Below are 144,179 nucleotides of genomic sequence, written 5' to 3'. Positions count from 1 at the left end.
CACGGGTGAATATGCTGTACAAAGGTATGTACAGCATCAAAAAAATAATAATAGCCTTAATCGTATTGTAATGTGGGGGGCCAGTCTAATAAAAAAAAGTAGTTTTTAGGGTGAACCACCCCTTTAACCACTAGGGGGCGATGAAGGGGTTAAGTGCGTATTAGGGAGTGATTCTAATGCTGCGTACACACAACATGCCTTGTTTACATCTCCCCGTTCTGCAGCTCCGTGACACGATCACAGGCCCCCGGCGAACATTGAGTCCACGGGTATGGAGCTCGTGGCAGGGGTGCAGCCGTGCCATTCTGCCGCTGTAGAAGTACAGGAGGTGGTCGTCAAGTGGTTAAAAAAAAAAAATCCTGTTTTTACACTGTCCCTTTAAAAAAAAAACAATTTGCACATTTCACACAGTGACAGGTACTCTTTATGGGGGGATCTGGGGTCTATAGGACCTCAAACCCCTCCCACTGCACCTAAAAGCAATAAAAATGGCACAGATTCGCATTTTTTTTTTTAATTGCGCCGTTGGCTCCTGAGTAAACCCGCTGTGACGTCGCTTCAGGGTTACTACATCCAAAGGCCAATTAAAGCCAAATCTGGCTTTGTTCTGGTCTCCGGCCAGTCGGTGGACGTGCCGGCAGGTGGCTCTGATCTCCCAAGTCGATGGGAGAGCCCAGGCAAAGGTCAGCAGGCGGCGACGTCCCCTCCCGCTTTTTTGTAAATAACAGCCGAGTGGCTGTTCAGCCACTTCGGTTTTTACTACTAGAGAAGCCGACCGTCTGCTCTAAAAGAACACGGTACCGGGGTGACTCCTGGGAAACCATTTGAAGCCATTGAAGTACAGGTATAGGATTTTTATTCTCCTTATATATTGCCATCACGGATTCCTCCCCTCCCCCCAACGGGAATAAGAACTTTAAATAAAACCTGTTTTTATTACATACCTTATTTCAAAACCAATGAGGTCATCAGTGGGTCTGTGTGCTTCTCTATGCATTGCAGGCAGCTCATGGCTGGTGGGAGGGGTACTTGGGTTTTATTTGAAGTGCTTTTTTCTGCTGTAGACATGTTCAGCGATGAGTAAGTGAAGACACTCATACCAAGCTCTCAGCTTGTGGCATGAGGAGACCATAGAATGTAGGGTTTCATTTATTATTTTTTTTAAGCCCTTTAACCACTTAAGACCCGGACCTTTATGCAGGTAAAAGACCTGGTCAGTTTTTGCGATTCGGCACTGCGTCACTTTAACTGACAATTGCGCGGTCGTGCGACGTGGCTCCCAAACAAAATTGGCGTCCTTTTTTTCCCACAAATAGAGCTTTATTTTGGTGGTATTGGATCACCTCTGCGGTCTTTATTTTTTGTGCTACAAACAAAAATAGAGCTACAATTTTGAAAAAAATGCAATATTTTTAACTTTTTGCTATAATAAATATCCCCCAAAAAGATATAAAAAAAAGTTTTTGTTCCTCAGTTTAGTCTGATACGTATTCTACATTTTTTTTTTTTTTTTACCACAAATATCGCAATAAGCGTTTATCGATTGGTTTGCGCAAAATTTATAGCGTTTCCAAAATAGGAGATAGTTTTATTGCATTTTTATTAATTTTTTTTTTTTTTTTACTACTAATGGCGGCGATGAGCGATTTTTTTTCATGACTGCGACATTATGGCGGACACTTCGGACAATTTTGACACATTTTTGGGACCATTGTCATTTTCACAGCAAAAAATGCTATAAAAATGCATTGTTGTGTACTGTAAAAATGACAATTGCAGTTTGGGAGTTAACCACAAGGGGGCGCTGTAGGGGTTAAGTGTGACCTCATATGTTTTTCTAACTGTAGGGGGGCGGAGCTGTACGTGTGACGTCATTGATCATGTTTCCCTATATTAGGGAACACGCGATCAGTGAAGCTGCCGCTGTGAAGAACGGGGAAGCTGTGTTTACACACAGCTCTCCCCTTTTTTCAGCTCCGGGGACCGATCGCGGGACTCCGGCGGCGATCGGGTCCGCGAGTCCCACAGTCACAGAGTGTCCAGCCGGGTCGTGGGCGTGTGCCCGCAACTGGGCACTTAAAGAGGATGTACAGGTATGTGCTTGTGCCCAGCCGTGCCATTCTGCCGACGTATATCTGCAGGAGGTGGTCCTTAAGTGGTTAACCACGTAGGGACCGCCGCATGACGATATACGTCGACAGAATGGCACTGCTGGGCACAAGGGCATACAGGTACGTCCCCTTTAAGAACCCAGACGGTCCAAAGCTCCGTGACCGTGCCCGCGAGACACGATCCCTGCCGGTCACAGAGCTGAAGAACGGGGAGAAGTGTAAACAAACCTAGAATCCTAGTGGCTTGTCAGTGATCGTCTGTTCCCTGTCATAGGGAACGAAGATCAGTGACGTCACACGCCAAGCCATGCCCCCACACAGTAAGAATCACACATTAGGGCACACTTAACCCCTACAGCGCCCCCCTAGAGGTTAACCCCTTCACTGCTATTTTCACAGTAACAGTGCATTTTTATAGCAATGATCGCTGTGAAAATGACAATGGTCCCAAAAATGTGTCAAAAGTGTCCGAAGTGTCCGCCATAATGTCGCAGTCACGATAAAAATTGCTGATCGCCGCCATTAGTAGTAAAAAAATAAAAAAAATATTAATAAAAATGCCATAAAATTATCCCCTAATTTGTAAACGCTATAAGCTTTGCGCAAACCAATCAAACGCTTATTGATTTTTTTTTACCAAAAATATGTAAAAGAATACGTATCGGCCTAAACTGAGGAAAAAAATAAGTTTTTTTATATATTTTTTGGGGATATTTATTATAGCAAAAAGTAAAAAATATTAAATATTTTTAAAAATTATCGCTCTATTTTTGATTATAGCGCAAAAAAATAAAAACCGCAGAGATGATCAAATACCACCAAAAGAAAGCTCTATTTGTGGGGGGGAAAAAAACGTCAATTTAGTTTGGGAGCCACGTCACACGACGCAGTGCCGAATCGCAAAAAGGGGCCTGGTCCTTTTGCTGCATAATGGTCCGGGGGTTATGTGGTTAAAGTGATAATGAGGTTATATGGACACAGATACAAATGCAATTTAGTGGAGTTCTCCTTTAACTGTGTGTGCCTTTGGATATTTCAGACATGGAGTTCGGTGAACGCCGTTCTCCGTGTGTCGGCGGTGGGTGGCTCAGAGCAGAGGTCATCATAGAACAAAACACCCACCTTGTCTCCTTTTCTTCCCGACAGGCTGTCGACCTTTCCGCTCTGTATCCTGCGAGGGGCTCATTTGACGAGTCCCGGTGAGGGGAGAATAGGCACTGGAATTCTGTGGATACAGAAAGTTATTATTTTCAGACTATAAAAAAAAAATCCATAACTACCCCAAACCTGTACATTCTATAGGCACAGCAATGTCTATTCAAGTGTCCAGTGACATCACTGAGAATACAGCCTAGCCATTCACTAGAGACTGGTGACATTACCGAGAATGCAGCCTATCCATTCACTAGAGACCAGTGACATTACCGAGAATGCAGCCTATCCACTCACTAGAGACTTAGTCATTTGACTAAGCACTAACATTTGCGCAAAACGCGTCTACCTCTTTGTCCCCTGCTCCATCTGTCAACCACGTGTCATATGAAGCTTCAATAAAAAAGGATTTTTGGAAGTGAAGCCACCCCGAAGAATTTCTTCATTCAACGTGTTTCTCCCTGCCCCCGGGGCTTAATCATGGAGATTGCAGAGCCCAGTGCTTGAGGTTCATATTTTGGGCTAGCTCTGCACATTCAGTCCAGCAAGGTCATGGTACCAAAGTCATGCTGAGGAAAGGCCAATCCAGACCAGCTCAAGCATTGACTGAAGTCAATTCAAAAGCTTGTAGGCAGGTGCAGTTTATTTTCTCCACTGTAGGTGGCGCCCTACCGCAGCAGCATTGCAGTTGGAGGGGGAAGTCAAAAGAAACATGGTTCCTCTATCGGTTCCTGGGTCACTGGGGAAGCCATCCCATTGGATGCTGCTGCCCAATGTGATTCACGCAGCGCCTATTTAACGCCCTGGCTCTCAGGCCTGGCATGCATTTTACATGTGTGTAGTGTAGGGACTGGCCACCTGTCTGACAGGGACAGTGGTTAGCAGCAGGGAGAGGTTCCAGACGAGTAGGATAAGGTGAAGGGCACGCCATCCTTCCTGGACATCTCTCCAGTTGTGCATGGGCTAGCCAGGCTGCATTCAGCCCCTCAAGCATAGGCGTGCGCACAGGGTGTGCCAGGTGTGCCCAGGCACACCCTAATCACCACATGCGCATTAGTATTATCGCTCTGTGTAGCAGCAGGAACATGTGAAAGATCTCCCTCTTACTGGCTCTGCCACACACACACGCATTTGTGTTTGATCTTTAGGGTGCACACCCTAATGCATTAGGCTGGGCACAAGACACATGTTGTCGGCACACCTGAGACCTGCTCTGCTACACATAGCGGTTGCACTCTGAGTGTTCCCGGTTGCTGAACGTTAACAAGAATACACTACATGTTCTGCTCTCTACAACTGGAGTTTTTACTGCCGCTGTATTGTCACAGTTTGCTGCCTATCCTAGAATGCTCCGGAAGTCACGTGGCGGCCAACTGCGCATGTGCGATGCGTTCCAAACGCAAATGCGATGCGTTCCAATGCATTCACGACAGTGCACGCCAGTGAAACCTCGGTCGGCATCCAGGCTCTTTCCTTAACATCCCCGTGGATTGGAGGATGTTAAAAAATGAGCCAGGAGGCCGAGCGAGCGGAGCGAGCCGTCCGAGCGAAGCGAGGACGTGAGGCCGACTGGCCACTTTCCTCTAAATCCACGTCGCCCTGAATGCCGGGTTCGCTGGTGTGTACTGTCGTAAATCCATTGGAACGCATCGCACTTGCGTTTGGAACGCATCGCGCATGCGCAGTTGGCCGCCACGTGACTTCCGCAGCATTCTAGGATAGGCAGCAAACTGTGACACTACACCGCCACACCATGCTGCCACCTCTCTACACTCTGTTCAAACAAAAACGAAGTCAAAATTGCACAAAGAGATTGTTTAGAAGGGCTGAAGAAAATATGTCCATCTTCCTTGAACACTAATGTAGCGCCCTGCTCCTGTTGAACATGCGCTTCTGTAAATTTAGAGGGGGTCCGAGTCGTTATTTGGCTCAGACGGATATGATTGAGGGCAATTTAGCCTCTGTTTCAGCCTTGGCTGTGCTGGGATTAACCACCATTGTTCGCATGGGGGTGGCATTACCATCCCGGGCTAAGGGTGGCAGCAGCAAAGTCAAGGGTGTATTGGGTGTCCCCCTCGGCAGCGAATCAGTGGGCGTGGTCGCCCGCTGTGCATGCTGGTGAGGGGTACTCACAGACGCCATTGACGTGGGGTCCGTTGTTGGTGCCTCATGGCCCGCCTGGCCTGGGGGTGCGTGTTGCTGAATCCTGGCTCCGGGACCACGTTGGTCCGGGGTCGCGGCTTCGCCTGGTAGGCCCAGTAGTCAGACTGGGGCCTGCCTTTTTCAGAGGTGATCCTGTGCTGTCCGTCCTGCGGGGGGGAAGCCACTTGATGAAGGAAGCCAGGGGAGGACCAATCCTGGAGAGGACCGTGCAAGAGGCTGGTATCTTGGGAGAAGGCCTGGAAACTTCATTGAAGGATCCACCGCACACCGAGAGGCTTGACAGTGTCGCCTGTCGGATCTGAAATTCTACTAAAGTTAATCTGGAGAGATCCGGGTGCTGAATCCTGTGGCAGGGGATTCCGGACCAAAAGTGTCTCCTTATAAAGGAAGGTCTGTGGCAGAGACTGTACTTTATTCTGTGCGCCATCCCGGCTGCTAGGCCAGTGAGAGGGACCTATCCGGGTGAGCAATACCCACTCTGGCTAGAGTGGCGACGAGAACTGTTTGCTGGAAGCAGGAGTGTTTCCTATTTGTGATTATACACCTGAACCTACCTACCTACCTACCCTTCCACCCCTCCAACTTATTTTCTACCAAGTTCTACAAATAAATAAGAAAGTGTACTTTGTGGACATCGAAATTCAAACTCTCACTTCACCCTGGACAGCGAGAAGATAGAGGTAACGTGCCACCCAAAATTACTCAGCAGCTCCTTCGGGGGTAGTGCTACACTAGCAAAAAAAACCACACACACACACACACACACACACACACGGTATGCTGGGAAGAGAAGAATGAGTTATACTGGGGGCTGGCTTAAAGCGGGAGTTCACCCTAGAAAAATGTTTTAACATTAGATTGATGCTCATTTTGTCAAGGGGAATCGGGTAGTATTTTTAAAATCGAAGCAGTACTTACCGTTTTAGAGATCTTCGCTGCCGCTTCCAGGTATGGTATTCGGGACTGGGCGTTCCTATTTGATTGACAGTCTTCCGACGGTCGCATCTATCGCGTCACGAGTAGCCGAACGTCGGCGCGGCTCTATATGGCGCCTGCGCACCGACGTTCGGCTACTTTCGGAAAATCGTGACGCGATAGATGCGACCGTCGGAAGACTGTCAATCAAATAGGAACGCCCAGTCCCGCAGCCCTACCCGATTCCCCTTGACAAAATGAGCATGAATCTAATGTTAAAAATTTTCATTTCCGGATGAACCTCCACTTTAAAGTTTTTCTGTTTGCCAGTGTCCAATCCTCCTGCAGGTGGCAGTCTAACCCAGCGCTATATTCCTGTGTCCCTCAATACATGAAAAATAAATGCAATTTTTGAGGGGAGGTCACCTTTAATACACTTTAAAGCAGTGGCGGCTGGTGCTCAAAATTTTTGGGGGGGCGCAAACGGAAAAAAAAAAATTGCAGCCTCACTGTGCCCATCACATGCAGCCACTGTGCCATCAAACGCAGCCACTGTGCCATGCCATCAAACACAGCAACTGTGCCATCAATTGTCACCACTGTGCCATGCCATCAAACGCAGCCACTGTGCCATCAATTGTCACCACTGTGCCATGCCATCAAACAGCAACTGTGCCATCAATTGTCACCACTGTGCCATGCCATCAAACGCAGCCACTGTGCCATCAATTGTCACCACTGTGCCATGCCATCAAACGCAGCCACTGTGCCATCAATTGTCACCACTGTGCCATGCCATTAAACACAGCAACTGTGCCATCAATTGTCACCACTGTGCCATGCCATCAAACACAGCAACTGTGCCATCAATTGTCACCACTGTGCCATGCCATCAAACAGCAACTGTGCCATCAATTGTCACCACTGTGCCATGCCATCAAACGCAGCCACTGTGCCATCAATTGTCACCACTGTGCCATGCCATCAAACGCAGCCACTGTGCCATCAATTGTCACCACTGTGCCATGCCATCAAACGCAGCCACTGTGCCATCAATTGTCACCACTGTGCCATACCATCAAACGCAGTCACTGTGCCAATTGTCACCTCTGTGCCCTTTGTCACCACTGTGCCCCATGATGCCACTGTGCCAATTGTCACCTCTGTGCCCTTTGTCACCACTGTGCCCCATGATGTCACTGTGCCCCTTTCCCTGTAAAAAGCACTTACCTGAGGATTCCATGTGCTCCCTCGATGTCTTCTGCCGCTGTGGTGAAGCTTCAGCCAATCAGGTTCCTGATAACCAGAATCCGGGAACCCGATTGGCTGAAACGGCCGTTTGTCTTATACAATGAGCGCAGATTGCCTGCGCTCAGAGTATAGACAGCTGAGAGCCGGAGAAAAGCCTATCAGAGCCGCTGGCTTTGATAGGCAGTTCCCCTCAGCCAACCAGCTGCCGCTATTCGGGTAACCGGCGTCCCGCATCCGGTTATCTGAATAGACCAGGCAGCGCTGGCAACCAACAATAACATACATTTGTGCATTTATGCACGAATGTGTGTTATTTGTTTGCGAGAGGGGGTGGCGCTGCAGCGCCCTCTATAGACGGCCGCCAGAACTGCGGCTAAAATGTCAAAATGACATTTTAGCCGAATAAAAGTTCTTAAAGGGCCCGTTTTTTTTTTTTTTGTGACTGTGAGAGGGGGGGCGGCGCCCGTGCGTCCCTATGGATGGGCCGCCACTGCTTTAAAGCATGGGTCTTCAAACTTTGGCCCTCCAGTTGTTCAGGAACTACAATTCCCATCATGCCTAATCATGTCTGTGAATGTCAGTGTGTTACAATGCCTCATTGTAGTTCTACAACAGCTGGAGGGCCGTAGTTTGAGGATCCCTGCTTTAAAGGAACACTAAAGTAAAACATTTTTCTTTTGGTTAAAATAACAAACATGTTATACTTACCTCCACTGTGCAGCTCGTTTTGCACAGAGTTCCCCCGAACCCCGTCTTCTGGGGTCCCTCGACAGGTGTCTTGGCTCCTCCTCGCAAGAGGAGCAAGGTCTTAATGGACGGCTCACCCGCAGCCACATCCAGCATTTGAACAGTGGAGGGAGGAAGAGGGGGGATCACAGTGTCATCTAAGGCAGTGGTCATCAACTCCTGTCCTCAGGGCCCACTAACAGGCCGGGTTTTATGTATTACCTTGGGGAGATGCAGACTAGAATGCTGCAATCACTGAGCAGCAAATGATATCACCTGTGATGTATTTCAGTTATCTTGCAAACCTGGCCTGTTAGTGGGCCCTGAGGACGGGGTTAATGACCACTGAAGTAAGGTAAGGAGGGCCCCCACCTTCCCATCCGTCCGTCTCCCACCCACTTGTGTGACAATAACAAATTAATATTCGCTATTGTCTTCCTGACTCTCCTCTTGGCCAATCGGGAAGCAGTTCCTGAGACCCGATTGGTCAGGGAGTCTCAGGACTCCCGGCCAATCGGGTCTCAGTCAGGACCCACTTCCTGTTCGGCCTGGAGGAGAAGCAACAGCCCCGGAGCAAGGAGCTGCAGCCCGGATACATGTATGCCTCCTTTCTAAAGTAAGTAGGCCCCTGATTGCTGTTGCATTCCCATCTGTCTCCTGCAGGGGGACACCGCACTCTCTCTCTCTCTCTCTCTTTTTTCTCTCTCTTTCTCTCTCTCTCTCTCTCTTTCTCTCTCTCTCTCTCTTTCTCTCTCTCTCTCTCTTTCTCTCTCTCTCTCTCTTTCTCTCTCTCTCTCTCTCTTTCTCTCTCTCTCTCTTTCTCTTTCTCTCTCTCTTTCTCTCTCTCTTTCTCTCTCTCCCTCTCTCTCTCAAGGGGGTTGCTCCTTGCTGTGAAGACCAGTTACAGGTAGGGGCAGTGACTTTTATTTTTTTTTGTGGGGTTGGTGTATTGGGTTGGCTTTTTCCCGGTAATGCTCTGGCAACAGAATCTCTTTTAAAATATCTCCTACCTTTGCAGTTCCAAAGAGTTAAATTGTCGGCAAAACAGGATCCAGCAACTTTGCATCTGCCTCTGTTTTTTAATCAATCTAGATTGTATTAGTAGCCTGACATAGCGAGCATACCCTGCCTTACATTGAGGAAGGTGGTGGTGGGGGGGGGGGGGTTCATCATGTTGGATTTAAGGGCTGTCGACAGGACAGACACATAATAACCGAAAAGACAAGTGTATTTCTGTGCGCCCCGTAGTCATTTTGCAAATAGAATGCGTTAGAAGTTGAAGGGGAGTCATTTGTCAGCTCTGAGCAGTGTAATTACCCCAGCAGCCGTCTTGTCATCGACCACCACTCGAAACAATATGGAATTATGATAATGTTACATCGAGCAGATTAGAATGTGCGGACGGGAGATGGAACCCAGGCAGGCATTTTTATGCGGACACCATAATTGTTTACCTCGGCTAATCTCCCGTAATTAAGCCATAAAAATAGCACTGCTTCGATAAATTATGCCGTCATTACAGTGGTATAAAATAAAACTGAACTATCACTGTTATGTTTGTAGATACCGTCACAGCGTCGGGCAGGTGCCAAATGGATCCGCCGTGGTGCCAAATGTATCATGGTATAGTAGATGATGGCCCTCTCATGCCAGCTATGGGCGGAAATGTGGGTTCTAATAGTAAGGAGATGGTAACGAGCATCAGTTGAGATATTGGTCAGGGCTGACGTGACTAGAGGTCTTGTGTTGCTGCGTCATCTTTCACGCTTAAAGGGGTTGTAAAGGTAAATGTTTTTTTCACCTTAATGCATCCGACGGTACCGGCCCCCCCTGAACCCCCGTTTTACTTACCTCACCCCTCGAAAGTCCCGCGCGCGTCCCCGTGATCCTCTTCGGTTCCCAGCCTGGCCACTGATTGGCTAGGCTGGATGGATTGATAGCGCCAGCCAATGGCTGCGCTGCTGCTGTCAATCACGTCCAATGACGCAGGGGGCGGGGCCGAGTGAATCACGGGAGCGCTCCCGCAAAAGCTTTCCACCATGCAAGCTCGCATGAAGGTGGAAAGCTCTTGCGAGGAGGAGCCGGCTGAACAGGAAGTGGGTCCCGAGACTACCTGGTTAATCGGGTCTCAGGACCCGCGGCCGCTTCCCGATTGGCCTGGGAGGAGAATCAGGAAGACAATAGTGAATATTAATTCTGTGTTGTCACACACAAGTGGGTGATCCTGCAAAGCAGGACCATGGATCAATGCCTTCCCCTAGTCAAAAGGACCTCCCACACAGTGAAAAAAGCACAACCTAGGCACACATGTAACCCTTTGATTGCCCCTGATGTTAATGCCTTCCCGGCCAGTGTCATTAGTACAGTGACAGTGTATATAATAGGTGAACACAAGGCCCGCAGGCCGAATCCAGGACTCCAGGCCATTTCATGTGGCCCAGGCACCTCTCCAGCCCTCCTCTGGTCCTCCTCCAGACCCTTACTTTCTGCTTTCAAGCAATGCATGCACTGTGATGTAAGGGAGAGTGGGGGGACTCAAATTCCGATGGTGGGGTGGCTCTTGACATATAATGTAAGGGGAGGGGATGCGCTGGACATCTAATCTTACAGATACAACCGATGCTTTTGAGGGCAATCAATGCTGATGCGGCCCACCATGAAATTGAGTTTGACACCCCTGGTGTATATTTTTAGCACTAATCACTGGTCCCCAAAAAGTGTTCCCGATCTGTCCGCCGAAATACGGCAGTCCCGCTATAAGTTGCTGATCGCCGCCATTACTAGTAAAAAAATAAATAAAAATAAAATAATATCCCCTAGTTTGTAGACGCTATGGCCCGGATTCACAGACAGCGGCGCACATTTATTCCGCCGTAGCGCATCTCCTGTACGCTACACAGACGCAGGGCAGAGAGGCAAGCGCTGAATTCACAAAGCCAGTGCTGCCAAAACTACGCTGGGTTTCCTAGGCGTAAGCCGGCGTAGGTGGAAGTGGGCGTGAGCCATGCAAATGAGGCGTGACCCCATGCAAATGATGGGCTGAGCGCCAGACAGATACATATATAACGAACGGCGCATGCGCCGTTCCGTGGACGCATCCCAGTGCGCATGCTCAGAATCACGTCGGAACTACTCCCTAAGATACGTCGGATCACTGCCTACGGCATGAACGTAACCTACGCCTAGTCATATTCACGTCCTACGTAAAATACGTCGGCTTGTGTTCCCTGGTGCAGCCCTTTGCATGTCTGCTGCTGAGTTACACCTCCTTTATGGGGCATAACTTTCTGCCGGACGGACGTACGTTCGTGAATCGGCGTATCTCCCTCATTTGCATATGTGGATAGAAAAATCAATGGGAGCGCCAAATACGTCCAGCGTAAATATGCGCCCACTCTACGCCGGCGTAGGCAAGTTACGTCGGTCGGATGAAGCCTATTTTCAGGCGTATCTTAGTTTCTGAGTCCAGCGCGTATTTGCACTTACTCAGCGTATCTGGAGATACGTCGGCGCAAGTGCTTTGTGAATCCGGGCCTATAACTTTTGTGCAAACCAATCAATATACACTAACTGGTATTATTGGCCTAAATTGATGAAGAAAGTCGAGATTTTTTTATTGGATAGTTTTTATAGCAGAAGGTAAAACATATGGGGTAGATTCAGGAAAGAATTATGCCGGCGTATCCAAAGATATGCCGCGTAATTCCAAAGCTGCGCCGACGTATCTACTTTCTGTATTCAGAAAGCTAGATACGCCGACATTAGCCTAAGATCCGACTGGCATAAGTCTCTTACGCCGTCGTATCTTAGGGTGCATTCTGACGCTGGCCGCTAAGAGCGCTTCCGTTGTGGTCGGGGTAGATTATGCAAATTAACTAGATACGCCGATTCACAAACGTACGTACGCCCGGCGCAATTTATTTACGTTGGTTACGTTAGGCTTTTTCGGTGTAAGGTTGTTGCTGCTATTAGGAGGCGCACGCAATGTTAAGTATGGACGTCGTTCCCGCGTCGAAATTTGAATTTTTTACGTCGTTTGCGTAAGACGTTCGCGAATAGGGCTGGACGTAATTTACGTTCACGTCGAAACCAATACGTTGTTGCGCCGTACTTGGAAGCAATGCACACTGGGATATGTACACGGACGGCACATGCGCCGTCCTTACAAAACGTCAATCACGTCAGGTCATCATACATTTACATAAAACACGCCCCCCCTTCCACATTTGAATTACGCACGCTTACGCCGGCCCCATTTACGCTACGCCGCCGCGACTTACGGAGCAAGTGCTTTGTGAATACTGCACTAGCTCCTGTAAGTTGCGGCGGCGTAGCGTAATACGATACGCTGCCGTATCAGTGCGCGCCCCTACCTGAATGTACCCCATTGTTTTTTTTGTTCAAAATGGTCAGTCTTTTTTTTTTTATAGCGAAAAAATTAAAAAAGCAAAAGGTGATCACTAGAGGGAGCAATTACAGATCAGTGTATAAAATAATAATCATAACATGTGGAACAAAGGTGGGCAGACGGTCTATGACATACATACCCTGTGCGGTCCCTCAGCTCCCAAACGCAACGCTCGTCGAACCCTGGAGACAAAAGTGAGCGCCATGTTAGAGGATGCAAATATCAGCGATAACAGAACAGGTAGCAGAAGCGTAACTTGGAGCAAGCTCTGGTGGCACTACAACAACCAGCATGCCCTGAACAGACAGACAGCAGGCAGTTCTTGGCCTCTTCTGTAGTGTGGGCACAGACATTCAGATGGAAGTTGGCAACACCTGGAGGCCTCAACAGAAAATGAATGAGAATAGTAGAGGAATCATTCGTGAATTCGGAGAGGTTCTTAGCAAGCAGGTTAGGAAAAATAATTTGTATTCCTTATGCCGTGTACACACAACCGTGTTTCGGGTTCTAAAAAATGACGTTTTTTTTTAATGTCATTAAAAACGATCGTGTGTGGGCTTTCAGGGCAATTTTCGAGGTTCTAAAAAAAAAAAAACACGGCAATTTTTTTCCGAACATGCTCTATTTTTTCACTACGTTTTTAACCACTTAAGCCCCGGACCAATATGCAGCCTAAAGACCCAAGGTGTTTTTACAGTTCTGGACTGCGTGGCTTTAACAGACAATTGTGCGGTCGTGCGACGTGGCTCCCAAACGAAATTGGCGTCCTTTTTTCCCCACAAATAGAGCATTCTTTTGGTGGTATTTGATCACATCTGCGGTTTTTAGTTTTTGCGCTATTAAACAAAAATAGAGCGACAATTTTGAAAAAAATGCAATATTTTTTACTTTTTGTTATAATAAATATCCCCCAAAAACATATATAAAAACATTTTTTTTCCTCATTTTAGGCCGTGTTTACATACGGCTCTTCCCGTTCTTCAGCTCCGGGGAGCGATCGCGACGGAGCGGCTATAAACGAATAGCCGCGCCGTAGTCCCGGATCGCTCCCAGAGCGGACCCGACCTCCGCATGTAGCGGGGGGGGGGTCCCGATCGGACCCCCCACCCGCTAATAGGCAAGGACGTACAATGACGCCCATGTGCCTGTATGTGCCATATTGTGGACGTACATTTACATGCGGAGGTCGGGAAGTGGTTAACGTTGTCGTTTCTAAGTTTGTAAAAAATGGTCGTGTGTGGGCTTTAACGACGTGAAAAATCCGCGCATGCTCAGAAGTTATGAGACGGGAGCGCTCGTTCTGGTAAAACTACTCACGCCCCGCAGAGGAAGTTCTATTGAACGTAACATGTACGGGGGTTCGGCTGCTTCTGATGACGTCACCCGCTCTGCTGAATGAGCCTACAGACATGGGGCCAGATCCACAAAAACGGGCGTATATTTAGGCGGGCGTAGCGCATCTCATATGCGCTACGCCGCCGTAAATCAGAGTGGCTCCTGGGGTATCCACAAAGAACTTGCTCCCATATGCGGGCCGGCGTAACGTAAATCTGCCGGCGTAAGCCCGCGTAATTCAAAGTAGGCTTGGAGTGGGCGTGTTGTATGGTAATCTGGTATGACCCCACGTAATTGACGCTTTTTACGAACGGCGAATGCGCGAAATCACATCGCAAATAGTCAATGCTTTCAACGTGAACATAACTTATGCAAAGCCCTATTCGCGAATGATTTACGTAAACGACGGAAAATTTTACGCTGTCCCGACGTCCACACGCAACATTGCGTACACCTCATAGAGGCAAGGGTAACGTTACGCCGAAAAAAGCCTTACGTAAACTACGTAAAAAAATGCACCGGGCGGAAGTACGTTTGAGAATCGGCGTAGCTAGCTAATTTGCATACTCTACGCGGAAATCAACGGAAGCGCCACCTAGCAGCCAGCGTAAATATGCACCTAAGATCCGACGGCGTACTAAGACGTACGTCAGTCGGATCGAGCCCACATTCAGTCGGATCTTGTTTTGTGGATACAAAACAAAGATACGACGGCGCATCGTAGAACTTATGCGGCGTATCAATAGATACGCCGCCGTAAGTTATTTCTGGATGTGGCCCATGCTGTTTATATCGTGATGTTTGTAAGTAGACTGATTTTTTAACCACTTCTAAACCGCCGTACGTCTTTATACGGCCTAACTTTAAAGATTGATATCTCGGTAACGGCAGCAGCTGCTGCCACAACCAAGGTATCAATCTTTAGTGTCAGCGGTTCTGTTAACGATAACGGCGGTCTCCGCCGCAAGATCGCCGTTATCGGTGGCAGGAGAGGGCCCCCCCCTCCCGCCGCTTACCGTAGCCGTCGGTAGCGGCGGAGGCGATCGGGACCGTTCGTCTGGTGACTGGGGACGAGACTGAAGGAAAAATCTCCTTCGCCCGTCCCCATAGCTCTGCTGGGTGGAAGTGACGTCAAAACGTCAATCCCGCCCAGCGTCTTAAAGAAACATTTTTTTTTTGTCATTTGAAAAAATGACAGTTTCAAATTTTTTTTTTTTTTTTTTTTTCATTTTAGTCTAAATATGAGATGTGAGGTCTTTTTGACCCCAGATCTCATATTTAAGAGGACCTGTCATGCTTTTTTCTATTACAAGGGATGTTTACATTTACAAGTGATCATTTTTTTTTTCCAGTGTAAAAAATAATAAAATAAATAAAAATAAATAAGAAAAAAAAAAATTTAAAGCGCCCCGTCCCGACGAGCTAATGCGCAGAAGCGAACGCATACGCGAGTAGCGCCCGCATATGAAAACGGTGTTCAAACGACACAAGTGAGGTATCGCCGCGATCGTTAGAGCGAGAGCAATAATTCTAGCCCTAGACCTCCTCTGTAACTCAAAAAATGCAACCTATAGAGTTTTTTAAACGTCGCCTATGGAGATTTTTAAGGGTAAAAGTTTGACGCCATGCCACGAGCGGGCGCAATTTGTAAGCGTGACATGTTGGGCACCATTTTACTCGGCGTAACATTATCTTTCACAATATATAAAAAAATTGGCCCAAATTTATTGCTGTCTTATTTTTTAATTCAAAAAAGTGATTTTTTGCCAAAAAAAGTGCGCTTGTAGGACCGCTGCGCAAATATGGTGTGACAAAAAGTATTGCAATGATCGCCATTTTATTCTCTAGGGTGTTAGAAAAAAATAAATATATAATGTTTGTGGGTTTTAAGTAATTTTCTAGCAAAAAAAAACCTGTTTTAGTCTTGTAAACACCAAATCTGAAAAACACCCAAAGTAGAGAAGTGATTAATAAATGCCTGTGCTGTATTACCCAACGGAGAGCTCTTAGATCCTTTTTTTTCTCCTATCTTCCCGGTGTATACTTTCTACTTACTGAGCCTGGAGCTTTTCAGTAACCGTCTCTGTGGAAGTTTTAACATCTCTGGAAAGGAAGTTTGTTTTGGGGATTGAATCGATCCATTTCTCTGCTTATTTGACTTCCTTGGTAATTCAGGGGTCAGTACTGGAGGGGAGAGTACCTAGTGAGACTTGCGGTGGAGGGATTGTCACACGATATTGTGGATCTTACACTGGTGGAATATCTCCTATGGACTTTTTCTTTCACGATCGCCCCTAGCACCAAAGTCAAAAGTCTCGGAGTCATTTTCGATACCTACATGACAATGGATGCACAAATAGGGTCAGTAGTCAGCGGATCCCACCATCTGCTGCGCCTACTACGCAGACTCACGCCCTTTATCCCGAAAGAGGACATTGCAGTCGTGGTGGGAACAATCATCAATTCCAGACTTGACTACGCAAATGCCCTCTATCTAGGACTCCCCAAATCACTCGTCTGCAAGTCGTTCAAAATACGGACGCCCGCAGGGCCGGCCTTTGGGGTGTGCGAGCTGTGCGGCCCCCCCGGAGCGCCATGGGCAACAGGGGCGCCATGCGGCCATCACAGCTCGCAGAATGTAAGTCGCAGTCAGTTGCCCCCATGATCACATGGGACCCGATGGTACCAATGGACCAGACGGCACTTTCAGGGGGGCGGCAAATTGCACAATGTCTTGGGGGCGAGGGGTGAAGATGGGGGGGGGGGGGGGTGCCACAGAATTAGCTCGCACAGGGCGCCTGAACACCTAAGGCCGGCCCTGGCCGCCCGACTAGTGACTGGAAAAAAACATGGGGATGAATCTCACCTTCACTGAGATCCCTTCATTGGTTGCCAGTAAAAGACAGAATCACTTTCAAGGCACTCTGCCTTACGCATAAGTGTATTCAAGGCAACGCCCCCCAATATCTATGCGAAAAAATAAAAGCCCATAACCCCAATCGCATTCTGCGATCCACCAATCAAAACCTCCTCCAGATACCCAAAGCCAGATACAAGTCCAAAGGGGATCGAAGATTTGCAGTCCAGGGACCTCGCCTGTGGAATGCACTACCAACCACCATCCGACCTGTACGGATTAGGAGATATTCCCCTGGCAAAGCGCCGCTGATTGTAGCAGCGCATGTGCAGCGGTGATACTCGGCTAAAGGCCCAGCATCTGCCGGACCGAAGTCTCCCGCGCGCATGCACGGGAGTGACGCCATCGCCGCTCCAGCCAATCACAATGCTGGAGCGGCGATACCCGGATGACACGCCGAGGCAAGATGACATCTCGCACGGCGTGGACCAGGTAAGTTCTGCACACCTCGTTCCAAGATAAGGATTTCATAATGAGCTAGTATGCGGTGCATACTAGCTCATTATGCCTTTTGCCTTTCAGATGTAAAAAAAATATATATATATATAAATCGTGGCGGGTATACAACCGCTTTAAGTGTCAAGAATCGAGATCGCGACTCCCACCCTGCGATCTTAAAGCAGATGTTCCTCCCCAAAAAAATATTAAAAGCCAGCAGCTACAAATACTGCAGCTGCTGAATTTTAATATTAGGACACTTACCTGTCCTGGAGTCCAGCGCCGTCCGCAGCAGATGACGAGCGATCGCTCGTCACCCTGCTGCTCCCCTCTCCATCCACGCTGAGGGAACCAGGAAGTGAAGCGCTGCGGCTTCACTGCCCGGTTCCCTACGGCGCATGCGCGAGTCGTGCCGCGCCCGCTGATTGGCTCCCGCTGTGTGCTGGGAGCCGAGTGTTCCCAGCACACAACAGGGGGGCGACGGGATGTGACGCAATGCCCGTCTTTTGCCCGTGAATGCCGGGCCGGAAGTGGGTGCAAATACCTGTCTTTAGACAGGTATCTGCACCCCCCTCCCCCCTGAAAGGTGTCAAATATGACACCGGAGGGGGGAGGGTTCCGATCAGCGGGACTTCACTTTAGGGTTGAGAACCGCTTTACAATGTTTTATAACAGAAACAAAAAAATTACTTTTTTTTTCTAAATTTTCGGTAATTTTTTTAATTTTTTTTGCAGAAAATAAAAATCGCAGAGGTGATCAAATACCACCAAAAGAAAGCTCTATTTGTTGGGGAAAAAATGATAAATATTTAGTTTGAGTACAGTGTAGCACGACCGCGCAATTGTCATTCAAAGTGCAACAGCGCTGAAAGCTGAAAATTGGTCTGGGCGGGAAGGTGTACAAGTGCCCCCCGGTATGGAAGTGGTTAAAAACGACTTGAAGCCGAGTGATTGGTCGGCGTTGGAGGCAGATGTATGGAGCGCCAGTCACTGGCCCTTAAGAAACTTCTGCTCCGCCATCCACCGCAAGAGACACGCCAAGCGCTCGACCGCTCGTGCCAAAACCCGTTCCTGAGCTGGATGCCCAGCTGTTATTAGCAGAGCTAGAAACGCAGCGAGAGGAATATTTATAATGCCTTCAATCTCACAGCTGTCACCTAAAGAGCAGACATTAGCATTTTATTACATGACAACTAAATACCTACAACAAGAATGATCTTCAGCGCCACAAAGCATTTCAGCACCGCAAGGAAATCGCACAGCCAGGCACATTCCCACGCTGGACGAGCCGGACGATTATTTTTAAAAAGGAGGTTTAACACTTTAGGTGCCATTCGCATTAGCGCATCTCCACAGTCGCACCATTTGCAGTGTGACCTTGGAATCGCGACTTTTGGTGCGACTTTGATCCAACTTTTATATCCTAAACCATGGGTTTTCAAACTACGGCCCTCCAGTTGTTCAGGAACTACAATTGCCATCATGCCTAGTCACGTCTGTGAATGTCAGAGTCTTACAATGCCTCATGGGATGAGTAGTTTTGCAACAGCTGGAGGGCCGTAGTTTGAGGATGCCTGTCTTAATGCAGGCCTCGACAAAATCCGGGCGCCAGGTCGCAATTACGACAAAAAATTGTGACCTGGCGAAGCTTGGGGCTGCAGAAGACCGCAAAGCCGCGGCCTCAATTACCGGTCGGCGCGGGGCGCGCCCGCCGGTAATTGAGGCCGCGGCTTTGCGGCCTTCACAAAAGGAAGCTGAGGCCAGCAGAAGGCCGCGGCCTCAATTACCGGCGCGGGCCGGCCGGTAATTGAGGCCGTGGCTTTGCGGCCTTCACTGAAGGAAGCTGTGGCCTGCAGAAGGAGTCTAGGAGTGGCCATCTTGTGGTGGCCGTTGGAATTACAGGTTACATTACAAGTAGCAAAAAAACAGCAGTTCTAATGTGTTTTTTCACTGCCATCTCCTTCCCTCTAATTAGAACCCCCAAACATTATTGATATTTTTTATTCTAACACCCTAGAGAATAAAATGGCGGTCGTTGCAATACTTTCTGTCACACCGTATTTGCGCAGCGGTCTTACAAGCACATTTTTTTGGGGAAAAGGTACACTTTTTTTAATTAAAAAAATAAGACAACAGTAAAGTTATCCCAATTTTTTTTTATATTGTGAAAGATAATGTTACGCCGAGTAAATTGATACCCAACATGTCACGCTTCAAAATTGCGTCCGCTCGTAGAATGGCAACAAACTTTTACCCTTTAAAACCTCCATAGGTCACTGTACTAATGACACTGGCAGGGAAGGGGTTAACATCAGGGGCGATCAAAGGCTTAATTGTGTTCCCTTGGAGTGCTTTCTTACTGGGTGGGGGATGGTTTAATGGAAGGAAGACAGAGATTTGTGTTCCTGCTTAGCGACAATTTTGAAAAAAAAAAATGCAATATTTTTTTACTTTTAGCTGTAATAAATATCCCCCAAAAAATTACATAAAAAAAAAATGTCTGTCAGCTTAGGCCGATATGTATTCTATTTTTTTTTTTTTTTAATCGCAATAAGTGTATATTGATTGGTTTGCGCAAAAGTTTTAGCGTCTACAAAATTTTTAGTAATGGCAGAGATCAGTGATTTTTATCGGGACTGCGACATTGTGGCATGCAGACCGGACACTTTTGACACTATTTTGGGACTATTGACTTTTTTACAGCGATCAGAGCTAAAAATAGCCACCGATTACTGCGTCGCCTATGGAGATTTTTAAGTACCGAAGTTTGGCGCCATTCCATGAGTGTGCACAATTTTTAAAGTGTGACATGTTGGGTATTTGTTTACTTGGCATAACATCATCTTTCACATTATATAAAAAAAAATGGGCTAACTTTACTGTTTTGTTATTTTAAAATTTTTCGCCCAAAAAAAGGTGTTTGAAAAATAATTGCGCAAATAACTCACGAGATAAAATGTTGCAATGACCACCATTTTGGTCCCTAGGGTGTCTGTTAAAAAAACATATATAATGTTTGGGGGTTCTGAGTAATTTTCTAGCAAAAAAAAATGATTTATACATGTAGAGAGGAGTGTCAGAATTGGCGCGGTATGGAAAAAGTGGTTAACCACTTCCGTACTGTAGGACTTTAGTGGGGGATATCTGAATGATGGGTGCAGCGACAGGCATCATTCAGATATCCTTTTTTTTTTTCAGGCGGCGATTCTGCGCACCATAAGAATGATCATAGCGGTGGTTCCACCACTTGATTGTTCTTATAGGCGGCGGGAGGGGACATCCCCCCCTCCGGCTGCCATCCGGTGCTTCTCCCGGCTCTCCCGTGCCATCAGAGGTCCGGAGAATGAATCTGTCGCCACCGAATGAGGAGGATAGAGATTTCCGGTGACCAGATGGTCACCAGTCAACTCTATGACTGTTAGAGGCCCGGGCGCAAAGTTATGATGTCACTCCCGGGTACCAGGAAGTAAACAAAGCCGCAATCGCGACTGAAGGCTCAGTGAATTTTTTTTCCCCGATCTCATGCTTTCCAGCCTGGAGGAGAGATGTGGGGTATTATTGACCATCTCTCCATAAAGAGGACCTGTCACACACTATTCCTATTACAAGGGATGTTTACAAAAAAATAAAAATTAAAAAAAAAAAAGTGTACAAATAAAAGAATTAAAGCGGAGGTTCACCCCAAAACATTTTTCTAACATTACATTGTGCTCACTTGCAAGATTGACAGTATGCGTTTTTTTTTTTTCTGTACATACCGTCATATAGCTATTCCCCCCCCCCCCCCCGTCTTCTAGGTAGTGGCTCCCGTGGGAGTGGGTGTTCCTATGCAGCAGGTAAGTGATTGACGTGATGACAAAAACGTTCCCCCGTCGCATAAGGAGCGTCACGAGTTGCCAAAAGAAGCCGAACTGCGAGCCGACGTTTGGCTTCTTTCGGCAACTCGTGACGCTCCTTATGCGACAGGGGGGTAATTTTTGTCTTCACGTCAATCACTTACCTGCTGCATAGGAACGCCCAGTCCCGTGGGAGCCACTACCCGGAAGCCGGGGGGAAAAAGCTATACGACGGTATGTACAGCAAAAAAAAAAAAAATACGCATACTGTCAATGTTGGAAGTGAGCACAATGTAATGTTAGAAAAATGTTTTAGGGTCTAAATTTTTTTTTTTTTTTACACTTTTTTTTATATATTTTTTTTACACTTTTTTATTTTAATTTAACCAGTTTCCCTACCGAGCCATAATAATATGACGTCGGCAGGAACGGTCTGTCATATGACGTCCTTTGCATTCCATGAGTGTGCGCAATTTTTAAAGCGTGACATGTTGGGTATCTATTTACTCGGCATATCATCATCTTTCACAATATAAAAAAATTGGGCTAACTTTACGGTTTTGTTATTTTAAAATTTTTCCCAAAAAAAGGTGTTTGAAAAATAATTGCGCAAATACCGTGTGAGATAAAAAGTTGCAATGACCGCCATTTTATTCCCTAGGGTGTCTGCTAAAAAAAAAAAAAAAAATATATATATATATATATATATATATATATATATATATATATATATAATGTTTGGGGGTTCTGAGTCATTTTCTAGCAAAAAAAAAATAAAAAATTATGATTTATACATTTAGCTCTGAGGAGTGTCAGAATTGGAAGTGGTTAAAAGGTGGGAATTTTTTTTTTATCTTTGTCTCATTTTTTTATTCTTTATATGACAGAAACCCAACATTTTCACAGGCGGTATGTAGACTTTTTATAGGCACTGTACTTTTGGGTGACATGCTTCATGCGATGTGGGTTTGCTGCGATGTATTGTGCGGCAGAACCGCACCGCGATTTTAGGTGCCACATAGGTGGCATCCCAAATGTGCTTTCTGCGATTCGTCAATCGGCGCTTTAAAATTGCAGACAGAATCGCAGCAAATCTGCCCGTGATTCAAAAAAAATGCAGAGATGTGAATGCAGCCTTACTCTATCCCCAATTTTTTTTTTTAATAAAAACGTTTTTTTTTTAAATCTGACTCCATTCGCGAGCGTTGTCTCACAAGATTCAAGCCTCTGGGATGTGCAGTACCACATTTGGTCAGAGGTGGGGGGGGGGGGGTGCTGGCAATGGTTGGAGACACTCTGTACATGAGTAGCACCCCCCGCACCTCTGGCCAAATACAGTACTGCATACACCAGCAGTGGTACTGGAACACAATATCTGAGTTTCCATTATTTCTTATGGGGAAATTTGCTTTGATATACAAGTGCTTTGGATAACAAGCATGTTTCTGGAGGAGAGGATTATGCTCACTGAGCTGTATTCCCGAGTCTGGCTCGGGGTGGAATTTCAGAACCAAAAGCAGTAACCCCGAGTCAGACTCGGGATCGCCTTGCAGCGTCCACAGGCACAAGTTACTTACCTTGTCCCTGGATCCTGCGATGTATCTCCGCTGTGTGATCGAGCGGTGTCCTCGCTCGATTCACACAGTGCCCGTGTGCCGCCGAGCTCCGTTCCCTGCGACGTTACGACGCACGGGGGCGGAGGTCGTCGCCAAATTCAAAAAAAGGAAATAAACGCATTACATACAGTATACTGTAATCTTACAGTACTGTATGTAAAAAATACACACCCCCTCTGTCCCTAGTGGTCTGCCCAGTGCCCTGCATGTACTTTTATATAATAAAAACTGTTCTTTCTGCCTGCAAACTGTAGATTGTCCATAGCAACCAAAAGTGTCCCTTTATGTCAAAAATGGTTTTAGAGCAGCTAGAAAACAGCGATAATAAATTATAATCACTTGCAGAATTGTGCGATAGCGATTTGTGGGGAAATTCGTCATCAGACAATAAAATTGAACAACTTGAGCAAATTTCAGTGTTTTTGATTTGATTACATTATTGAATATTTTTTATTATAATTATATTATTATTTGTTATAATTATTTATTATATTATAATTTATGATTTTGGTTTTTCAAATTGTATTATACCCGGGATGTCTACTGGATCTAGCTCAGCAGGCAGTGTAGTGTTAGACTCTCTGTGTGGACGCAGTGGCCTCTCTGCAGAGGTCCTATATGACTTCTCCTGAGTCACCCCTATAGCTCTACAATGAGTAAAGCCCATGCTCCCTGCTGATTGGAGCACTATATACACCTCCTACTGAGTCCCCCCATTAGCCCTACAATGAGTAAAGACCATCCTCCCTGATTGGAGATTCCGGTCTCAGTTGGTGGGGGGGGGAGAATAGTGTCAGACCTCTGCAGAGTGACTCGCTCTGTGTGGAAGCAGTGGTCTCTTTGCTGAGGTTCTATACGCCTCCTGCTGAGTCACCCCATAGCTCTACAGTGAGTACAGCCCATGCTCCCTGCTGATTGGAGAGCGCTAGCTCAGCGGAGGGGAGTAGTGTTAGACTCTCCCTGTGTGGAAGCAGTGGTCTCTTTGCTGAGGTTCTATACGCCTCCTGCCAAGTCACCCCTATAACTCTACAATGAGTAAAGCCCCTGCTGATTGGAGAGCTATATACACCTCCGACTGAGTCCCCCCATTAGCCCTACAACGAGTAAAGACCACCCTCCCTGATTGGAGAGTCCTTGCTGAGTTGGGGGGGGGGGGTTGTGTCAGACCTCTGCAGAGCGACTCTCTCTGTGTGGAAGCAGTGGTCTCATTGTTGAGGTTCTATACACCTCCCACTGAGTCACCCCTATAGCTCTACAATAAGTAGAGCCCATGCTCCCTGCTGATTGGAGAGCTCTGGCTCAGTGAGGGAGATGTGTCAGACCTCTGCAGAGAGACCTCTGCTTCCACACAGAGAGTAAATATCTCATTGCTACCAACATACCAAAACATCTTTTTTTTTTTTTTAACGCCCGCCGCACGACTATTTACGTCCGCAAAATGGCACGGACAGGCAGAAGGACGTATATATACGTCCCTGCCTTCTAGCGGGTGGGGGGTCCGATCGGGACCCCCTCCGCTGCGTGCGGCGGGCGGATTCCCTCGGGTAGCGATCCGGGACGACGGCGCGGCTATTCGTTTATAGCCGCTCCGTCGCGGTCGCTCCCCGGAGCTGAAGAACGGGGAGAGCCGTATGTAAACACGGCTTCCCCGTGCTTCACTGTGGCGGCTGCATCGATCGTGTCATCCTTTTTATAAGGGAGACTCGATCGATGACGTCAGACCTACAGCCACACCCCCCTACAGTTGTAAACACACACTAGGTGAACCCTAACTCCTACAGCGCCCCCTTGTGGTTAACTCCCAAACTGCAACTGTCATTTTCACAATAAACAATGCAGTTTAAATGCATTTTTTGCTGTGAAAATGACAATGGTCCCAAAAATGTGTCAAAATTGTCCGAAGTGTCCGCCATAATGTCGCAGTCACACAAAAAAAATCGCTGATCGCCGCCATTAGTAGTAAAAAAATAACAAATTAATAAAAATGCAATAAAACTATCCCCTATTTTGTAAACGCTATAAATTTTGCGCAAACCAATCGATAAACGCTTATTGCGATTTTTTTTACCAAAAATAGGTAGAAGAATACGTATCGGCCTAAACTGAGGAAGAAAAAAAATGTATATATGTTTTTGGGGGATATTTATTATAGCAAAAAGTAAAAAATATTGCATTTTTTTCAAAATTGTCGCTCTATTTTTGTTTATAGCGCAAAAAAATAAAAACCGCAGAGGTGATCAAATACCACCAAAAGAAAGCTCTATTTGTGGGGAAAAAAGGACGCCAATTTTGTTTGGGAGCTACGTCGCACGACCGCGCAATTGTCAGTTAAAGCGACGCAGTGCCGAATCGCAAAACCTGGCCTGGGCATTTAGCTGCAAAATGGTCCGGGGCTTAAGTGGTTAATGAAGGCCTTAGTAGTGTGTTGGGGTTCCAACCAAAGTGAAGGACACTGGGGGTGCATATAAGGTGTTCCGTGTAAATGTGTCCCCAGGGAAAACCTTCCCAAGGAGGTAAAAGAAGAAGCTCCCAGGGGGTGTAACCCTCCTCCAGCCACAATACACAGCAATGCAGGAGAGGACAGCCACAGATAGGAGGAGGGTGGGGGGAGAAGTGAGGGGGTCACACTCACGGCATGTCGCGAAGTCTGGGGGACAGACAGCTGTATTCAATCTTAGCTGGGCGCCGCGTGCACCGCTATATCCCTTCCCCCCGGGAACATCCCCCTCAAACTTCCGTTCCGCCCTCCCCCCGCTGCCCACCCGTCAGTGATATTCCTCCAGGCTCTTAGAACCACACACAGTACTGTAGTTTATAAAAAAGAATAAACGTTCCAATCTTCTCCGCGTCGCTTCAGCTCTATGTGAGAGCAGTCGATGCAAGCGTGACAGGGATTGGGCGAGGTGCCCCGGCCTGAAGCGGCCATCTTTGTTTTGGGAAACACAGAGTCATTTCCGGGCCCGCGTTCCCTTGGTAACGGGACAGCCAGCGGTGGACACAGAGGCTCGGGGAGCGGACAGTGAGGTGAGGGAGACCTGCTTGGGGGGTGTTGGGATGGGGGAGAGTATATATTGTTTCTGTCTGCCTTGGGCCCCTAGGGGCCACACTGTCCTGCCAGGCTCCTCTGTGGAGTGTATGGCTCCTTGTCATAGAATTGCTGTATGTCTGATAAAAAAGATAATTCCATAAGCTGGAAAGTCTATTGAAACCCCAAAAATATCATATGGCATTAATTTTCTTCTTTTCAGGCCCTTTCCTTTTTTTTTCCTCCCAGAAACGCACTTCCTGTCCGCGGGTGACACCGCTCACTCGCCCCTTATCTGTGAAGGAGCAGCGTTGTCACCCCAAGGTTCCGTTCACACCTGTGCGTTTATTGCTTGTTGCAGAAATGCACTGCAGTCCATTTAACATTGTTTCCTATGGGACGCGTTCACATCTATGCTTTCTTCAGCCGCTGCGTTTTTGGTAAGGATGAGCTCCAGCGTGTTCGTGTAGCACACGTGCAGAGCCCGCCAGGAAGTCGGCATGGCGCTGCGCTAATCACAACCAGGGAGACATTTCCCGATCTCTGCAGCCGAGCATCAGGACATTGTCTCCCTGGCTGTGATTAGCACAGCGCCGTGCAGACTTCCTGGCGGGCTCTGCACGTGTGCTACACGAACACGCTGGAGCTCATCCTTAGTTTTTGGAAAGGGCGAGGGACTTTTCTGTAACCGCATTGTACGTCGGATCAGGGATTCTATTTTGTGGGCGTGCATGCGCTCCCATTGGCCAGTGGTTAATGCATAGAATGCATGAGATTTGGTTAAAAACTGTTTTTTTTTGCTAGAAAATTACTCAGAACCCCCAAACATTATACATTTTTTTTTCTAACACCCTAGAGCAGGGGTCTCCAAACTTTCTAAATAAAGGGCCAGTTCACTGTCCTTTAGACTTTATGGGGGCCGCACTGTGGCCATTGGGAGTACAAAATGTCCCAATGTCAGTGACAGTCCCCAATGTCATTAACCACTTCCTTACTGGGCACATAAACCCCCTTCGTGCCCAGGCGAAATTTCAGCTTCCGGCACTGCGTCGCTTTAACTGACAATTGCGCGGTCGTGCGACGTGGCTCCCAAACAAAATTGACGTCCTTTTTTCCCCACAAATAGAGCTTTCTTTTGGTGGTATTTGATCACCTCTGCGGTTTTTATTTGTTGCGCTATAAACAAAAAAAGAGCGACAATTTAAAAAAATATATATATATTTTTTTTACTTGTTGCTATAATAAATATCCCAATTTTTTTTAAAAAAAAACTTTTTTTTTTCTCAGTTAAGGCCGATACGTATTTTTCGACGTATTTTTGTAAAAAAAAAAAAACGCAATAAGTGACTGGTTTGCGCAAAAGTTATAGCGCCTACAAAATGGGAAACAGAATTATGATTTTCTTTTTATTATTTTTTTTTTTACTAGTAATGGCGGCGATCTGCGATTTTTATTGGGACTGCGATATTGTGGCGGACGTATCGGACACTTTTGACACCAATTTGGGACCATTCACATTTATACAGCGATCAGTGCTATAAAAATGCACTAATTACTGTATAAATGTGACTGGCAGGGAAGGGGTTAACACTAGGGGGGTGAGGAAGGGGTTAAATGTGTAACCTGGGTGTGTTCTAACTGTGTGGGGGAAGGGGGACTGACTGGGGGAGGTGACCGATGCTGTGTCCCTATGTACAAGGGACACAGATCGGTCTCCTCTCTCCCCCGACAGGACATGGATCTCTGTGTTTACACACAGAGATCCACGTCTTGTCCCTGTAGCCGCCGATCCCGAGTGCCTGGCGGACATCGCGGCCGCCAGGCACGCGCATCGGCATCTCAGCGATGCGGCGGGCGCCGCTGACGGCGGCGCTCGCGCGCCCCCCAGTGGCCTGGCGTGGCGCAGGCCGTAAAAACACGGCCTGTTAGAGAAGTAGAACCACCCTGCGGCCGTACAAAGTCGTACGGCCGTCGGGTAGTGGTTAAGGAAGAATTGTGCCCCAACATTAGTGTAGCGCCCCCTTGCTTTCAGCATGGGCACTACGCTAAAGTTAATGGGGAATGGGAGAGTTACTTTGCTCCCGATCATAATTTGTTATCAAGCCAGATCATTGGGAGGAATTGTGCCCTAACATTGGTTTCATTGGGCCCCATTGTTGGTGTCACTTGGAGGAATTGTGCCCATTGTTGGTGTTGTTTGTAGGAACCCTGCCCCATAATTGGTGTCATTGGGAGGAATTGTGCCCTTCATCGGTGACAGTGAATCAAATAGCACCCCAAGGGCCGGTAAAAAGCAAGCAAAGGGCCGCAGTTTGGAGACCACTGCCCTAGAGAATAAAATGGTGGTTGTTGTAATACTTTTTGTCACATTGTATTTGCGCAGCGGTCTTACAAGCGCACTTTTTTTGAAAAAAAAAACACTTTTTTGAATTAGAAAATGAGACAACAGTAAAGTTAGCCCATTTTTTTTTTATATATATTGTGAAAGATGATGTTACGCCGAGTAAATTGATACCCAACATGTCACACTTCAAAATTGTGGAATGGCGACAAACTTTTCTCTTAAAAATCTCCATAGGCCACATTTAGAAAATTCTACAGGTTGCATGTTTTGAGTTGAGCCTCGTACACACGATCGGATTTCCATCGGCCAAATCCGAGGAACTTTGTCCAAATAGCCGTGAACTTGTTCTGCATACAGACGGCAGAACTTTTTCAGCCAACATACATGAAATTAGGGGGTAGATTCAGAAATAATTTACGTCGGCGTATCTATTGATACGCCGCGTAAATTCTAATCTGCGCCGGCGTATCTTTTTTCTGTATTCAGAAAACAAGATACGCCGGAATTTGGCTAAGATCCGACTGGCGTAAGTCTCTTACGCCGTCGTATCTTAGTTGCATATTTACGCTGGTCGCTAGGTGCCGCTTCCGTCGATTTACGCGAGGAATATGTAAATTAGGTAGATACGCCGATTCAGAAACGTACGTCTGCCCGGCGCATTTTTTTACGTCGTTTGCGTAAGGCTTTTTCCGGCGTAAAGTTACCCCTCATAAAGCAGGGGTAAGTCATGTTAAGTATGGACGTCGGAAACGACCGAACAGCGTCGTATTTTACGTCGTTTACGTAAGTCCGCGAATACGGCTGAACGGAAGTTACGTTGACGGCGTAATTTGGAGCATGCGCACTTGGAAACGTTTACGAACAGCGCATGCGCCTTTCGTAAAAAAAACGTTGAATACGTGGGGTCACAATAAATTTTAATAAAGCACGCCCACATCATCCACATTTGAATTAGGCGGGCTTACGCCAGACCACATACGTAACTTAGGGCGCAAGTTCTTTATGAATACGGAACTTGCGCCCTAAGTTACGGCGGCGTAACGTATCTGAAATACGTTACGCCCGCGGATAGATACACAATTGTATCTGCATCCGGACCTTGGTGTTTTTTAATCTCTTTAGTGCTACCCTTTGGGCAACATCGGCTAATGTTGTCTTATGATTAGCATTGGTTCGGAGCGAATGCGCGTTTGTACTTTGGATTTTTTTCCAACGGACTTCTGTACACACGATCGGATGATCCGACAAGACACATTTGTTGTTGGATTTTTTTTTTTTTTTTTTTTAAACTCTTTGAAAAAGGACATCAATTTTGTTTGGTAGCCACGTCGCACGACCGCGGAATTGTCAGTTAAAGCGACGCAGTGCCGAATTCGCAAAAAATGGCCCGGTCATTGGGCAGCCAAATCCTCCAGGGTTGAAGTGGTTAAAAAAAAAAATGGCGGTCCAATGCCATATTTTGCAGCAAGTGTAAATGAGCTCTAATTGCAGCTGAAATCTCATGTACTGAGGTTTATGCTTGGCTGTTCCATTTTCAGCAGCTAATAATCCACCCATTTTGTTTTAGGCATCACATCCCTTCTTTGCGGCTTATCTGTTTTTGTCTGCTATGTCAGATAATTGTTTTGCTCTTCTCTAGGTGTTTTTCAGTGCACGGCTTTTTTTCTTTCCTGTTTTATTGACTGTTTACAAATAGTAAAAAGAAGGCGACGGTATCCGGCAGGGTTATAAAGAGCGCCGGCTGCGCGTTGTCACAGCATGCTTGTCAGCGGCTTGTAATGACACCAGTTAGCGGCAGGCTGGCTGTGACATCTCTTCCCCATGGGGTCTTTTAATGCTGCAGTAATAGGGAAAGTGTCAGGCATGCAGCGAGCCTAATACAAATCGGCTACTTCATCCATGAGAGACGGTTATTATCGTTCTCTCCCAAGTGTAAAAAAACTTCATCGCTCAGAGGAGGCGCCTTTTTGATTGAAACCTCTGTAGCAGGAATGCAATGAGTCCTGAAGGGGACCGGGTGTATAGCTCCTGCTCGTCGCTGAATGGGACATCATCACATCATTATGCTGCAAGATATTTCAGCAGTTATCCCGATAAAATAATGTTAGGAGCTGTAAGAGCAACAACACAGTGAAAATGACTGTGTCGCCGGCCCGGGCTACTGGAAGTCATAGAAGAGATTTCTCTGTCCCCGCGGGGGTGGCAGGGCTGGAATTTGCAGCCATGGATTCTGTATGGCGGTCGGGAAATACGCCCCAGGCTCATCTAGCATTGCCCTCTTAAGGGCAACAAACATGCCAGTGTGTACATGGAGTCATTAATGCTGACATGAAAGGTAGTAGTCGGGTCACTTAAAGGGCTCCCCCCTCCCCCCCCCATGGCCATCAACGTGGAACTGTGCTGAGTTCAGGGAGTCACTCTTGCAAAGTTAACCTAAAAGTAGTAGTAGATGATTATTATTTAAAGCTGTTCCATATTTCCATGATCAGATTTGACAGATATGTAACTACCTTTTTAAAGAAGAAAAGTATGAAAAATGTAATACAGATCCATAAATACCTGTATTAGCTTCTGCACTGAAAATATGAATAAAATCCCTCTTTTATTTATTGCTTTCCAGCTTTTCTGCTCCTCCCCTGGTAAAAGCCCAATTTGTGGGTGCTACTAATGTTGAAATCATTCAGAGCTTAGTTGCCAAAGCCCTGTGTTCAGTGAACACCCCCGGGGAAGGGAGCATGTCGACTAGAGGGCTCACACCCAGTTATCCTGTTCTACCCCTCTGTCTTTTAATTTGTTGTTTGGATGCAGGTGGCCCCTCCCACCTAGCATCCATGGTTGCTAGAGCGCAAGCGGTCCCTGCAACCTAGCATCCTAGGTTGCTAGAAAGCCAGTGGCTCATGCAGCTAAGCATTCTTGGTTGCTAGGATGCAGGTGGCCCCTGGTGCCTAGTACCCTTGATTGCTAGGACATAGGTGGCCTAGCCTAGATTCCTAGGTTGCTAGGGAGCTGGTGGCTCTTGCAGCTATGCATTCTTGCTTGCTAGGATGCAGGTGGCCCCTGGCACCTAGTGCCCTTTGTTGCTATGAAGCAGACAGCTTCTGCAACCCATTATCTTTGGTTGCTAGGACACAAGTCACCCCTGCTGTGCCTAGCATCCTTGGTTGCTAGCATGCAGGTAGCCCCTGTCACCTAGTCACCGTGGTTGTCAGGACACAGGCAGCGCCTGCTTTCTAGCATTCTTGGTTGCTAGGACGCAGACGGCCCCTGTAACCTGGTGGTGTTCTTGGCTACTAGGACACAGTGTGTAAGACTGAAGGGAAGGTCGAAGTTCCGCTTTAAATGAGGATCTCTTTTAAAGCCCAACTCCATTTACCATCATTAGAAAAATCAAAATGGCTTTCTCACCCGATCTTTTGCCCTGCCCCCTGCAGACTCCCTTGCGATTCAGCGCTGGTTGCATTCCTGGTTAAATGGTGCCCAAAGCCATTCAGCCCACTTCCTATGAGCCCAGGGTGTCAGAGACCACCTAGGAGGGTGGCCTTCATCAGGAAACCATGACAGAGACCGCCTAGGAGGGTGGGCTTTATCAGCAAGCTATGACAGAGACCACCTAGGGGAGTGGGCTTCATCATGAAATCATGACAGACACCACCTAGGAGGGGGAATCATCAGAAAGCCATGACAGACCGCCTAGGAGGGTGGGCTTCATCAGAAAGCCATGACAGAGACTGCCTAGGAGGGGGCATCATTAGGAAGCCATAACAAGTACACCCTAGGAGGGGGCCTCATTAGGAAGCCGTAACAAGTACAGCCTAGGAGGGGGCCTCATTAGGAAGCCATAACAAGTACAGCCTAGGAGGGGGCATCATCAGGAAGCCATGACAGAGACCATCTAGAATAGGGCATCATCAGGAAGCCATGAAAGAGACTGCCTAGGAGGGGGCATCATCAAAAAGCCATGACAGAGACTGCCTAGGTGGGGGCATCATCAGGAAGCCATAACAAGTAAACCCTAAGAGGGGGCCTCATTAGGAAGCCATAACAAGTACAGCCTAGGAGGGGGCATCATGAAAAAGCCATGACAGAGACCGCCTAGGAGGGTGGGCTTCATCAGCTATAACATTGTAACGGTCCTTCCCTAAATATCTGAGCACGTGGCTGAAAGTGATATGCAAATTACAATCAAAGGAAACCCTTAGACCCCTTTCACACTGAAGTGTTTTACCGCGTTACTGCGCTTTAGCGTTAAAAATAGCGCTATTAAAACGCTCATAAAACTCTCTCCATGCATCTCAATGGACCCTTTCACACTGAGTCCTGCAAGCAGCATCTTTGGAGCAGCTTTTGGGTGCTAAAAAAAACGCCCCAAAAACGCCCCTCTCCATTGAAATGAATTGAAATCGCTTTAAAAACGCCTTGCCCTTTCACACTGAGGCACTGCAAAAACGCCCTAAAACATTAGGGTCTTAGCGCTAAACAAACGCTTGAATAACGCTCGAAAAACGCCCCAGTGTGAAAGGGGCCTTAGACATGTAATGAAGCTGATGGGATCACAAAGCAATTCCCAAGATAGACAGCAAACACCACCAGGGAACAAAACACACGGAGGGGATCAAACGGTGCAGATGAGACATCAAAGAAGCAGCTTGTGAAAATGTTATTGCTGCAACATCACAAGACTGCGGCGCCCGGCATGAGCCATGATTAAGCACTAGCTAAGTGCGAAACGCGTCGGCTGTCCTGTTTTGTGGTTGCGGTGACTGTACATGTTCCAGTTTTGAAAATAAAGACAACTTTCGTTTAAAAAGTTTTTCCGGAGTGCGGCTGTCCATTTTCCTCCTCTTTTTGCAGATGCATTGCAGTCCAGGCCGGGTGTCACATTAGATCACATGGCAGGCCATGCACTTGTATGTGCTTCAATTACGTTGGCTGGTGCGTTGTTTAATTATTGCATAGAAAAATAAAACGATAGAATTAAATATTTAATACACCTGTGAGCTCCGATTGGGGGAGGTGACCGATTGGTGTCCCTATGTACAAGGGACACACTATCGGTCTCCTCTCCCTGACAGGATGTGGATCTCTATGTGTACACACACAGATCCACGGTCCTGCTCAGTTACTGGGCAATCGCGGATGCCCGGCGGACATCGCGGACGCCGGGCACGCGCATCGGTTACGCAAGTGGGTGCGCGCTAGCGCCCCCTAGTGGTTTGGGAAGGTGAAGACATCATATGACGTCTGCCCAGAACGAGAGGCTTATCGTCAACGGCGGGCGGCAGGCTAGTGGGTAAAGGTACAGGGTCAAACTGGACACCCAGCATAAGGTACAATGGCAGCAAAGGTGTCCAGTGCGTCCCCCTACCTATATTCCAACAGTACAAACAAATGGCCACTGCCCCCACCTATAACTGGCCTTCGCAGCAATGTATTATGCATGTGCTTGCATTGTGGAGGCTCTCAAAAATGTATAGTCAGGACTGCAGATAATAATGGGGTGCCGTGAAGTGCCCTATGCATGTATTTGCAAATGTGTGCAAATAAAAAAACAACAGTTTTTAACGCAAATTGTTAGACAGGATAATTTGTTTGCAGGCTGATTCGTAAGTTGAGCTTGGAATTTTCATTGGTTTTGTTTTACATGTGTCGCCCTTCCATGCGCTCCTTGCCGTGAAGGCCAGTTATAGGTGGGGGCAATGGCCATTTGTTTCTTCAGGTAAATCATTGTCCAGTCCTGGTTTCTGGCTGGTCAGTCCTGTGATTGTCCGCTCTGGTTTCTGGTTGGGCTTTTGTATGATATCTGGTTCTGGTTTCTGGCTGGTCAGTCCTGTGATTGTCCTCATGGTTTCTGGTTGGGCTTTTGTATGATATCTGGTTCTGGTTTCTGGCTGGTCAGTCCTGTGATTGTCCGCTCATGGTGTCTGGTTGGGCTTTTGTATGATATCTGTTCTGGTTTCTGGCTGGTCAGTCCTGTGATTGTCCGCTCATGGTTTCTGGTTGGGCTTTTGTATATCTGGTTCTGGTTTCTGGCTGGTCAGTCCTGTGATTGTCCGCTCATGGTTTCTGGTTGGGCTTTTGTATGATATCCTGGTTCTGGTTTCTGGCTGGTCAGTCCTGTGATTGTCCGCTCATGGTTTCTGGTTGGGCTTTTGCATGATATCTGGTTCTGGTTTCTGGCTGGTCAGTCCTGTGATTGTCCGCTCATGGTTTCTGGTTGGGCTTTTGCATGATATCTGGTTCTGGTTTCTGGCTGGTCAGTCCTGTGATTGTCCGCTCATGGTTTCTGGTTGGGCTTTTGTATGATTATCTGGTTCTGGTTTCTGGCTGGTCAGTCCTGTGATAGTCTGCTCATGGTTTCTGGTTGGGCTTTTGTATAATTATCTGGTTCTGGTTCTGGTTTCTGGATGGACAGTTGTGTGACCGCCTGGTCCTAGTATCTGGTAGGTCAGTTGTATATTGCTTGTGCTTTCTGGTTGGACAGCTGTATGATTGTCTCATCCTGGTTTCTGGCTGGTCAGTTGTATGATTGGCCGGTCCTAGTTCTGACTAACAATATTTTTGTCATTTTGCAGAATGGAGAGTCTTTATGGAAGTGCCACGTCTCTTACAAACAGAAGGTTCCCCTCTGAAGAGCGGATAGAGAGCCAGAAAGCCCAGCAGTATGTGGATGAGAATTTCTATGCATCTTGTCGAGCCGCGTACCTCACCACCTTCAAGACCAGCCTGGAAAACATCACAGACAAAGAGCAGCTGCAATTAGGTACTGGTATTCACAATCCTGTATGGTTAAAGAGAACCTGTCACTGTGTGTGTGTGTGTGTGTGTTGGGTCTCCCTTCAACTATTCCATACTCAACTCATCACTCCTTCTTTGGCTGCCACTGCAACATATCTATTGGGTTTCCAGGTATGGGAAAGCATGTGACCTCCAATATGATGCGGTGCTGAGACCTAGTAGCCAATTGTGACGGTAGTAGAAAATATCCCCGTCAAGCATTCCCTTCTTCCCATAAAAGAAAATCACCCAATATTCCGCGAGTATGAATATCCCTGGAATCGCCGAATAATCCACACATGAGCCAAAGCTTAATGCTGGAACAAGATTCTCTTTAATGGCAGCATTCTGCTAGTTATATACAGTTAACAAGCTAATCATCAATCAAAGAACAATGAAATCTCCACCCCTTTTTCACACACTGGGGGCTTCCATACAAATTATAGGTAGACACTCTGGTGCCGACCCTGACAAGACACATTTCTTAAGGGTAAACACAGGTCTTCTTCACACACACAATAGATCAATTAACCTTTAGAATAGAGAGCTGACTGGTGATGGGACACTAGCATTTCAACAGTCTGTTATGCAGAGGAATGAGTCACTCGGGTCCACATGAAATCACCTTCTACACATAACACACAGACATTAAAATAGCAGGGAGAGAATTAAACTGAAGCATATAGGCAATTGCATAAAAGTCCTTCACACCAATCGCTAGGGCCAAATACTCTAATATGACAGAGGGGAGAGGGGGATGGGACATCACCGCCCCCTCTGTGGTCTGACACCAGCTGACAGCGGATATTTGGTGGCATCATCATCATCATCAGAGGAAGTTGCAGTTGGGGAGTGTTGAAGAGGGAAGCATAAAGTGGTCAGGGAGAGGACTTTACAAAGACGTTGTCACCTCACACTGAATGGGCAAGGTCATGTTTACAAAGGAAACAATTTTGGTGATAATTTAACCTCTTTTCACCCACGTAACGCATATGCCTTAACGCCAACACACTGCAGATATGTGCCCATGGGTGCCCAAGGTTTCTGTGCTGAGAGCGCACTTACGGCTTATTTCATGGTCTTAACGGTGTACTATGCCTGCTTAGGCTCCTTTGACACTGGGGCGGGGTTGTGTCGGCGGTAAAGCACCGATATTTTTAGAGGAGCTTAACCGTCAATTTTGCAGTGCTATTCGGCCGGTAGCGGGGGCGCTTCTGCCCCCGCTACTGGCCAAGAAAGGGTTAAACCCACCGAAAAGCGCCTCTGCAGAGGCCCTTTGCCGACGGTATAGCTGCGGTGCCCATTGATTTCAATGGGCAGGAGCAGTGGAGGAGCAGTATACACACCGCTCCAAATATGTGGCTGGCAGGACTCCTTTTTTACAGACCTGCTAGCGCACCGCTCCAGTGTGAAAGCCCTCGGGGCTTTCACACTGGAGAGACAGCAGCGGCTGTTTCAGGGTGCTTTGCAGGCGCTATTTAGGGAGGGAGGGGAGGGGGAGAGATGAACTTCTTTCCGGCGCCACGGAGCCCCGGGAGGAAGTGGGAGCTGGGTGCCTCTAAAAGGAGGGTAGGCGCTGCACCCCCAAAAAATGACATGCCAAATGCGGCATGTCAGGGGTCACTTAAAGCAGAAGTTCCATTTTAATTAATTTCAACGGCCAGAATAAATTATTATTCTGGCCAACGTAATCAACCACTTCAATACCAGTCACGTTTACCCCCTTCCTGCCCAGGCCAGTTTTCAGGTTTCAGCGTGTTTGCACTTTGAATGACAATTGCGCGGTCATGCGACACTGTACTCGTATAACATTTCTAAAACAATTCACACACATGGAGCTTTTTTTATGGTTTTTAAGCACAGCTGGGTTTTTTATTTTTTGCTAAATAAACAAAAAAAGGGCAAAAACTTTGGAGAAAAAAAGTGTTCTTCGTTTCTGTTATAAAATCTTGCAAATAAATAATCTTTCTTCATAAATTTAGGCCAAAATGTATTCTGCTACATTTCTTTGGTGAAAATAAGCCAAATCGGTGTATATTATTTAGTCTGTAGGAAAGTTATAGAATCCACTATGTGATATATATCTGAAAATCGATCAATCTTGATGTACCGACGACCGATCACATTTCTTGAGGCTCAAAAATGCCAGGACTAAACAAATGATCCCCTTTTAAAAAGTAGTCAGTCTAAGGTATTTAGTAAGAGGTATGGCGTGTTTTTTTGAAGTTGTAATTTTAAAAAAAAAATTGGGGAAAATTAAGAAAAAAATATGTTTTTTTTTTTTTTTTTTCACGTCTTGATTTATTTTATTTTTCACATTCTGCAGCACAGCATAATCATATAACTGGTGTGGCAGTGACAAGGGACACCGACTGGTGACTGTATGTAAAAAAAATAAAAATCCTGATCAACTCCACAGAGTGGTACAGTGTTACTATTGCATTGCTCTGGTCACAGTTTGTAAAAAAAAAAAAAAATAAAAATAATACACATTTTTTTAAAGGAATACAAAATGTATTACTGGTGACAGTGGGCCAGATTCAGGTAGAATTGCGGCGGCGTAACGTATCGTAGATACGTTACACCGCCGCAAGTTTTCATCGCAAGTGTCTGATTCACAGAGCACTTGCAATGAAAACCTACGCCGGCGGCCTCCGGCATAAGCCCGCGTAATTTAAATGGGCGTGTGCCATTTAAATTAGGCGCGCTCCCGCGCCGGACCTACTGCGCATGCTCAGTTTCGAAATTCCCGCCGTGCTTTTGCGCGAAGTGACGTCATTTTTTCGAACGGTGACGCGCGTAGCGTAATTCCGTATTCCCGGACGGCTTACGCAAACGACGTGAATTTTTAAATTTCGACGCGGGAACGACGGCCATACTTTATACAGCACATACGTGTGCTGTGTAAAGTTAAGGCACCCAAAACGACGACTAACTTTGCGACGGGAAACTAGACTAGCGGCGACGTAGCGAATTCGAAAAACCGCCGTAACTCCTAATTTGCATACCCAACGCTGATTTATGACGCGAACTTCCCCCAGCGGCGGCCGCGGTACTGCATCCTAAGATCCGACAGTGTAAAACAATTACACCTGTCGGATCTTATGGATATCTATGCGTAACTAATTCTATTGAAATTCTATTCATGAAATGACATTAACATGTTTCTGCCAACATAACTCATACATGCAGCATCAAAAGAGGGTGGGTTGTGTTACCCACACACTGCACATATTCCCTCACTGTGGGCTCCCAGCCTGAGTTACTTTTGATGTCAAATTTTGATTTAGTTTTAGTACTAGTCTTTTACTAAAGTTCCATTGTAATTGTAGTCCTATTTAAGTCATCTGAATTGTTTTGATTTTAGTCGTATTTGGTCGACTAAAATCTGCAGTACATTTTAGTCAACCAAAATAATTTTACCCTACTAAAATCATTTTACTCGACAAAAATCGAATGGGTAAGTTAAATTGTAATGCATTATTTTAAGCATTTTTCTAGAATTTTCAAACTCATTATATACTCCTGGATTTCCAAAAAATCTAATAATTGCAAACAACGCTCTGGATGGTCTCAGAAGGCCTGCAATGCACAGTGAGTGCTCTGGATGGTCTGAGAAGGCCTGTAATGCGCATTACTCTGGACGAGAGGTCTGTAACGCACAGTGCTCTGGATGGTGGTCTGAGGAGGTCTGTAATGCACAGTGCTCTGGATGGTGGTCTGAGGAGGTCTGTAAATGCACAGTGCTCTGGATGGTGGTCTGACGAGGTCTATAACATACCTCCCAACCAGCACGGATTCTTGCGGAAACTTCCCGCACAGGCTGCATCCTCCCGTGGCCGGGTTAATTTTCCCTCACAGGAAGCTGTGCAAGAAGGAGGAGCACGGGGTCTGAGGGGAGACATACACAGCTGTGCACAGGCGAGGTGATCAGCTGCACCCCCGCTTAATATCCGGTGTGATGGGAGACATGCGCAGGTAAGATACAACTTTGAAAAGCGCCCCCCCCGCTGAACAACTCTAATCCGGTCCGACCCGCGGCAACCTCAATACCCCCCCCCCCCCCCCCCCGCTCAACAACTCGAATCCGATCCGACCCGCGGCATCCCCCCCCGGTCAGCAACGTCAATGACAAATGTAAAGAATGTCCCGCAGTGAATTTTTTAAATGTTGGGAGGTATGCTGTAATGCACACAGCTCTGGACCAGGGGTCTGAGGAGGACTGTAATGCTGCACAGTGCTCTGGATGGTGGTCTGAGGAGGACTGTAATGCACTGTGCTCTGCCCTGTGGTCTGAGGAGGCCTGTAATGCACAGTGGTCTGAGGAGGCCTGTAATGCACAGTGCTCTGGATGGTGGTCTGAGGAGGCCTGTAATGCTGCACAGTGCTCTGGCACACCACTAAGCACACTACAGTTGCTACCTTGCTTGCTGGGGGGGGGGGACACTTACAGGTGGATCTCAGAGGAAACCAGAAGTTCACGTGGGTAAACGTCCCTCCCTCAATTGACAAAAATCTGGGGTCATTTTCGCTTTGTTTTCGTCACTGGAAATATGTCGCTGACAAAAATTATGATGAAAATAACACTGCTCCTAGCACAGTGACCAAGCTTTCAGAGACGGGTCCTAGTCCACTCTCTAGTAAAGATCGGGATATGGGGGGACTGGCTCCCAATCATGTGACCACTGTGAGAGCCAATCGCCGTCGTCACATCATCATGCAGACCATATATGAGATTTAGGTGATTGGGTTTAGATCTACTGGGTGGACTTTCTGCAGTCTCAGATTCTTCTGGAGCCCGTATCTCACTGATTGGTTTTGTTGTTTCTGGATCTGCTCTATAACCGGGACCGGCAATTTAAAAAAGATCCAAGTCCGGGAAAACGCTCCACTTATAGCATGTGACGCGACGTGCTGGAAGGCAGCCAGCACCGCGGGAGTTAAACCGCGCCGTTCTGCCGTGTTGACGGGAAGATAAATCCTGATGACATGTTGGATTTTTTCAGTCGTGATATCCTAATTACGCCATGGCTAGTTTAACAGGCGGTCACATTCAGCAGATGTGCTTAGCCTAATGAAGGCTTTCAACATTATGGCAGGAGATTTTTTTTTTCCTTCCCCCCCCCCCCCCAGCAGCTAATGGCAGGTTCCTCATAATCCCGCTTCAAAAATAGTAGCGGCGAGAACAAATGTTATCTCCTTTCGGCTTGTTATGTCTTTCATCTCTCTCCACGAACCACTTAAGCAATTGACCAATTATTATTCTGCAAAGCGCCGATGTCAAGGTCGCCTAGAACAGGCCCGTTAGAATACCAAATATTTCCCATCGTTAAATGATGATTAAATCTCGATCATCTGCGGGGAAATGTATCCCTGGATCCTGGGTCATGGCGGTTAGGAGGACAGGCGATCCAGGCCCGGTTCTCATGAGACTAAATGAAGGAATGATAATAACGTTGCCAGTATATAATTGACAGAGGATACCGTTACAGGACGAGGGTCACGTTACTAAATACATTTCAGCAAGCTGATTTAAAAAAAAAGTCTGTTGTGCCAAGAACGACATGCTGGGAGTTGTAGTTTGATTAAAAGGTGGAAAAATTATAAATACAGAGTGTAAATAGTGTTAATTTCGTTGATGAAAATATTTTTGGCAACGCAATTAACACTATTTTAGTCAACTAAAATACGACTAAAATTAAAACGATTTAGATGACTAAAATAAACTCAAAATAACTCAACAAAGCCATTAATGTCTAAACCTCTGGCAACAAAAGTTAGTACACCCCTAAGTGAAAATATCCAAATTGGTCCCAATTAGACATTTTCCCTCCCCGGTGTCATGTAAATCGTTAGTGTTACAAGGAGCAGGTGTGTTTAAATTTGGTGTTATCGCTCTCACTCTCTTACTGGTCACTGGAAGTTCAACATGGCACCTCATGGCAAAGAACTCTCTGAGGATCTGGAAAAAAGAATTGTTGCTCTACATAAAGATGGCATAGGCCAGGGACGGCCAACCAGTGGCCCGGGGGCCACATGTGGCCCGCGACCTCCTGTTCTGGAATGGTGGGTTGGCACCCCAGATCGCAGTCTGCTGACCCTCCATACCACAGCATCAGTGTTGTGAATGAAGCTAGTGGTAGAGGAAAGCGGCTGCGGAGCAGAGCCCCATAAGCCGATGCTTCCTCTACAGCGCAGGCTTTTGCCACAGGCGGAGTCTATGGCAAAGTTCAGCTAACCCGCAGGATAGACACAGGTGCACTACGCTGACTCTGTGGTGTGGGTAAACCGCAGCACATCAGTGTGAAAGCAGTCTTATGCCCTTTTCACATGATCAGCCCAACCAAATGGGACCCTCATTTCACCTCTATAGAGCGACAGATGTCTGTTTGCGCCCGCCTACCTCCAAGCCAGAAAACAGAAGAGAATTTGTCCCCTTTCATCTGGGTGGATCGGAGGGCCTATAGAGTAGCCAAGACCTGTCATCCGCTCGCTCCGCTCATTGTGGCCCTTGACTGGTTACCAAGTTGCTTACGTGGCCCTCGTTCTTCAAAAGGTTGGGCACCCCTGGCCTAGGCTATAAGAAGATTGCCAAGATCCTGAAACTAAGCTGCAGCACAGTGGCCAAGACCATATAGCAGTTCCACTCAGAACAGGCCTCGCCGTGGTTGACCAAAGAAGTTGAGGTCACGTGCTCAGCGTCATATCCAGAGGTTGTGTTTGGGAAATATACTTATGAATGCTGCCAGCATTGCTGCAGAGGTTGAAGAGATGGGGGGGTCAGCCTGTCAGTGCTCAGACCATACGCCGTACACTGCATCAAATTGGTCTGCATGGCTGTCGTCCCAGAAGGAAGCCTCTTCTAAAGATGATGCACAAGAAAGCCCACAAACAGTTTGCTGAAGACAAGCAGACTAAGGAAATGGATTACTGGAACCATGTCCTGTGGTCTAATGAGACCAAGATAAACTTATTTGGTGTCAGATGGTGACAGGCGTGTGTGGGGGCAACCAGGTGAGGAGGACTGGCTTGCCTACAGTCAGGCATGGTGGTGGGAGTGTCATGGTGTCATGGTCTGGGGCTGCATGAGTGCTGCCGACACTGGGGAGCTACAGATCATTGAGGGAACCATGAATGGCAACATGTACTGTGACATACGGAAGCAGAGCATGATCCCCTCCCTTCAGAGACTGGGCCGCATGGCAGTATTCCAACATAACGACCCCAAACACCTCCAAGTTGACCACTGCCTTGCTGAAGAAGCTGAGGGTAAAGGTGATGGACTGGCCAAGCATGTCTCCAGACCTAAACCCTATTGATCATCTGTGGGACATCCTCAAACAGAAGGTGGAGGTGCGCAAGTGTAATACTGTAAGGTTTATTTATAAAATCCAAAATTATTACACTTGCATCAAAATCTTTGACATTGTGCAGAAAATAAGCTTCTGATGACGCCCAGTGGGAGAGGTGAAATGCGTCAAGCTAAGGGTATCATGTGAAGGCTGTTTGAACGCCAAGGCAGCGTTTTTTCTGCAAGATTTTAAAGATTTTGATGCAAGTGTAATAATTTGGGATTTTATAAATAAACCTTGCAGTATTACACTATATACCTCTTTCCCTTTATTGCCATACTTTTCTCCAATGGATGTCCGTTGACCATGTAAACTTGGAGGATCCAGGACACCTGTATGGTTCTAAACATAGACTGGTGGAAGATAGGAGTCCATTCCATACGAGCCCCAATCGATGACGGGAGATACCATTTTCATGCATAATTACAGGCATATTTAAAGCGGAGTTCCGGCCACAATTTCACTTTTTATATATAAATACCCCGGTAATACACAAGCTTAATGTATTCTAGTAAAGTTAGTCTGTAAACTAAGGTCCGTTTTGTTAGGTTGTTACAGCATTTAGACACTTTATAAAATAGAAATTGACTGGGGCCATCCTAAGTGTAGGCATCATGAAGCCAGACTGTATGACTTCCTGGATTTCAGCCTTGCAGATCTCGCACATGCTCAGTGCTGCACAAGTCCCAGTCACATGATTCTTTGAGACTGGGGAGTGCACAGACTCCTGCAAAGTTACACCCACTACATTCCCAGGAGTCTGTGTGGTGTAGGTTAGGAAGCTTAAGCACCTAGGTGCAGGAAGAGGGAAGATTAACTATTCTGCCTAGCAACAACACTTTGAAGGCATCTAAAAAAAAAAAAAAAAATTCTTAAAGGACTAATGACATTTTTTTAAAACTACTGATGTAATGTTATATTTATGGGTGGAACTCCACTTTAAAGCTTTTTTCTGGTGAGTGGGGACCCAGGAGGGGAGAACGGAAAGTTATCTGAGAAATATTTCACTTGTCACAAGCCCAGCACATCATATTTCATGGACTTTAAATGATTGCACTTTATTTATTTGCACTGTATTAGCATTGATCACTTTTTATGTCATCATAGATGTTGGAATAGGTATTTGAATAGTAGATGTCATATTGTTTTAAAATGTATTTATTATTTTAAAAATATTGAAAAGAAAATACATTTAAATTTTTTTCTGTAACGTGACAAAATGTCAAATTTCAAGGGGTATGAGATATATATATATATATATATATATATATATATATATATATATATATATATATAATATATATATATATATATATATATATATATATATATATATATATATATATATATATATATATATATATATATATATATATATATATATGTATGTGATGTTTTACTCGACATGTTTCCTGCACCTTGCACACTTAATTAAATATTTCCCCTCTCTCTCTCTCTCTCTCTCTCTCTCTCTCTCTCTCTCTCTCTCTCTCTCTCTCTCTCTCTCTCTCTCTCTCATTCTCATTCGCTCGCTCTTGCTCTCTGTTTCTCTTTTTCTCTCTTTCTCTCTTTCTCTCTTTCTCTCTTTCTCTCTTTCTCTCTTTCTCTCTTTCTCTCTTTCTCTCTTTCTCTCTTTCTCTCTTTCTCTCTTTCTCTCTTTCTCTCTTTCTCTCTTTCTCTCTTTCTCTCTTTCTCTCTTTCTCTCTTTCTCTCTTTCTCTCTTTCTCTCTTTCTCTCTTTCTCTCTTTCTCTCTTTCTCTTTTTCTCTTTTTCTCTTTTTCTCTCTCTACAGTTCTCCAACAGGCGGGACGTAACTTATCAAAGAGGACTCTCAGCAAGTACTGGACTGCAAAGACCAAGGAATTAAACTTTGATGATTTCTGTGCCATCGTTAAAAAAGAGAAACCTGCCGCAAAGGCTGACCTGATAAAAGCCTTCAGAAAAATGGATCCTGGGAACAAAGGATACGTTTTACATGATGACCTGTATAAAGTCCTCACCACAGTATGTACTGTAACTCCTTCAAAGGTTCCATTGTTAGAGCAGGCCTATAGTTGCGTGCTCCGATAAATGTATGTTTCCAATCTCTCTGGGGTAATAGAGGTGTAACTAGAACCTTCAGGGCCCCAGTGCGAAAAGCCATGAAGAGCCCCCTGACCGCTTGGGCCCTTTATATCGGTCCTGGGGCCCCTTTCTGTCTGAGCTTGGGGTCCTTCCCTCTGAGCCCAGGGCCCCTTTGCTCCTGTCCCCGGTGCTCTTTTTAAGCCCTGATTCACACTGCTGCGACTTATCATGCAACTTGCGACATATAAAGTCGCATAACAAGTCAAAACCCGTTCATATCAATGGATGCCTTCTTAATCAAGGGGTCTCAAATCACTTGGACAAAAAAAAGGTTCCTGCACTACTTTACTTCGACTTCTGTGCAATTTGACTGCAAGGGGTCTCGAGTCACGGCGACAAAAAAAAAAGTTCCTGCACTACTTTACTTCGACTTTGGTGCTATTTGATTGCAAGGTTAAATCGCAAAAGTTGCAAGCAACTCCCAGTGAAGTTGCGAACAAGTTGCACGCCTTCGGTATTGCAGCAGGGTGAACCGAACTTTATGGTCCCGCAGTGGCAACCTTTCACATGTTCTGCGGGCCTTCTTCCTGCCTCCTTGGGGCGCCCCACAGTGGTGAAACGCCAGGGCCTAGACCCATATGCAACCTTTGCGACCCTGGTACTTTCACCACTGGGCGGGGAATAGATTAATACAGCTAGCCAAGAAAATCTGCTGCTGGGGATTCCCACATTAGTTGGTCACATGACCGGATGGCAGACTTGGCTCATGTGGCCATTAAGTATATTAAAATAAAATGTTTAGCACATATTTTCTTTTTCTTTGTTATGGTCAGAACAATATTGTAAAATATCTTTCTTTAACCCTTTTTACGAACGGCCCAACACATATGTGTGGCGGCAAAAGGGTGGGCTTTAACGCTCGCAAGCCACACATAAAGGGACACCAGGGAGGGCAGGAAGGGGTTAAAGCAGTGGCGACTGGTGCTCAATTTTTTTGGGGGGACGCAAACCATCAAAAAAAAAACGCATCAATTGCAGCCTCACTGTGCCCATCAATTGCAGCCTCACTGTGTCCATCAATTGCAGCCTCACTGTGCCCATCAATTGCAGCCTCACTGTGCCCATCAGTTGTCGACACTGTGGCCGTAAAATGCCGTCAGTTTGCCCTGTAAAATGCTGTCAGTTTGCCCCGTAAAATGCTGTCAGTTTGCCCCGTAAAATGCTGTCAGTTTGCCCCGTAAAATGCTGTCAGTTTTGCCCCGTAAAATGCTGTCAGTTTTGCCCCGTAAAATGCTGTCAGTTTTGCCCCGTAAAATGCTGTCAGTTTTGCCCCGTAAAATGCTGTCAGTTTTGCCCCGTAAAATGCTGTCAGTTTTCCCCCGTAAAATGACGTCCGTTTGCCCTGTAAAATGCCGTCCGTTTGCCCTGTAAAATGCCGTCCGTTTGCCCTGTAAAATGCCGTCCGTTTGCCCCGTAAAATGCTGCCAGTTTGCACCGTAAAATGCTGCCAGTTTGCCCTGTAAAATGCCATGAGATTACCCCATCAAATACCGCTATTTTGCCCCCCCCGCCCGGCACTTGCCTTTCTCGGGTCAGCTATTCTCCTCTACGCTCCTTCGATGTCTTCTCCTGCCCTCGATGTCGCTTTAGCCAATCAGGTGACCGGTAACCAGACCCGGTGAACCTGATTGGCTGAGACGCGGGTCAGCGTTAACCAGGGAACGCACACCTTGTGCGCCCTCGGGCTAACCATTTGTAAGCCGATTAGAGCCCTTAGGCTGTAATCGGGAAGCCGCTGGCTCTGATAGACACTTCCAAAACACACCCACCACTGTTATTCAGATGGCCGGCGCTCAACAGGGGGGCGGCCACCTGAATAGTGGGCGGCAGTGGCGAAAATACATAGATTCATGCAATGCACAAATCTATGTATTGTTGAGCGACGGGTGCGAATCTATGTATTGTTGAGCGACGGGTGCAGAAGAGAGGGGCGGCGCTCCTGCGCCCACTATGTGCACTCATCACACCTATATGAGCTTGTTGGACATCCCATTCCCAAAACAATGGAAATGGCCCCACATTGTGATTCAAACAGCTTTCACTCTTCTGGGAAGACTTTTCTCAACATTTAGGAGTGTGTCTGTGGAAATTTCTGCCCTTTCTATAGTGCGTATGCGATGACATTGGCGCAAGCGTATATATCAAATATCTCCTAAACTGTACAGTACCTACAGGTAAACCTTATTATAGGCTTACCTGTAGGGAAAAGTGGCTATATAGGGTTTACAACCACTTTAAAGTAAAGCAGTGCCAAAAAGCAAAAAATAGCCTGGTCATGAAAGTAAAAGTAAAGTAAATCTTCCAGAGGGCAAGTGGTTAAAGGGTTAGTTCACCATTTCAAAAAATGTAAAAGGTGAAATAACACCCTACACCCCCCGATCCCCTCTGCACTTACCACTGTGGGTAATAGAGTTTTACAGTCCATGCAGCCTGGTGCGGCGGTCCCCTGGTTTCAAAACGCATTGTTCAATCTTTTTTTCCCCAAGGAATGCCAGGGCGGTTCAGAGCCGTTCTCATTGGTCAATGCTGGCACGTGACTGCGCTGACCAATCAGAACCGAAAAGGAAGAACAGCACGGTTTTTGAACCCGAGGACTGCTGCACCGGGCTTCGTGGATGGTGAAGCTGTACCGCTCATGGAGCTAGGTGGAGTGGGAACCAGAGGGGTGGGAACAAGGGCGGATCCAGAGTCTAGTCTCGGGAGGGGCACTGCCAGAAAATAAGGTGTTGCTTACAGAACTCATTTAGGTGTCCGGTGTGTCCGCTGCAATGTTGCAGTACCACTAAAAAATCAATGATCGTCGCCATTACTAGTAAAAAATATTTAAATATAAATGCCATAAATCTATCCCATAGTTTGTAGACGATTGTCAGGGACTGCAGGCATGGTACAAGAGATGGTCAGAGACTGCAGACGTGGTACAAGAGATGGTCAGAGACTGCAGACGTGGTACAAGAGATGGTCAGAGACTGCAGACATGGTACAAGAGATGGTCAGAGACTGCAGACGTGGTACAAGAGATGGTCAGAGAATGCAGACATGATACAGGAGATGGTCAGAGACTGCAGACGTGGTTCAAGGGATGGTCAGAGACTGCAGACGTGGTACAAGGGATGTCAGAGACTGCAGACGTGGTACAAGGGATGGTCAGAGACTGCAGACGTGGTACAAGGGATGGTCAGAGACTGCAGACATGGTACAATGAATGGTCAGAGACTGCAGATGTGGTACAAGAGATGGTCAGAGACTGCAGACATGGTACAAGAGATGGTCAGAGACTACAGACATGGTACAAGGGATGGTCAGAGACTGCAGACGTGGTACAAGGGATGGTCAGAGACTGCAGACATGGTACAAGGGATGGTCAGAGACTGCAGACGTGGTACAAGGGATGGTCATGGTACAAGGGATGGTCAGAGACTGGAGACATGGTACAAGAGATGGTCAGAGACTGAAGACATGGTACAAGAGATCAATGCAGCCTCATCAGTGCCCATCATTGCAGCCTCACTAGTGCCCATCATTGCAGCCTCACTGTACATATGAATGCAGCCCCACTGTATATATGAACGCAGCCCCACTTTTGTATATTAATGCAGTCCCACTTTTTGTATATAAATGCAGTCCCACTTTTTGTATATAAATGCAGTCCCACTTTTTGTATATAAATACAGTCCCACTTTTTGTATATAAATACAGTCCCACTTTTTGTATATAAATACAGTCCCACTTTTGTATATGAATGCAGCCCCACTTTTGTATATGAATGCAGCCCCACTTTTGTATATGAATGCAGCCCCACTTTTGTATATGAATGCAGCCCCACTTTGTATATGAATGCAGCCCCACTTTGTATATGAATGCAGCCCCACTTTTGTATATTAATGCAGCCCCGCTTTTGTCTATGAATGCAGTCGCACTTTGTATATTAATGCAGCCCCACTTTGTATATTAATGCAGCCCCACTTTTGTATATGAATGAAGCCCCACTGAGCATGGCACTCACCATGGCATTGCCTCGATCACACACAGCAGGTATCTCCTCTCCCGATGTGTGCCATGGAACAAACAGGAGCTGTAGGTCTGTGTTGGGCAGGGCAGTGTGCTCTAGCAAGGTCCCCCCCTAGACGGGCTTGTGTGATAGACAAAACACTGATTCAATCAGTGTTCCATCTCCATCTACTATCACACGAGCAGGTCTAGCACAGGCAGCACAGCCGAACACAGACCCAGCTCTCACACACAGCCAGAGATGCCCGGTGTCATACACGCAGGAGAGAGGGGGAGCGCTGCAGTCAGCTACAGCTAAAAGCAGCCTCAGGACAGGCAGCCTACCGGGCTGGGCCAGTCCGGCCCTGGTGATGAGAGAGAGAGAGTGAGAGACTCGGCAGCTGCAGGCACCGCAAAGCAGTTTAAAAAAAAAAAGATTTTTTTTTTTAAAAGCCAATGTGACATGATTGTCTCGGGGGGGGGCAATTGCCCTGTTGCCCCCCCCCCCCCTGGATCCGCCGTTGGGTGGGAAGAGAGTTGGGTGTTCACCTTTTACATTTTTTATGAAAAAGCAAACTACCCCTTTAATGAGAGGAGACTCAGCCTGTCCCGAGCCTTACTATTGGGACAGACTGACCCTGACATTGTTCAGAAGTCAGCCATGAGGTCTTCTGAAAAACATCTAAAAGGTAAGAAAATAATTAGGTATGCTGTGATTGGGAACACATACCATATTTTTCGCTCCATATGACGCACCTAGGTTTTAGAGGAGGAAAACAAGAAGCTAATGGTGTACTATAACATTTAATAAAATATAACAATAATATAATACTACTACTAATACTACCATTGGTGGGTGGTGGACACACAGCAATACCACCCCCCCTCCCCCTATCAAATCAGCTCAGCTACTCTATACCTGGGTGGTGGTGGACACAAAAACCTCCCCCCTTCCCAGATCAGCTCAGGGTGGCAGGGCAGGCACAAACAGCCCTTCAGCCTCTTCTCACACCAGCTCAGGTGACTGGGCGGTGGATACCATGCCAACCCACACCTCCCACCCCCTTATCACCAGCTCACATCAAGCTAGTGTGGTCACGGCGCCGGGGGTGTTCCTGCTGGAGAAAAAAAATACCAAAGGGAGCAGCCAGGGCTCTTGCCACTCCCGGGATGATGTCACTCCGACCTTGGTGCGAACCCCCATAGCGACGCCACTGACACCCCCCCCCCCCCCCATGTGTGGCACCCATGGCGGACTGCCCCCCCCCCTGGTATGCCCCTGCCAGGATGTGCTACACATTATGTCCTCCCCTCTTCTGCCACAGAGAAGCCAAGCGCCGCTATTCTAACACGGCGAGGGGAAGGGGAGGCTGATCAGTATTCGCTCCATAAGACTCACAGACATTTCCCCCCATTTTTTGGGGGGGGATACGTCTTATGGAGCGAAAAATATGGTACCAAACATATAGTGAGGTATTCTCAGATTTGACTGCAAAAGTGGAAGTACAATTTTTTTTTTATTTCAGAATTCTACTTATATAGGTGGATGCTGCATCTGTCCCCCGCCGGGGCTCTAACACTGAGAACTGAGCAATCAAACACCTTCGCTTTGGTTCTCAGAGCTCCCTGAGCAGAGAGCTGGTGGCTTTCAGGAGCGGGCGGCTCAGCCTCTCAGCAGCCGGGAGCCAGATCAGGCATGTAGGTGGATCCTGGCCATATGGTTGCGATTTTTCCCAAACCTGGACAAGATTCTTGCCATCAGCCGACAACGGGCTTTAGCCCACTGTCAGCTGAAAATGTGTCACAGGCGTGCAGAACAAACTGCACTCCTGTCATCCACAGGAGAAGTACAGGCAAACCAACTTTGGCTGAACTAAAGATTATACTTTATATATTTGGTTCAATAAAAAATGAGCTCTGGTTGGACTTGTTTAACTAAAAATGATTATTATAATGGAGGGTCTGGTGAGGGCTCCATCTTACATTGTATGTATTTTTTATGACCAAGAATTTTTAGCATAACATTGATCTGATAATTTTGAATAATTGTCACTTCATAAAAAGAATGTCCTGGAACAGGAAATGGTGCAGAGAAAGGAAACTCGATTAATCAGGGGCACCGAGGACCTCCGCCATGAGAAAAGATGAATTGAATGTATTCACCCTTGAGGAAAGGAAATTAAGGAGGTGTGGGTTATGATCACCTTCTATAAATATATAAATGGCATATACAGAAAATGCAGTGGGAAATTGTGCAGTCTTAGATTAGCTGAAAGAAAGAAGAATTGTATGAGAGTGGAGAAAAGGAGTTTAAAGCACAGTTCCACCCAGAACTGAAACTTCCGCTGATCCGGTCCTCCCCATCCCCCCTCCGGTGTCAGATTTGGCACCTTTCAGGGGGGAGCGGATAACTGTATTTGCTCCCACTTCCGGCGAAAGAGCGCCACAGGGAGCTGCGGTGGCTCAACGCGATTGGCACTGCGCTGACAAGCCATTCACCTCTGCAGCTAGGGGTGCGGATCCCAGTCTCGGCTTCATGTGAATTGAGTTTGGTGGTCTCAGCCCGGCTCCCGGTGGGTGTGCTATGCAGGGTAAGCCTGTGCTTAGTACGCCCACCCCCCTCCCACAAAAACCACCACACCTACACACGCACTCTAAATTGGGTTAACACACGCACATTGACCACGCGGTCTCTAAAGAGAGGCAAAGGACTAACGGGGCTGGTTGAGCGGGCTAATCCTCTCACTCCCTTATAGGGAGTCCCTCTGCCCCGTTGGGCTTCAAAGCGGAGCAGGTAGGGCGGGCTGTGTGGGAGGACCCCCTCACACACCTGCCATTGCCACCCGGGGCATGGAGAAAGGTGGCAGATTGCCTCTGGGGGAGGCCTGCCTACTCCCAGCTCCTGCAGTCCAGCTCCTCTCTCGAGTACACGCACAAAAATACACTTTAAAAAAAAAAAAAAAAGAGCGCCACAGAATCCGCGGTGAACTACGCCATGTCCAGGCCTTCCTCCGCCCCCCCTGCTGCCTTCTGGGAGACACACAGGTCCCAGAAGACAGCAGGGAGCATTCAGAATGCGCATTGCGACTCACGCGTGCGCAGTAGGAACCAGGCTGTGAAGCCGCAAGGCTTTACTTCCTAATGCCTTACTGAAGATGGCAGCGCCTCCACCCGCACCCGGAGCCGAGGGACAGATCGGCTTCGGGCGAGGACATCGCGGGGGCCCAGTACAGGTAAGTGTTCTTTTTTTAGAAGCCAGCAGCTGCAGTATTTGTAGCTGCTGACTTTTTTAATTATTATTTTTATTATCGGGTGAACGGTCATGATCAGCTCTCAAAAGCTCTGTACTAACGATCCGATTCTAGTACAACCGATTCAAATGCAGCATTTTTTGTACGATTTTCGGATCACGTTTACGGAGCTTAAGAAGCAGAAATCTCAAGGAACCCCTAGCACCCTTCAGGGGAACCTTAACCACTTCATTACCCGCGTATATTAAAATGACGGCCGCTAGGGGGCGTGCGTGTGCCTGGCGGCCACGATGTCCGCCAGGCACCCACGCGGGGTCGGCAGTTACACAGCCAAGGACGTGGATCTGTGTGTGTGTGTGTGTGTGTGTGTGTGTGTGTGTGTGTATGTAAACACAGACATCCACGTCCTGTCGGGTGAGAGGAGACCGATGCTGTGTCCCTTGTACATAGGGACACCAATTGGTCACCTCCCCCAGTCAGTCCCCTCCCCCCACTGTTAGAGTCACTCCCTAGGACACACATTTAACCCCTTGATCGCCCCCTAGTGTTAACCCCTTCCCTGCAAGTCACATTCCCTACACAGTAATCAATGCATTTTGAGGCTCCATTCACACCTTGGCGACAAAACGCCCGACGCTCGATATGCTGGAGGGGCGAATTTCCATTGCTGTCTATGAGATGGTTCACATCTCACGCCGAACGCCGAAACGCCGTACGCCTGCCGCCTGAAAACAAGTCCCAGGCCCTTTTTTTCAGGCGGCATTGGCGTTCGGGCCATAGACAGCAATGGAAATGATTTCTTAAAAAAAAAAAAGTTAAACGAATCGCGGCAAAATACGCCGCGTACTCGGCGTTACTTGTCGCCTAGATGTGAATGCAGCCTTATAGCACAGATCGCTGTATAAATGTCAATGGTCCCAAAAACGTGTCAAAAGTGTCGTCATTACTAGTAAAAGAAATAAAAACTGCCATAAATCTATCCCCTGTTTTGTAGACGCTATAACTTTTGCGCAAACCAATCAATATACGCTTATTGCGTTTTTTTTTTTGTTTTTTTTTTACCAAAAATATGTAGAAGAATACATATTGGCCTAAACTGACGAAAAAATATGTGTTTTTTTTTTAATTGTGATATTTATTATAGCAAAAAGTAAAAAATATTGTGTTCTTTTCAAAATTGCCGCTCTTCTTTTGTTTATAGCGCAAAAAATAAAAACTGCAGAGGTGATCAAATACCACCAAAAGAAAGTTCTATTGGGGGGGGGGGGGGGGGCGTAAAAATTCATTTGGCTACAGTTTTGCATGACCGCGCAATTGTCATTCAAAGTGCAACAGCGCTGAAAACCAGAGGCCATAGGTCCCCTGGACCCCAAACTTGGCACACATGTAGCCCCATGATTCCTCTACAAGTGTGCAAAGTTGCTGTCTGGGGGACTTACGGCTGGGGAGCACCGATTTTTCAAACCCGGGCACCCCTTCCATAGTCTCCCATGTTAAACGTAAGTCTAGTCATGGGCACAGTGAGGCATGGGCACAGTGAGGCGTGGGCACAGTGAGGATGGACACAGGGAGGCATGCATATGGACACCCTAGGCTTATACTCGAGTCAAAAAGTTTTCCCATTTTTTTGTGGTAAAATTAGGTGCCTCGGCTTATAATCGAGTATGTACGGTAGTCTACAGTGTCCAATAGGTCACAGAGATTGCCGCAACTTTGTGGCGGCGTAGCTTAGCGTGTTTAGGCTACGCCGCCGTAAGTTAGCGAGGCAAGTACTTGATTCCCAAAGTACTTGCCTGCTAAGTTACGGCGGCGTAGCCTAAAGCGGGCGGGCGTAAGGGCGCCTAATTCAAATTTGTCTGAGGGTGCTTGTTTTATGATAATGAGGCTTGACCCGACGTGATTGACGTTTTTTTTTAACTGCGCATGCGCCGGGCGCCTACATTTCCCAGTGTGCATTGCGGCTAAGTCCGCCGCACGGGCCTATTGATTTCGACGTGGACGTAAACGACGTAAATCCCTATTCACAGACGACTTACGCAAACTACGTAAAATTTTCGAATTTCGACGCGGGAACGGCGGCCATACTTAACATTACTATTCCATCTATTTGATGGAATAACTTTAGGCCTGTAATGCGTTACGTAAACGGCGTAAATGTACTGCGGCGGCCGGGCGTACGTTTGTGAATCGGCGTATCTACTAATTTACATATTCTACGCCGACCGCAATGGAAGCGCCACCTAGCGGCCAGCCTCAATATTGCAATCTAAGATAGGACGGCGCAAGCCGTCGCATCTTAGATATGTTTAAGCGTATCTCTGTTTGAGAATACACTTAAACATAGGTCGGCGCAGATTCTGAGTTAGGTCGGCGTATCTACTGATACGCCGGCCTAACTCTACCTGAATCTAGCTACAAGGGTTTCACTCATCCACAGGGAGACAGTTGATGCAGTTTTTTTATCTTTTCATAGCGGTGGGATTGAAATTCTAGCACACAGACACTCCAACATAGCAGTCTGTCTGAGGAAGTGACGGCAGTAGTGTACCTGCAGAACAGAAGCAGGTACAGAAGTTTACCAAAAATCTTTTCAATGTGCACAATCAGCCTTGACCCTCCCCCAAAAAACTCAATAGAAATAGAAGGCAGTGGAGGTTATTCAGAAGTGGTCATCCCTTATTCATTCCTCTTTATTCATTATAGATGACATCTCTCAGAATTATTCTGCAGTTTGTTGATTTGTGCGCGTCTCTAATACCACGAGCGCCGCTGTTTATCACACACCAGTCACGATGTGTATGTATATATCTTTGCATCTATGTGCAAGCATTGTCACTTCAATTTTCCATGATTAAATATTTATAAGAGCTGCCGGTTCTGTGGAGATGAATGAACCTGGCACACGTTGAAAGTTCAATTTATCGAAATGTAAAGCGGATCATTTGTTGTTTGCAGAAAGGAGAGAAGATGTCGCCGGAAGAGGTGATCGCGGTTCTTGGTTTGGCTGATGTCAACAGCGGCGGCAAGCTTGACTACAATAAGGTAATGTAGACAATTCGCTGGTCACTTTGGGACAGATTCTGGTAGATCCTGCGGCGGCGTCGCGTAAGCTATTTACACTACGCCGCCCCAACTTACAGGAGCAAGTGCCGTATTCCCCAAACACTTGCTCCGTAATTTGCGGCGGCGTAGTGTAATTGGCCCGGCGTATCCCCGCGTAATTCCAAGGGGGCGGCTTGTATTTAAATTAAGCGCGCCCCCGTGCCGATCGAACTGCGCATGCGCCGGGCTTAAAATAGCCCAGTGCGCATGCTCCAGTTGTCGATGGAAAATGACGTGTGCGTCATTGACGTAAAGTCGTATTCAAGAACGACTTAGGAAAACTACGTACCCGACGGGAAAAGACGACGCGGACCCGACGCCATACTTAACATGGCATACGGCGGACTGGCGTGAGGTTACCCCTCATATAGCAGGGGTAACCTTACGCTTACGCAAACGACGTAAGCGACGGCTACGCGACGCGAATTCGTTCGGGAATCGGCTTATCAGGCTCATTTGCATAAACAAATGAGACCTGAACGTAAACGCCACCTAGCGGCCGGCGTTGCATTACATCTAAGATCCGACGGTGTAAGTGCCTTACACCTGTCGGATCTTGGCCGTATCTATGCGAAAATGATTCTAAGAATCACTCGCATAGATACCCGGGCTCAGAAACGGAGATACGACGGAGTTTCCTGAGATACACCGTCAAAACTCTTCTGAGAATCTGGCCCTCTCTCTGTATACGTGTTTGGATTTTGGTTTCTGTGGACTATGCATAGTTCCTGCTTATGGCCCTCTTGGCTTTACAGTGGGGATCGAAAGTTTGGGCACCCCAGGTAAAAATTTGTTTAATGTGCATAACGAAGCCAAGGAAAGATGGAAAAATCTCCAAAAGGCATAAAATTACGGATTAGACATTCTTATACTATGTCAAAAAAAGTTATAGCCAGATTCAGAAAACTTACGACGGGCGTATCAGTAGATACGCCGTCGTAACTCAGAATCTGCGCCGTCGTATATTTAAGCGTATTCTCAAATTGAGATACGCTTAAATGTAGCTAAGATACGACCTCCTACGCCGTCGTATCTTAGCTGCCTGTTTACGCTGGCCGCTAGGGGCGTGTACGCTGATTTACGCCTAGAATGCGTAAATCAGCGAGATACGCCTATTCACGAACGTACGCTTGCCCGTCGCAGTAAAGATACACCGTTTACGTAAGGAGTTTTCAGGCGTAAAGATATTCCACCAAAAAGATGGCGCAGCCAATGTTAAGTATGGACGTCGGTCCCGCGTCAAATTTTTTAATTTCTTACGTTGTTTGCGGAAGTCCTCCGTGAATGGGGCTGGGCGTAATTTACGTTCACGTCGAAACCAATGAGTCTTTGCGGCGTAATTTGGAGCATGCGCACTGGGATACGTCCACGGACGGCGCATGCGCCGTTCGCTAAAAACGTCATTTACGTGGGGTCATGCTTTATTTACATAAAACACGCCCACCTCTTCACAATTTGAATTGGGCTCTCTTACGCCGGCACATTTACGCTACGCCGCCGTAACTTAGGACGCAAGTGCTTTGTGAATACAGCACTTGCCTCTCTAACTTACGGCGGCGTAGCGTATATGAGATACGCTACGCCTGCCTAACGTTAGGCAGGTCTACTTTAATCTGGCTATCTGATTTTATTTCCATCATTTACACTTTCAAAATTACAGAAAACAAAAAAATGGCATCTGCAAAAGTTTGGGCACCCTGCAGAGTTAATATCTTGTACTGCCCCCTTTGGCAAGTATCACAGCTTGTAAACGCTTTTTGTAGCCAGCCAAGAGTCTTTCAATTCTTGTTTGAGGTATCTTTGCCCATTCTTCCTTACAAAGTCTTCCAGTTCTTTGACATTTCTGGGCTGTCTGTCACGCACTGCTCTTTTAAGGTCTATCCATAGATTTTACCATACAAAATTTGCTGAAATTTTATTGAATCCATTTTTCCTTCTACTCGTGAAATGTTCCCTGTGCCACTGGCTGCAATACAACCCCAAAGCATGATTGATCCACCCCCATGCTTCACAGTTGGACAGAGGTTCCTTTCATTAAATGATGTGCCCTTTCTTCTCCAAACGTATCTTTGCTCATTCCGGCCAAAAAGTTCTATTTTAACCTCATCGGTCCACAGAACTTGTTTCCAAAATGCATCAGGCTTGTCTATATGTTCATTTGCAAAGTTCAAACGCTGATTTTTGTGGTGAGGACGTAAAAGAGGTTTTCTTCTGATGACTCTTCCATGAAGACCATATTTGTACAAGTATCTCTTTATAGTGGAATAGTGTACCACAACTCCAGTGTCTGCCAAATCTTTCTGGAGGGATCGTGCAGGCAAACGTGGGCTTTGAATTGCTTTTCTCACAATCCTGCGAGCTGTTCTGTCTGATATTTTTCTTGGACTTCCAGATCTTGCTTTAACTTCCACTGTTCCTGATGACTGCCATTTCTTAATTACATTCCGAACAGAGGATATTGACATCTGAAAACACTTTGCTATCTTCTTATAGCCTTCTCCAGCTTTGTGAGCGTCAACTATTTTCACTTTCAGTTTTCTAGACAACTGCTTAGAAGAACCCATGGTGCTGATTGTTGGGGCAAGGTCAGATGAGTCTGGGCATTTAAAACCTTTGAGATTGACATCACCTGGTCTTCCCAGACGATGATTGAGAACAATCCATGACACTGGCAGGTCTCAGCTTTGCAAAGGGGGCAGTGCATGCTATCAATTCTGCAGGGTGCCCAAACTGTTTTCTATAATTTTGAAAGTGTCAGCCCTGGTTCACACTGGGTACGATTTGGAACGATTTGAGATGCGATTTGACATGTCAAATCGCATCTCAAATCGGCGGCAATTGTCGGCAATGGCACTGTCCTAATCAGTGCGACGCCGCATCTGCGATTTCAAAAAGTAGTTCCTGTACTACTTTTTGGGATTTCGGGCCGCGATTTACATTAAATTGCGGCCAAAATCGCGGCGAAATCGCGGTAAAATCGCGCATTTTACCGCGATTTTGAATTCGCAGCAGTGTGAACCTAGGCTAAATGATGGAAATAAAATCTAACTTTTTTTGACATATTATAAGAATGTCTAATCTGTAATTTGATGCCTTTTGGAGATTTTTCCATCTTTCCTTGGCTTCGTTATGCACATTAATACAGATTTTTACCTGGGGTGCCCAAACTTTCGATCCCCACTGTAAGTCAGATTAAAGATTAACTAAAGGTTTGTTTAACCACTTCAATACCGGCCCATTGTAAAATGACGTCCACAAAGGACCTCTACCGTTCAGAGTGGACGTCATATGACATCCTGGGCTTTGTGGGGGGATATCTGAATGATGCCTGCAGCTAGAGGCATCATTCAGATATCCTTCTCTTCTGCCGGCGATTCTGCACAACGTAAGAACGATCATAGCGGCGGGAGGGCGGGGGGAGGGAACATCCCCCCCCTCCCGGTGCTTCTCCGGGCTCTCCCGTGCCATCGGGGGCCCGGAGAACGAATCGTCCGGCGCTGGCAGGAAGCATAGAGATGACTGGTGACCAGATGGTCACCAGTCATCTCTATGACCGTCGGAGGACCCGGGCGCGATATGATGACGTCACGCCAGGGTCCCCGTAAGTAAACAAAGCCGCGATTGCGGCTGCTAAGCAACTGTAATCATGAGATCGGTGAATTTTTTTTCACAGATTTTCAGGCCTGGAGGAGAGATGTGGGGTCTTATTGACCCCGCATCTCTCCATAAAGAGTACCTGTCACACACATTCCTATTACAAGGGATGTTTACATTCCTTGTAATAGGAATAAAAGTGATAATAAAAAAAATAAAATAAAAAAGTGTAAAAAAATAAATAAATATGTAAAAAAAAAAAAAAGAAATAATTTTTATTTTTTTTAACGCCCCTGTCCCCAGTAGCTTGCGCGCAGAAGCGAACGCACACGCAAGTCTCGCCGACACATGTTAACGCCGTTTAAACCACATTTGTGAGGTATCGCCGCGTGCGTTAGAGCGCCAGCAACAATTCTAGCACTAGATCTCCTCTGTAAATCTAAACTGGTAACCTGTAAAAAATTTCAAAGCGTTGCGTATGGAGATTTTTAAGTACCGAAACTTGGCGCCATTCCATGAGTGTGTGCAATTTTAAAGCGTGACATGTTAGGTATCTATTTACTCGGTGAGACATCATCTTTCATATTTTACAAAAAAATTGGGCTAACTTTACTGTTTTGTTATTTTTTTAATTCATGAAACAATTTTTTTCCCAAAAAAAGGCGTTTGAAAAATTATTGCGCAAATACCGTGCAAGATAAAACGTTTCAATGACCGTCGTTTTATTCCCTAGGGTGTCTGCTAAAAAATCATATATAATGTTTGGGGGTTCTGCGTAATTTTCTAGCAAAAAAATGATGATTTGTACATGTAGGAGAGAAGTGCCAGAATAGGCCCGGTATGGAGGTGTGTAAAAAGCCCTGCATGGAAGTGGTTAAAAAAAAAAAAAACATGTCATACTTGCCTCCTCTGTGCAGTTGGTTTTGCACAGAGTGGCCCGATCCTCCTCTTCTGGGGTCCCTCAGCGGAGCTCCTGGCTCCTCCTCTTCTCGAGTGCCATGTTGGAGAAGCGCTCTCCCTCAGGGCAACTTGTGCGGGCGCACTCCTGAGTCCTTCTGCTGCGTCTATTGACGTGGACAGGAGGACTTGGCCCCGCCCCTGGCTCCTGCATCGTTGGATTTGATTGACAGCAGCGGGAGCCAATGGCTGTGCTGCTATCAATCTATCCATTTAGGATCCGAGACGCCAGTTGGAGCTGGTGTGCTCGTCCCCCGTCATGGGAAAGACTGGGTTCAGGCAGGGCCGTCTTAATAGCATCATGGGCCACTCTGGGGCCCCTACAATGGAGACAGTGCAGGTAAACAGACATCAAGTAGGTAGGAGGCAGACAAGCAGAGCTTCCCCTTTTGTGTGGAGCTCCGCATTAACTACATGAACAATCATTCTGTACAGCAAAGAAACAGTGGGAAAATACTACATACATAAAGTAACAAAACTGTCCTGTGCATATAAAATATCTGCTAGATTGATGCAACCCCAGCACTATGGCCCCTCTACACTCCAGATATCCCCCCAGCACTGTAACCATATACCATAAGATACCCCTTGTATTGTGACCCCACTACATCCCTGATACCCCCTACACTGTGGCCTCTCTACATCCCTGATACCTCTAGCTCTATAGCCACCCAATCTACCCCAAGCATTGCTATCCCCATACACCCCAGATTCCCCTCAGCATTGTTTTCCCCCATACACCCTTGATATCTCCCAGCAACATTACTCCATCCATGTAGTACCCCCTTTCCAGTTGAGATACAGTGCATGTAAACTTTTGGCTCTGTGCCCACCTCCAGCACTGCACTCACCTATACCAATCAAGCAGGCAGAGGGAGGGGCGTATGAGGGAGCATCCCTTCGGGCATTCCAAGCCTTTCGGTGCAAACAGTGCTAGACAGCTAGACTCACCATGACACCATCCACAATGCTACTTCCGCAGGTGGGCTCTCAGTGCCGCCGACTCAGCAGCTCCCACTCCGGCTCCTACCCCGCAGCTTTCGAGTCCCGAGCATTCAAGCTGCATGGGGCGGGGTCAGAGCATCACTGGCACTCTGGCCCTGCCCTTCCCTGCTGGCTGTGAAATAATAGGTATTATTCTGCACAGCACAGCGCACCACTGCCAGCCTACCTCCCCTGTGTATCCATCACTCTCAGTGCCATCATGGGGCCCCCAATTTCAGGGCAGCTTGGGCTCAAGGACCAGCTGCTTTGGGGAAAGTGCAAGAGCCCCCATGCAGCTGGGGCTCCTGGGCAATGCCCAGGTGTGCCCTCTCATTAAGACAGCCCTGGGTTCAGGTAAGTAAAAGGGGGGCTCTGGGGAGCTGCATTAGAGGAGGTTTTTCACCTTAATGCATAGAATGGGATTACAGCCCCTTTAATTCCAAATTCTACTTCAATGGAGAGGACTAGTTGGTTTAGCGAGGAACATCAGAGGCTAAAGCTACTTCACCACCCATTCAATTGGTATAGAGACTATCACCTCACCCATTCAGGATGGCAGATCTAAGACTGAAGCACAATAAAAGTCTACAACCCCAATTCCAAAAAAAGTTGGGACACTGTGTAAAATCGACGTAAAAACAGAATGCAATGGTTTGCAAATCTCATAAACCAATATTTTATTCACAATAGAAAACATATCAAATGTTTAACCACTTCCAGAACGCAGCGCGCCATTATACGTCGGCACTTTGAAGAGGGATATCTCTGTTATGGCAGCAGCTAGCTACCATAACCCAGGTATCCATCTCTTCAGGCGGCGGTCCGGTTTACGATAATTTTGGTCTCAGCTGCGGATTCGCCACGAGATCACTGTTATCGACGGTGGGAAAGCTCACCTGAGCCCCCCAGTTTATATACCTGAGCCCCAAATTTCCGTGGTCGCGTCCCTGCTTTCCCTCTCTCCACGGGATTCCTGGCTCTTGATTGGATAGATTGATGGCAGCACAGCCATTGACTCCCTCTGCTGTCAATCAAATCCAATGACGCGGGCGCCAGGGGGCAGGGCCGATTACCGTCTGTCAGACACAAGTAGAGGAGAGACGATCGGCTGCTCCTCTGACGGGGGGGTTTGTGCTGATCGATTATCAGCGCAGCCTCACCCAGTGCCGGCCCAAGACATTGTGCTGCCTGGTACCAAGAATGAAATGCTGCCCCCCCCCCAAAAAAAAATTACGTTCACCAAAATGCCCCCACATCCATTATTTTATATCATGATAACTAAAGTGGACTATCATGGCTCTATACATGTATATAGGAGTATAAAGAGGACCTGTTATGGCTCTATTCATGCAATTAACCCCACAGTGGAGCGGAGAGCGGAACGGGAGGAGTGGTCGGGCGGCAATTAGCCCCACAGTGGAGTGGAGAGTGGAGCTGGCGGAATAAGAATGCATGCGGGCAGGAAATTTGCTGCCCCCCTGAAAGTGCTGCCTGGTACAATGGTACCATCGGGTCCCATGGTAGGGCCGGCCCTGGCCCCACCGAGGATGCCCACATTGGACCACCAGGGATGCCACTAGACCCCCAGGGATGACAATCAGAAATTAATAATGGATGCCAATCAGTGCCCACAATATGCATCACTGATTGGCAGGCATTATTGTTTGGCACAGATTGGCATCCATTAGTACAACACATTACAGTACATTAGTGCCGCCTATCAGTGCCCATCCGTGCCGCCTATCAGTGCCCATCCATGCCGCCTATCAGTGCCCATCCATGCAGCCTATTAGTGCCCATCCGTGCCGCCTATTAGTGCCCATCATCAGTGCCCATCAATGCCACCTCATCAGTGCCACCTCATTGGTGCCACCTTATCGGTGCCCATCAGTGCCGCCTTATCAGTGCCCGTCAGTGCAGTGCACATCAGTGAAGGAGAAAACGTACTTCTTTACAATGTTTTGTAACTGAAACAAAAAAAAAGATTTTTTATTTTCTTCTACATTTTCGGTCTTTTTTTTTTTTTTTAGCAGAAAATAAAAATCGCAGAGGTGATCAAATACCACCAAAAGAAAGCTCTATTTGTGGGAACAAAAAGATAAACATTTAGTTTGGGTACAGTGTAGCATGACTGCGCAATTGTCATTCAAAGTGCAACAGCGCTGAAAGCTGAAAATTGGTCTGGGCAGGAAGGTGTATAAGTGCCCCCCCGGTATGGAAGGGGTTAATGTCACTTTAAATCAACCCCAGTGGCAGCAAAGGAATTGTGATTTGCTGCTTATATGTGTCGGTAAAAGTGTAAGGATGGGGCTCTGCCAGTAGACTGTCCCTGAAAACATAGTCCTGTCCAGGTGACCTTATCCTTTCCTCTCTCTAGTTCTGCAACGCGTTCTTCAATACCTGCGACCAATGTTCCAAGATGGCGGCTGAGAAAATGAACGCAAACAGTCGGGCCAGACGTCAGCAATTTGGGAGCCAGATGGAGACCTCTCCGGAGCGCTCCTCTTCTCCTCGGACGCTGCGTGATGGAGACACGACCCCTAGAAAAGGTGAGAAGATAGGCAAGCAATATAAGCGTTGATATCCTACATCCTGTTAGGAGATTCCTTTTTCTCACCTATAGAGCTGGCTGTTAGTTGTGATTTTCATTTTTTTGAGGTGTAAATAATATTTTTTAAGGCCCCAATGGGCTGCATCTAAATACACAGGGCTAGATTCAGGTAGGGGGATGTACAATTGTGCGGGCGTAGCGTATGTTATTTACGCTACGCCGCCGCAACTTAGACGGGCAAGTGCTGTATTCACAAAGCACTTGCTCCGTAAGTTGCGGCGGCGTATCGTAAATCTGCCGGCGTAAGCGCGCCAAATTCAAATTCTGAAGAGGTGGGCCTGTGTTATGTAAATAAAACATGACCCCACGTAAATGACGTCTTTAACGAACGGCGCATGCGCCGTTCGTGAAAGAATCCCAGTGCGCATGCTTGAAATTCCACCGCTAATCGTCAATGCTTTAGACGTGAACGTAACTTACGTACAGCCCTATTCGCGAACGACTTACGCAAACGACGTAAAAATTTCAAAATTCAACGCGGGAACGACGTCCATACTTAACATTGCGTACGCCTCATAATAGCAGGAGCAACCTTACGCCGAAAAAGCCTAACGTAAACGACGTAACAAAATAGCGCCGGGCGTACGTACGTTTGTGAATCGGCGTATCTACCTAATTGGCATATTCCTTGCGGAAATCGACGGAAGCGCCACCTCGCAGCCAGCGTAAATATGCAGCCTTAGATACGACGGTGTAAGACACTTACGCCAGTCGGATCTTAGGGAAATCTATGCGTAACTGATTCTATGAATCAGGCGCATAGATACGACACCGCAACTCAGAGATACGACGGCGTATCAGGAGATACGCCGTTGTATCTCCTACCTGAATCCGGCCCAAACTGTTTGAAGAATTACGTAGCATGGCATAGCAATAAGCCGATATACAGTCCATGCTCAAAAGTTTGCATACCCTGGCAGAAATTGTGAAATGTTGACATTAATATTGAAAATATGTTTTTTTTTTTTTTTTTTTTTTTTTATTTAAGAATAGCAATCACATGAAGCCATTTATTATTACCGTATATACTCGAGTATAAGCCAAGGCACCTAATTTTACTACAAAAAAACGGGGAAACTTATAGACTTGAATATAAGCCTAGGGTGTCCATCTGCATGCCTCACTGTACCCAGGGGCGGACTGACCATTCAGGCACTCGGGCACTGCCCGAGGGCCCCATGCCACTAGGGGGGCCCATCAGGGTTGCCAGCCTCCGTAAAACCAGGGACAGTATGGAAAAATCTGTGTTTTTTAAAAAAATCCTAAGATTATAGCTGCCCTACCTCTCCAGTACCTTTTCAGTGTGTTTATGTGTGCTCTGTGTGTATGTATACTGTATGTGTGTGTGTTATACTGTGGGGCCCCATAATCTCCTATTGCCCGGGGGGGCCATAATCTCATATTGCCCGGGGGCCCCATAAACTCCTATTGCCTGGGGGGGCGCATAATCTCCTATTTCCCGGGGCCCCATGAGTTGTCAGTCTTCCCCTGAGACTATGCCCATGACTAGACTGATGTTTAACATGGGAGTCTATGGAAGGGGTGCCTGTATTTGAAAAATCGGTGCTCCCCAGCCGTAGGTCCCCCAGACAACAAACTTTGCTCACTTGTAGAGGAGAAATTGAGCTACATGTGTGGCAAGTTCTGGGTCCAGGGTACCGAAGACCGGCCAGTACCGGGTCCCCAAATTCACCAGAGAAATTACCGTTTAACATGGGAGTCTATGGAAGGGGTGCCCGGCTTTGAAAAATCGGTGCTCCCCAGCTGTAGGTCCCCCAGACAACAAACTTTGCTCACTTGTAGAGGAGAAATTGAGCTACATGTGTGGCAAGTTCTGGGTCCAGGGTACCGAAGACCGGCCAGTACCGGGTCCCCAAATTCACCAGAGAAATTACCGTTTAACATGGGAGTCTATGGAAGGGGTGCCCGGCTTTGAAAAATCGGTGCTCCCCGGCCGTAGGTCCCCCAGACAACAAGCTTTGCACACTTGTAGAGGAAGAGTGGAGCTATATGTGTGCCAAATTCAGGGGACCTACGGACGGCCGGTACTGGGTCCCAAAAGTCCGGGAGATCAGGCACAAAAAGGTGACCCGAGTATAAGCCGAGGGGGGAATTTTCAGCACAAAAAAATGTGCTGAAAAACTCGGCTTATACTCGAGTATATACGGTATATATTTTTTCTGTTGATCAAAAGAGCCCTGAATTTTCCACTTCTTTATAAGTGATTAAACAGTACTGACTGGCATATTCAAGGCTTTGGGTATCTTTTTATATCCTTTTCCATCCTTGTAAAGTTTCATTACCTTGTTACGCAGGTCTTTTGACTGTTCTTTTCTACCTCCTCATGGCTCAGTGTCTAGCCTGCTGCTTAGTGCATCCATGTGAGAGCCAACAAACTCATTGACTATTTATACACAGACACTTATTGTGATTTAAAAAGCCACAAATGTGGGAAATTAACCTTTTAATTGCAATTTTAACCCGTGTGTGCCACCGTCTGTGTCTGTACCAAGGCCAAACATTCCAGGGTATGTAAACTTTTTATCGGGGCAATTTCTGTTATAATTATGATTTAAAAAGGATCCAAAAAACTATGCGATAATAAATGGCTTTACCTGATTGCTATCCTTAAAGCGGATGTGCCAGTAAAAAAAACATATTAAAAGCCAGCAGCTACAAATACTGCAGCTGCTGACTTTTAATATTAGGACACTTACCTGTCCTGGAGTCCAGCGCCGTCCGCAGCAGAGGATGAGCGATCGCTTATCTCTCTGCTGCTCCCCCCGCCATCCTCAGTGAGGGAACCAGGAAGTGAAGCGCTCCGGCTTCACTACCCGGTTCCCTACAGCGCATGCGCGAGTCGCGCTGCGCCGCTGATTGGCTCCCGCTGTGCTCTGGGAGCCGAGTGTTCCCAGAGCACAACGGGGGGAGGACGGAAGGAGAAAACTGCCCGCAGAAAACCCGAGACTGTGTGGCCGGAAGTGGGTGCAAATACCTGTCTTTAGACAGGTATCTGCACCCCCCTCCCCCCTGAAAGGTGTCGAATGTGACACCGGAGGGGGGGCGGGTTCCGATCAGCGTGAGTTCCACTTTAGGGTGGAGCTCCGCTTTAAATAAAAGACAGTTTTTTGGCATGATCAGTCATATTTTCAATATTAATGCCAAAATTTCACAATTTCTGCCAGGGTATGCAAACTTTTGAGCACAAATGTACATGATGCTGATCAAATATGGTTCCAAGAAATACAAAACATTAATGGTGGCAGAAATGCAAAGGTGGTGTAGAATAATTTTTATCCTGCTGTTACTCTATACCAGGGGTCTCCAAACTTTCTAAACAAAGGGCCAATTTATTGTCCTTCAAGCGAAGTTCCACCCAAATTTGGAACTTCCGCTTATCCCACTCCTCACCCCCTTACATGCCACATTTGGCATGTATTTTTTTGGGGGGGGGAGTGGGGGCTTCAGGAGGAGTGGGACTTCCTGTCCCACTTCCTCCTTCCGGGTAGACGATTAAGCTTAATCACCTACAGGAAGGGGTTACTGTAGGCAATCGCCCAGGACACGTGACAGGTCCTCGGCGATCGCCTGTCCAATCAGACGGCGCCGTGGCGCATGCGCAGTGGGTGCCCGGCCGTGTGAAGCCGAAAGCTGTCACGGCCGGGTGCCCACACTGAGCATGAGCGGAGCCCCGTCCAGCACGTCGCTGGAGCCGTGGATCAGGTAAGTGTCTGTTTATTAAAAGCCAGCAGCTACACTTTTTGTAGCTGCTGACTTTTAATAAACTTACAAAATGGGTGGAAAACCCCTTTCAGACATTAAGGGGGCCGGACTGTGGTCCCCGAGAGTAGAAATGCCCTGACATCAGTGGGAGTAAACATCAGTAAGTGTCATTGGGAGGAATAGTAATCCATTGTTGGTGTCATTGGGAGGAATGGGGCCCCCGAGGGCCAGATAACGGCAAGCACAGGGTGGGCCCTGGCCATCAGACATGCCTCCTATAGTCTATAGGCGGTGCATCATTACATTTTCTTGGCCTACTGTGGGTGTTATTACAAACACAGGTGAGCCGAATAATATGCGCCCAGTATCGCCCGCAATATTTCACGGTGGTCTTCCAGTCTGACATGCCCACTTACAGCTCTTTACTGGCCCCTGGAGCATTGCATGAGCGTTAGGGGTGCTGTAATTAATCGCTGCACCGATGCATCCCGATTTGGGTGTCCCCCAATGCGGCATCGCTGCATGCAACCGGAAAAATCGATTTCCGGGTGACGTCATCCCGACCAGGATGATGCCCGCAGCTGCAGGCATCATCCCGGTAAGTTTTTTTTAGAGCGAGCGGTCAGCTTTCCAGGTAAACCAACCGATGCGGTCAAAAGCTGCTGGGCTGTTATACCGGAGGAGCGGGAGGGGACATCCCCCCCCCCCTCCCGCCGCCACTCTTATCGGGCCTCCCGTCCCACCGGGAGACCCGATCCACGAGCTGCTGGCTAGTGACAGACTGGCACAAAGCCGGAAATGGCTTTGTTCCAGTCTCCTGTATGTATACGGAAGCGACGTCACTTCCAGGTTTACTCGGCTGCCATTGGCGCCAGTTTAAAAAAAATAAAAATACAGTATTCAGAATCACCGTTTTTGGCGATCTGAATACTTTGAAGTGCAAAGAAGGGATTTGGGGTCTTTTCGACCTCCGATCCCTCCATAAAGAGTACCTGTCACCAACTATTACTGTCACAAGGGATGTTTACATTCATTGTGACAGCGATAAAAGCGATCAACATTTATTTTTTATTTTTTTTAAAACACAATGTAAAAAAATTAAAATAAATATGAAAAACCGCGCTGGCAATACTAATGTGGGCAACAAGCTGTGACAGCTTGCAGCTTCACAGCCGGGTACGCATGTATCGCTGTGCTGTCCTGCATAGCCGGGCAATCTTCTGGGACCTGTGATGTGTCCCAGAAGATTGCAGGGAGGAAGGCAACCCAAGCAGAATTGGGAGCTTGTCAATAATCGAGATACATCGCAGAATCGAATTGTTGACCAGATAATTAAATCGTGAGACCAGTGAAGATGCGCACCTCTAATGGGCATCCTTATGTGGGCAATGGAAAAGTGCTGTTCAGGCCCACCCAGGTAAGTAGGCTGCTGGAGCAGCGACGATCACGGGACTGCTACTTTCGGTGCAGTTTTTGCTGTTTTTTCCAATCTCCAACCTAATGCCGCGTACACATAATCGGAAATTCCGACAAGAAAAGTTCGATGTGAGCTTTTGGTCGGAAATTCCGACTGTGTGTACGCTCCATTGGACATTTTCTGTCGGAATTTCCGACAGCAACAATTTGAGAGCTGGTTTTCAATTTTTCCGACAAGAAAAGTTCTTGTCGGAAATTCCGATCATCTGTATGCGATTCTAACGCATGCTCGGAATTAGGGTTGTCCAGATACCGATACTAGTATCGGTATCGGGACCGATACCGAGTATTTGCGGGAGTACTTGTACTCGCACAAATGCTCCCGATACCTAAATAGAATACTTTTTTTGTATTTATCAACATGTTCTATGAAAATTCTTTGAGTTTTTTACTACTGCGTGACAAGCAAATAAAACATTTTTATTCATTTTTACTCATTTTTATTCTTTTATAATGTCTTGAGTTCGAGTTCTTCATAATTCTAAAGAAAATATCCTTAGTCTGTATTGTGGTTTGAAAACTGTCACATGACATTTAAAAAAAGTATCGGTATTCGGTATCGGCGGCTACATGAAAAAAAGTATCGGTACTTGTACTCAGTCCTAAAAAAGTGGTATCGGGACAACCCTACTCGGAATCATTGCACTTAATTTTTCTCGGCCTCGTTGTAGTGTTGTTCGTCACCGCGTTCTTGACGGTTGGAATTTCCGACAAGATTTGTGTGACCGTGAATATGCAACACAAGTTTGAGCCAAAATTCCGTTGGAAAAAAAATCAACGGTTTTCTTGTCGGAATTTCCAATCGCGTGTACGCGGCATAAAAGTAGAGGCGGGGGAGGGGGAAACAGGCTGTGGCTTATGGAACTAATCATAGAGTTGGGCTTTAATTTCAGCCAGCTAATCAAATTCAATATGTATTTATTTTTAAGCCGACAGCAAGTCTCCCCGACCTTCATCAGCTCGGAACTACAAAGCCACAATGTGTACTGTGATCAACATGGGACCCCCCAGCACCAGGAGCTCCAAAGTAGTGGAACCAAATAACCTACAGGTAAGTTTTTTTTACCTCTAATGCAATTGTCAACTGAAAGTGTATGAAAACTTCGAACTTCTCTTATTTGCTCATTGTGGTCTGTTAACCACTTAACCCCCCGGACCATATTGCTGGTCAAAGACCAGAGCACTTTTTGCGATTCGGCACTGCGTCGATTTAACAGACAATTGTGCGGTCGTGCGACGTGGCTCCCAAACAAAATTGGCGTCCTTTTTTCCCCACAAATAGAGCTTTCTTTTGGTGGTATTTGATCACCCCTGCGGTTTTTAGTTTTTGCGCTATAAACAAAAATAGAGCGACAATTTTGAAAAAAATGAATATTTTTAACTTTTTGCTATAATAAATATCCCCAAAAATATATAAAAAAAACTTTTTTTTTTTCTCAGTTTAGGCCGATACGTATTCTTCTACATATTTTTCGTAAAAAAAAAAAAAAACGCAATAAGAGTTTATTGATTGGTTTGCGCAAAAGTTATAGCTTGGTGGTAGACTGATGGTTAGACTGGAGGGCCGTAGTTTGAGGATCCCTGAGATAGATAGATATATGTAATTGTGTATATAAAGCACTGTCCAATAGATAAAGAGGAACAGGGTAGTTGTTGCATTGTGAGATCATTGCTGCAGGGCATGTAGACATGAAGTGGCTGCAATGAGCCAGATCCACATACCTTTACACCTGCGCCGCGTATCAGAGGTACGATACGCCGTCGTAACTTTTCCGGCTTTGGTTCGAACCCTGAAATCTTGCGCGCCGAACGTTACGGCGGCGTAGTGTATCTCTCGACGCGTAATTCAAATCGGCGGGTAGGGGGCGTGATTCATTTAAATGAAAGCGCGTCCCCGCGCCGAATGAACTGCGCATGCGTCCCGAAATTTCCCGCCGTGCTTTGCGCAAAATGACGTCGCAACTACGTAATTTTTTTAACTTAGACGTGAGTTACGTCCATCCCGATTCACGGACGATTTACACAAAAAAAAAAAAAATCAAATTTCGACGCGGGAACGACGGTCATACTTAAAGCGGTGGTTCACCCTAAATAACAAGTTTCTACCATGAAATCCAGCATACTAGCGTGGGCTAAAGTATGCCTTTATTTTATTTTTTTTGCGCCGTACTCACAGTTTAATCCCGTAGTTAAATTTCAGACACCCGTGGGGAATGGGCGTTCCTATGCAGAGGGGAACATGATTGACGGCCGGCTATGGCGCGTCACGCTTCCCGAGAAGAGCCGGAGTAGGACTCGGCTCTTCACGGCGCTATACGGCGCCTGCGCACAGACTAGGAGCTGACTGCGCAGGCGCCGTGAAGAGCCAAGTCCTATTTAGGCTATTTTCGGGAAGCGTGACACGCCATAGCCGGCCGTCAATCATCTTCCCCTCTGCCTAGGAATGCCTACTCCCTGTGGGGAGTCTGAAACTTAACCAAGGGATTAAACTGTGAGTACGGCGCCCAAAAAATAAATAAAGGCATACTGTAGCTCGCGCTAGTATGCTGGATGGCATGGTAGAAAAAAAAATTTTTTTTTTAGGGTGAACCCCCGCTTTAACATGGCAAGTCTACCTATACGCCGCAAAATACCAGCTTTAAAAAGCCGACTACAGACGACGTTCGAAAATGTGACGGCCGCGCGTACGTTCGTGGATCGTCGTAAATCGCTAATTTGCATACCCGACAAGGAAAACGCCACCCAGCGGACGCCGAAGTATTGCATCTTAGATCCGAAGGCGTACGAAGACGTACACCTGTCGGATCTAACCCAGAAGCCATCGTATCTTGTTTTGAGGATTCAAAACAACGATACGACGCGGGAAATTTGAATGTACGCCGGCGTATCAGTAGATACGCCGACGTACTTGCTCTGTGGATCTGCCGCAAAGAGTCTGTGGGAGATCAGCAGCACCGAGATGCAACAAAAAATGAAAAAAAGACAGAAATTTGTTTTTTTAACACAAAAGTAAAAAAAAAATGACAACTGCTTATGATACACAGTGCTTTAGCATTACGGGCCAGATTCACAAAGAGATACGACGGTGTATCTACAGATACACCATCGTATCTCTGACTTACACTGGTCCTATCTATGCGCCTGATTCATAGAATCAGATACGCATAGATATGGCTAAGATCCGACAGTGTTACACTGTGTTACACTGTCGGATCTTATTTTCGATTTAAAAATGGCGCCGGGGGCGTTCCCGCTGATTTACCTTGAATAATATGTAAATCAGCGAGATACGCAAATTCACGAACGTACGCGGACCCGACGCAGTCTTCTTACGACGTTTCCGTAGCGGCTTTCCCGTCGTATACTTACCCCTGCTTTTATCAGGCGCAGCCAATGTTAAGTATAGCCGGCGTTCCCGCGTCGAATTTGAATTTTCTAACGTCGTTTGCGTACGCCGATTCACAAACACGCCCTCGCCGCAAGTCACGCTCACGTCGAAACCACTGACGTCCTAGTGACGTCAGTGGGAGCAATGCACGCCGGGAAATTCCCCGGACGGCGCATGCGCTTTTAAATCGGCGCGGCAACGCGCTTGATTTAAATAGTACACTCCCCCTAGCCGCGGAATTTGAATTCCGCCGGGGGATTTAGGATCCGCCGCCGCAAGTTTGGAGGTAAGTGGTTTGTGAATTAGCCACTTGCCTCTCAAACTTGCGGGAGCGGATCTTAAATCACGTAGATCGAGCGGATCTATAGATCCGCTGATCTACGTGAATCTGGCCCTACATGTCATTCATTATGGACATGCATCTACTTTTATTCCAGAATCCACCAAAAACCGAGCTGTCCCTTTTAGTAGCGCTGCCCCTTCATGTAGGGCCGGAAGGGCTCAAGTTCCTCAACCTTCCTGAATGAAAAACCCCATTCTCCTCCTCCGCCCCCCTCATTTGTAGCATCATGTCTTTTTTTTTTTTTTTTCAAGTGACAGGTCCACTTTAAGGCCTTGCACGCCTCGTGCTCACCAGCTGATGGCCCCTTTTTTGTTAAACCTCTATTGATTTTCATTTAGCGGTCTAGTTTAAGTCCTGTTGATAAATCACTTGCGCAGCGTCTCCTACAGGGGAGACCTCGGAGCCTGATTCCAGGGTCAATATTTGTAGAGTGTTACTATTGATCATTGCTCTTCGCTTTCCGTTACGTCGCTCGGACTTTAATAGGGTTTCTCTTTTTATATCATTTTTTTTTGTGTGCCTCCTAAAATAATAGCTGCTGATATGAAAGCCATAAAGAGCAAACTGCCCGGGCTCCTCTTAAGGTGACCCCGGGGACGCGTGTGAGGCACATAAAATAGTTGTAAGGAGCGAGCGGAAAAACCGCGCCAGTCACTGCTCTCCTGGGGTACCTTCTCATTTCCAGTAACGGCTCCGGCTTTTGTTCTCCACCCTGGCCACCTTTAAATCACGATAACCTAACCGTTCCAGTCCTCCAGCATCGCACTAAAAACTGCAGCTGACTGTGCAGAAAGAAGAGGCCGACACGGTATTTAGGTGAGGAACACAAAAAAATTAATGTACGTTCATATTATTATTATTTGGGTATTTTGAATTTTTGATCAGTAAAAACCACACAGAAAATATTCTATTCTTGAACTTTTTTTTTTGTTCAGCTGAAGTTCCATATATTATACAGTGGTAGAACACTGCCACCCAGTGTTCACATTACAGAATGCATACATGATTTGAAAATTCAGTTTTACAATATACATTTCTTTTTTGTTTTCAAAAAAGTTTTATTTGGAAGACAAGGAATAATACAGTTCAATACAATGCATTGGGTTAGAAATAACATAAGGATTGTAAGATGTGGGATTCAATGAGTTGGAAACAAAGATAAAAGGGGCATAGAAAGTGTGAGGGTAATGACATATGTACCCATTTACGTAGAAGCATGAGTTATACATGAAGCATATAGGAATAATTATAATATACATTTCTTCCTGTGGTGGATACAGGTTTGTTCTGGAACTCAATTGAGAAAGCTACTATTTCTAGGAGGTGGGGCACTAGGCAAAGCAAAGGGCATAGCCCCATTTTCAGTCCCTTTTCCCACGGGCTTCAGTGTGGACAGCAAGTTTTTATTAAACTTTTAGCAAGCTTTTGCAAAGCTTTCGGCAAGCTTCAAGGCATTTTCGCTAAGCCTTTAAAGTGCCCTTCAGTTATAGTTTGAATTAATGAGAGTACTTACTGTTGCTTTAACCACTTGCCTACTGGGCACTTTTACCCCCTTCCTACCCAGGCCAATTTTCAGCTTTCAGCGTTGTCATATGGAATTTTTATCTTTTTTTTTTCCACACAACTAGAGCTTTTTTTTTTGGTGCTATTTAATCACCATTGGGGTTTTATTTATTTTTTCTAAATAACAAAGACTGAAAAAAAAAGGTTTTCATTGTTTGTTTATAAACTTTTGGAAACAGGTAATTTTTCACTGATGGGGGGGCACTGATGGGGGGTAGACTGATAAGGGGGACACTGATAAGGGGGACACTGGTGAGAAGGCACTGATGCGGGGGACACTGATGAGGGGGACACTGATAGGGGACACTGGTGAGAAGGCACTGATAATGGACACTGGTGAGAAGGCACTGATAGGGGACACTGGTGAGAAGGCACTGATAGGGGACACTGGTGAGAAGGCACTGATAGGGGACACTGGTGAGAAGGCACTGATAGGGGACACTGGTGAGAAGGCACTGATGGGGGACACTGGTGAGAAGGCACTGATGGGGGACACTGGTGAGAAGGCACTGATGGGGGACACTGGTGAGAAGGCACTGATTGGCAGCACTAGTGGGCACTGTTGGGACTGCACTCATAATCAGGACACTGTACAGGGACTATGTACATGTCGCTTTCAGGCTGCATTCACACCTGAGCGTTTTGTCGCCTGAAGCGTGAAGCTCCAAAACACTAGAGGGGAAAAAATACATTATTCTCAATGGAGATAGTACACATCACCACTCCAAAACGCCTGACGCCAAATGCCTGAAGCTCAAACAAGTTCTGGACCCTTTTTTGTCGCTCGAATTGAGCGTATTTGGTCATTTTTCTGTTTTTAACATTGGTGACCCTAGACCTGTCCAAAATCGTGGTAAAAAACGCCACGGCAAATCGCGGTAAAAAATGCCGCAAATATTGCGGTAAAAAACGCCGCAAAATCGTGGCAAAACGCTACGCTCAGGTGTGAATGCAGCCTTAGAGAAGCGGAATATTGTCCCTCTTCTCCTCTCCTCACGCTGTCAGCATAAGTAAAGATGTGCCGATAACCAACTTCTGTTTACATCGGTGATCAGCTGTGATGGACACTGATCGCATGGTAAAGAGCCACTGATTGACTCTACCTCAATCTATGATCAGCAGTGTTCGGAGAACACTTCTATCACAGAGCACGCCACCTGCGCCCCACTGTGGGTGCGATCATGAGACGCCGACATATGACAGCATCCCAGAACTAGCCGGCCCCTTCCAAGCTTTGCAGTAGCACAATGTAAGTGGGGTGCACTGTGATGTAGTGGAGGGTGGGGGGAGCTCTTGACATCTGATGTAAGGTGGGGTGGATTGCTCTGGAAATCTTCTTTTTTTTTTTTTTTTTTTTTTTTTTTATCCAGAAAAAAAGTGAAGCAGAAGTAAAAAAACATACATCGAAGCCACATAAACATTCTGATACAAATTCCAACAAAATGATCCCTAATACTGCACATCCTGCACATATGTCACTAACCATTCCCGGTCTTGCTCTGGAAATCTAGTTCTACAGATACAACCAGCCCCTTGAGGGCAACAATAATCAGTGGTGGCAGGTGTTTCTTTGTTTGGGGGGGGCAGCAAACAAGCAGCCTTCCCCCCGCGGCCCTTCAAATCCATCCACCACCCTCGCTGTTTGCCAATCCAGGTTCACTGGCACTTACCCTTGTAACGGTCAGGGGTTAACGCCGTTTACGATATTCCATTCCACCAACCCACGACAGCTTATCGACACTCCACAATCCAGCAGACGAACACGGCCCATATAGATTCCCCAGAAACGAGACACACAGCTCTGTTCTCTGGTTCAAAACGGATAGCCTTTAATGGGAAACTCAGGCTTCTTATATAGAGTTTAGGAACCACAATGAACAATGACCCAACTCCACCCACAACATGACACAAGGAGCTCAATACACATCTTTTAGGAGACAGCCATTCTGACTCCGAGATAAGCTCTTCTCACCTGCTATACAATACACATTTATCATCAATAGAAATTCACACAATACAGTGTCAATTAGCATAACACAATGAAAGGTCTTTAGAAGCCAGACTAAGGTTAGTTCACATGACAGTAGCAGACTTAATTACCCCCTTAACGGTCTGTGTTCCCACATGAATGAGTCACTCTTCTATTGACCTGTTGGGTTCGGAATCAACAACCTGTAATATTTCAAGATATCCTGGAATACATTGTGAATTATCATTATCATTGTCCCATCTCCTGTAATCCAAGATATCATTTCTCAGTCATCCTATGCCCCTAGTGGACATAGGATGACTTTAGACACAAGAGTCATCGGTGATGCTGAAACAGGAGTACCCCACACCCTGCAAGAGCCTCTGGGTCCCACGGGCCCTCCCGTTACAACCCTTATGTAGGCGGCGGGCACATCAAGCAGTGGTGGGGATCGGGCATCGGCAGGCACATCAGGCAGCGGCTCCTGTGTCTTCTCCTCCCCGCTTCCGCCGTGCATCACTTCCCCTCCTCATAGGTGTCAAATAGGATCATCTTTCCAACCATTCGGTTGATTGGTATCAGACCCGCTTCCTGATTGGCCGGGAGTGGAATCGGTATTGCAACAGCGACTATTCATTCGCTGTTGCAACACAACTGGGTGGGCTCCAGAAGCAATACTCTGCTCCCCGAGCCCACCCTATTTTGAAGATTATTGGAGTCTCTGGCTCTAATCTGGTGCTTAAAAAAACACACACCCCCACCATAGGAATTCATGCACCCGATATCCTGAAAGGGGTCATGCGCATGGCTAGGGAGGGCAGCGGCGGTGGATAGGGAAGGCAGCACCCATACGCCCACAATGAGCGGGCCGCCCCTGAGCAATACAGCCCATGATGAAATTGAGTGTGACACCCCTGTATTAGATGATCTCACACTGCAGATATACAGCTATGAGGCCACAGAACACGAATGCCTAGGCACAGGTCACCTATTTTTGTATTAGGAGTCAAAGACAAAGGTTACATTTTTTTTTAGGCCACAATTAACATTTCTAGATGTTACCTATAAGAAAGCAAATCTTCACTTTTTAGGTTTGCATCCACTTTACCTGTACATTTATGTGATTTCAGGAATGGCAGAGTTCTCAGTTAAAAGGATGTTTTTTCCTTGAAGACACGGGAATCGTTAGCCATCACTATAAGCTGCAACTTCCTCTGAAAACTACAGTCTATTTGACAATTAAACCCTTAAATCTCAGCAGGGTTGAAGGTAAGTGTAATGGATAGCATATTGACGGTTAGTGATTTTTTTTCAGTGCTGGATTTGCTTCCCAGTAAAAAACAAATATCTGCATTGAGTTTGCATGTTCGTCCGATGGCTGCCTGTGTGGATTTCCTTACAGTGGTTGTAAAACCCTCACATACACTCAGGGAAGTGACTGGCCTCGGGTGATACACAAAAATCCTCCTACATAAGTTATACCTGTTTATCGACGACCATCTTTCCCCTACAGTCATTAACCGCTTCCATACAGGGCACTTATACACCTTCCCGCCCAGACCAATTTTTAGCTTTCAGCACTGTTGCACTTTGAATGACAATTGCGCGGTCATGCTACACTGTACCCAAACTAAATTTTTATAATTTTGTACCCACAAATAGAGCTTTCTTTTGGTGGTATTTGATCACCTCTGTGATTTTAATTTTCTGCAAATGAAAAAAAAAATGACCGAAAATTTAGAAATTTTTTTTTTTTGTTTCTGTTATAAAACATTGTAAATAAGTACGTTTTCTCCTTCACTGACGGGCACTGATGGGCACCGATGAGGTGGCACTGATGTGGTGGCATTGATGGGCACTAATATGCGGCACGGATAGGCGGCATGGATGGGCTTGGATAGGCGGCACGGCTGGGCACGGACAGGTGGCAAGGATGGGCACGGATAGGCGGCACGGATGGGCACTGATAGGCGGCATGGATGGGCACTGATAGGTGGCACGGATAGGCATAGATGGGCACTATCGTATGTGTTGTACTAATGGATGCCAATCAGTGCCAAACAATGCCTGCCAATCAGTGATGCCCATTGTGGGCACTGATTGGCATCCATTGCGGCACTAATTGGCATCCATTTTTTGTGTCCTTCTCATCCCTGGTGGTCTAGGGTGGCAAACTTACCGGCTTTTCCTATTTACATTGTGATCAGCCGTGATTGGACACGGCTGATCACGTGGTAAAGAGTATCCGTGAGAGACTCTTTACCTTGATCGGTGTTGCGGGGTGTCAGACTGACACCCTGCAACAACGATCGCCGCGATGCGCGCCCCCGGGGGCGCGCAGCGGCTAAGAATCCTGAGGACGTCATATGACATCCAGTCAGGATTCTACAACCACTTTGCCGACGTCAATTTGTCATTGGCGGGCGGCAAGTGGTTAAAAGTGCAGAATTTACACAGGATCTCTCTGCTCTGACAAGCAGGGGTCGGAGAGCTGAAGTTACATCAGTGAGGAGAGGTCTGAGAGCTGATTGGAGGGCAGGGATTAGGGATGAGCCGAACAACCCCCCCCCCCCCGTTCGGTTCGCACCAGAACCTTCGAACGGACCGAACGTTCGCGCAAACATTTAGAACCCCATTGAAGTCTATGGGACTCGAACGTTCGAATTCAAAAGTGCTAATTTTAAAGCCTAAAATGCAAATTATTGTCGTAAAACGGGTTTGAGAACCCGGGTCTTGTCCCAGGGAACATGTATCAATGTAAAAAAAAGTTTTAAAAACGGTTGTTTTTTCTGGAGCAGTGATTTTAATGATGCTTAAAGTGAAAAAAACTGGTTGCCGACCAACTGCCGTTGTTTTACGGCGGCAGGTTGGCTCCCCTGCGCGAGAGCCCGTAGCTCTACGTCGGCTCTCTCGCAGGCCACTAGGGGCGCGTGCGCGCCACCCGCTCTCCCCCGACTCCCGTGCACGTGCCCGGTGGGCGCAATCGCCGCCGGGCACACGCGATCGCTCGTTACAGAGCTCCCAGTCCTGTCAGGGAGAGAAATGCTGATCTTCTGTTCATACAATGTATGAACAGAAGATCAGTCATTTCCCCATGTCGGTCCACCCCCCCTACAGTTAGAACACACCCAGGGAACATACTTAACCCCTTCCCCGCCCCCTAGTGTTAACCCCTTCACTGCCAGTGACATTTTTATAGTAATCCAATGCATTTTTATAGCACTGATCGCTATAAAAATGCCAATGGTCCCAAAAATGTGTCCGCCATAATGTCGCAGTACCGTAAAAAAATCGCTGATCGCCACCATTACTAGTAAAAAAAATAAATAATAAAAATACCCCCCCTATTTTGTAAACGCTATAACTTTTGCGCAAGCCAATTAAACGCTTATTGTGATTTTTTTGTTTTTTTTACGAAAAATAGGTAGAAGAATACGTATCGGCCTAAACTGAGGAAAAAAAACTTTTTTTATATATTTTTGGGGGATATTTATTATAGCAAAAAGGAAAAAATATTGAATTTTTTTTTCAAAATTGTCGCTCTATTTTTGTTTATAGCGCAAAAACTAAAAACCGCAGAGGTGATCAAATACCACCAAAAGAAAGCTCTATTTGTGGGGAAAAAAGGACGCCAATTTTGTTTGTGAGACACATCGCACGACCGCGCAATTGTCAGTTAAAGCGACGCAGTGCCGAATCGCAAAAAGTGCTCTGGTCTTTGACCAGCAATATGGTCCGGGGGTTAAGTGGTTAAATATCGTACCTGCTGGGTGTCTATAGTATGCCTGTGAAGTGGCACGTGTTTAGAACTGTCCCTGCATAAAATGAGATTACTATAAGAAAAAAGTAATTTAAAACTGCTTGCGGCTTTAATGTAATGTCTGGTCCCTGCAATATGGATGAAAATCATTGAGAAAAATGGCACAGACACAGACAGTACACACACACACATAGCTTTAGGTGCACACTGCAGAGGACACAGACAGTACACCACATGAAAGTACTTGCAGCAATATCCTCTGCCTGTAGTATTGACATGAGCAGATCCCTAACTCTAGGAGTAAATATGAGAAACACCAGCTTTACGTTGGGTGCACAATGTGCAGAGGACACAGACAGTACACACACCGCGCAGGTTTAGGTGCACAATGTGCAGAGGCCACGGAAAGTACACACAACATGTAGCTTTAGGTGCACAATGTGCAGAGGCCACGGAAAGTACACACAACATGTAGCTTTAGGTGCACAATGTGCAGAGGCCACGGAAAGTACACACAACATGTAGCTTTAGGTGCACAATGTGCAGAGGACACGGAAAGTACACACCGCGTAGCTTTAGGTGCACACTGCAGAGGACACGGACAGTACACACCACGTAGCTTTAGGTGCACAATGTGCAGAGGACACGGAAAGTACACACACCACATAGCTTTAGGTGCACAATGTGCAGAGGACACGGACAGTACACACCACATAGCTTTAGGTGCACACTGCAGAGGACACAGACAGTACACACACCGCGCAGGTTTAGGTGCACAATGTGCAGAGGCCACGGAAAGTACACACAACATGTAGCTTTAGGTGCACAATGTGCAGAGGCCACGGAAAGTACACACAACATGTAGCTTTAGGTGCACAATGTGCAGAGGCCACGGAAAGTACACACAACATGTAGCTTTAGGTGCACAATGTGCAGAGGACACGGAAAGTACACACCGCGTAGCTTTAGGTGCACACTGCAGAGGACACGGACAGTACACACCACGTAGCTTTAGATGCACAATGTGCAGAGGACACGGAAAGTACACACACCACATAGCTTTAGGTGCACAATGTGCAGAGGACACGGACAGTACACACCACATAGCTTTAGGTGCACACTGCAGAGGACACAGACAGCACACACACCACATAGCTTTAGGTGCACACTGCAGAGGACACAGACAGTACACCACGTGAAAGTACTTGCAGCAATATCCTCTGCCTGTAGTACTAATATGAGCAGATCCCTAACTCTAGGAATAAATATGAGAAACGCCAGCTTTACGTTGGGTGCACAATGTGCAGAGGACACAGACAGTACACACACCGCGCAGCTTTAGGTGCACACTGTACAGAGGATACAGACAGTACACCACATGAGAATACTGGAGCTAGCACAATCACATGCCTGCCTGTCAGTAAATTAGGAAGAGCGGATCTAGCTAAACTCAATACAGTGTATAAATCTATATACAACACCTGGGATGCATATATATCCTCTACACACTGTAACTCTAACTGACTAGCCTGCCTGCTCTATCTACCTGCAATAAATGACACTCTCTCTGTCTTAACCACCACAACACACTACACAAGGCCGACTTGCAGGCGGCCTTTTATAGTGTGGGGCGTGTACTAAACCCCCTGAGCCATAATTGGCCGTAGCGACCTTGGCTTTGGCCAATTATGGCGCTCCGTTTTTTGCAAGCTGTGATTGGCCAAGCATGCGGGTCATAGTGCATGCTTGGCCAATCCTCAGCCAGCAATGCACTGCAATGCTGCAGTGAATTATGGGCCGTGACACGCCACTTGAATTTGGCACGAACGGCCCAAAACTTTCGTAATTCGACGAACGTACAAAGTTCGAGTCGAACATGAAGCTCATCCCTAGCAGGGACACACCCCCTTCACACAGCACACAGGAACAGAGCTGAGGCTGTCAATCAGCTGGAGGTTCCTCCCCTGTCACCATTTTTCTCTTGGTGTCAGAAAACTTGTCGAGGCAGCAAACAGAAATGACACTTAGGCAGCGTACACACGATCAGAACGGTCCGATTCTAAAATTTTGGACCGAAGGATAACTGACCGATGGGGCCCACACACACACAAGAAAATTATTTGACATTTGCCATTCGAAAATGACCTTTTTTTTTTTTTAGGAAAACCTTTCCCATGGATGTCAGTAGACACAGCTCTGTATATATTGAAGGAAAGCGATGGAAAAGGAGATCCTCAGCTCATCTCTTTCACAGAAGTGCGGAATAAAGAGGTGAGTGCTTGCATCCCTGACCAAGGTCAGGTCCTTGGTCAGGGATGATCTCAGGCATGTTTGGATCCTAGACTGAACCCACCAAAGCATGCCCACCAGGAAGCGGTCACTGTATTGGGCAAATCATAAGCGGCCGAGGCATTCCCCACACCGCAGCTGCATGTATACGTGCCCATTGTAAATATGAGGCTGTGGGGGCAAGGAATGAGCCAGCCGCAGAGGATTATAAAACAACTCTCGCTAAGGTGCTAAATAAATTTAAAATACATTTTTTACACATACAAAACTGCAGGCGCTGTGGAAAGATGCTACATCCTTAATGGAGGTGGAGAAAATATATGAAACAGCGCTAGCAGCACATATTCTATACAATTCATAGTATTTGGCAGCATATATTATTCTATACAATTTGTGATATTGGTGCCATATACCGTATATACTCGAGTATAAGCCGACCCGAATATAAGCCGAGGCACCTAATTTTACCACAAAAAAATGGGAAAACTTATTGACTTGAGTATAAGCCTAGAGTGTCCATCTGCATGCCTCACTGTGCCCATGCCTCACTGTGTCCATGTCTAGACTAACGTTTAACATGGGAGTCTATGGAAGGGGTGCCCGGCTTTGAAAAATCGGTGCTCCCCAGCCGTAGGTATCCCAGACAACAAACTTTGCACACTTGTAAAGAAGAAATGGATCTACAAGTTCCGGGTCTAGAGAACCAATGACCGTCCGGTACTGGGTCCCCAAAGTCACTGAAGAAATTACTGTTTAACATGGGAGTCTATGGAAGGGGTACCTGGCTTTGAAAAATCGGTGCTCCCCAGCGGTAGGTCCCCCAGGCAACAAACTTTGCACACTTGTAGAAGAGTGGGGCTACATGTGTGCCAAGTTTGGGGTCCAGGGGACCTATGACCGGCCAGTACCGGGTCCCCAAAGTCTGGAAGATCAGGCACAAAAAGGTGACTTGAGTATAAGCCGAGAGACATTTTCAGCACAAAAAAATGTGCTGAAAAACTCGGCTTATACTCGAGTATATACAGTAAATCAAAGTGTTGGTGACATACAAAATACAACAAAAATGATATACATATACACACAAATTTGTAAAGTGCTTGGTGCTTGTATAATAAAAAGTGCAACGGTGCTCCAAATTTGCAAGGTGTGAGGTGCCACGCAACCCCTTTGGTGACCCCACTCACCAGAAACAGTGGACCCTCAGCTTTGCACTCTGGGGTCAAAAAGGCTGTGATCTAATGATTTGGGGTATACAGGATGCTTGCTCAAAAAGATTCTTCCAAGAGGGTTTCTTATAGAGAGGATACGCTACACTCAATAGATGGGGAGACAAAGAAAAGGCTCATAGTGAAATACCGCTGGGGTACGATATAAAGCGCAATCTTGGCACCACTTACAAGATATCTGGCTAAAACAGGCATTAGTAAGAACATCTGAGTCCGCCGCTGTATAGCGTGTGTTCCACGGAGGTGGAAATTTCGTCAATGGTTAACGTGAACCTGAAGTGCGTCAAAGTGCGTTAGTGGGGTGTAAACTATATAAGCGCTGTTCACATGTAGCCACACACAGCGGTTACCTGCCTATCAGCCTGTCATTAGTTTAAAGAATAATAGCTAGATTCACAGAGTTACACCGGCGTATCAGTAGATACGCCGTCGTAACTCGGAATCTGCGCCGTCGTAAGTTTAAGTGTATTCTCAAACTGAGATGCACTTAAACCTAGCTAAGATACGACAGCCTGCGCCGTCGTATCTTGGCTGTCTAGTTCCGCCGGCCGCTAGGGGCGTGAACGCTGATTTACGCCTAGAATGCATAAATCAGCGAGATACGCCGATTCACGAACGTACGCTTGCCCGTCGCAGTAAAGATACGCCGTTTACGTATGGCGTTTTCCGGCGTAAAGTTAGTTGAACAAATAGCTGGCCTAGTCAATGTTAAGTATGGCCGTCGTTCCCGCGTCGAAATTTGAAAATTTTACGTTGTTTGCGTAAGTCGTCCGTGAATGGGGCTGGACGTAATTTACGTTCACGTCGAAACCAATACGTCCTTGCGGCGTACTTTGGAGCAATGCACACTGGGATATGTCCACGGACGGCGCATGCGCCGTTTGTAAAAAAAACGTCAATCACGTCGGGTCACGAGTCATTTACGTAAAACACGCCCCCCTCATCCTCATTTGAATTAGGTGTGCTTACGGCGGCCCATTCACGCTATGCCGCCGTAACTTAGGAGGCAAGTGCTTTGTGAATACAGCACTTGCCTCTCTGACTTACGGCGGCGTAGCGTGTATGCGATACGCTACGCCGCCTCAAAAGTAAGCCAGTCTATCTGAATCTGGCTATAAGTTCACCTTTGGGAAGATGTTACATGTTCCACCCGTTTTTAGGATGGAACATGTAACATGTTCCCAATGCTGCAGCTGCTGCCCTATCCTGCGGAGTCTCTGTGACCGCAGTATTGGGAGAAGTTCCCTGTACTAGATAGCAGTTCTTGAAATCGGAGTTCTGTGAATAAATGAACTACAAATACCGACATCTTTTGCGGATGTCGACTTGTAGTTCTCAATGAACTACCACAGCTCTGTGGAACGCTGTGGTAGTTGTTTTTTTCTGACGATATTCTTGGCAACAATCTCTTGCCACACTGATGAGGCTGCACTGGTTGCGACTGTACTGATGGGCACTGATAAGGCACCGGGAATAATGGGCACCGATAAGCACTGATGAGGCGGCACTGATGGTTGGCACTGATGGGCACTAGTAGGTGACACTGATGGGCAGCACTGATGACACTGATAGTCCGCACTGATTGGTGACACTGATGGGCATTGATTGGCAGCACTGCTGGGCATTAATAGGTGGCACGGTGATCACAGAGCATGGCGTGCACAACCTGCAGGGATGCGCAGACATCGCTTGCTCGGGAGTACATCCATGGACTCCTTACCGTTGTGGCAAGTAACTCTCTTAAGTCCTGGCTAGTGACTTTGAGGCCTGCATTCTACATTCACATCAGTTCCTGCCCTCAAGGAGCTTACAAGTAGGCACTTGTAAGCCGACCTAACTCTGAATCTAAGCCGACCTATGTTTAAGTGTATTCTCTTAACAGAGATACACTTAAACATATCTAAGATAGGACGGCACAAGCCGTCCTATCTTAGATTGCAATGTTTTGGCTGACCGCTAGGTGGCGCTTCCATTGCGGCGTAGATTATGTAAATGAGCTTTTACGACGATTCCCGAATGAACGCGAGCCCGGCGCAGTCGATTAACGTAACGTTTGCGTAAGGCCTTAGGCGGCCTAAAGTTAGAGCTATGCTCTAGTGGCCTAGCCAATGTTAAGTATGGCCGCCGTTCCCGCCGCGAGGTTCGAATGTTTTGCGTCGTTTGCGCAAGTCGTCCGCGAATCGGGAGTTGCGTCGTTTACGTCCGCGTCGAAATCAATAGGCCCGTACGGCGTACTTAGCCGCAATGCGCCCTGGGAAATGTAGGCGCCCGGCGCATGCGCAGTGTGAAAAAACGTCAAAAAACGTGAGGTCAAGCTTCATTTCCATACAACACGCCCCCCTCCAACCAATTTGAATTAGGCGCCCTTACGCCCGCTCGTTTTAGGCTACGCCGCCGAAAATTAGCAGGTAAGTATATTTAGAATCACTACTAGCCTAACTAATTTATGGCGGTGTAGCCTAAACAAGCTAGGCTAGGCCGAACCCTAAAGTTAGTCCAAGCTACCTGAATCTACCTATTGGTACCACTTTTAATGTATAGAGAGGAAAAGGTGGAGCCTAAAGAGGAAGGGGTGTGGTTTACAGATGACAGGGCGGGTCTTAAACATACACGGGTGTGGCCTTGGCAGGAAGGGGGGGGGGGGTCATTTTTAAATTAAGAGGTGCACAAGTTGTTTAATCAGGCCTAGGGCAGCACAAAACCTAAATACACTACTGTCTACAAGGACTGCAGGAAGCTGATACCAAATCATATTCAGATACTTGCATTGCTTGCACTTAAAGTAGAATTATAGGCAAAACTTTTTTTGGGGGGGAGGGGGGTTTTGCCATCTGTGTCGCATTGCGGAGATACCCTTATCTTCCTGTCTCAAAACCAAACAGAACGTGAGCGGAATTCTTTGGGGACTCCCAGGTCATTAGAACAAGTGTCTCCATTGGAAGATTTCTCCTCTATTATATTTCTGGGGACAACACAAAATTTGGGATTATCTATTACTTTCAATGATATTGGTAAACAGGACAAATAGAGAGGGGAATCTCCAAAAAAGAGGCATAGACTGCAATAAAAACAGACAGGGGTTCCAATCCCTCTCCACTTTATCCAAAACTACAAAAAGAAATTTTTGCCTTTTAGTTGTACTTTAGATGAAATACATTTATTGATTACAGAGCTACAGTGCCTTGAAAAGTATTCGTACCCCTTGAAATTTTCCACATTTTGTCATGTTACAACCAAAACATAAATGTTTTTTTGGGGGATTTTATGTGATGGACCAACACAAAGTGGCACATAATTGTGAAGTGAAAGTAAAATGATAAATGTTTTTTTTTTTACAAATAATTACCGTATTTATCAGCCTATTGCGCGCACCGGCGTATAGCGCGCACCACTGATCTGGACGTGAAATTCCTGAATTTTTTTATTTTATTACTTACAGTTTTGGTGTCTTGCCCGGCGTCCATCGGCGGCCTTGTCCGGTCCGGCGTCCGTCTGCGGCCTTCGTGGTGTCCTCCCCGCTTGTCCCGCGCTGTCTCTGAGCCGCTTCCCGCGCTGTTTGAACGCCGCCGCCGACATATACCGAGCGCAGTACACTCGGGCGCGCTCGGCCACTCTCGGCTTCTCTCGCATAACCGCGAGGGGAGCCGAGCATGGCCGAGTGTACTGCGCTCGGTATATGTCGGCGGCGGATTCAAACACAGCGCGGGAAGCGAGTATCGGCGTATATCGCGCACCCACGATTTTGCCCTGATTTTAAGGGCAAAAAAGTGCGCGGTATACGCCAATAAATACGGTATGTGAAAAGTGTGGGGGGTACATTTGTATGGCGCCCCCCGGAGTCTATACTTTGTAGAGCCCCCTTTCTCTACAATTACAGCTGCAAGTCATTTTGGGGATGTCTCTACCAGCTTTCCCCATCTAGAGAGGGACATTTCTGCCCATTTCCCAGGGGGGAAAAAAGGGGGCTGAATACAAATGCACGCCACACTTTTCACATATTTATTTGTAAAAAAATTTGAAAACCATTTATCATTTTCCTTCCACTTCACAATTATGTGACGCTTTGTGTTGATCTATCACATAAAATCCCAATAAAATACATTTACTTTTTTGGTTGTAACATCACAAAATTGGGAAAATGCCAAGGGGTATGAATACTTTTTCAAGGCACTGTACATTCATTTGTGTCTTTTTTTTTAATTTTTTTTATCTTCCTTGAGTTCAGCTTCAAAAAATGTGACCAGTGTAGGTCTGTGGTGGCCAGTTTATCTGATATGTCATTCTCTGTCGGCAGGCCTTTGTCTGGAAGGGTGAGCTCGGAGTCGGCTCTTACACACTTATACCGTTCACAACAGGCTGCAAATTGACTAAAAAGAAAAAACAAATTGTGAAAGAGGCCAAATTGGTTTACAGAAATGACAAGGAAGATTTAGTTCTCACTCCGGAGTTCAGGTAAGTCTTTGTGAAACTTTTTAGGTTTTGTATGTGTAGGGCCGATCCTAGGGTCACAGACGCCTGGGTGCAGAAAAATTGATGGCGCCCCCCACATGGGCGTGGTCATCTTACTAACTCCTCCCCTTTACAAATGTTTCTATGGCTATGACTCAAACACAGAGATGCTCCCTGTAACGGTCACCACCGTTTACGATATTCCCATTCCATCGCCCTACGACAGCTTATCCGACAGTCCGACAATCCAGCAGACACGATCCATATGGATTTCCTCAGAGAGACGAGACATACGCTCTGTTCTCTGGTTTCAAAATGTATGAATGAACTTTAATGGTTCCTTAGCTTTCTTATATACAGTACAAATATGTTACAGTAATCAAAGGAACTCTCCACCCACACATCACACAATGGGCCTTCAATCACATTCTTTTAGATAATGACATTCAGAGAAGTTAATTATTCCCCAGATGTCCGGACTCCGATACTAAGTGATTCACCTGCATAATACACATTTCTATGTCAGACGTTTTGGCACCGATTTAACATGACCTAATTACTACAGCTGAGAAGTCAGACGTTATGACTCTCACCTGCTATTCCTATCACATAGTATCATCAATAGACTTTTCACACAACCACATTCCTTTACTAAACATAATTCACATGCTAATTCCCTACCCCTAAAAGGAGACATCTGACCTTCCAGACTTAATCAGTACAATAGACACAACACAGTATTAGCATCACACAATGGACAATGGAATGTCTTTCAGGAGCCTATTGACCTGTTGAGTTCAGAACAACTTGTAATATTTCAAGATCTCCTGCAATACATGAATTATCAGTAATGTCCCATCTCATGTAATTTATAATTAATATTTCTCAGTCACCCTATGCCCATATCTTTTAACAATAAAGAAAATGAATACACTAATGGGACCTAGAGGGGGGGGGTCCCTTTAATGCACACAGAGAGGGCTTCTGTTAGAGAGTCTGTTAGAAAGACCCCCAGACATACTACAGACATGATACTGGTTACTAGGAGGGTGGCACTCGGAGAGCATTTCTGGGAGTGCACAGGATGATTGGCAGCAGCTCCGGCCAACCCAGAAGCCTCTCATCACACCGCCTATGGGAGAAGAGCTGACACAAGCAGAGGGGGAGGGGCAGACAGGAGACTGCTCCACGCGCACCAGACAGAATAATTAGTGGAGCCTAGTGCCGGAACGTGTTCCGGGACTATGCTCCGCTGCGGTACCCAGCCCGAATTCCGGGGACATCGGGAGGTATGCGCTCTTGTCAGTTGCCAGCAGGGTGAGCAATCGGGATGGGGAACCACAGCACCCGCTATATGGGCTCCGCCTATGGACACAGACAAGGAGGAGGGAGGGGGAGCACTCTGAAGTTTCGGCGCCCCCACCTCTGCGGCGCCTGGGTGTGGAGCACCCCGCGCACCCTGCCTAGGATCGGCCCTGTGTGATCACCGTTCACAGCACTGGAAAACTTTCTGCCCAATGCTGCAGATTTCCATTGTTTCCAGGTGCTCCTTCATATTGAACCACGGACTGAACAAATTATCCTCCCATCTGACAAATATTCCAATATCATGAGGGAAATTCAAATCATTGTAAAATTTATATCAACACATATGCCTCATTCACACAGGCAGATTAAAGTGGTTGTAAACCCTTACAGACCACTTTGACCTACAGGTAAACCTAGATTAAAGGTACAATTTATTTTCCCTAAATATCTTCCTTTACCTTAGTGCAGTCCTCCTTCACTTACCTCATCCTTCCATTTTGCTTTTAAATGTCCTTATTTCTTCTGAGAAATCCTCACTTCCTGTTCTTCTGTCTGTAACTCCACACAGTAATGCAAGGCTTTCTCCCTGGTGTGGAGTGTCGTGCTCGCCCCCTCCCTTGGACTACAGGAGAGTCAGGGCGCCCACTAACACACAGCTCCTTTCTCTAGAGAGAAAGCGTCCTTTACAACCCCTTTAGGACTTACCCGTAGGTCCAAGAAATATCTCCTTAACCCACACAGTTAAGGAGATATTTCCAAGAAAGACGGCATGCGCGGTAGACAGCGGCGCGCAGGCGCACTGAGCGTGCTGCTACTAACGGCATAATGCCGTTAGAGGCGGCTCCCGCGAGCATGCGTGGGAGTGACATCATCGCTGCTCCGGCCAGTCACAACGCTGGAGCAGCAATACCCGGAAGTCACTCCGGGTATCATGGCGGCGACGGAGGTGGTGTCCGAGGACCGCTGTGGGGGCTTCGATCTCAGGTAAGTAATTCATAATGATCTAGCATGCTATGCATACTAGCTCATTAGGCTTTTGTCTTGCATTATTTTTTTTTTAAAAGAGAGCGTTTACTTCCTCTTTAAGCAAACGTCTGTGCAAAGGGCCATATGTGCCCACACAGGATGCATAGGCAGTCTCATTTATGTCTATTGGCACACAGCCCCAGCTCCCATTTTGACACCTGTGTGGGCGTTGATGCATGCAGATGCATGTCCCCGAACTCACACTGTCTGAATTCAGGGACCTACACGCTCCCGCACATACAGTATCTCACTCAGGTAAGCTGAATGCATCAAGGGTAAAAAACCTTAAGGCTTTACAACCACTTTAAGAGTTTATAAATATATACCTTCAAAGGGATGTGCTTACAACAAGACCTTTTGATGCCAAAAGGTAAATGCAGTTTGTATTAATTGTGTACTCACATTAATCACGTCTGCCTCCAGTGAAGTGCAACATTCAAGCCGCTCGGCGTCACAATGAAGACCTTACAACATTTAAGCCGCCCGGCGCCGACCTGGCCTGAATGTTGCACTTCACTGGAGGCAGACGTGATTTATGTGAGTACTCGATTACTTGAAATTTCATTTACCTTTTGGCATCGAGCATCATAGGGGCTTGTTGCAAGTACATCCTTTTGGTAGTATACACAGTATCTCATAAAAGTAAGTACACCCCTCACATTTTTGTAAATATTCTATTCTATCTTTTCATGTGACAACACGGAAGAAGTGACACTTTGCTACAATGTTGTGTAGTGAGTGTACAGCTTGTATAACGGTGTAAATTTGCTGTCCCCTCAAAATAACTCAACACACAGCCATTAATGTCTAAACCGCTGGCAACAAAAGTGAGTACACCCCGAAGTGAAAATGTCCAAATTGGGCCCAATTAGCCAATTTCCCTCCCCGGTGTCATGTGACTCATTAGTGTTACAAGGTCTCAGGTGTGAATGGGGAGCAGGTGTGGTAAATTTGGTGTTATCGTTCTCACTCTCTCATACTGGTCACTGGAAGTTCAACACGGCACCCCATGGCAAAAAACTCTCTGAGGATCTTAAAAAAAAAGAATGGTTGCTCTACATAAAGATGGCCTAGGCTATAAGAAGATTGCCAAGACCCTGAAACTGAGCTGCAGCACGGTGGCCAAGACCATACAGGGTTTTAACAGGGCAGATTCCCCTCGGAACAGGCCTCGCCATGGTCAACCAAAGAAGTTGAGTGCCGTGCTCAGCGTCATATCCAGAGGTTGTCTTTGGGAAATAGACGTATGAGTGTTGCCAGCATGGTTGAAGGGGGTTGAAGGGGTGGGGTCAGCCTGTCAGTGCTCAGACCATACGCCGCAACCTGCATCAAATTGGTCTGCATGGCTGTTGTCCCAGAAATCAATCGGCAGTGCTGTCGAAGCGCCTCAGCAGCAGCACTTTGCGGGCGCTTTTAGCCCTTTATTCGGCGGCTAGCGGGGGTTAAAAGCTCCCCGCTAGTGGCCGAAAAGCGCCTCTAAAACGACGGTAAAGCGCCGCTAAAACTAGTGGCGCTTTACTGCTAACGCGGCCGCGCTTTCAGTGTGAAAGGGCTCTTAAAGCGGGACTCCAGTCAAGCTGCCCTGTCAACCGCATCCCCGAAGCACCCACCGCAGTATTTCTATTTTATACCCCAATACCTACTTTTTTCCTGCAATCATCTTTCTTGGCAATGACATCAATAGGACTCTCTCCTCTCCTTCCAGTGGTGATGGGGGATTCTTCCAGGACTGAGTGGCGCTTATGTAATGACTTGAAGTACTGTCAGTGCAGCCTGTGTAATGAAAAACTTTCCTACTGGGGCATGGAAACAATAGGTTGGGATCACAGGTCATTGTGCCCTAAAGAGAAGTGCCCGTGACTGATGAGCTGGAGTTCCACTTTAACCCTTTCATAACTAGAAGTCATTAATATCTACCCAGGTCATATTTAACAGCATCAGTATGACTTTGAAAAACACCTTAATAGGCTCCCACAGCACGACTTTCCTTAACTATTGCTGGGCTATATTACTGGTCCTTTCACTAGTCCATTCCTGCTGTCCTTATTAAACCGCTGTTTTTTGTTTTTGCAACCTGCAAGGCAATGTCATAATGTGCTAGTATGCATCGCATACTAGCACATGTGAAACTTACCTTAGAACAAAGCCCTCCAGCGACGCGCTGTCACCACTGAAGGCGCTTCCATCTTCACCCGGTTCACTATATTTACAGTACCTATAGGTAAGCTTTATCATAAGCTTGGGGGGACGGTAACTGCTAGGGGTTTTTTCACCTTAATGCATAGGATGCATTAAGGTGAAAAAACACGAGGGTTTACAACCCCTTTAATAAATTGCCTACCTTAATAATTTTTTTACAAAGACATAAGGCTTTTATTTGGCAACCTGTTATAATAAATACCCTGCTCTGTTTTTTTTTATATATATATATACATACACATTTTTGGCCAACAAACGACCAATAAAACCAATTTTTTTGGCTGGCACCCAATCCAACTTGCAATACACCCACCATGCCTAATAACCCACACTACAAGGAAGGATGTCGGCTCTCCCTAAATCTGGAGGTCACCATCAGGTCTTTGGAGGTCGGGATGTTGCTACATGCGTTTCCTCCACATCTCCTGCTAGTTTTTCATCATCACCCCACCAATCATCAGAGAGGCATCTCTAACGTGAGGAAGCAAAGCCTTCTTCTACCAATATGGCTGCCTTCATACAGAGATACAATGCAGAAAAATATATGGACAGTCAGTACTGAGAAAATGATCAGCTGCAGGGAGCCTCCAAGCAATACTGGTGACCAGAGGCGTCGCTACGGGGTGACTATTGAGGCTATAGCCCTGAGTCTCTAGGGCAGGGGTCGACACCCGGTCCACCACCGCTGAATGCAGTCACCCGGCCTGCGGACATTTTTGCCTCTTCGATGGAAAGCAGTGAGCGGCCAATATCACAGGGCTGGACGAGGGGGGGGGAGGACCGCAGGAGTTAACTTTTTCCATTAAACAGCAGGTGATTGGTTGCCAGGTAATCCTATCAACCAATCACCAGCCTGTTAATGTGAAAAGTTAACTTCAGTAGTTCCCGTCCCCATCCAGCCCTGTGATGCCGATCTGAGATGCTCTACTTGCTGTACACCTTTGTAAGGTAGAAGAGTTCTACCAACAGTGTGTGTTTGTGTGGTGGGGTGCAGGGGACAGAGGACACTACGGTGGGGTGCAGGGGACAGAGGACACTACGGTGGGGTGCAGGGGACAGAGGACACTACGGTGGGGTGCAGGGGACAGAGGACACTACGGTGGGGTGCAGGGGACAGAGGACACTACGGTGGGGTGCAGGGGACAGAGGACACTACGGTGGGGTGCAGGGGACTGAGGACACTACGGTGGGGTGCAGGGGACTGAGCACACTACGGTGGGGTGCAGGGGACAGAGGACACTACGGTGGGGTGCAGGGGACTGAGGACACTACGGTGGGGTGCAGGGGACTGAGGACACTACGGTGGGGTGCAGGGGACAGAGGACACTACGGTGGGGACTGAGGACACTATGGTGGGGTGCAGGGGACTGAGGACACTATGGTGGGGTGCAGGGGACTGAGGACACTACGGTGGGGTGCAGGGGACTGCGGACACTACGGTGGGGTGCAGGGGACTGAGGACACTACGGTGGGGTGCAGGGGACTGAGGACACTATGGTGGGGTGCAGGGGACTGAGGACACTATGGTGGGGTGCAGGGGACTGAGGACACTATGGTGGGGTGCAGGGGACTGAGGACACTATGGTGGGGTGCAGGGGACTGAGGACACTATGGTGGGGTGCAGGGGACTGAGGACACTATGGTGGGGTGCAGGGGACTGAGGACACTATGGTGGGGTGCAGGGGACTGAGGACACTACGGTGGGGTGCAGGGGACTGAGGACACTACGGTGGGGTGCAGGGGACAGAGGACACTACGGTGGGGACTGAGGACACTATGGTGGGGTGCAGGGGACTGAGGACACTATGGTGGGGTGCAGGGGACTGAGGACACTACGGTGGGGTGCAGGGGACTGAGGACACTATGGTGGGGTGCAGGGGACTGAGGACACTATGGTGGGGTGCAGGGGACTGAGGACACTATGGTGGGGTGCAGGGGACTGAGGACACTATGGTGGGGTGCAGGGGACTGAGGACACTATGGTGGGGTGCAGGGGACTGGGGACACTACGGTGGGGACAGAGGACACTACGGTGGGGACAGAGGACACTACGGTGGGGACAGAGGACACTACGGTGGGGTGCAGGGGACAGAGGACACTACGGTGGGGTGCAGGGGACTGGGGACACTACGGTGGGGTGCAGGGGACAGAGGACACTACGGTGGGGTGCAGGGGACAGAGGACACTACAGTGGGGACAGAGGACACTACGGTGGGGACAGAGGACACTACGGTGGGGTGCAGGGGACTGAGGACACTACGGTGGGGTGCAGGGGACAGAGGACACTACGGTGGGGTGCAGGGGACAGAGGACACTACAGTGGGGTGCAGGGGACTGAGGACACTACGGTGGGGTGCAGGGGACAGAGGACACTATGGTGGGGTGCAGGGGACTGAGGACACTACGGTGGGGTGCAGGGGACTGAGGACACTACGGTGGGGTGCAGGGGACAGAGGACACTACGGTGGGGACTGAGGACACTATGGTGGGGTGCAGGGGACTGAGGACACTATGGTGGGGTGCAGGGGACTGAGGACACTATGGTGGGGTGCAGGGGACTGAGGACACTATGGTGGGGTGCAGGGGACTGAGGACACTACGGTGGGGTGCAGGGGACTGAGGACACTATGGTGGGGTGCAGGGGACTGAGGACACTATGGTGGGGTGCAGGGGACTGAGGACACTATGGTGGGGTGCAGGGGACTGAGGACACTATGGTGGGGTGCAGGGGACTGAGGACACTATGGTGGGGTGCAGGGGACTGAGGACACTACGGTGGGGACAGAGGACACTACGGTGGGGACAGAGGACACTACGGTGGGGTGCAGGGGACAGAGGACACTACGGTGGGGTGCAGGGGACTGGGGACACTACGGTGGGGTGCAGGGGACAGAGGACACTACGGTGGGGTGCAGGGGACAGAGGACACTACAGTGGGGACAGAGGACACTACGGTGGGGACAGAGGACACTACGGTGGGGTGCAGGGGACTGAGGACACTACGGTGGGGTGCAGGGGACAGAGGACACTACGGTGGGGTGCAGGGGACAGAGGACACTACAGTGGGGTGCAGGGGACTGAGGACACTACGGTGGGGTGCAGGGGACAGAGGACACTACGGTGGGGTGCAGGGGACAGAGGACACTACGGTGGGGTGCAGGGGACAGAGGACACTACGGTGGGGTGCAGGGGACTGAGGACACTACGGTGGGGTGCAGGGGACAAAGGACATGTATACATGTGTATGCCTGCCCAACCGTATGACTTTCTTTACTTCCCTGCTATGGGCTCTAGCCTCGGATCTTTTGTAGACCTAGCAATGCCCCTGCTGGTGACTAGTCCTTTGCCCTCTGCCTGCCTTTTTTTGGGCACAGCTTCCACAGTACAGATCCTCTTAAACTTGATAACTCTGAAAATAAGGCACTCTGATGTTAGCGTCTGACGTTCGCACAGATAAAATTTAAAGGAAGTGCCACAGGCCGATCGTATAGCAAATGTATTTTAAAGTTATAAACCAAGAAGCTTGCTACACATTACAATATTCTTCCTCTTCCTTTTTCCAGATCTGCTTTGTCCGACATGTTTGACATCATTGATTTAGACGGCAATGGCTCTCTCAGCCTGGAGGAATATAATTTCTTCGAGATGCGAACCAGCGGTGAGAAATGCGACGACGACGCCTGGGAGGTTTGCAAAGGTGCGTCCGCGTTGCCTTCGGTGTTTGTGTTTTATTCACCTTGCCAAGAGTTGTCTCTTTTGTATTAATGGAGTCACTTAATACAGTTGTTTAACGGAAAAAAAAGTGTGTTATTGAGAGATAATCTAGAACAGATTTAAATACGTGGCACTATCTTCCCGGTAATACATGGTATATTACAGGCCGTAAAACGTCCACTAATTCTGAGCAAAACATTTGCATTTTTATGGTTTTCTATTAAGAATGCATTAGAATTGAATTACTTTTCTTTTAACCTTTCAGCAAGATGTTGGAGAAAAAAAGCTTTTGGCATAAAGGCCAGGCGCTTCCAACATTTATTACAATGTGACCTTAATATCACCCGCTATCATCGCGCCTTCTTCTTCGAACGGCAGAGGGGAAAACTTAACATCATTTACTTCACTATTCATCCAGCTTCTCATCATAGACTAGAAAATAACAAGATCAAAGAAGTCACAACAGACTTTTCTGATTGAAGATGTACAGGAGATACCCGGGCTAAGCAGTGCTGACCGGACATAATTCGTAGCCCAAAAGACAGTGGCCCAGATTCAATAAGCAATTGCGTCTGCGTAACCATAGTTATGCAGCGCAATTGCTTACTTGCGCCGGCGTCTCGAATGCTCCTGATTCAGGAACCTCGATACGCCGGCTGCAGCCTAAGATATGACTAGCATAAGGCTCTTATGCCAGTCATATCGTAGGCTGCATTCTTACGATGGCCGCTAGGGGGCGTTCCCGTAGTGGTCAGCGTATAGTATGCAAATTGAATACTAACGCCGATTCACAACCCTACGCGAGCCCTGCGTACGCAGTTTACGTCGTTTCCGTTCGTCGGGTTCCGCGTAAGGCTGCTCCTGCTATTAGCAGGGGCAGCCAATGCTACGTATACCCGTCGTTCCCGCGTCGCAAATTAAAAATGTAACGTCGTTTGCGTAAGTGAATCGTGAATGGCGCTGGACGCCATTTACGTTCACTTTGAAGCAAATGACGTCCTTGCGACGTCATTTGCCGCAATGCACGTCGGGAAAGTTGAGCATGCTCACTACGTTCGGCCTAATTTAAATGATCCACGCCCCCTATGGGATCATTTAAATTACGCGCGCTTACGCCGGGCATTTTTCAGGAGCGCCCACGCAAATTACGGAGCTACTGCTCCATGAATGAAGCGTAGCGCAGGAAATTTACAGAGGCGCAGTGTTAAAACGGTACACTGCGCCTCCGTAAGAAATGGGCAAGTCGTACCTGAATCTGGGCCAGTGTCGCTTATTCATTTTTAAAGGATTTATTTACCCAGGGCGGATATTTTAGGTCTTGGTAGATGATGGAGGATTGAATAACCTAACAGTTTGTTGTGGATCAGAGAGTTCAGATCTGTGTGGTCGCAGGGAGGAACTCTGTGATTTTGAGGTCTCAATGTTTGTAGGGATTTCAGAAATGTTGTCTCTGTGCTTGCAAGGATTTCAGGATTGAGGTCTCTTTCTTCCAAGAACTCTGGGCCAGATTTTTGTAGGAGCGCGTAATTTTGTGCGGGCGTAACGTATCTGATTTACGTTACGCCTCCGCAACTTAGACGGGCAAGTGCTGTATTCTCAAAGCACTTGCTCCGTAAGTTGTGGCGGCGTAGCGTAAATGGGCCGGCGTAAGCCCGCCTAATTCAAATGTGGGACAGGGGGGCGTGTTTTCTGGTAATGTACTGTGACCCGACGTGATTGACGTTTTTCACGAACGGCGCATGCACCGTCCGTGGAAATCTCCCAGTGTGCCTTGCTCCTAATACGCCGCAAGGACGTATTGGTTTTGACGTGAACGACGGCCATACTTAACATTGTTACGCCGCACTTGCGCCACCATAAAGCAGGGGTAACTATACGCCGGGAAAAGCCTAATGTAAACGGCGTAAATGTACTGCGTCGGCCGGGCGTACGTTCGTGAATTCGCGTATCTTGCTGATTTACATATTTTGGCGCGTAAATCAGCATACATGCCCCTAGCGGTCAGCGTAAAAATGCAGTTACGATCCGACGGCGTAAGAGACTTACGCCTGTTGGACTTAAGGGAAATCTATGCGTAAGTGATTCTAAAAATCAGGCGCATAGATACGACGGCGCGACTCAGAGATACGGCGGCGTATCTGGAGATGCGCCGTCGTATCTCCACTGAGAATCTGGCCCTCTGAGTTTAAGGTATCTTTGTATGCAGGGACTCTGGGATTGAGGTCTTTGTGCTTCCAGGAAATCCGGGTTTAAGGTCTCTATGTAGGCAGGGACCATGGACGTCCGCAGTTAGGGGCAAGGGGGGGTCAAGTGCCCCCCCTGGAAGGGCTGGTGCTACCTATAGGCAAGTGTGCATATGAATCGGGGGGCACCGTGCTGCCTGTGTCATGGCCGTCACATACACAACATTGAGTGTCAGGGAGTGATGGTGTTTGCAGCCCCTGAGCTGGGGGGAGGCAACGCGGCCAGTAGCTGGAAATACAAAGCTCCCACCCAGCTTGCCTAGCTCTCCTCCTCCTCCTCGGCTCGGACTGCCGGCTTTGTGTGCTCTGCCTAGACAAGTGTGAGAAGCTCAGCGCTTACTTCTAGATAGGGGCCCCCGAGAACACCCACCGCATGGGGCCCCAGCCTCATCTGAGCTGCTTGGCATGTGCAGCAGTTTTTAGAGCCTTCCACCTGTATTTTCTGGGGTTAATAATCCATTTATTTTCTCTAAGGTCACCTGAAGATGGCAATATAGAAATTTATTGGAGGGGAGTTCTCTATACTAATGATTGTGTGTGTATGGGGGGTGTAATAAGCGTGTATGGGGGTGTAATGTATCTGGGTGTACAAGGGTGTAATGTACTTTGTCCGCAGTCTCTAACCATCTCCTGTAGTATGTCTGCAGTCTCTGACGGTGATGACATTGCCGAAAAGGGCGGAGCATGGGCGACCCTAAAATTATGCCCCCCCCCAGAAAAAAATTCTGTGGAGGCCCATGGCAGGGACTCTGGGATTGTGGTCACTGTGCTTGCCAAGAAGCCGGGATTGAGGTCTCTGTGCTTGCCGGGACACTAGGATTGAGGTCTTTTCAGGAAATCCAGGTTTAATGTCTTTGTGCTTACAGAAACTCCAGGATGAGGTCTCTGTGCTTGTAGCTACGCTGCAGTTGAGGTCTCAATGGTTGCAGGAACCCTGGGTTTAAGGTTTATGTTCTTGCAGGGACTTCAGGACTGAGGTCTGTGTTCTTGCAGGGACCCTGGGTTTAAGAACTCTGTGCTTGCAGGGACTGCAGGATTGAGGTTTCTTTGCTTGAAAGGACTTCAGAATTTAAGTCTTCCGAGTTTCAAGGACCTCTCTGTGTTTGAAAGCACTCCAGGACTCCATGCTTCTAGGAAATCTGGGTTTAATACCTCTGTGTTTGCAGGGACTCTGGGATTGACTTCCCTGTGTTTGCAGGGACTCTGGGATTGACTTTCCTGTGTTTGCAGGGACTCTGGGATTGACTTCCCTGTGTTTGCAGGGACTCTGGGATTGACTTCCCTGTGTTTGCAGGGACTCTGGGATTGACTTCCCTGTGTTTGCAGGGACTCTGGGATTGACTTCCCTGTGTTTGCAGGGACTCTGGGATTGACTTGCCTGTGTTTGCAGGGACTCTGGGATTGACTTCCCTGTGCTTGCAGGGACTCTGGGATTGACTTCCCTGTGTTTGCAGGGACTCTGGGATTGACGTCCCTGTGTTTGCAGGGACTCTGGGATTTACGTCCCTGTGTTTGCAGGGACTCTGGGATTGACTTCCCTGTGTTTGCAGGGACTCTGGGATTGACTTCTTTGTGCTTGCAGGGACTCTGGGATTGACTTCCCTGTGTTTGCAGGGACTCTGGGATTGACTTCCCTGTGTTTGCAGGGACTCTGGGATTGACTTCCCTGTGTTTGCAGGGACTCTGGGATTGACTTCCCTGTGCTTGCAGGGACTCTGGGATTGACTTCTTTGTGCTTGCAGGGACTCTGGGATTGACTTCCCTGTGTTTGCAGGGACTCTGGGATTGACTTCCCTGTGTTTGCAGGGACTCTGGGATTGACTTCCCTGTGTTTGCAGGGACTCTGGGATTGACTTTCCTGTGTTTGCAGGGACTCTGGGATTGACTTCCCTGTGTTTGCAGGGACTCTGGGATTGACTTCCCTGTGTTTGCAGGGACTCTGGGATTGACTTCCCTGTGTTTGCAGGGACTCTGGGATTGACTTCCCTGTGTTTGCAGGGACTCTGGGATTGACTTTCCTGTGTTTGCAGGGACTCTGGGATTGACTTTCCTGTGTTTGCAGGGACTCTGGGATTGACTTCCCTGTGCTTGCAGGGACTCTGGGATTGACTTATTTGTGCTTGCAGGGACTTGCAGGGAGTTTTTTTTGCTTATAGGGGCTCCAGGACTGAGGTACCTGTGTTTGTAGAGACTTCAAAATTGAGGTCTTTGTGCTTGATGTGAGTCTGGGATTGAGGTCTCATTGCTTGCAAGGACACTGCGTTCGAGGTCTTTGTGCATGCAGGGACTTCAGGACTGATGCACCAATACCATTTTTTTTAAGACCGAGTACCGATACTTTTTCTCAAGTACTGGCCGATACCTATTTTTATTGTCATGTGACATTTTCTCTCCACAGGATCGGGCTCACATATGTGCGGTCCGTTTTTTTTTTTTGTCAGGCCTGTGATATTGCGGCTGACATATCGGATACTTTTGGGACCATTCACATTTATACAGCGAACAGTGCTATAAATATGCACTCATAACTGTATAAATGTGACTGGCAGGGAAGGAGTTAACACTAGGGGACGAGGAAGGGGTTAAATGTGTTCCCTGGGAGTGATTCTTACTGTGGGGGGAGGGGACTGACTGGGGAAGGTGACCGATGCTGTGTCCCTATGTACAAGGGACACAGATCCGTCTCCTCTCTCCCTGAAAGGACGTGAAGCTCTGTGTTTACACACAGAGATCCACGTCCTTGCTCTGTCACTGGCGATCGCGGGTATCTGGCGGACATCGTGGCCGCCAGGCACGCTCATCGGCATCACGTGACACGTCGGGCACAGTTTTTCCCTGCTGCGCACGCGGGGAATGTAAATAGCAGGACGTCCAGGCACGTCCATCCGGCAGTTGAGAGCCGCGCTGTGGACGTCTTTCGTCTATAGCGCGGCTCGCAAGTAAAGCATGTAAATAAAATCTGACCGTTGTAAGCATCCCTTTCAGGAAAAATAACAACCGACTTACTGGCAGGATCAACATGTAATATAATTATGTTACAGGAAACAATACAAATTAAAAAAAATTCCGGCTGCTGTAGGTTATAGTTGGTCTTTACCCCAGTTAATGTATTTTTATTTTCTTGTTTTTTTTTCTACAGAGAATTTCGAAACAAAGAAAAACGAGCTTACGAGGAAAGGTTTTGCGGATCTGAACCTTATGGAGGCAAATGACCGAGAAGGGGACCCGAGTGACCTCTGGGTGACGCTGCAGTCCATGGGTTACAACAAGGCCCTGGAACTGACAGAGGTAGAATGCTGTGTGTGGTTTAACCACTTCCATACCGGGGGGCACTTATACACCTTCCCGCCCAGACCAATTTTTAGCTTTCAGCGCTGTTGCACTTTAAATTACAATTACGCGGTCATGCTACACTGTACCCAAACTAAATTTTTATCATTTTGTACCCACAAATAGAGCTTTCTTTTGGTGGTATTTGATCACCTCTGGGATTTTTATTTTCTGCAAAAAAAAATAAAAAACTGACCGAAAATTTAGGAAAAATCTTTTTTTTGTTTCCGTTATAAAACATTGTAAATAAGTACGTTTTCTCCTTCACTAATGGGCACTGATGGTACTGCACTGACTGGCACTGATAAGGTGGCACTGATGGGCACTGATGAGGTGGCACTGATGTGGTGGCATTGATGATGGGCACCATTATGCGGCACTGATGGGCGGCATGGATGGGCACTGATGGGCGGCACGGATAGGTGGCACAGATGGGCAGGGATAGGTGGCACGGATGGGCAGGGATAGGTGGCACGGATGGGCAGGGATAGGCGGCACGGATGGGCAGGGATAGGCGGCACGGATGGGCAGGGATAGGCGGCACGGATGGGCAGGGATAGGTGGCACGGATGGGCACTGATAGGTGGCACGGATGGGCACTGATAGGCGGCATGGATGGGCACTGATAGGCGGCATGGATGGGCATAGATGGGCACTAACTAATGTGTTGTACTAATGGATGCCAATCAGTGCCAAACAATGCCTGCCAATCAGTGATGCCCATTGTGGGCACTGATTGGCATCCATTGTGGCACTAATTGGCATCCATTATGTGTCATCCCTGGTGGTCTAGGGTGGCATACCTTTGATTTAAATCCCTGATGATCTAGTGGAATCCCTGGTGGTCCAGTGGGCATCCTTGGTGGTCCAGTGGGCATCCTCAGGGGGGGCTGTGCTGAAAATCGATCAGCACAAATGACAGACGCGAGTGACAGACGCGAGTGAGGAAAAGCCGATTACCGGCTTTTGCTATTTACATTGTGATCAGCCGTGATTGGACACGGCTGATCACATGGTAAAGAGTCTCCGTGAGAGACACTTTACCGAGATCGGTGTTGCGGGGTGTCAGGCTAACACCCTACAACAACGATCGCCGCGATGCGCGCCCCCGGGGGCGCGCATCGGCTCAGAATCCTGAGGACGTCATATGACGTCCAGTCAGGATTCTACAACCACTTTGCCGACGTCAATCTGTCATTGGCGGGCGGCAAGTGGTTAAAGAGATGAAGCTTCATCAGCAGAACCCTCCTAGTCCTTCTGTATTGAAATGTATTGTAACTGTCCGATCTCCCTTTTATATTGTAAAGCACTGCGCAAACTGTTGTTGAGATATAAATCCTGTATAATAATAATAATAATTTAACCACTTAAGTCCCGGACCATTTTGTTGCTAAATGACCGACCCACTTTTTGCTTTTCGGCACTGCGTTGCTTTAACCACTTAACGACCGCCCACTGTATATATACACGTCCTGTTTTTAAAGATGGATATCTCGGTAACGGCTCCCGCCGCTCTCCCGCGCCCTCCGCCGCTTACCGGAGCCGATCGGGTCCTTTCAGCTGCTGTGTGGGGATGCGAGTGAGGGCAAGATGGCCCCCACCCGTCCCCATAGCATTGCTGGGCGGAAGTGACGTCAAAACGTCAGTCCCGCCCAGCGTCTTAAAGAGACATTTTTTTGTTGTCATTTTTTCAAATGACAAAATTTCCATTTATTTTTGCATTTAAGTCTAAATATGAGATGTGAAGTTTTTTGACGCCGGATCTCATATTTAACCACTTCCCGACCTCCTCATGTACATTTACGTCGGCAGAATGGCACGGACAGGCACATCAACGTACCTGTACGTGCTTGCCTAGACGTGGGTGGGGGGTCCGATCGGGGACCCCCCCCCGGTACATGCGGAGGTCGGGTCCGCTCGGGGAGCGATCCGGGACGACGGCGCGGCTATTTGTTTATAGCCGCTCCGTCGCGATCGCTCCCCGGAGCTGAAGAACGGGGAGAGCCGTGTGTAAACACGGCTTCCCCGTGCTTCACTGTGGCGGCGCATCGATCGAGTGATCCCTTTTATTAGGGAGACTCGATCGATGATGTCAGTCCTACAGCCACACCCCCCTACACTAGTGAACACATACACAGTGATCCCTAAATGTTACAGCGCCCCCTGTGTTTAACTCCCAAACTGCAACTGTCATTTTCACAATAAACAATGCAATTTAAATGCATTTTTTGCTGTGAAAATGACAATGGTCCCAAAAATGTGTCAAAATTGTCCGAAGTGTCCGCCATAATGTCGCAGTAAAAATAAAAGAACAAAAGCTGGACAGCCGCACTCCAAAATTTTCTTTAAAAGAGATGTCTTTATTTTCAACTTACTGATTTTTGTGGGCTTGCAGTGACTGTATGCACAGTTGAAAATAAAGACATCTCTTTTAAAGAAAATTTTGGAGTGCGGCTGTCCAGCTTTTGTTCTTTTATTTTTGCTATTACCGCATTGCCAGCACCCTGGTGGTTCAACAACCCCTGATCATCACGAGGCTCACCTGGAGCGGTGAGAATTCTGTCATAGTGTCGCAGTCACGAAAAAAATCGCTGATCGCCGCCATTACTAGTAAAAAAAAAAAAAAATGCAAAAAAACTATCCCCTATTTTGTAAACGCTATAAATTTTGCGCAAGCCAACCGATAAACGATTATTGCGATTTTTTTTTTTACCAAAAATAGGTAGAAGAATACGTATCGGCCTAAACTGAGGAAATTTTTTTTTTTTTATATATATATATGTTTTTGGGGGATATTTATTACAGCAAAAAGTAAAAAATATTGAATTTTTTTCAAAATTGTCGCTCTATTTTTGTTTATAGCGCAAAAAATAAAAACCGCAGAGGTGATCAAATACCACCAAAAGAAAGCTCTATTTGTGGGGAAAAAAGGACGCCAATTTTGTTTGGGAGCCACGTCGCACGACCACGCAATTGTCTGTTAAAGCGACGCAGTCCCGAACTGTAAAAACCCCTTGGGTCTTTAGCCAGCATATTGGTCCGGGGGTTAAGTGGTTAAGAGGACCTGTCATGCTTTTTTCCATTACAAGGGATGTTTACATTCCTTGTAATAGGAATAAAAGTGATAAAAAAAATAATTTATTTCAGTGTAAAAAATTATAAAATAAATAAGAAAACCCAAAAATGTTTTTTTTAAAGCGGTGTTCAAACCACACAAGTGACCACGCTAGAGCGAGAGCAATAATTCTAGCCCTGTAGCTCAAAAGATGCAACCTATAGAATTTTTTAAACGTCGCCTATGGAGATTTTTAAGGGTAAAAGTTTGACGCCATTCCACGAGCAGGCGCAATTTTTAAGCGTGACATGTTGGGTATCATTTTACTCGGCGTAACATTATCTTTTACAATGTATAAAAAAATTGGGCCAAATTTATTGTTCGTCTTATTTTTAAATTAAAAAAAGTGAATTTTTTTCAAAAAAAGTTTGCTTGTAAGACCGCTGCACAAATACGGTGTGACAAAGTATTGCAATGACCGCCATTTTATTCTCTAGGGTGTTAGAAAAAAATATATATACAATGTTTGGGGGTTTTAAGTAATTTTCTAGCAAAAAAAAATGTTTTAGTCTTGTAAATGCCAAATCTGAAAAACACCCTTAAAGCGGAGGTTCACCCAAAAATCAACTTTCTGCCATTCGATCCAGCATACTGCTGACATCTGCAGTATGCTGTTTTTTTTTTTTGTACTTATCGTTTTATCAGCCATTGTTATCCGGCTCCGAGCGGGGATTTCTGCGGGGAATAGGCGTTCCTAAGCCAAGCGGATTTGATTGACGAACTGCTAAAGCGTGTCACGCCTTCCGAAAAAAATACCCAAGGTGACACTCGGGTGTTTACGGCGCTTGCGCCTGCCGTGTAGAGCTGACTGCACAGGCGCCGTAAACACTCGAGTGTCACTTCGGGTATTTTCGGAAGGCGTGACGCGCTTTAGCAGCCCGTCAATCAACTCCGCTTGGCTTAGGAACGCCTGTACCCGGAAGGAATACCCGCTCGGAACCAGATAACAATGGCTGATAAAACAGCATAACAAAAAACGGCATACTGCAGATGTCAGCAGTATGCTGGATCTAATGGCAGAAAGTTGATTTTTGGGTGAACCCCCGCTTTAAGTGGTTAACTTAACGTACACACTCGCAGCTATTCGCATGGACAGGGTGCAGTGTTGATGCAGATACAGAATTTGCTGCAAATTCCACACTGCATCAATGTGGACACAAAACTTCTAGAAAATTACCTTCTTTTATTAAAAAATAGTGTTGGCTTTAGAGATACTCTAAAAAGAGACCCTGTCACCTTCCCCATGCAGTGCAAAATGACAGTGTCTATGTAAAGGGCATAGGACCGACCCACTGATGCCCTCTTTGCAAGCACTCCCCTGTTGCTCCTACCGCTGCCTCAGCTGGTAAAAATACCCGGTGCTTCTAGGTATGAGGACATGTGATCTCCTCCCACACAACTAGGCTCGGGACCGGTAACCAGTCAGCACTCTCCAGATCCGTGCTCTGCCACATGATGAGTGACGTCACCAGCTGACACTGGGGATTCCTTGTGCCAGCTGCAACGCAGGTAGCTGGGGGAACTCCTTTGCACAGACCCTTGAATGGGCAAGATACAGTATCTCTTTAAGAAAAAGCCCACCGATATCCCTAGTTGGAATTGGAGCATCCAGGCAGACTTTGTATCTTGGATACAATCTTTTTATTTTATTTTGTTTTGCAGGCATGTCCATTCATTATTGATATTTATGCAGAAAAGTGCAAGCCCAGACTGAACGCTGTGAGCCTGGCATCCAGCAATCGGCAGCTGCAGAAGGTGCTTTGTAAGTCTGCAATTCTGAAAGGAGAAGGAAAGCCCATGGAAGGTTATGAAAGCGTTTTCATCTACACATACAAGAATGATGCCAGAATTACTTCTATTATTGAGAATAAGGTTTGTACACACCTAGTGCAATGGCTAGAGATAGACCGATAGACGGCTTTTCTTTAATAATGAAAAACAACTACCGTATATACTTGAGTAAAAGCCGAGTTTTTTAGCACATTTTTTTGTGATGAATATGCCCCCCTCGGCATATACTCGAGTCACCTTTTTGCGCCTGATCTCCCGGACTTTGGGGACCCGGTACTAGCCGGCTGTAGGTCCCCTGTACCCCACTTGGCACACATATAGTCCCACTCTTCCTCTACAAGTGTGCAAAGTTTGTTGTCTGGGAGACCTACGACCGGGGAGCACTGATTTTTCAAAGCCAGGCACCCCTTCCGTCGACTCCCATGTTAAACGGTAATTTCTCTGGTGAATTTGGGGACCCGGTACCGGCCAGTCGTAGGTCTCCTGGACCCCAAGCTTGGCACACATATAGTCCCATTTCTCCTCTATAAGTGTGCAAAGTTTGTTGTCTGGTGGACCTACGGCTGGGGAGCACCGGTTTTTCAAAGACTGGCACCCCTTCTATAGACTCCCATGTTAAACGTCAGTCTAGGCATGGGCACAGTGAGGCCTGAGACACAGTGAGGCCTGAGTCCCTGGGTCAGGGACTTAGAAATCCCTGTAGCTTAAAGTGGAGTTCCACCCAAAAATGGAACTTCCACTTTGCGGAATCCTCCCCCCCACATTTGGTACCTTTCAGAGAGGGGGAGGGAGCAGATACCTGTGTAATACAGGTATTTGCTCCCACTTCCTGGAATAGATCACCACGATGACCTACGCCACCTCCAACGCCCTCTCTGTTCCCCCCCAGAAGACAGCAGGGACCAGTGAGGAAGTGCAGCGTGACTCGCACATGTGCAGTAGGGAACCAGGAAGTGAAGCCGCAAGGCTTCACTTCCTGATTCCCTTACCAAAGATGGCGGCGCCTCCACCCGAGCGGAGAGGGACAAATCCGCTTCGGGACCTGACACCGCGGACGCCCTGCACAGATAAGTGTCCATATATTAAAAGTCAGCAGCTGCAGTATTTATAGCTGCTGACTTGTAATTATTATTTTTTGGCGGAACACCGCTTTAATTTCCAAAACATACCCTGTCAGGAGGTACGTTTAGGCGCATTCTAATTGGTCAGTGCCGTCACATGGGCGGTGCCGACCAATTTAGAACCTGTGTAACCCGTCCTGTCAGCGGGGAAGAAGAGAGAAAGCCAAGGGGATTTCTAAGCCCCGCACCCATGAGGTGGCTATAGCAGGGCTCATAATGGAAGATCGCTGCGCTTCAGGTCAGCGGGACTCGGGGGTCCTGTGTAAGGATGAGCTCCGGCGTGTTCGCATGGTACACGTGCAGAGCCCGCCAGGAAGTCTGCACGGCGCTGTGCTAATCACAGCCAGGGAGACATTTCCTGATGCTCGGCTGCAGAGATCGGGACAATGTCTCCCTGGCTGTGATTAGCGCAGCGCTGTGCAGACTTCCTGGCGGGCTCTGCACATGTACTATGCGAACACGCCGGAGCTCATCCTTAGTCCTGTGTAAGTTCACCTTACAGATTTTTACTAGTTAATTAAAGGTATGAAATGTATTTACGTTTTGTGTCCTTTTAAGTCCATTCAGACTCCGGAGAGTGCAAAATCTGGTGCAGCTGTGCATAGAAACCAATCAGCTTCCAGATTTTATTGCACGAGCTGAAGTTAGAAGCTGATCGATTACTGTGCACAGCTGCATCAGATTCTGATTGTTCCAGGTTTAGTAAATCTCCCCCTTAGGCTCCATTCACACTTGTGCGACTTGTCATGCAACTTTGGACACTAAAGTCCTATGACAAGTCACACCCCAATGACAACTGTTCATATATGTGCAACTTAAAGTCGCAGCAACTTTAAAAAAGTTCCTGCACTTTTTGACTTTCATGTGACTTGAGTGCCATAGTCAGCAATGTAAACCGTCAAAAGTCACATAAGTCATGTTATAATGTTAGACATGCGACAGTTGTGCAACAGTTGTCCATTATCATTGTTCAAAGTCGCATCCAAGTTGCTCCCATCCAAAGTTGCGCTATTTGAGTCCTACAAGTGTAAAAGGAGCCTTAAGGGGTTGTAAAGGTACAATTCTTTTTTTCCTAAATATCTTCCTTTCCCTTAGTGCAGTCCTCCTTTACTTACCTCATCCTTCCATTTTGCTTTTAAATGTCCTTATTTCTTCTGAGAAATCCTCACTTCCTGTTCTTCTGTCTGTAACTCCACACAGTAATGCAAGGCTTTCTCCCTGGTGTGTAGTGTCGTGCTCGCCCCCTCCCTTGGATTACAGGAGAGTCAGGATGCTCTCTATGTTGCAGATAGATAAATAAGCTGTGTTTTAATGGGCGTCCTAAATCTCCTGTAGTCCAAGGGAGGGGGCGAGCACGACACTCCACACCAGGGAGAAAGCCTCGCATTACTGTGTGGAGTTACAGACAGAAGAACAGGAAGTGAGGATTTCTCAGAAGAAATAAGGACATTGAAAAGCAAAATGGAAGGATGAGGTAAGTGAAGGAGGACTGCACTAAGGTAAAGGAAGCTATTTAGGAAAAAATAAATTGTACCTTTACAACCCCTTTAGTGAGCGGACATGTTTTTCCTGTAGAGCCGGTGCTACTATGCTCTGTACTAACACCCCTCTGTCCCCTGTCCTGCTTGCAGGCGGATAAGAAGATCATGATGCAGGTGAACAATGACCAGAGCAAGAACTGTGTCAGCAGCCGAGGACTCAGCGTGTTTGCTGTGGAAGTGCCAGCAAAATCAACCGTGGTAAATGTCGTCTTCTGACAATTCATCTTTATGATCAAACACACTGAAAGGTGTATTCAGGTGTAGCTCTGGATCAATCCAATCTCTTGTTGAATCTCCCTACAAATGTCTCCTGTTGTTACAATACAGCTTATCAGGTCATCAACCACTGGAAATCTAGCTGGCCATACAATGGTATATTTTGGAATGAACGTTTACACAAATATTTGCACATCAGTTCTCTGCAGTACAATCGATAACTCGACGAATGTTTTCGGAAAGTACTTTATTTTCGCTTTTAACAATCAATTTGGAATTCCTATAATTTCACAAATGAAAACCCTATACACTTAGAGCCGGTTCACACTGCGGCGGCACGACTTTGGGGGCGACTCGGCAAGGCGTCCTGAAGACGTTTTCAGAGGCGACTTGCAAAATTACTTCTGTATAGAAGTCAATGCAAATCCCCCCGAGTCGCCCCCGAAGTCGTACAGGAACCTTTTTCTAAGTCGGAGCGACTTGCGTCGCTTCTATTAGAACGGTTCTGGTGAATAGAATGGGACGCAACTTGTCAGGCGGCTGAGTCGCCCCAGTGTGAACCGGATCTTATAATTTTGTTTATTCAAGAAGAAATTTCCATCCTGCTCTTTTGAATTTTCTCATAGCTATGTTCAAAAACGCCCATCATTATCCCCACTAATGATTAGAAAATCAAACAAATGTTTTTAAAATAACAAAAAATTGAATAAAATCCTACTAGTGTATGGCCAGCTTAAAGGTGTTGTAAAGTTTTTTTTTTAAATCACAAACATGTTATACTTACCTCCACTGTGCAGCTCGTTTTGCACATAGTGGCCCTGAACCTGGTCTTCTGGGGTTCCTCGGTGGCTGTCTCGGCTCCCCCCCCCCCCCGCAAGGACTCAACACCTTAATGCAAGCTCGGTGTTGAGTTCCTGCAGGTGCACTCCCGTGATACAGCCAGCGGCTATTGCCGCTCACTGTATCACTCGGCCCCGCCCCTGGCGCGCCGCGTCATTGGATGTGATTGACAGCAGCGCAAACCTATGGCTGCGCTGCTTTCAATCCATCCAGTGTAGCCATTTAACAGCCAGGCTGAGCGTCGAAGAGGATGTCGGGGACGAGTGTGGGACCTTCGAAGGGTCAGGTAAGTATAGCGGGGGGAGGGGTTGGCGGTATTGTCGATAGAAAGTTTTTTCACCTTAATGCATAGGATGCTTTGCTAGATAATTTAAAAACAACGATGGTGTGTGGGGAACGTCGTTTTAATGATGAAGTTGGAAAAACTTTGTTTTTTCTACATGCCGAAAACGTAGTTTTTTTTCATGCTGAAAAATGATCGTGTCTACGCGGCATTAGGTTCTATTTGAGATGCAGTTGCCATGGTGCTGCACATGTGACTGGTTGAAATCGCAAGCAACTGTTATTGTTTTGTATTGCCGCTCACTGTATCACTCGGCCCCGCCCCCGGCACGCCGCGTCATTGGATGCGATTGACAGCAGCGTGAGCCTATGGCTGCGCTGCTTTTAATCTATCCAGTGTAGCCAATCAGCGGCCAGGCTCAGAAACGAGGAGGATGACGGGGGCGAGCGCCGGAACTTTCGAGGGCTCACATCATCATGACCTCATTTTGGAAAATATTTAAATATTCCCCCCAGCCAGATATTCTGCATATCCAGAAATGAATTCTATAATACCAACATGAAGCCGGGATCTAACATCAGCCTATGTTTTTTTCAGGTGTCTCAGCATATCATGGCACTGAACGAGAGACAGGAGTGGCTGTATAACTGCATACAGAGTGTTCTGTCCTGAGCCAGGAAACCAGCGGACATTCCCAATGCTTCGTCCTATCAGGATCATTGCACAGATAACACAAAGATTTGATTGATTACAAGTGCCATATTTCTTCTTTTTTTTTCTTTTATTCAGTTCTTGCAAAATACTAATCAATATGAGACTCAACCCATGCAGACCGCAATATTGTCTTTGGCTGGGAATCAAGAAAAAAATAATTGCCAATCACAAACAAATGGTACACACTGCAAATAAACGGTGTGATTTCAGCTCTGTTGGTCCGATCAAAGTCCTTTCCGTATGAGAGATTTCAGGTGATAGTTCAGATGAAGGTGGAAGTACACAGCAGACTGAGATTGGGGCTTGTGATAATTGGAACTGGTGCTTGTAGAAACTAATCTGGTTTAAAAGGGTTGTAAAGGTAAAACAAAAAATCCTAAATAGCTTCCTTTACCTTAGTGCAGTCCTCCTTCACTTACCTCATCCTTCCATTTTGCTTTTACATGTCCTTATTTCTTCTGAGAAATCCTCACTTCCTGTTCTTCTGTCTGTAACTCCACACAGTAATGCAAGGCTTTCTCCCTGGTGTGGAGTGTCGTGCTCACCCCCTCCCCTGGAATACAGGAGAGTCAGGACGCCCACTAACACACAGCTCCTTTCTCTATCTGCAACGTAGAAAGCGTCCCGACTCTCTTGTAGTCCAAGGGAGGGGGCGAGCACGACACTCCACACCAGGGAGAAAGCCTCGCATTACTGTGTGGAGTTACAGACAGAAGAACAGGAAGTGAGGATTTCTCAGAAGAAATAAGGACATTTAAAAGCAAAATGGAAGGATGAGGTAAGTGAAGGGGGACTGCACTAAGGTAAAGGAAGCTATTTAGGAAGATTTTTTTTTTTACCTTTACAACCACTAAACTACCGGCCGCCGTCAATTGACGGCGGCACAATAGCTCCATTGTTCTGTCAGGACGTCATGTGACGTCCTCGTCTTTTAGAGCCACTAGGGGGCACATGCACGCGCACCCGCCGCGTTACTGGGAACACGATGCGCGTGCCCGATGGCCGCCGGCACACGCGATTGCCCAGTAACTGAGCAGGACCGTGGATCTCTGTGTGTAAACACAGAGCTCCACGTCCTGTCAGGGAGAGGAGACTGATGGTGTGTCCCTTGTACATAGGGACACAGATCGGTCACCTCCCCCAATCAATCCCCTTCCCCCACAGTTAGAAACACTATGCAGGGTACTCATTTAACCCCTTCCTCGCCCCCTAGTGTTAACCCCTTCCCTGACAGTCACATTTATGCAGTAATTAGTGCATATTTATAGCACTGTTCACTGTATAAATGTGAATGGTCCCAAAATTGCTATGTGTTCCCGCCGCTCGCCGTAGCATACAGGCCGATGAACTTTGATACACGTCACAAGTGATTGGACGGGTGATCTGTCTATCAAAGTCCCGGGAACCAGGGGGCATTGCTGTGTGTGACAGCGAGTGCAGGGAACACACAGCAATTGAAATGAAAGCCGCCAGTGATGTTCCCTGCGCTCTGATGATCCGGCTGCCTGCTCTCCTCTCTTCCCCTCCACAAGCCCTGGGAGAAGGACTCCCATACAACCCCGCAGGCCGGAGGTGCTCGCCCCCCAGCTTCCCAGGCAGCCCTTCCTCGCCAGCCCTCACAATCCACTAGCAAAATGCGAGCAGGCGAGTGGAATTTTTGAGCGCTGATCTACAGTACATAATATCTTAAAAGATTCGGAGAATGTGGAGAAATCTCTGTGCACAAAGGGAGAAGGCCAAAACGCAGTATTGCATGCGGGTGATCTTAGAGCCCTCTGACGGCACTGCATTAAAAACGGGCATGATTTTGTGATGGACATCACTGCATGGGCTTAGGAATACTTCCAAAAATCATTGAACACTGTTGGCCGTGCCTTCCAAAAATACAAGGTAAAGTTCCATCATGCGAAGACGAAGACATATCTGAACATTATCCAAAAAGGCCGCCATCTTCTCTGGGCCAAAGCTTATTTAAAATGGTCTGTTGCAAAGTGGAAAGCTGTTCTGTGGTCAGACGAATCAAAATCAAAATCTGACATTCTTTTTTGGCAACCATGAGCGCCACGTCCTCCGGAACAAGGAGGAGAGGGACCTTCCAGCTTGTTATCAGCGCTCAGTTCAAAGGCCGGCATCTCTGATGGTATGGGGGGCATTAGCACACATGGAATGGGCAGCGCCCACATCTGCAAAGACACCAGCAATGCTAGAAGATGTATCCAGATTTTTGAGAAGCGTATGATTTGTGGGAACAAACTGACTTGCCGCAGTACAATGACGGCCATTTGCGGGAATGAGCCAACCTGTCGCAATACAACGACGACGATTTTTAGGAACTAACCGACTTGCCGCAGTACAATGACAATGATTGGTCGGCAAGTGGTTAAAGCTAAAGCGGTGCCGATACTGAGTTTTGAATGGTGCCGACCAGTCAGAAGTAGTCTAACCCGTACTGTCAGCAAGGCAGCTTTTCTGACAGCGAGGGATCAGCAACCTAGCACAGTGGTACCGGGGGGGGCGGGGCAGTGAAGGGGTGCAGTGGATGGCTTGAACCGCTGGGGGAACAAAGCTGTGGGAGAGGCAGGAGGAGCCACAGATGTCCACATCTGGGATGGGGGCCGGAGCTGGTGGAACCAGTCATGCAGAGAGGTTTCTCGCACCGCTCCGGTGGAACTTAGGCTCAAAATCACTATGGCAATGCTGGTTTCGCACAGGAGCAGTGTGGAAACCGCATGCGATTCAGACAGACACCAATTCTTTGCAGTGCGATTTGCGCCCATTTATTTTGTATGGGTGAAAATCGCACCGCAAAGTATCGGTACTCGTATCGGCAAGTAATGGACCAAACGTATCGGTACTCGGTATCGGTGGCAAAAAAAGGTTATCTTATCCGTGCATCTTTAATTAACCACTTTAAGGACCGCCTCCTGCACATATACGTCGGCAGAATGGCACGGCTGGGCACAAGCACGTACAGGTACGTCCTTTTTAAGTGCCCAGCCATGGGGCGCGCGCCCACGACCCGGTCCAAAGCTCCGTGACCGCGGGACCACAGCTTCCCCGTTCTTAACTGTGGCGCCGTCATTGATCGCGTGTTCCCTTTTTATAGGGAAACACAATCAATGATGTCACACCTACAGCCACACCCCCCTACAGTTATAAACACAAATGAGGTCACACTTAACCCCTTCAGCGCCCCCTTGTGGTTAACTCCCAAACTGCAATTGTCATTTTCACAGTAATCAGTGCATTTTTAATGCATTTTTTTCTGTGAAAATACAATGGTCCCAAAAATGTGTCAGAAGTGTCCGCCATAATGTCGCAGTCACGAAAAAAATCGCTGATCGCCGCCATTAGTAATAAAAAAATTTTTTTTTTTATAAAAATGCAATAAAACTATCCCCTATTTTGTAAACGCTATGAATTTTGCGCAAACCAATCGATAAACGCTTATTACAATTTTTTTTTTTACCAAAAATAGGTAGAAGAATACGTATCGGCCTAAACTGAGGGGAACTTTTTTTTTATATATATTTTTGGGGGATATTTATTATAGAAAAAAGTAAAAAATATTGAATTTTTTTCAAAATTGTCGCTCTATTTTTATAGCGCAAAAAATAAAAACCGCAGAGGTGATCAAATACCACCAAAAGAAAGCTCTATTTGTGGGGAAAAAAGGACGCCAATTTTGTTTGGGAGCCACGTCGCACGACCGCGCAATTGTCAGTTAAAGCGACGCAGTGCCGAATCGCAAAAAGTGGCCAGGTCCTTTAGCTGCCTAAAGGTCCGGGTCTTAAGTGGTTAAAATAACAAACATACTTAGCCGCATTGTGCAATGGTTTTGCACAAAGCAGCCCAGATCCTCTTCTTTTCGGGTCCCTCGCCGACGCTCCGGGCTCCTCCTCTTTGGTAAGTGCTCCCATCTAAAGCCGCTTTCCATGGGGACACCCGTGCTCGCTCCCCGAGCTGCCCTGTCTGTGTCTATTGGCTCAGCCCCGACTCCCGCTTGTTCGGCACAGCATTTTAATGACAGCAGTGAGAGCCAATGGCTGCCGCTGCTATCAATCTGCCCAGGGAGGATGGAGACCGCGGTTGGAGCCACTGCTCTCGTGCACATCGCTGAATCGGATCAGACTCAGGTAAGAACAAGGGGGTGCTGAATGCATCAAGGGTAACAAACCTTAAGGCTTTAGAACCACTTTAAGAGTTTATAAATATATACTTTCAAAGGGATGTGCTTACAACAAGCCCTTTTGCCCTTTGCCAAAAGGTAAATGCAGATTGTATTAATTGTGTACTTACATTAATCACGTCAAGCCGCTCGGCGCCACAATGAAGACCTTACAACATTCAGGCCGCTCGGCGCCGACCGGCCTGAATGTTGCACTTCACTGGAGGCAGACGTGATTTATGTGAGTACTCGATTACTTGAAATTCCATTTACCTTTTGGCATCGAGCATCATAGGGGCTTGTTGCAAGTACATCCTTTTGGTAGTATACAGTATCTCACAAAAGTGAGTACACCCCTCACATTTGTGTAAATATTTTCTTCTATCTTTTCATGTGACAACACTGAAGAAGTGACACTTTGCTACAATGTTGTGTAGTGAGTGTACAGCTTGTATAACGGTGTAAATTTGCTGTCCCCTCAAAATAACTCAACACACAGCCATTAATGTCTAAACCGCTGGCAACAAAAGTGAGTACACCCCTAAGTGAAAATGGCCAAATTGTGCCCAATTGGCCATTTTCCCTCCCTTGTGTCATGTGACTTGTTGGTGTTACAAGGTCTCAGGTGTGAATGGGGAGCAGGTGTGTTACATTTTGGTGTTATCGCTCTCACTCTCTCATACTGGTCACTGGAAGTTCAGCATGGCACCTCATGGCAAAAAACTCTCTGAGGATCTGAAAAAAACAATTGCTGCTCTACATAAAGATGGCCTAGGCCAGTGATGGAGAACCTTGGCACCCCCAGATGTTTTGGAACTACATTTCCCATGATGCTCAACTACACTGCAAAGTGCATGAGCATCATGGGAAGTGTAGTTCCAAAACATCTGTGGTGCCAAGGTTCGCCATCACTGGTCTAGGCAATAAGAAGATTGCCAAGACCCTGAAACTAAGCTGCAGCACGGTGACCAAGACCAAACTGCGGTATAACAGGACAAGTTCCCCTCAGAACAGGACTCGCCATGGTCCACCAAAGAAGTTGAGGTCACGTGCTCAGCGTCATATCCAGAGGTTGTCTTTGGGAAATAGACATATGAGTGCTGCCAGCATTGCTGCAGAGGTTGAAGGGGTGGGGGGGTCAGACTGTCAGTGCTCAGACCATACGCCGCACACTGCATCAAATTGGTCTGCATGGCTGTCGTCCCAGAAGGAAGCCTCTTCTAAAGATGATGCACAAGAAAGGCCGCAAACAGTTTGCTGAAGACAAACAGACTAAGGACATGGGTTACTGGAACCATGTCCTGTGGTCTGATGAGACCAAGATAAACGTATTTGGTGTCAGATGTAGTAGATGTAGTGGCGGTGCTTCCATAGAGGGCGCAGGAGCGCCGCCCCCCCCCCTCTCCTGCACCTGTCAATCAACAATATATTCATGCATTGCAGTTATCCCAAATTTTTATATTGTGAAAGATAATGTTACGCCGAGTAAATTCATACCCAACATGTCACACTTCAAAATTGCGTCCGCTCGTGGAATGGCGACAAACTTTTACCCTTTTAAAATCTCCATAGGCGACGTTTAAAAAAATCTACAGGTTGCATGTTTTGAGTTACAGAGGAGGTCTAGAGCTAGAATTATTGCTCTTGCTCTAACGATCGCGGCGATACCTCACATGTGTGGTTTGAATACCGTTTACATATGCGGTTGCTACTCACGTATGTGTTCGCTTCTGCGCGCAAGCTCGTCGGGACGGGGCGCATTTTCTGGCTCCTAACTTTTTTAGCTGGCTCCTAGATTCCAAGCAAATTTGTCAAACCCTGCCCAAGAGGATTAAGGCAGTGCTGGAAAATATTGACACTTTGGGCCAGATCCACGTAGACCGGGCGCAACTTAACTTTCCCGATTTAAGTTACACCGCCGCAATTTTTCCAAGTTAGTGCCCGATCCACAAAGCACTTACCTGGAAATTTGCAGCGGTGTAACTTAAATCCGTCCAGCGCAAGGCGGGCCCAATCGAATGGGGCGAGTCCCATTTAAATTAGGCGCGCTCACGCGCCGGACGTACTACGCATGCTCCGTCGGGTAAATTACCCGACGTGCATTGCGCTAACTGACGTCGCACCGACGTCATTTGCTTAGACGTTAACGTAAATGGCGTCCAGCGCCATTCACGGACATCTTACGCAAATGACGTTGATGTTTAAATTTCGACGCGGGAACGACGGCCATACTTAACATGGCTTAAGAGAACTAGGGCTCAGCCCTAGTTTTTCGCGGCGTAACCCGACGGAAACTATGTAGATTTAGATCGACGGGACGTTCGGGGATCGCCGTAAGTCTTCATTTGCATATTCTACGCCGGCCGCAATGGCCTCGCCACCTAGCGGCCGGCCTAGAATTGCATCCTTAAGATCCGACAGTGTAAGTCACTTACACCTGTCGGGTCTTGGGGCTAGCTATGCGTAACTGATTCTATGAATCAACCGCATAGTTAGAAACAGAGATACGACGGCGTATCAGTAGATACACCGTCGTATCTCGTTTGTGGATCTGGCCCTTTGGGCCCAATTTGGACATTTTTTAACTTATGGGGTGTATTCACTTTTGTTGCCAGCGGTTTAGACATTAATGGCTGTGTGTTGAGTTATTTTGAGGGGACAGCAAATTTACACTGTTATACAATCTGTACACTCACTACATAATGTAGCAAAGTGTCATTTCTTCAGTGTTGTCACATGAAAAGATAGAAGAAAATTGTTACAAAAATGTGAGGGGTGTACTTACTTTTGTGACATACAGCACATGTTTATGTAAATCTCTGACCACAGACGCTCCAGTAGTCACTTTCAGAGTACAGTCATCTTAGACAGAAATCAAATCTCCCAACAGAAAATTGAAGCCCTTTCTATTGTATTTCCATTAATCTGGAGACATGATCGGGATTGCCAGGTCGGGCACACTGCTGGGTCACAGTGGCATGATTTGTCTAACCTCCTGTAAGGGCACAGCCAGTGGGACCGGCGCTATTTTTGTCATAGAGTGACCTCTGTTCTCGGTCTGTAACAGAATACCGACCTGCAAATGTCAGCCGTGTAAATGAACTTCACTGGGATTCCATGTTTCTGGCTGTAGATGGGAACAAATATAAATTATCCAGTAAAAAAAGAAGCAAAAAATAGACATTGGGGTTGAATTACTAAAGGCAAATAGACTGAGCACTCTGCAAGTGCAATTGCTCCAGGGCTTAGTAAATGAGGTGAAGTTTCACTTTACAAAGAATACCCAATCACGTGCAAGGAAAATGTCTGTGTGACTGGGGGGCTCTGTGATCAGGGGCTGTGTGACTGGGGGGGCTCTGTGATCAGGGGCTGTGTGACTGGGGGGGGCTCTGTGATCAGGGGCTGTGTGACTGGGGGGCTCTGTGATCAGGGGCTGTGTGACTGGGGGGCTCTGTGATCAGGGGCTGTGTGTCTAGGGGGGCTCTGTGATCAGGGGCTGTGTGACTAGGGGGGCTCTGTGATCAGGGGCTGTGTGACTGGGGGGGGCTCTGTGATCGGGGGCTGTGTGACTGGGGGGCTCTGTGATCGGGGTCTGTGTGACTGGGGGGCTCTGTGATCAGGGTCTGTGTGACTGGGGGGCTCTGTGATCAGGGGCTGTGTGACTAGGGGGCTCTGTGATCAGGGGCTGTGTGACTAGGGGGCTCTGTGATCAGGGGCTGTGTGACTGGGGGGGGCCCTGTGATCAGGGGCTGTGTGACTAGGGGGCTCTGTGATCAGGGGCTGTGTGACTAGGGGGCTCTGTGATCGGGGTCTGTGTGACTGGGGGGCTCTGTGATCAGGGGCTGTGTGACTAGGGGGCTCTGTGATCAGGGGCTGTGTGACTAGGGGGCTCTGTGATCAGGGGCTGTGTGACTGGGGGGGGCCCTGTGATCAGGGGCTGTGTGACTAGGGGGGCTCTGTGATCAGGGGCTGTGTGACTAGGGGGGGCTCTGTGATCAGGGGCTGTGTGACTAGAAGGGCCCTGTGATCAGGGGCTGTGTGACTGGGGGGGGCCCTGTGATCAGGGGCTGTGTGACTAGGGGGGCTCTGTGATCAGGGGCTGTGTGACTGGGGGGCTCTGTGATCAGGGGCTGTGTGACTGGGGGGCTTTGTGATAAGGGGCTGTGTGACTGGGGGGGCTCTGTGATTAGGGGCTTTGTGACTAGGGGGGCTCTGTGATCAGGGGCTGTGTGACTAGGGGGGCTCTGTGATTGGGGACTGTGTGACTAGGGGGGCTCTGTGATCAGGGGCTGTGTGACTGGGGGGCTCTGTGATCAGGGGCTGTGTGACTAGGGGGGCTCTGTGATTGGGGACTGTGTGACTAGGGGGGGCTCTGTGATCAGGGGCTGTGTGACTGGGGGGGCTCTGTGATCAGGGGCTGTGTGACTGGGGGGGCTCTGTGATCAGGGGCTGTGTGACTGGGGGGGGGGGCTCTGTGATTGGGGACTGTGTGATTAGGGGCCTCTGATGTGATAGGGAAAATCCTGAAGTGATGGGAGTTTTTTTATGTATTGGGGGGATTCTGACATAACCCTCTGATATAAAGGGGGACTTTGGATGTGAAGGTAATCTCATCAAGGTGTCAGGTTTCCCATTGTTAACCACTTCCCGCCCGGTCAATAGACAATTGACATCTGGGAAGTGGGCACTGACTGGCAACATGGGCACTGGGAAAAACAAGTGATGCCCAGCAATGCCCTCAGTGCCACCCCTCAGTGTCCATCAGTGCCACCCCTCAGTGCCCATCCATGCCCAGTGTCCACCTATCCGTGCCCATCTGTGCCACCCAAAAGTACCCATCAGTGCCACCCATGAGTGCCCATCAGTGCTGCATACCAGCGCTGCCCATCAGTGTCGCCTCACTGGTGCCCATCAGTGCCGCCATATCAGTGCCCGTAATCGAAGAAGAAAACTTACTTATTTACAAAAGAATAACAAAAAAATAAAAACTTGATTTTTTCGAAATTTTGTGTATTTTTTTAGTTGTTGCGCAAAAAATAAAAATCGTAGAGGTGATCAAATACCACCAAAATAAAGCTCTATTTGTGGGTACAGTGTAGCACGACCGCACAATTGTCATTCAAAGTGCAACAGCGCTGACAGCTGAAAATTGGCCTGGGCAGGAAGGTGCGTAAGTGCCCCCCGGTATGGAAGTGGTTTTAAAGGGGTTGTAAGCCCTTGTGTTTTTGGCAGTCACCAGCCCCCCCGTTTTACTTACCTGAGCCCTGGAATTCATTCGGCGGTGGCGCGCTGTCCCTCTCTCCACTGAGGTCCCGGGTCTTGATTGGATAGATTGATAGCAGTGCAGCCATTGGCTCCTGCTGCTGTCAATCAAATCCAATGATGCAGGGAGCGGGGGCCGAGTCATACACTCGGCGGGTGTGGATGCAGAATGCTGGACCCGGGAGCGCGCCCGCAAAGGTAATCCCCCGGGAGAGCGCTTCTCTTAGGGGGGTTATCTGATGCGGGGAGGAACTGCCGAGGGACCCGAGAAGAGGAGGATCGGGGCCACTCTGTGCAAAACGAGTTGCACAGTGGAGGTAAATATAACATGTTTGTTATTTAAAAAACAAAACAAAGCTTTACAATCACTTTAAGTAACATTTACGTCTTTTTTTAGACTTGCCTCAAGTTATTTGCAAATGGGTGCCGCCACTGAGAAAAAGGTTGAGAATCGCTGCCCTAGTATATTTAAAAATAAAATCATTTGTTTTTGGGTGGTGACCCATGGCAGCCAATCACAGATCAGTCATCACATGGCCGGTCCTCTCCCTGGAATGTCATTAGTAGTGTTTTATCATTGCATACAGAAGCCGGGTGTCGTCTCTATTAGGCTGCTGGGTGTATTACTCCTGGAAAGCCTTCACACTCTTCTGACTGCATCATTTCATATAAGGACATTTAAAAGCAAAATGGAAGGATGAGGTATAAACAAAAAGTAAAAAACATTGCAGAGACATCATCACTGGGTCTCTGTGCTTCTCTCTGCCGGGAACCCTATTGCGCATGCGAGAAGCCCCGTTCCTCTCTTCTACTGGGCTGGCGGAGGAGGAGGAGGGATCCCCGCAGTGACGTCACTGGCTGCGTCCCGGAATTGGGAAAGGATACTTGTCCGTCCGTCCACCCCCCCCCCCCCAAAGGTGTCAATTGTAGCACCGGAGGGGGGGGATAAATCAGATGAGCGGAAGTTCCACTTTTGGGTGGAACTCCGCTTTAAGGGTGGATTCACACTATTTTCGCATGCGGTTCACAGCAGGGGTCCGGTGCGTCCCCGTTCACTGTTTCAGGTCCAATTTCAGCCCTGAAAGGGACCAAAAGACACAGAGGGCTAATGTGCAAATTCGCACCGGAGCCGCAGTGGAGATATGTGAACCGGCTCCATAGAGAGCCGGCCAAAATCTGCTGCTATTGCTGATTGGATGCGGGGAAACCCACATCCACTTCACAATAGTATGAAGCCAGCGGCTGAGCCCCAGCCTGAGACAACCAACTCCCTCCCAGTACGTCCTCTCTTGTAAAGTGACAGGGAGGTGCACAGCTTTGGACCCATTGTGCTCTCCCCTTGGTCTGCAGAATCATGGCGGTTCTTGATGGTCCCTCTTGGACATCCACCTAGTCCTCAGTCATGGGCATCCGCTCCATAGGACAAGGGGGGGCAATTGACCCCCCCCTGGAAAATCAAAATGGTGTTGAAGAGTGAAGAGCGCCACGGTGACAGGCAGGTTAGAACAGAGAGGGGAGCTGCTGGCCGTGGCATTGCAGGGAAGGGGGGGGTGGTCTGGTAAGGGGTGACACTACTGCACCTGACCAACCAACCCCTCCTCTCGCGGCTGTGGGCTTTCTGAGCGGTCCTGGGCCAGATGTCACACAGGCACAGCGAGCAGAAGGGAACCTGCTGTGTCGCACTGATGGCTGATCTGAGGTACTGAATGGGATGGGGGAGGGAGGGTGTGTCTGTGCTGAAGGGGGGGGGGGGGTCCATCTGTGCTGAAAGGGGGGGTCTGTGCTGAAGGGGGAGGTCCATCTGTGCTGAAGGGAGGGGTCTGTGCAGAATGGGGGGATCTGTGCTGAAGGGGGGGTCCATCTGTGCTGAAGGGAGGGGTCTGTGCAGAATGGGGGGATCTGTGCTGAAGGGGGGGTCCATCTGTGCTGAAGGGGGGTCTGTACATTCTCTAGGCTATATTTATATGGGCATGGAGTGAAGCTGAATTATCTCAAGAGCTATTTTACACTGCCAGCTTATCAGTAAAGCGCTTTACCATCGTTTTAGCTGCGCTATTCGGTCGCTAGTGGGGCGCTTTTAACCCCCGCTAGCGTTTGAAGAAAAGGTTAAATGCGACTGTGTATCGCCGCTGCCGAATCGCCCCCCCCCCTGAAAAAAATTCAGCAGACGCCCATGTCCTCAGTCCCTGTCTTGCGGATGATCCAGTTCTACTTTAAATGCAAACTTCTATTCCATGTCTGGATCGCGCATTTAAAAGATTTGGCAATTGGAAAATGAGGAGAAAACCACGGTCAGATTTGTATTTGTTAAAGGGCCGGCGATTCTTTATTATAAATTACTCCTCTAAATTAATGTCAGAATCTCGCCGGTCAGTTATGCGTCTTCCTGCACGTTTGCAGAAATGATTCGCTCCAAGGGAAGGTGGGTGTGTCCCTCCGGTGACAGCTCTGAGTGTGAGGACGTGCAGCTACAACACACCGTAACTGGGGGGGAGGGGTTTGCTGGCTGTTGTTGGTCAATGAGAGGGGGCTTGGCTACCCCCCACCAGGACCTCCCACTCTGGTGACAGCTCTACACCCAGCAATAGGGAAGTGATCTCTATTGGTCTAGCAAGTCGCAGTTCCTGCCCACCCCAGCCATCCAGTACAGTAAAACCTTGGTTTGTGAGCATAATGCGTTCCAGAAACATGCTTGTAATCCAAAGCACTTGTAAATCAAAGCATTTTTTTTACAGAGTATAAAAGAGAAGAGAGGCGCCTCTAAGTGTAGCAATAAGTTGCTAAATGTTGCACCTTCAGTAAATGTAACCATATTGCTACACTTAGAGGCGCCTCTCTTCTCTTTTATACTCGGTTGTGACACGACGCTACGCTTTTTTTTCCCAACCCAGCGCCCCAAAACTTTGTCCAATCATATGTTGTAGTGTGTTGCAAAGCATGCGCGTCAGAGGTGCGTTGACATGCGTTCTGCTGCATGCAATTCTGCAACCTATTGCACTGGAACGTTGTGAATGTTCCCTATCTAGTAGCAACTATGGGGTTGATTTACTAATGGGAAATCCAAGTTGCACTACAAGTGCAGTTGCTGTAGATCTGAGGGGAAGATCTGAAATGAGGGGAAGCTCTGCTGATTTTATCATCCAATCACGTGCAAGCTAAAATGCTGTTTTTTTTTTCTTTCTTGCATGTCCTCCTTGGATCTACAGCGACTGCACTTCCAAGTGAACTTGTAGTGCAATGTGGAATTGCCTTTAGTAAATAACCCCCATAGTATCCACACATGGTCTGCACAAAGCAAAGTACAAATTGAACCTGATATGGACATCCCAGCTAATATAGGGATCAGATGTGATAAGTTCAGGACCACAGATGTCAGTCCTTGGCATGCTGAGAGTTGTAGTCCCTCACCCTATAGCTGGCAGCAGAAAACCTCTGTCATAGCCAGTCCCTCCCAGTATGCTCCAGTCCCTCCTCTCCTCACTCCCAGTATACTCCAGTCCCTCCCAGTATACTCCAGTCCCTCCAAGTATACTCCAGTCCCTCCCAGTATACTCCAGTCTCTCCCAGTATGCTCCACTCCCTCCCCTCCTCCCTCCCAGTACAGTCCAGTCCCTCCCAGTATGCTAATCCCTCCTCTTCTCCCTTCCAGTATGGCCCAGTCCTCCCCAGTATGCTCCAGTCTCTCCTCTCCTCCCTCCCAGTATGGCTCAGTCCAGGGCTGTCTTAATGAGAGGGCACACCTGGGCACTGCCCAGGGGCTCCAGCTGCATGGGGGGCCCCTGCACTTTCCCCAAAGCAGGATGTATAGGGGTCAGAGTGCTGGGGGGATATCTGGGGTGTAGAGGGGTTTACCTGCACTGTCTCCATTGTAGGGGCCCCAGAGCATTACTTTGCCCAGGGGCCCATGATGCTATTAAGACGGCCCTGGCTCAGTCCCTCCCAGTATGCTCCAGTCCCTCCCTTCCTCCCTCCCAGTACAGTCCAGTCCCTCCCCTTCTCCCATCCCAGTACAGTTCAGTCCCTCCCAGTATGCTCCAATCCCTCCTCCTCTCCTCCCAGTACACTCCAGTCCCTCCTACCCCGCCCCTCCAGTATACCCAGTCCCTCCTCTCCTCCCTCCCAGTGCACTCCAGTCCCTCCCCTCCCCCCTCCAGTATACCCAGTCCCTCCTCTCCTCCCTCCCAGTCCCCCCTCCCCCCTCCAGTATACCCAGTGCCTCCTCCCCAGTGCTCGGCCTGCAGTCTGTCAGTCGGTGGTCCTCGGTCAGGTTGCGGACGATCATGGCACAGAAGATCCAATGTGTGAAGACGAAGCCGTACCAGGACCAGAAGCCGGGCACCAGCGGGCTCAGGAAGCGGGTCACCGTCTTCCAGCAGAACCCCAACTATGCGGAGAACTTCATCCAGAGCATCATCTCCTGTACGGAGCCCGAGGAGCGGGCGGAGGGGGTGCTGGTGGTCGGGGGTGACGGACGATTCTACATGAAGGAGGCGATCCAACTCATCATCCAGATCGCTGCTGCTAATGGGGTGAGTGGGGGGAGGGGGGACACAGACATGGGGGTACAGGAGGTGTGATAGGGGTGCAATAACCGGGCTGAGGGGTTGTACTTTGAGACATGTGGGGGTGCAATATCTTGCAGAGGGAATTGGGGTGCTGTGTATTAATGAGGGGGGATAGGGGTTGCAATAACTTTGGGGTCCAATAGTTTGGATAGGGGTGCAATAACCTTGAGAATGTGGGGTGCAAATACCTGGGGGATGTGGTGGTGCAATAATCCAAGGGATGTGGGGGAGCAATACCTTGCAGAGGGAATTGGGGTGCTGTGTATTCATGAGGGGGGATAGGGGTGCAATAACCTTGAGAATGTGGGGTGCAAATACCTGGGGGATGTGGTGGTGCAATTATCCAAGGGATGTGGGGGAGCAATACCTTGCAGAGGGAATTGGGGTGTTGTGTATTAATGAGTGGGGTAGAGGTGCAATAACTTTTTGGGTCCAATCATTTGGATATGGGTGCAATAACCTGAGAAATGTGGGGGTGCAGTCATTTTGATAGGGGTACAGTAACCCAGGCGATGTGCAGTGGAAAATCTTGAGGATGGGTTAAGATAATTATGTCTTAATGAGGGAATAGGGGTGTTTGGGGTGCAATCATTTAGATAGGGGTACAATAACCTGGGGGTTGTGGGGATGCAATCATTTGGATAGGGGTGCAATCACTCAAGGGGATGTGGGGGTGCAATTTGGATAGGGGTGCAATCATCTGGGGAAATATAAGAACTATTATCTTGGCAAAGGAGTTGGGCTGCAATAATACGGGGTGCAATATATTGAGAGAATTGTGGTGTTATTATGTCTTAATGAGGGGCTATATATTGAGGAAATTGGGGCCCTTTGTCTTTGAGGGCATAGGGGTGCAATAACCCAGGGAATGTGGGGGTGCAATTTGGATAGGAATACAATCTGGGGAAATATAAGAACTATTATCTTGGGAAAGGAGTTGGGTTGCAATAACATGGGGTGCAATATATCGAGGGAATTGTGGTGTTGTGTCTTGATGAGAGGATTGAGGTGCAATAGCTTGAGGAAATTTGGGAGCTATGTCTTTATGAGGGGACAGGGGTGCAATAACCTGAGGCATTTGGGGGTGCCTCAGGTTACGGAACTGCTTTTGGGCGTCACAAGTCCCGCGATTGGGGTGCCATTATGAAATTGGGGCCCTTTGTCTTTGTGGGGATAGGGGTGCAATAACCCAGGGAATGTGGGGGTGCAATTTGGATAGGAATACAATCATCTGGGGAAATATAAGAACTATTACCATGGGGAAGGATTTGTGTTGCAATAACACGGGGTGCAATATATCGAGGGAATTGTGGTGTTATGTCTTGATGAGGGGCTTAAGGTGCCATATCTTGAGGAAATTGGGGAGCTATGTCTTTATGAAGGGACAGGGGTGCAATAACCCGAGGCATTTTGGGGTGCAATATCTTAGAGGGTATCAATGGTACAAAAACCCAAGGAAATCTAAGGCCAAATCTTGGGGGGGGGGGGGGGATAGGGGTACAATAATCTGTGGAATGTATGGGGCACAATAACTTCAGTGCATTAAGGTGTCTTGATGAGGGAAAAGGGGGTTCAGTATTTTGGGGGATGTCAAGGTGCAATATCTTGTAAGTGATTGGAATGCTATGTCTTTTTATAAGGAGATAAGGGGTGTAACAACCTGGGGGATTTAGGGGTGCAATATCTTGGAAAGCATTGGGTTGCATCAACCTGGGGAAATATAAGGGACAACATCTTGGGGACGGAATGCATGCAATAATTACCTTGGGGATGAAGGTGTAATATTTTGTAGGGGGTGCGGGTTCAGTAATTGTGATAGGGGTGCAATAACCTGGAGCAATATAAGCGACAATATCTTGGGGAATGAATGCAATATCTTGGAGGGTGTCCGGGTGCAATAATTGTGATGGGGTGCAATAACCTGGAGGAATATAAGCGACAATATCTTGGGGAATGAATGCAATATCTTGGAGGGTGTCCGGGTGCAATAATTGTGATAGGGGTGCAATATAAGGGACAACATCTTGGGGAGGGAATGCATGCAACAATTACCTTGGGGATGGAGGTGTAATATTTTGGAGGGTGTCCGGGTGCAATAATTGTTATAGGGGTGCAATAACCTGGAGCAATATAAAGTTCACACCACCGCTTGCAGTTCCAGTGCGTTCCCTTTCCAGGAACATGCTCTATTTTTTTTTTCCTGCACGAAGCTGTACTGGAACGTGGTAAAATGCACCAAAATGGGCGCACACGCATCAAAAACGCATCGGACCCCAGCACAGTAAAAAAAAAAAAGCACTAGAATGCATCAAAAACGCACATGCACAAACTCGCCTGGAACGGATCCGGAGGACGTTTTTATAGATGTCAACAAGCGCTAAAAATAAAATGGCACATGCGCGCGCCTGCAAATGGGACGCGTGTTTTTGGTGTTGCAAGAATGCATGGGATTTTGTATGCAATCCCACATTGCACAAATATGAGCCTTGGACCCTCTGACTTGTCTGAATGTAATGATAAGTAGTCATCATTCCTGTAGCCGTTCTCCCTCTGTATTGTCTACAGCAGGATCTGTTGTGATCTTGGGATAACCTTGTCTGTATCTCTGACATCACATGACGTAATGAGAGCAACCAATGAGGTGAGTTCTCCTCTGTGTTACCCAGGGATCTGCTGGGAGAGGGGTGTGTGATGTGTGTTCCATCCATTAAATATTTATATACAGAATGTGTGTCTGATTCACCATCAACAATATTAGTAAACATGTAGCAATAATAGTAACAATAATAGTAAACGTGTAACAATAATACAAATCATGTAACAATAATAGTAAACATGTAGCAACATATGAAATGTTCCTATCACTGCCATGGCTGATGCTGGTTGTGAGTTGGAAGGCCAGCTGTCGGACAGTTGAAGCTCTCGCAGGCCGCAGACCGCGCCGCCACTCAGAGAACGCAGAAGAGGAGCTGGAAGTGAACAGCTGATTGCAGCGAGACGGCTGATCTTGTCATAACCTTGTAGAAGGCATTTGTGTGACCTTTGACATTTTCAAGTGACCTTGCAAGCATCCAGAATAGAGTTTCAGATGCCTCTGAATGGCAATGCCATCCGCCCTGGGTGCGGTTATGTTGGCTGGGTCAGTCTAGGTGTCTATGGACAGCAGGGAACAGCCAGATTGGGGGGGGGTTCCTGATTGAGAAAATGCTAAAAATCGCAGGTTCGGTTTTGAAAAGCTAGAAATTAAAAATATGACATTCAAGTGCTCTGTATTGAGTGTCGAAAATACACTAAGAGGCGCAGAATTCTACACACATGGTTGTATTTATCTGCATATGATTACACAGGAAGCTCTGCAAAGTTAATGGGGGGGGGGGTCTATTCACATCTCAATTCACACTAATGCTATGCGAGAAACGCACAAGATTCACTGCGTTTCCCCACATTGCATCGCACTCTAAGCAATTGCACAACGTCCCTGCGTTGTGTCAATGTTATCTTAACGACACCCCGAAACACATTTGAAAACGCAGTGCGATTTGCCAGAATCACATCACTTGTGATCGGATTCGGGTGTGGAGGGGAAAAAAAGGTACTGCGCCGTTTTGGTGCGAATGCGATGCAATTTCAGCCATACAAACTGTAAGGCTGAAATCGCACCACACGGACATCGCATGTGATGTGCACAGGAATGCGGCGCAAATCGCATGCAATGTCTGCGATCGTACTAGTGTGAACCCAGCCCCAAAGGCAGTGGTGGCCCGTCCCATAGAGGGCACACGGGCGCAGCCACCCCTATAAATGCGTCCGGCCCCCTGATCTACGGGGAGTGTTTTTTTCAAAATTGTCGCTCTTTTTTTGTTTATAGCGCAAAAAATAAAAACCACAGAGGTGATTAAATACCACCAAAATAAAGCTCTATTTGTGGTAAAAAAAGGAAGTCAATTTTGTTTGGCAGCCACGTCGCACGACCACGCACTTGTCAGTTAAAGTGATGCAGTGCCGAAAACTGAAATTTCGCCTGGGCAGGAAGGGGGTGTATGTGCCCAGTAAGTGGTTAATTCTATCAACTAATTCTTGAGGGTAGGTGTGTAAATTTGGGCAAGCTGGTAGAGAGGCCCAGTGCATTACTTGGGGCCCATGATGCTATTAAGACGGCCCTGCTCGGGAGACGTTGCGGACTTGGGGCTAGATTCACAACGAGTTATGCCGGGGTAACTCTGAATCTGCGCCGTCGTACATTTAAGTGTATTCTCAAATTGAGTTACACTTAAATGTAGCTAAGATACGACTGCCTGCGCCACCGTATCTTAGCTGTGTAGTCCACTAGGGGCGTGAACGCTGATTTATGCCAAGAATGCATAAATCAGCGAGATACGCTGATTCACGAACGTACGCTTGCCCGTCGCATTAAAGATACGCCGTTTACGTAAGGTGTTTCCCGGCGTAAAGTTAGTCGAACAAAAAGCTGGCCTAGCCAATTTTAAGTATGGACGTCGTTCCCGCGTCGAATTTTGAAATTTTTACGTCGTTTGCGTAATGGGGCTGGACGTAATTTACGTTCACGTCGAAAACGATACGTCCTTGCGGCGTACTTTGGAGCAATGCACACTGGGATATGTCCACGGACGGCGCATGCGCCATTCGTAAAAAAATGTCAATCACGTCAGGTCACTAATCATTTACATAAAACACGCCCCCCCTGTTCCTCACTTGAATTAGGCGCGCTTACGCTGGCCCATTTATGCTACGCCGCCGTAACTTAGGAGGCAAGTGCTTTGTGAATACAGCACTTGCCTCTCTGACTTACGGCGGCATAGTGTATATGCGATACGCTACGCCGCCTCAAAGTTGCGCCGACATACCTGAATCAAGCTATTGGTCAATGATGTCACCCAGGATTCCCAGCTGTATTTTTGAAATGGCCATTGTCCTCTAGCAGTGTGCACAGCCCTCTATGAAACTTTGGTTACCATTTATTTTATTGCAAAAAATGTATACACAGAAATCTGGATTTTTAGGGGGCCAAAATAAATGTAACAAAGATTTTTTTTCATAAAATCACAAATTTTATTGCATAAATTAAAAACAATCCTAGTCATAAAATCCTCACAGAAGATCCATATGGTCATAATGTAAATACAGTAACTTCAGCTCAGCATGTTTCACTATTTAATGGCTTCTTCAAGAGACTTGTTTCATACTGTGTTTCCCCGAAAATAAGCCTGGGTCTTATATTAATTTTGGCTACAAAAGACACAGTAAGGCTTATTTTCAGGGTAGGTCTTACCATGTAATGTGCTGTCTTCTCTCCCCCTCTCCCTCCCTGCCTGTCAGGAATCCGCAGTTAAAATGCTTGTAAAATCCTATAATCCACTCTATTACAGTACTATATAATGTACAGCAGGGTTTGATAAATTTGCTTGGAATCTAGGAGCCAGCTAAAAAAGTTAGGAGCCAGAAAACGCACCCCGTCTCGACGAGCTTGCGCGCAGAAGCGAACACATACGTGAGCAGCGCCCGCATATGTAAACAGTGTTCAAACCACACATGTGAGGTATCGCCGTGATTGGTAGAGCGAGAGCAATAATTCTAGCCCTAGACCTCCTCTGTAACTCAAAACATGGAACCTGTAGATTTTTTTTAAACGTCGCCTATGGAGATTTTAAAGGGTAAAAGTTTGTCGGCATTCCACGAGCGGACGCAATTTTGAAGCGTGACATGTTGGGTATGAATTTACTCGGCGTAACATTATCTTTCACAATATTAAAAAAAATGGGGATAACTTTACTGTTGTCTTATTTTTTTATTAAAAAAAGTGTAATTTTTTGCCAAAAAAGTGCGCTTGTAAGACCGCTGCGCAAATACGGCGTGACAAAGTATTGCAACGCCATTTTATTCTCTAGGGTGTTAGGATAAAAAATATATATAATGTTTGGGGGTTCTAATTAGAGGGAAGAAGATGGCAGTGAAAATAGTGAAAAATGACATTAGAATTGCTGTTTAACTTGTAATGCTTAACTTGTAATACCAACGGCCACCACCAGATGGCGCCAGCTCACAAAAAAACAATTATTTATTTTTTTTGCCCACCTTCCAAGCCAAGTCGCCAGGACACTATTTCTAGTCGCCCTGGCGACCGGGATTTGTCGAGCCCTGATGTACAATGTGTGTGTTTCTGTAATATTGTGTCAAATACCTTCGTTATAGCGCCGCTCTGCGCTTCTGTGACCCCCCTGGAGCTCTCTGTCCCCAACCCCCCCCCCTCCCCCCAATTATTACAGAAACACTCACATTGTACATTATATTCTACTGTAATAGAGTGAATTATAGGATTTTACAAGCATTTTAAACTAGGGCTTATTTTCGTGGTAGGGCTTACATTGCAGCCCACCTGGAAAATAACACTAGGTCTTATTTTTGGGGAAACACGGTAGTTAGGTTGAAAAAAACATCTAGATCAACCCCCAAAAAAATCATACAATCCCATATATACAATTCTATACCCACAGTTGATCCAGAGGAAGGCGAAAGACCCCAGCAAAGCATGATCCAAATTGCTACGGCAAGGGAGGAAATTCCTTCCTGATCCCCCGAGAGACAGTTCTATTTTCCCTGGATCAACTTTACCTATAAATGTCAGTACCCAGTTATATTCTGTACATTTAGGAGAGTGTCCAGACCTTTCTTAAAGCAATCTACTGAGCTGGCCAGAACCACCTCTGGAGGGAGTCTATTCCACATTTTCACAACTTTTACTGTGAAGAAACTGTATTTGGATATGAAATCTCTTTTCCTCCCGACGTAAAGAGTGCCCTCTTGGCAGAATACAATGATCACTGCTGGTGGCTATAGCTGCCAGCAGTGATTGCATCAAACAAAGCTGGTAGGCTGGATGGATCAACTTCAGTACAATCAGTCTGCCCATAATTGGATCGAAATTTGTCTGGTTCCTGCAGAACTGGCTGAATTTTGATCCATCTATGGCCAGCTAAAGAACGATGTGTGCGGCTAGATTATTTGCAAAGCTTCCAACCAGCTTCAAGCAACAATCTTGGTGCTTGGAATGCATCCTTCAGCTCCAGTTTGGGGAGGGCAAAAACAAATCCCAAAGGCGGCCATACACGGTTCGAATTTCGAAAGATTTTTTTTTTCGAAAATCGTATCAAAGAATTTTCGTACCAATTTCGCAGTGAGCTGCGGCAACAGCCGATTTTCGCGCGGCAAACAAATTTGAGAAACCAAATTTTCCCGGAGAGAAGCGAATATTTAAAATTTGGTCGGCCGAATTTCGAAAATCAATGGTGGCATCATCGGATCACAAAAAAAAACGAACTTTCTGATTTTGAAAAGAAAATTTGTTCAAAAAACGACAGTGTATGGCCTGCTTTAGGCTCTATTCAAACCTGGGCATCCTGAATTGTGGGTGGAATTGTCGCGATTCTGAATCGCGGCAAAAACACGTAACGCATTTGCGATGCCATTATTTCATAATGGCACCCCAATCGCGGGGGACTTGTGACACCCAAAAGAAGTTCCGTAACCGCTATTTTGTTTGCGCCGCGCGACAATCACGGCAAAAATCGCACTGTGATTGGAGTGCCATTAACAAATAATGACATCGCAAATGCATTACGCGTTTTTCCGTGATTCAGAACGCCCAGGTGCGACTGGAGCTTTATGGGAGTTTGTGATCTTTGCGCTGGACGGCCTTGTCCCGGAACTGGTGGCAGGAGGATCATAAATTGCTGTCTAAGCACCTGTGATTTTTGGGTGTTGTGACCAAGAGTATTAATATTTGCAATCACAACAGTCACATTCCGGTGATCTGACTAAATGGTTCCGGTTATCGAGATGGTTCCTGTAAGGACTGCGCAGGCGCAATCCTTGCCTACGGAAATCTCCGAACCTCGGCGAGCATCCAGGGTGACGTGGAATTTGAGGAAAGTGGCCAGTCGGCCTCACGTCCTCGCTTCGCTGGGCCTCCTGGCTCTTTTTTTTTTTTTTAACATCGTCCAATTCACGGGGATGTTAAGGAATGAGCCTGGATGCCGGCCGAGGTTCGGAGATTTCCGTCGGCAAGGTTTGCGCTTGCGCAGTCCTTACAGGAACCATCTCGATAGAGGAACCTTAACGACAAGTCACCGGCACTGATCCATCAGGGGTGGGGGGGGGAATAGTTTCACTTTTTCTAAAAAAAGGTGAACAATCACTTGAAATTTTTTTCCCTATAAGAGTGTAAGTTCTTATGAGCAGGACCCTCTTGTATTTTATTGTATTGTAGCCATACTGTCTCCCTTTTTATATAATGTAAATATAATAATTGCAATCAGTGTCCCCTTTAAAGATATTTCCTGCAGCTTCCTGTTCCGGTGACACGGTTGCTACTTTTCATGAATACAGTTTGAAGTGCCAGTTGAATATTATTAATATAATTTTGTTGTTGTTTATTGTGACGCTCGTTGCTACGAGTCCCCAGGTGATGACCTTTTTGCTTGGCTTGGATGGCATTCTGTTGCTGAACTTGTGACATTCTCTGTTTTTGTGTATGAAGAGGGAGCAGCCCTGCCGACACTCCCTGAGGATCTGATTTGAGGGTAGAGATTGAGTCATTATTATTCTGCTCTGACAAGTACTGAGCCGAGGGTGCCAACATTTGTGTAATCAAATTAAAGCTGAACTCCGGGCACAAAAACTTTCATTTAATGATATTGCACTTGTGTGCCTCAGATGCTTTTACAAACCCAGATTGTACCTTTGTATAAGTTGTAGTGACATCATCACTGTGCTGTACATAGCCTGTTGCAGAGAGGTGGGAGGGGCCCAGCAGGCTCCACCTACTACAGGAGAGGGCGGAGACAGACCAGTTTCCCTGCACAAGGAGAGAGAGCAGAGTTGTGGGAGGGGCCCAGCAGGCTCCACCTACTACAGGAGAGGGCGGAGACGGACCAGTTGCCCTGCACAAGGAGAGGGAGAGCAGAGTTGTGGGAGGGGCCCAGCAGGTTCTGCTCACTACAGGCTGCTAGCAAAAAACCACAGGAGGGGGCGGAGACAAGACCAGTCCTTTTGAACAAGGAAAGAGAAATGTGGGAGGGTTCCAGCAGGCTCCACCCACTATAGACTGCCTGCAGAAAACTACAGGAGAGGTGTTGACAAGACCAGTCTCCCTGCACCAGGAGAGAGAGCAGAGTTGTGGGAGGGGCCTAGAAGGCTCCACCCACTACAGGCTTCCTGTAGAAAACTACAGGAGTGGGCGGAGACAGGACCAGTCACCCTGCACAAGGAGAGAGAGCAGCCATGAGCGGTCTTTATTACAGGAAGTCTCACACTGGATTTCTGCACAGATCTGGAAGAAACGCACAAAGCTCACCTAGGGGTCTATTTAGAAGAGGTTTGTTGCGCGAATGTCACGTGGGCGCAGCAGAGGTTACTCGGATTGCTTTGCTTATGCTGGACACTGTGGGTGGCAATTAAAAAAACGCAATTTCCAGTTTTTGTGTGTATAAGGGATAGGGGGGGGGGGGGGTGTAACAGTTGCACCATTTGGTTAACAGAACATCGCAATCTTCTTCCTGTCTAACATTGTGACATTGGAGATTTATTTCTGAAACTTCCTCCAAACACGGCGCTCACACTCTGCTGAACTATCGCATCCATTTAAAGGATATGTAGATTGGTAGACCATTAGGTAGATTCAGGTACATATGCTTAAACTTGCGGCGTAGCTTAGCGTGTTTAGGCTACGCCGCCGTAAGTTAGCTAGGCAAGTACATGATTCACAATGTACTTGCCTGCTAAGATACGGCGGTGTAGCCTAAATCAGGCGGGCGTAAGGGCGCCTAATTCAAATGTGTGTAAGGCCCCGTATACACCATAGAATCCATCCGCTGAAAAATCTCAGCGGATCGGTTTCAGCGGATAGATTCTATGGTGTGTACATTCCTGTGGATATTTATCCGCGGAAATTTCCCAATTCCAGCAGATACAAATTTGTAGACATGTCTACAAATCTATCCGCTTGAATTGATCCGCTGGTCTGTACAGACTCACCGGATCAATCCGTCCGAAGGGATCCCCCGCATGCGTCGTAATGATTCGACGCATGCGTGGAATTCCTTATATGACAGCGTCGCGCTCACGACACGTCATCGCGAGGGGATTTCGGCGCGGATTTCGATCCTATGGTGAGTACACTCCATCGGATCCAAATCCGCTGAAATCCTCGAGAGGATTTATCTGCGGAAACGGTCCGCTGGACCATATCCGCGGATAAATCCTCTCGTGTGTACTAGGCCTTAGGGGGGCGTGTTGTATGTTAATTGGGCTTGACCTTACGTTTTTCACGTTTTTTTTTATAACTGCGCATGTGCCGGGCGCCTACATTTCCCAGTGTGCATTGCGGCTAAGTACGCCGCACGGGCCTATTGATTTCGACGTGGACGTAAACGACCTAAATCGCTATTTGCAGATGACTTACGCAAACGACGTTAAAATTTAGAATCTCGAAGCGGGAACGGCGGCCATACTGTAACATTACTATTCCACTTATGAGGTGGAATAACTTTAGGCCTGATAATGCCTTACGGAAACGGCGTAAATGTACTGCGGCGGCCGGGCGTACGTTCGTGAATCGGCGTATCTACTAATTTACATATTCTACGCCGACCGCAATGGAAGCGCCACCTAGCGGCCAGCCTCAATATTGCAACCTAAGATAGGACGGCGCAAGCCGTCGTATCTTAGATATGTTTAAGCGTATCTCTGATTGAGAATACACTTAAACATAGGTCGGCGTAGATTCTGAGTTAGGTCGACTTATCTACTGATAAGCCGGCCTAACTCTTACTGAATCTACCTACATGTCTTATATCTAAATAAAAAAGGAAATGTTTCAGGTTTCTAAGGCTTGGTTCACACTGTTGCGGCTCCTCTGAGTGCGACTTTATACTCTCTGGCACATTAAAATCGCAAGAAAGTAGCATCAAAGTAGTGCAGGAAGGGGGCGTGACCAGAAGCCAGCCTGGAAGGAAGCATCCCTTGAGAGCTCCTCTCCAGCCCGCAGCACTTAGGCAGAAAACCGGGGGATTCTGCAGCCATCCATGGGCGGTTCGCGGACCACCAGATCCACAAAGGCACGGGGATCATCCCAACCCCCGCCAGGCTCCTCCACGACCTTCGAGCGCTACTTTAAGCCACCCGACATGCCGCCGGGTGAAGGGGACAAGATGGCGCCGGACGCGGCCACGTTCAACACAGGGACATCTCCCCCTCGCTCACCTCAGACCAGCCATCCAGAGCCATCCCCGACCCGATCGCAGACCTCGGCCTCCTCTGAGAGCCCGGATGGCTCCCAGCAACGGGTGAGTGGAACCCCGCACCCCTGCCCCCCTGCCGCGGACCATGCGGCACAGGCCGCAACCATCCCCGACCCCCGGGACCGGGACACTCAATGTACGGGGGCCTTCCCCCGTCTGCTCCGCACCGCCCCGGATCAGGACTTCCAAAACAGGGCCCAGCTCTCCCCCTCTCCCACGTTCACCGGGGAGAACTTTCCGGCTCTCCAAGCCCCCACCAACTCCCAGGCCTCCATGAGCTCCCCAGAGCAGGGCAGCGTCTCAGCCAGTGCTAGGCCTCAATACACCTCCCCTGCAGCCAGGGGACAGATCCATCAGGCCATCCAGCCCGAGGTCGGAGATCGGAGAGGGATCTCTCCCCCTTCATATGCAGCCATGGCCAGCAATAGCACCCCTTGGCACGGAGGGGCCCCCACCTCACTGGGGGATCAGGCTGAGGCCTGGTCCGCACCATGGGACTCATCCCATCAACCCCCCCCCCCCCTAGAGCCCAGAAGGCATGCAGAACTGGTCTCCAGCCACCGACCGTCCCCTACCGATCCACTTTATAACCCGACTGGCACCAGAGGAGCTCCCCAATATCCTCCCCCCGCCATGGCAGTCTTATATGCAGGCCTTCCCCACGAAAGAGGATTTCAAACAATTGATTGAAGACGTTAAGGCGACATGCCGCACTGAAATACAGGCCCTACACACAGGCCTCAAACACTTAGCTGACAGAGTGGAGATGGCGGAGGAGGAGATACAAGAGACTAAACTGGCGGTACACCGCACCCAAACTCAGGCGTCAGACCATCACCTTATGCTCAGGGATATGCAGCGGCACATTGAAGACCTGGACAATAGGGGGCGCCGCAACAATATCCGCATACGCGGTCTCCCCGAAGTCGACGGGGCGGAGGACCTCCAGCTGACCCTCCAGAATTTATTCAACGACATACTGGGCGCACCAGCTGACAAGCCCATTGAGATGGATAGAGCCCACCGAGCCCTTAAGCCAAAGGGTCCTGCCTCCAAACCGCGCGATGTTATATGCCTTGTAAACTCCTACCCGATGAAGGAAGCTATAATGCGTAAAGCGCGCCCCATTCGCAACCTAATCTTTCACAACAACCCACTACAGCTCTACCCGGACCTCTCCTGGATCACCCTGCAGAAACGACGGCTACTACAACCCCTGCTCCGTACCTTACAGGACAGAGACATTGTCTACCGATGGGGCTTCCCCTTTAGCCTGTCCGCCACCCACCAGGGGACCTCTGCCACCTTGCGTTACCCGGAGGACCTAGACGCCTTCTGCAGAACCCTGGACATCCCCGTCCCCCAGTTGCCGGATTGGGACCTTGTGGCCACACCACCCCCTCCACCAGTGGTCTGGCAGAGAGTCCCCCCGCCCAGACGCCCCAGGGGACGTGACCCTGCCCGAAAATCCCCCAGGCACAGCCCCACCTGAGACGGCCGCCCTGGCCACAAGAGCCGCCCAGAAATCTACATGAAGCCCTCTTGACTTATTTTTTTTATTTATTTTTATTTTTTTTATTGTTATTCAGTTATATTACCCCCCGGTTGCCCCAGCCCTACCTTAACGCTACACATTGGGCCTGTCTTGGACGAGACACCGTAGAGGCTGCCCTTCTGAGTACGGACCCCCCCCCCATGGCTGATAGCCTGAGAGTTCCTTCCTTCCCAATCCCCCTAGTGGAACCTCTCCACGCCGCCCCCTTGCCCCCCCGACCCACATTTTTGGACATTTTGGTCGGGAGGTCCTTAAGGAACTGTTGGGACCTGAGGGCCCCTAGGCCACTCGGGCCCCCGTTGTTGAATGTTGATGTGTGCTTTTTTTGGTCTTTTGCTCTCATCTTTCTCTTTCTTTTCAGACACCTCTCTCTCCCCCCCCCCCCCCCGCAGGCAGGACCCGACGGCGCGTCCAAGTGGCTGTCGGCCCGGCGGCTCCTCCACTCGCCCTCCCAGAACCGAATGCAACGCACCTGACTCCAGCTAAGTATGAACCACGGTCACTCCACCCACAGTATGGCTAAGTTACTATCCCTGAACGTCCACGGGCTTAACTCCAACAGGAAACGTCATCTGGCACTTAGGGAATTTAGGCAGTCAGGGGCGGAGATAGTAATGGTACAGGAGTCGCTCTTCTCTAAGGGCGACTCCTTTGCGTTCGCGTCCAGATATTTCCCCTTAATATATCAGGCCTTTAGCTCACGGAAACGGGCAGGGGTAGCAATTTTGGTAAAAAGGGGCACCCCCTTCACCTGCACAGACTCCTACATAGACCCCCTAGGCCACTTCATTATCCTGCGGGGAACGTGGCACTCACGGGACATAACCCTATGTACGCTGTACGCCCCCAATGCACATCAGCATAGATTCCTAGGTCGGGTTCTTACCCGCCTGGCCAGATCCCCCCACGACCTATTGGTAGTGGGAGGGGACTTTAATCTACCTCATTCGGCTACCTGGGATCGCCTGGTGGTGAATCCTCGGGCCTCGCAGGCAAGGGCCTTGCGGGACTCTAGGCTCTTCCGCCAGCTAACGAGGAGGCATGCTTTGTTTGATGCATGGAGGGCGCTTCACCCAGGGGACCGCCAGTTTACATTTTACTCATCCCCCCACCATATGCACTCGCGCATAGATTATTTCCTACTAAACAACACCACGTTACGTGTTACTGAGACAGCACGGATTCTGCCCATCTCCTGGTCCGACCATGCCCCCATTACCCTGACCCTTGACCTGAACACCCCCACCCGTAGGCCCTATAACTGGCGTCTAAATGATTTCCTCCTGAAGCACACCCCCTCTAAAATGGAAATAGACTCTGCCCTTCAACTCTACTTTAGCGAAAATGACACCCAGGACGTTTCCACTGCCACTCTGTGGGCTGCGCATAAAGCGGTAATCAGAGGACGCTGCATGGCCATCTCTTCGGCCCTAAAACGGAACGCTGAGTCGGCTAGAGAGCAGGCGGAAACGCAGCTCCGAACCCTAGAAAATCGCCTACTGACCTCACCCTCCCTAATGCTCCTTAAACGTATTGCCCTGGTACGGTCAACACTCCGGGACCTGGCGCTGGGTCGAGTCGAGAAAGCCCTAGTTCGCCTACGACAGGTATATTATGACAAGGGCAACAAGGCGCAAGCTTTATTGGCAAGGAAACTAACAGACCGCGCACTCGCCTCCACCCCGCACCAGGTCCAGGACAGATCGGGTAATATTGTATCACACCCCCAAAGTATTGCGGATGCATTCGCAGCATTTTACGCGGACTTGTACAACAAGCCAGAAATCCCCCATAACCCCCCCTCCCCCGACCTGTTAGATAGGATGACACGATACCTGACACAGGCGGGCATCCCTCGGCTAAAGCCGGAGGACCTGACCTCCCTAAACGCTCCCATTACAGTTGAGGAACTGACCTTGGCCATTAAGGCCCTACCCGCTCGCAAATCCCCAGGCCCAGACGGGTTCCCATACGAATATTACAAGACCTTCCTCCTCACACTCCTTCCCCATATGACGAAGCTCTTCAACGCCTTTCTACAACGTACCCCCATCCCACAAGACATGCAGCGATCATTTATTACCCTTATCCCTAAACCAGACAAGGACCCCGCATTATGCGCCAGCTACAGGCCAATAGCCCTGCTGAACTCAGATCTTAAGATCTTTACGAAGGTCCTCTCCCTCCGCTTAAACGTAGTCTTACCCTCCCTGGTCCATAAAGACCAGGTGGGCTTTGTCCCCCTCCGCCAAGCGGGAGACAACACGAGAAAGGTGATTGACCTAATTGACGTGGCGGGCAGGGAGGGCTCGGAGTCCTTGCTCCTGAGCCTAGACGCAGAAAAGGCGTTTGACCGCCTTGGCTGGCCCTTCATGCTCGCCACGTTAAGACATATGGGTTTTGGGGGACCTTTCCTCCAGGCGGTCCGACACCTCTATACTAACCCGATCTCACAGGTGAAAACTCCCTTTGCCACTTCATCCACCTTCCCCGTTACTAATGGCACTCGCCAGGGGTGCCCTCTGTCCCCCCTCCTCTTCGCCCTTTGCATAGAACCTCTAGCAGCAACGATTCGCGGCAACCCGGATATTCGGGGTATCCCAGTAAGGGGAAGGGAATTTAAAATTTCCCTCTTTGCCGACGACATCATTCTGACCTTGACGCGTCCCCGCATCTCCTTACCCAACTTACAAAGGGAACTGGAACGCTACGGGGCCCTTTCGGGTTATAAAACCAACACGTCCAAGTCTATGGCCATGCCAATTAATATGCCCGGACCCGAGGCCTTGCACTTACAGTCCGTCTTCCCGTACCACTGGGAGCGAACCTCCCTGAAATACCTGGGGGTCCAGCTCACCCCGAACTTCGCATCCTTGTACCAGGCCAATTTCCCCCCCCCCTATACAGCTCAATAAGGGCGTTGATCCATAAATGGAAGTCTCACCAGATATCCCTTTTGGGCCGGATAGCAGCCATAAAGATGGTGATCCTGCCAAAACTGCTGTACCTTTTCCAGACCCTACCAATCCCGGTCCCGTACGCTCACCTGCGCGCCCTACAAGCAGACCTCCTCCGGTATGTGTGGAACTACAAGCGCCACAGGATCCCACGTTCGGTCATGACGGCCGCGCGCACCGAGGGAGGATTGGCCTTCCCTGACCTGGTCAAATATTACCAGGCCTCGCAACTTCGAGCGGTGGCATCATGGTTTCCCCAGAAGTCCTACAACAGGTGGACGGAGGTGGAAAAGATTTGGCTGGCCCCAATACACCCCAATAATCTTTTATGGAACGCAAACGCGACTGTGGAACCCGGACGTTTGCTGGGTTCCATGCGGCAGCTGCAAAGTACCTGGAGGAGGCTAGCCCAAGACTGTCGACTCACGTCTGATAGCTCCCTGCTGACCTCCTTCCTCTATAACCCTAAACTACCGACGAGTCTCACCCACCAGATGTCATGGCCCTGGGCATCGCGAAACTTGTTTCACTTTGGTCACCTAGTAGACCCCAGATCCCGCACCCTGCACTCCTTCACTGAGCTCCAAGCCAAACATGACATTCCACGACAAGCCTTTTTCAGCTACTTACAGATCCGCCACTACGCCCACACGATGGCCCCCCGGCTCCTTTTCTCAAAACCGACCCCATTTGAGCGCATCATACTCGAGGGCACAGCCCGCAGGGGCCTCATATCAGATATCTATCAAATTCTAAATGAATACCCCTTACAAACTAAAGGCAAACACACCTACATGCTCCGTTGGGAGAAGGAGCTGGGAGGGGAGCTCGAAGAGGATGAGTGGAGGGCAGTCTGGAGGCAGGTGACCAAGAGCTCAATTTGCACCCTCTATAAGGAAAATACATATAAAGTGCTATTCTTTTGGTACCTGACCCCGGACGTCCTCCACAGGATTTATCCTTCCACCTCTGACCGATGCTGGCGGTGCAACCAGGCCAAGGGCACATTGTTCCACATTTACTGGACCTGTCCCTTGATAGTCCAGTTTTGGACTCGGGTGCAAGAGCTCCTGACCCGCCTCGTGGAGGCACCCATACCCCTCTCCCCGAAGCTGTTCCTACTGGGCCTATCCCAACCCCGCATAGCTAAACCCTATAAGAAACTCCTGAGACACATAACCACAGCTGCGAGGTGCCTGATAGCACTTTATTGGAAGAAACCAACGCCCCCACCCCAGGAAGCCCTTTATGCTAGGGTCAAGGATGTAGAGCTTATGGAAAAAATGACAGCTAGGATTCGGGATAGGCTGGAGGACCATGACCTGGTCTGGGAGAGGTGGCATTCGGTGGAGGACCCGCCGTGAGCCGACAACAGACCACCAAGGTACACTACCTCACCCGACACTTCTGCCTGCTCCCCCCCCCCCTCCCCTTCCCCCAGTCTCCCCCCTTCTCTTTCTTTTTTCTCTCTTTCCTCCCCCCTTTTCTTTCTTTTCTCCTCCTTCCTCATCTTCCTCTTCTACTCTACCCTTTCACTTCTTCTCCTCTCCTCTTTGTTACCTAGTTGTTTTATACGTTACTGAATGTATAACCAAGAATGTGGCCGCTGTGTAAGCACATTCAGCTGGTATTTTTGTATTACCTCTATTATCTTACACTTGAAACGCTGCTACATTTTGTATTGACCTTTTTTCGAAAATAAAAAATTGTTATTTGAAAAAAAAAAAGTAGTGCAGGAAGCTGTTCAAAGTCGCTGTGACTTTAAATCACATAGATTGAACAGGTGCCATTGAAATCATCAGTCATTGATGGTTGGGTTACTCATATATAGGGATGAGCTTTATGATCGGGTCGAACTTGAGTTCGACTCGAACATTGGCTGTTTGCCCGTTCGCCGAATAGCGAACAATTTGGGGTGTTCGCGGCAAATTCGAAAGCCGCGGAACACCCTTTAAAAGTCCTATGGGAGAAATCAAACGTGCTAATTTTAAAGGTTAATATGCAAGTTATTATTGTTATTGTCATAAAAAGTGATGCATGTCCCCAGGGGAGGGTGCCAAAGGGGACATTTGCATTGATGCCTTTTTTCGGGAGCAGTGATTTTAATAATGCTTAAAGTTAAACAATAAAAGTAAAATATTCCTTTAAATTTCATATCTGGGGGTGTCTATAGTATGCCTGTAAAGTAGCGCATTTTTCCCTTGCTTAGAACAGTCCCTGCACAAAATGAAATTTCTAAAGGGAAAAAAAGTCATTTAAAACTACTTGCTATAATGAATTGTCGGGTCCCGACAATACAGATCAAAGTCACTGAAAAAAACAGCATGGCCCCCCCCCCCCCAGTCCATTACCAGGCCCTTTGGGTCTGGTATGAATATTAAGGGGAACCCCTAACCAAAATGTAAAAAAATGCATGAGGGTCCCCCCAAATTTCATATCAGGCCCTTCAGGTCTGATATGGATATTAAGGGGAACCCTGCACAATTTTTTTTTTTTTTTTTTTTTTTTTTAATGGCGTAGGGGGCCCCCCTAAAAATCCATACCAGAACCTTCAGGATTTGGTATGGATTTTAAGGGGGACCCCGCACCAAAATTAAAAAATGACGTGGGGGTTCCCCCCAACAATCCATACCAGACCCTTATCCGAGCACGAAACCGGGCAGGCCGCAGGAAAAGAGGGGAGGACAAGAGAGCACCCCCCCCTCCTGAACCGTACCAGGCCACATGCCCTCAACATGGAGAGGATGTCCCCATGGGGGACAAGGGCCTCATCCCCACAACCCTTGCCCGGTGGTTGTGGGGGTTTGCGGGGGGCTTATTTCAGAAACAAAAGTGTTTAAAATGTTAAAACCCACAGTAGACCGCTTGGGACAAGTAATTTAATAAAAAGAAAAAAAAATTCCAGCAAAGTAAATGCATTCTCGAGCAGAGGATACGGAGAACATGCCGACACGATCCTGCCTCAATGGGAGGCACCAGCCGTATGATGCTCTTTCCCCGTGACAGCTGTTGAATGACGCAACAGGGAAATGCCGGGTTACCCAGTGACATGTACGGGCGACCCCGCCCCCCTCTGACGCAACGCGGGTGTCCTGTGTAAGCTCTAAGTCACAATGAGGAGCTTGCACAGTGCTAAAAACCATCTCCCTACCCCATGTGACTGCGCTGGGTGATGAGCGCCCAATCAAAAAGCAGCAGTGCTGGCACATGGGAGGAGCTGCTGGAGTGAGTCACATGCTTACCATACCCAGGAGTAGCGGGGAATCTTCCAAGCTTTTGGTGGACAATACAGGAGTGAAGGGAAGGTTGGAATAAGTTTAATGGTGAGACCTCCAATATAGTGAACCTGTTGTTTTTTTACCAGCTTGGACTGAGCACAAGTCCACTTTAAGACCTTTAAGATCTCTCATTCTCCATAGTCACCATGATGTGGTCCTCTTCAGGGGTTTAATTCACAAATAACGAACAGGTTCTCTTTGAAGGTAATCCAGAGGTTGGAGATGTTGACTTATTGGGGAGAGAGGAGAGATTTTGGCCCTTATACAACTTTTTCTCTTTCAATTCTCAGTGTTTGATTGCCACACCTTTACCTACAGCTAAACCATACAGTGATTTACCTGGTATAACCTCCGCCGGCTCTGTACGCTGCCGGTGTAGAGCCAGTAAAGCCACGTTCCACAGATGTGCTCCTACATTCAAATAGTTCTTGCAGAATTGGTAAAATCGTAGCCAATTTTTGCACCATGCAACGGCC

The 144,179-nt window shown here is 47.7% G+C and overlaps 2 protein-coding genes across 2 annotated transcripts in view; both read left to right on the top strand.

Annotated features, from left to right (window-relative positions):
- The first annotated feature begins 25,729 nt into the window (after positions 1-25,729).
- On the top strand, positions 25,730-110,812 carry EFCAB7 (EF-hand calcium binding domain 7). The gene is made up of 15 exons (XM_040360779.1): positions 25,730-25,892; positions 34,810-34,997; positions 44,156-44,367; positions 54,684-54,770; positions 62,743-62,914; positions 68,234-68,237; positions 69,112-69,226; positions 76,569-76,707; positions 81,360-81,469; positions 87,008-87,165; positions 95,259-95,392; positions 100,792-100,940; positions 105,760-105,969; positions 108,641-108,748; positions 110,487-110,812. The coding sequence occupies exons 2-15, from the start codon at positions 34,811-34,813 to the stop codon at positions 110,559-110,561; spliced, it is 1,860 nt and encodes a 619-aa protein (XP_040216713.1). The 5' UTR covers positions 25,730-25,892; position 34,810; the 3' UTR covers positions 110,562-110,812.
- Positions 110,813-124,226: 13,414 nt separating this feature from the next.
- Positions 124,227-144,179, top strand: part of PGM1 (phosphoglucomutase 1) — an 84,068-nt gene continuing 64,115 nt past the window's right edge. Inside the window, exon 1 of the mRNA XM_040360777.1 lies at positions 124,227-124,562. Coding sequence (XP_040216711.1) covers positions 124,314-124,562 — 249 coding nt within the window. The 5' untranslated portion in view covers positions 124,227-124,313. The remainder of the gene's footprint in view (positions 124,563-144,179) is intronic.

The sequence above is a fragment of the Rana temporaria genome, chromosome 7 (genome assembly GCF_905171775.1).
Source record: "Rana temporaria chromosome 7, aRanTem1.1, whole genome shotgun sequence".
Lineage (NCBI taxonomy): Eukaryota > Metazoa > Chordata > Amphibia > Anura > Ranidae > Rana > Rana temporaria.
This window is presented reverse-complemented; position numbering and strand designations above follow the sequence as displayed.

Bases quoted from the DNA above. Each gene is read 5' to 3' on its own strand.
- EFCAB7 (XM_040360779.1), top strand. From the start codon at position 34,811: ATGGAGAGTCTTTATGGAAGTGCCACGTCTCTTACAAACAGAAGGTTC. The intron at 95,393-100,791 runs GTGCGTCCGCGT...TTTTTTCTACAG, and splicing joins CGCCTGGGAGGTTTGCAAAG to AGAATTTCGAAACAAAGAAA. The intron at 105,970-108,640 runs GTTTGTACACAC...TCCTGCTTGCAG, and splicing joins CTTCTATTATTGAGAATAAG to GCGGATAAGAAGATCATGAT.